This window comes from Cajanus cajan, chromosome 5 (genome assembly GCF_000230855.2).
Source record: "Cajanus cajan strain Asha chromosome 5, NIPB_CcT2T_4, whole genome shotgun sequence".
In the NCBI taxonomy this organism is placed as follows: Eukaryota; Viridiplantae; Streptophyta; class Magnoliopsida; order Fabales; family Fabaceae; genus Cajanus; species Cajanus cajan.
Genome location: NC_138521.1, coordinates 14,781,707 through 14,925,885, shown reverse-complemented (window position 1 = coordinate 14,925,885; position 144,179 = coordinate 14,781,707). Strand labels below are relative to the sequence as shown.

The 144,179-nt window shown below is 33.9% G+C and overlaps 2 protein-coding genes and 2 long non-coding RNA genes across 11 annotated transcripts; 3 read left to right on the top strand and 1 right to left on the bottom strand.

Annotated features, from left to right (window-relative positions):
• Nucleotides 1-64,730: 64,730 nt before the first annotated feature.
• Nucleotides 64,731-97,528, top strand: LOC109790227 (uncharacterized). 8 transcript variants are annotated; one of them, XR_014433905.1, is made up of 9 exons: nucleotides 64,731-64,940; nucleotides 66,935-67,019; nucleotides 77,812-77,901; nucleotides 82,837-82,906; nucleotides 83,223-83,502; nucleotides 84,952-85,026; nucleotides 85,121-85,184; nucleotides 95,105-95,194; nucleotides 96,976-97,528. It is a non-coding gene; the product is annotated as an uncharacterized LOC109790227 (long non-coding RNA). The 8 variants fall into 8 exon arrangements; XR_014433906.1 differs by having other exon boundaries at nucleotides 85,114-85,184; XR_014433902.1 differs by having other exon boundaries at nucleotides 85,091-85,184.
• Nucleotides 97,529-105,780: 8,252 nt separating this feature from the next.
• On the top strand, nucleotides 105,781-108,138 carry LOC114915223 (actin-related protein 2/3 complex subunit 5A). Its single transcript, XM_029269619.2, has 3 exons — nucleotides 105,781-106,457; nucleotides 106,546-106,621; nucleotides 107,618-108,138. Exons 1-3 carry the CDS (start codon nucleotides 106,369-106,371, stop codon nucleotides 107,693-107,695), a joined length of 243 nt encoding a protein of 80 aa, XP_029125452.1. The 5' UTR covers nucleotides 105,781-106,368; the 3' UTR covers nucleotides 107,696-108,138.
• Nucleotides 108,139-108,308: 170 nt separating this feature from the next.
• On the bottom strand, nucleotides 108,309-121,939 carry LOC109790228 (uncharacterized). Its single transcript, XR_003803170.2, has 3 exons — nucleotides 121,844-121,939; nucleotides 108,713-108,802; nucleotides 108,309-108,560 (listed from the first exon to the last, which is right to left on the bottom strand). It is a non-coding gene; the product is annotated as an uncharacterized LOC109790228 (long non-coding RNA).
• Nucleotides 121,940-138,955: 17,016 nt separating this feature from the next.
• LOC109790231 (uncharacterized) lies at nucleotides 138,956-140,532 on the top strand. The gene is made up of 2 exons (XM_020349345.2): nucleotides 138,956-140,046; nucleotides 140,175-140,532. The coding sequence occupies exons 1-2, from the start codon at nucleotides 138,956-138,958 to the stop codon at nucleotides 140,530-140,532; spliced, it is 1,449 nt and encodes a 482-aa protein (XP_020204934.2).
• Nucleotides 140,533-144,179: the final 3,647 nt, after the last annotated feature.

Sequence of the window (144,179 nt, the reverse complement as noted above, 5' to 3'; positions counted from 1 at the left end):
ATTATATATATAATAATATTTACATTTGATAAAATTTAAACTATTTTAAAAAATTGATAACTTATAATTAAAATTATTTAAATAAAAAATTCAGTAAAAGAAATAAATAAAGAAAATTGTAACTTGATAATATGGATAAATTGTGTTATTTCATTTCATTCAAATGAATGAAAAATGATATTAAATATTATTAAATTGGAAGAAAAAAAACAATACAAACTCAATTATGGTTAAAATATATTTTTAATTTCTATAATTTTATTTAATTTACCTTTTAATCTTTATATTTTAAAATGGACATTTTTTTGTCAATATATTTATCTTTAATAATTCTTTTTAGTCTCTATAGTTTAATATATATTTTTTAGTTTCTATATTTACCTTTTTTAAATCCTTTTTAATTCATGTCATTAATTTATTTTTTTTGCTAACGTCATCTCTTTTTGTGTTAACATAATAAAGGTCTTCACTTTTGCTATATCAACACAAAAAAGACAATGTTACAATAAATTAATGACAAGAATTAAAAGGATTAAAAAAATATAAGTATATGGACTAAAAAATCTATTTTAAATTATAGGAACTAAAATGTAAAGTAAGTTAAACTATATAAGGACTGAAAAAATATTTTCACCTAATATCATTAAACTTCACAAGGTCAAAAAATAATGACACTTAAGATATAGAGAGAAGGGGGGAGAGAGAGAGGGAGAGAGAGAGAGAGAGAGAGAGAGAGAGAGAGAGAAAGAAAGAAAGAAAGAAAGAGGGAAAAAAGGGGAAAAAAAGTATATTGTGTAGGAACAGTGGAGATTGAATATTTCGAAATGAAGATGAACCTCAACTATATATTTTTGTTTTAAAAAAATGATATTGTGATTTTTTATATTATTAAATATTTCTCCTAAGTTTGGATAGTTAGATTCCCAATCCCCATGGAAATGAATTTGTAAGAAAGTGGGATAAAACTGCTTCCTAAAACATATCTCCTTTGAACTTTTTTTAATACATGCAAAGCATGAAAAAGTAATATTCCCAATATAAAATTCTGACGAAACTAAAAACTTCTCCCCTAAAAAATTATCCCATAAATTTTTTAAGTTATGTTTTGGAAAAAAAAAAGTTTATTAGTTTTCTGTATAACTTAAGGTCACAAAAGGTGATGGAGAACCATTCACAGAGAGCTCACACATGAAGATCATACCATCCATAGAGAGTTCACACATGAAGACTATTGGACCTTTAACTAGGTCCATGGTTAGGAGGCTAGAGGAGGCTTCTAAAGAGGAGGTATTTTTTAGACATATGCTTTATATGAGCATTGAGTATGATTTCTCTTATTAGTTCCTTAGTCTCTATTTTACATACCTTGTAAAGTACTACTTGTATATGTGTATTTTGCCTTTGTATTTGTAAGACACCTTTATATTTCTTTGTCGCTCATATCCTTAGAATTTTAGGGTATGTTACTCGGAGACTTTTACTCCATTTGACCTTGTATTAAGGGTCATAGTTTTTCATATTTTTAGTATTAGTAGTGGGTAGCAAATAGCAACTGTGTAGGTGAAGCTAACAATTGGGCTCGTTAAATTTTACATATTATGCTTGTTTTTCTTCATTTAATCCAATGAATTGATTTAGCTAGGTCTCACCATCATTTGTTGAACCTAACTAAACCAATTCCAAATTTTTTGGATTGGATTAGGTGAAGAAAATCAACCTAGGCTGCCTATTCTACTTATTTTGGCTAAAAATTGTAGCTTCCTCAACACACTTGTCCCTTGTCTAGCCAAGGGGACAAGGTGACACTTGACACCCTATGATTGGCTCTTCTAGATCTAAATGTCCCCTCCTTGTCTCCTAGGAGACAAAGTGACACTTGACATTCTATGATTGGCTAATCTAGATCTAAGTGTTCCCACCTTGTCTCTACCTTGTCTAACTTGCTCAACAAGCTTTAAATCGATTCATCTTTCTTATGTCTTTGAATTCAATTGGCATACATATGATGAAGTGATAAATTATACCATTAACTATTATGGCTATCTACTTTGCATACCATAACATAAATAAAATATAACTGAATATCATCATCTCTTATGAATAAAACCAAAATCGTTCAAGTAGAGAAAATTTAATGGAAACCTCAAGGAGATGCTTGATTGATGAAGCTTTTCCTTTAAGATTCTTTCTAGTTCTTTGACTTCATAATACTCCTCAAGTTTCTTCAAGGTCTCTAATGGAGGAGGAAACTTCTAAAATCACCTTCAAAGGTGAAGAACTCTCTTCAAGTGGTGCCACTTCAAGATAGAGGATAAACCACTTCAAATCTCACCACACTCTTAGGAAGAGGATAAAATAATTGGAAGCAAATCAAAGAGAGAATTTAGAATTTTAAAAAATAGAATTTAGAGAGAAATTTTCAGCCAAAATCTGAATATACATCAAAAGTAGTACAAAATGGGTCAAAACTACAATATATAGAGTTTACTTGGATTATGATGTAAGCTAGACTAACCATGGTTAAGTGTGACCATGGTTAGCTATCTTGTACTTAAGCTAACTATCTCTAATTAAATGTCTACAAGTCTAGTTAGTTGTCTATAAGCTTATGGAGCAAGCTAAGCTAATCCTAATTTAAGAATAACCTAGGTTGGATTATGTTAACTCCAACTACCTAACCTAATCATTACAACTACTAGACTAATGATTATTGATGGAGGACCAGACTTGAGACATCATATAGGGCCTATAACAAGGTCCATGACTAGGAGAGTAGAGGAAGATGAAGAACACACCACACCAAAAGCCATGTTTATCATGTGTGTGGATTTTGGGCCTCTCCTTAGCTTGTCGCTTTCCATTCCTATTTTGCCCTTGTATTTTGGTGTACATTAGATATTAGAATTTTAATTTTAATTTTCTATTTAGCCTTTGTATTATGGGGCAAATTAGTCTTGGGATTTATTTTAGGACTTAAACCTTGACTTGTAGTTGACCATCTCTTTTATTTTCTAGGCCTAAGGGTACTTTAGTCTTTTGGAGAGATGAGAGCCATTTCATTTGGGCTGCATCTAGGGTGAATTTAGGGTGAATTTGGGCTTGAAATTTTTGGCCAAATGACTCCCAAGACACCCTAGATGCTCTCCTCTCTCTATAAGTACTCTAGGCCATGCACCTTGTACACACTTTGGAATATATGCATTTTGAGTGAGCCTTTGTGCCTCAAAAGCCTTCCTTAGTCTCCTAGGGTACTCACGCCCAACCTCTTCTCCTCTCTACCCTAACGAGAGTTTGAGTTCCCTTGAGTGGCCTCCACCATTCCTTGGTGGAGAGAGCTAGCCAAGAGCACTATAAACGCTTTCCACCTTCCTTTCTCCATTTTCGCCCACCTTGACCTCCACCCTTCAATATAGTTTTTCCACCACCCTTGAGGAACATCCAACCATCATCCTTCCTCCTAGTCCATGGAGAAAGAGGGAGCTCCTCCTTAGAAGCCAAAGCACAAGCCATGGAAGGAAGGAGCCCATCATGTGGTATCAAAGCCATGGTTGTCTTCAAGGGGGACTTGTTTCCTTCTCTTGTGTCTTTAAAATTTTTCCTTGTCATATCTATGTCTTCTTACATGTCTTGATGTTATCTTTGATGTTGTCTTCTCAAATCTTGTTTGAAATATTTTTTTCTTGTTGAGTGGTTCATTACTTGTTCATGAGCCTTTTTGTTCTCCTTTAGGTTTCTCTTAAAATAGGTTCTTTTGTGTTTTTCTCTATTTTGTCTTGGTTGGAAATTTTTGTTTCAAGAACATGATGAACATCTTGAACACTACATGATTTCTATTTTGATCTTTCCTCATCTAAGTTTTGTCAAAGTTTATGTTTCCCTCTTTTTTCTTTCTTCTTAAAATTCAAAATCTATGCATGACACACCTTGGTTTGCATGAAACATGAAAAATGATGCATGATACCTCTCTCCTTGTGGCTGGCTGAACCATATATGTCCATCTTAGAATTCAATCTTGCATAATAATTAGTCCTTAACATGCTCCATGATTTGTTGAGTTTCTATGTGTAACTTGTATCTTGCACATTTATGGTTAGCCACTCTTGCATGCTACCATCACCCATTGTCTTGTTGTCCATTTTGTGAGTCAACCAATTGAGTTGTAAGTCTGAAATATTCCTGAACATATTGCAAAAATTTGCACTTAACAAGAAGATAAAAGTACCAAAGACACTTCACTCAAAACTTGCCATTTACATGCTACTAGTCCTTTTTGTCCCCTTCCTTTTTTTGTGTATCCTTGTAAACCACCACAAGTGTAGAAACCAAGCAACATAATAAGAAAAATAGTATCAAAATCTGATCCCATGGGCTGCTAAAAAAACTGGCATGAAAATTGAATGGAAAAGAAAGAAAAGAAAAAATTTTAAAAGGAATTGTTGCTAGACTTGTGGACTTGGACCATTTTATCCTTACACATTTGGACTTGGACTTGGACTATTTTTGGACCTATTTGAGACCAAAACCTTGGCTGGACTTGGACGAATACCTTGGATAGACTTACGATGATGGACATGAAATTATAAAGATAAGACACACTAAACACTTAATTCTACTCTATAGCAATTCTAGGATTTCCTTTGAGTGCTTTCCTTTTTAAATGTACCTTAATTTTTTCTTGTATTTCTTGGAATACTTTGTGTCTTTTTTCATCAATATTCCCTTGAGTTTAGCCTTTCTAATTGAGCATTTTTAGTTTTCATTTCCTTGGCCTCCTTTTCTTGCTCTTGGTTGGTTTACTTGGTGTAGATGAAGTACACTTCTATTTTCCCTTACAACTTTGGGGAGATTGAGTGGGAGGAGTTTTTCATGTAGCCCCAAAGTGCTTTGGAAGGATTACTAAAAGTCTTGGAGTGTAGACACCTTGGGAGAGGACTAACCAAGTTTGCTCATTGTGAAGGAACCACCATTGAAGGCTTGAAGACTTAAATTTCCTTGTCTTTTCTTTTGTACCATTTTCTTCCTCTTTCTTGTTATTTTGTTGGGCCACTTGTGTCTTGGTCCTTATTCATTCAATTGGGTTGTAATTAGCCTCTTAACTAATTAATTTGTGTATTAATTCGTTTAGTACTTGTGGAAGTGTCTTGAATACCCCCAAGGTCACTTCAAGCTTCCACCCTAGGGCCTTCGACTAGTGTATGTTTTATTGCTTTCATTTACTCTTTCTAGTTATTAGTATGCATGCCTTAGGTCCTTTTGTACATTTAGAAGGCCGCAAATTTGCCTACTAAGGGTCCGTGCACACACTCACCTTTGTGTCAAAATTGTTTTATGAGAAAAGTGAAAAGGAGCTAGGTGATTTCTACTTGAAAAGGCTTGGTTTTTAAGAGACTCTTTATGGTCCACCTCCCTTGATAGTTCACTTTGTGCACTTAGGCCTCCGATCACTATTCTTGCCCTCAAAATTTGTTGTGAAAACCTTTATCACTCACTCTTTGTGAAAATACTTTCAACACCTTTTTGTGAAAACCTTTCTTGATCAAGGATGAGTGATCATTCAAGTGTACGTGGTCAAAATACCCATAATAGTAGACATAGTCTTAGGGATGAACTTAGAGAACTTAGGGAATACATAAAAGGAAAAGAAGAAGAAAGTGAAAAAAGAGAGGAAGAATATAAGAAAAAAGAAAGAGAAAATGAGAAAAACAATAAGGAAATAAAAGAGATGCTTGTAAAACAAGTCATGGGGGGAGGAGTTGGGGGCTTCGAACCAAAGGTTCCCCCAACTAGGTCCCAAAAAGGCAAAGGGGAAAGACACCCTAGCCATGAAAGTGAGGGTAGCCAACACCCTTCAAGCTCCCCAAGTGATAGCCATTATAGTAGTCATCACAATGATGATTACTATCAAAGGCCACTAAGAACACAAGGACCAAGGGAGTCTTCCAATAAGGAACCCAACATTACTCTTCCCTCATTTCATGGTAAAGACAATGTTGAAACATATTTAGATTGGGAAATGAAAGTTGAACAACTCTTTTCTTGACATGGAATAAGTGAAAAGAAAATGGTTTCTCTAGCAACCCTTAGCTTCCAAGGGCATGCTATGTATTGGTGGACTTCCTTGGAAAAGAAAGAAGAATGCATCATGAGCCCCCAATACAATATTGGAATGAACTCCGTGGTGCTTTAAGAAGGAGGCATATTCCTCTATACTATGACTGAGAACTTATGGACAAGCTTCGAAGATTAAAATAAGGGTCATATAGTGTGGAAGAATATAGGCAATCTATAGAGTTACTAATGATGAGGGTTTGGATAAGGGAAGAAGAGAGAACCACCATATCAAGATTTCAAAGTGGTCTTAACCTTGAAATAAGAGACAAAGTTGAACTTTTGCAATATAGGGATTTGAATGAACTTTATCAACTTTTTTCTAGAGTGGAACATCAACTTAAGAGAAAAACCTTTAGAAAAGACTCTACTTTCTCTTATTCCAAAAGTTTTAAGAAGGAGGGACCCTCTTCCAAACCTTTCCCCAATGAAAAATAAAAGGAAAAGGAAAGACCTTCTCTCAAGGCACTTTCCAAAGATGCTAAAATAAGTGACATCAAGTGTTTTAAGTGTCTTGGCCGTGGGCACATTGCTTCTCAATGCCCAACAAAGAAAACCATGATTTTAAGGGGCCAAGATCACTATAATAGTAGCCTTGACGAAGCTACATCCTCATCTTCAACTGATGAAGAAGAAGTTTTAGAGTCCGAGGAAGAAATTTACCCATGTGAAGGATACTTATTAATGGTAAGAAGGCTCCTTGGGGACCAATCTAGTGATTTAGACCAATCCCAAAGAGAGAACTTGTTTCACACAAGATGCAAGGGTTTATAAAATACTTGTTCTCTCATTTTGGATAGTGGATCTAGTTGTAATTGTTCTAGTACTAGATTGGTTAACAAGTTAGCCTTGACTACTCTACCTCATCCTAAACCCTATAAGTTACAATGGATAAATAAGGAGGGAGGTATTGTGGTCAAACAACAAGTAAATGTACCTATCTCCATTGACAAGTATAAAGATGAAATTTTATGTGATATAGTGCCATTGGATGCTAGTCATATTTTACTTGGAAGGCCTTGGCAATTTGACAAACAAACCATTCATGAAGGCCTCTCTAATCAAATAAGTTTCCACCATTTGGGCAATAAAATTGTGTTGTGCCCTCTATCACCTTCCCAAGTGAGCAAGGACCAACTCAAAATGAAAGCCAAAAGAGAAGAGGATGAAAAAAAAAAGGAGAAAACAAAAGAAAGAAAAAAAAAGTCTCCCCTTTAAAGCTAAAGAAAGGGAAGAGAAGGTATCAAGTTTAGAGGCAAGTGTCCCCTCTAAAGAAGTTGCTCACAAAAGTCACTTATCCCTTAAAAATGATATCAAAAAAACATTTTTTCTTAAGCAACCTTTATATCTTCTCTATTTCAAGGAAACACTAACTACCACTAGTCATGAACTTGAGTCTCTACCTCAAGAGGTTCAAAAACTTTTGAAAGTGTTTGATGACTTATTCCCTCAAAAAGTTCCAAGTGGGCTTTCACCTTTAAGAGGAATAGAGCATCAAATAGACCTCATGCCGGGTGCAAGTCTACCAAATAGGCCCGCATATAGGAGTAACCCCCTAGAGACCAAAGAGATAGAAACTCAAGTTGAGGACTTGTTGAAGAAGGGTTGGGTTCAAAAGAGCCTTAGCCCTTGTGTCACTCCCGTTCTTTTGGTGCCTAAGAAGGATGGCTAGTGGAGGATGTGCATGGATTGTAGAGCCATCAATAACATCACCATAAAATATAGGCACCCAATCCCTAGGCTAGATGATATATTGGATGAACTACATAGGGCCATCATATTCTCCAAAATTGATCTTAAGAGTGGTTATCACCAAATTAGAATCAAAGAGGGTGATGAATGGAAAACCGCTTTTAAAACCAAGTTTGGTTTGTATGAATGGTTAGTGATGCCTTTTGGTCTCACCAATGCCCCTAACACCTTCATGCGTCTCATGAATCATGTACTTAGGGATTGCATAGGGAAATGTGTAGTTGTATATTTTGATGACATTTTAATTTTTAGAAAATCCTTAGATGAGCATCTTGGGCATCTAAAGGAAGTGTTAATAATTCTTAGGGTCAACCACCTCTATGCCAACTTAGAGAAATACACCTTTTGTAAAGAAAATGTGAACTTTCTAGGCTTTATAGTTGGCAAAGAGGGAGTGCAAGTTGACCTTGATAAAATAAAAGCCATCCAAGATTGGCCCACCCCAAAAAGTGTGGGGGATGTAAGGAGCTTCCATGGTTTAGCAAGCTTCTATAGAAGATTTGTCAAAGACTTCTCCACACTTGCATCCCGTCTTAATGAGCTTGTTAAGAAGGATGTTCCTTTCATTTGGGGTAAAGCCCAAGAAAAAGCTTTCAATGATCTTAAGGAAAAGCTCACCAATGCACGTATTCTAGCCCTCCCAAACTTTGCTCAAACCTTTGAGCTAGAATGTGATGCATCTGGTTTTGGCATAGGTGTTGTGTTACTTCAATGAGGCCACCCCATTGCTTACTTTAGTGAAAAAATTCATGGGGCCACCTTGAATTATATGACAATGACCTTTATGCCCTTATTAAAGCCCTCCAAGTATGGGAGCATTACTTAGTGACTAGGGAGTTTATCATACACACCAATCATGAGTCACTTAAGTACATTAGAGGGCAAGGGAAGCTAAACAAAAGACATGCCAAGTGGGTTGAATATCTTGAGCAATTCCCTTACATTATCAAATATAAAAAGGGAAAGAATAATGTGGTGGTGGATGCTTTATCTAGATGACACTCATTACTCTTTTCCTTCGGGTCTCAAATTCTTGGATTTGATAATATAAAGGAGTTGTATGAGGATGATCAAGATTTCCAACCCACCTTCACCAAATGCCTCCAAAAGCCTTTTGATGGGTTCTATCTCCTTAAGGGGTATCGTTTTAAAATGGGAAGACTTTGTATACCCCAAGAATCCATTAGAAAGCTTTTGATTAAAGAGAGTAATGAAGGAGGTCTCATGGGCCATTTTGGGGTTGATAAAACCTAACTCTTTTAAAATGTAAATTTTATTGGCCACACATGAGAGTGGATGTTCAAAGACATTGTTCCAAGTGTATCACTTGTCTTCAAGCCAAATCAAGAGTGATGCTTCATCGACTCTACACCCCTCTCCCTATAGCTAGCTCCCTAGGGTTGACATTAGTATGGATTTTGTACTTGGTCTCCCAAGGACCCAAAGGGAATTTGATTCTATCTTTGTGGTAATGGATCGTTTTAGCAAAATGGCTCATTTTATACCATGCCACAAAGTAAATGATGCTAGCTATATTGCTAAACTCTTCTTCAAGGAGGTGGTCCGTTTGCATGGGTTACCCAAGACTATTGTGTCTGATAGGGATGTTAAGTTCCTTAGTCATTTTTGGAAAATTCTTTGGGCAAAACTAGGAACAAAACTTGTCTATTCCACTACTTGCCACCCACAAACTGATGGGCAAACCGAAGTGGTGAATAGATCCCTTTCCACATTGTTAAAGGTCATTCTCAAAGGGAATAAGAAAACTTGGGACGAATGTCTCCCCCACATAGAGTTTGCCTATAATAGAGTAGTCCACAAGACTAATAACTTATCTCCTTTTGAGACATCAAATAGGGCCTATAACAAGGTCCATGGCTAGGAGAGTAGAGTAAGATGAAGAACACATCACACCAAAAGCCATGCTTATCATGTGTGTGGATTTTGGGCCTCTCCTTAGCTTGTCGCTTTCCTTTCCTATTTTGCCCTTGTATTTTGGGGTACATTAGATATTAGGATTTTAATTTTTATTTTCTATTTAGCCTTTGCATTATGGGGCAAATTAGTCTATAATTTATTTTAGGACTTAAACCTTGACTTGTAGGGTCAAAAGTCCATCTCTTTCATTTTCTAGGCCTAAGGGTACTTTAGTCTTTTGGAGAGATGAGAGGCATTTCATTTGGGCTGCATCTAGGGTTAATTTATGGTGCATTTGGGCTTCAAATTTTTGGCCAAATGACTCCCAAGACACCCTAGATGCTCTCCTCTCTCTATAAGTACTCTAGGCCATGCACCTTGTACACACTTTGGAATGTATGCATTTTGAGTGAGCCTTTGTGCCTCAAAAGCCTTCCTTAGTCTCGTAGGGTCCTCACGCCCAACCTCATCTCCTCTCTACCCTAAAGAGAGTTTGAGTTCCCTTGAGTGGCCTCCACCATTCCTTGGTGGAGAGCGCTAGCCAAGAGCACCATAAACACTTTCCACCTTCCTTTCTCCATTTTCGCCCACCTTGACCTCCACCCTTGAATATAGTTTTTCCACCACCCTTGAGGAACATCCAATCATCATCCTTCCTCCTAGTCCGTGGAGAAAGAGGGAGCTCCTCCTTGGAAGCCAAAGCACAAACCATGGAAGGAAGGAGCCCATTAATTATTTTTAACAAGTTTGTTAAGATGTCATTATGAAAATCATGTGACTTAATTTGTAGCTTAAATGGCAAGCTTGGCATGGTTTGGACACCCAAACCACTTGCATGAGCAAGTGAACATCTAAACCTATGGGCCATAAAAAGCTTTGGGTCATCCAAGCGCCCAAATAAGTCTAATAAGACTTTGCTAGTTACACCTCACCTAATCTACTAATTACACCCTCAAGTAATACAAGGACAAAATTATGTACACTACTTGACCCAAAATACAAGGCCAAAAATATCCTAATACAATAATTACTAAAATGAATTACAAGTAAGAAAAATGTATAACAATAATAAGAGTCCTTGAAGGTAAGATAAACCTCCAATGGTGAGGTACCCTTCAAAATAAGGGTATTTTTACTACAATTCTTCAAACCAACTTTATCATCCTTTACCCTTTTTAGTCTTATCTCTTCCAAAGGGATCCTTAGGAAGTAGGTTTCCATCAAAATCACATTTTTAACTTGTTTAAAACACGGGGGAAATAACTAAAATTACAAGAATTAAAAAAAAATGAACTAATGCTTTCAAAATTAAACAACAAAAACAAAGTCCTAATTTAATCTTAACTACGTCCCGATGTCACATGTCCTATCAGAGCAAAACCCAACACTAAGCCTAAGCCTCATGAATATCACACATTATGTTCTTAGACATCGTTATCACCAAAATACCCAAATTCGTTAACAATTAATTCACATCATAACTTATTTACAATAGCTTTCTCCCATGATTTATATTTCTTAAACATGGATATAGGTATTTAAATCATTTGTAAGATCAAACACTTAAAGGGTAAAGTCATTAATCATCATTATTCACAACTACATTTCCGCCACTTAATTTTTTAAGACCTCATGTAGTCCAAACACCATATCTAAAGCTATACATATGTTATCAAGTTGATATTATTTTAATTAATTAGAAAGATAAGAGAATTATCTACAACTTCTATGTTGATCATAAGAGCTAATTCTACCATCTATTATTTTTATACAAAACCACATCATTTTAGCCTAAATTTGATAGCTTGACCTTTGCTCACTAATTTAATCATAACTATAGTTATACACCTCATTTTTAGATGATTCTAACATAATTTGAAAGTTAACATTTAAGGCTACAACTATTATGAAGATACCAAAGGCTAATTCGATTATTTGGGATGCTTGCACCGGCGTCAAAGTGGGTGCATGCCCATGCAGTTACAATTCAGCACAAGACTTTACAACACTGATCTCACGGGCATGAAATAGAGTGCACGAGTGTGCCAGTTGCTTCCCTGAAGTGAAATTCATTGCAGCGAAGTGAAAAAATTGCACATGACAAAACCAAAACCCCTAAACTCCAAACCAATTGGTAGAAAGCATGATTAAAACTTAAAATTACTCTACTATGCCATCAATTTCTCTAATCCAACCTCAATTTCACATTCTAATTACATACTCCTATTAACTACTCATACAATAATCATTTAGGGTTCCCATAAGAACACCAAAACATGTAATTTCAAGCCCATTTTAAAAAGAGTAAATACTTTGAAACTAAGAATTTTTCATTATTAAAATTTATAATTTAGGCTAGATTCAATAATATCCCATTTTTGATAATGACAAAACTTAAACGCAAATTTTAAGAAGAGTAAATAATTTTTTGAAATCCCATAATCAATTCAAATTTATAGTGTAAAGGTTCTGAATTACTTCTCTTTAATTTATTCATTTATCATACAATGTACAAATTCACTCCCCGTTAATTTAAGAATTGTTTATCAAATAACTCCCTCTTAAAACATGCATTAATTCATATCAAAGATTCATCAATTAATGTACAACTATTACTACTTAGATTACTAACACATTCATTAGATTATCATTCAAATAGTTAGATCATATATTTTGTTCAATCACTAGAAGAAATAAACAAATGTATGATAACCAAATATATGCATTTAATTTATGCATCTCAAAACAAAATGTCATATTGCAACCTACACAAAGTAGGTATCAAAATGTAGATGTAGCACAAATGGCACACAAAATGAAACTAAAGGAATTGTCATTATACAATTATCCATCAATTAATCAAACACATACATCAATTTCATAAAAATCTCTAAATTTCATCAATTTTCATTTTATTATACATAAATTAAGGGTTTCCTACAGGACTATGGGATCTTATAAATTCACAATATCACATGGACAAAACCAAACATGCATTCAAAGGAATTCATATGTCATCAAGATCAATGATTCAATATAGACATACAACTATCTCCTTCAAATAACCAAACAAAGGCCCTCCCAAGGTCCCCTACAAAGCAAAACATTGTACTAAACATTTATGTGTTTCTCTCATACCAAACAAACGCCTCTCAAGATCGTCTACAGTGTGACACTAATTCTACCCCAATACATATATTGTAATAATATAAAGGAATAAAGATATAAATTTTCAATAAAGGTAAAATAGTTCAAATAAATCCTTCATAAATATACTTCAATAACCAAATGATTTAAAAATTGAATTTAAAATAATAAAATTTCAATAAATGTTCCAAAAGAGATCAGTATAACTCCAAATACAAATAAGCTTCAATTCTAGAAAACCATTGCCCCGATGTCACACTAGCACACACATCACTCAGCTATTGACATCCTAGATGCCACTCATATCTGAATCTTCCTCACCTAAAAACAACAAGATATATGGTGAGAAAAGAAAATATTTATATACAAAGCACACCAGGAAATTTCACAATATAGTTTAATACTACATAATATAAAATCACAAGTTCCAACATTCGGACATGTGCAATTTTGTCTATATCTAATCAATAATTTTCATCATCAAATCTCAAATCATATATGTACACAAATCATCCATATCCACCATATCACACAACTAGCATCATGTCATGCTCACGCTACCGTTGTCGTATCACACGCCCAATGTCGTGCCACGCCGACATATGTGCTAATCGCCACACGCATCCTGAACTATGTGATGCTCACGCCACCGTTGTAGCATTACATGCCCAGCGTCATGCCATGTCGACATATGTGCTAATTGCCACATATATGTTGCACTATGTCATGCTCACGCCACAACTGTAGCATCACATGCCCAACATTGTGCCACGTCGACATGAGTTAGGGCATCATACCACTATCCACATCTTAGTTCCAAGTCACATACACAATCAACATAGCACCTCAAAATAATAAGTCATATATCTCATGCAATTCACCAATTAAGTTTCATCATGTCATCGACAATTACAAGTAGTCCCTGGGAACAATGTTCCCAATTCATGAGTTTGCACCCGGGGGGCTGCCGCCCATGCAATTTCCCAAAATTACAAACAATCATAGCTACACATTTATCTTCAAACCAAAACATACAATACCTTATTTCAAGATTATAATTGGTCAAATTGCTTATTATTACACTAAAACATAACCTATATTATTAATTTTATAAAATAATACCTTAATTGGCAAAACCCCCAATTTCCCAAAGACTTAACATATAGGCACTTTTTACACAATTTCATTCTCCCTCCCAGATAATCATTTTTAAGAATTCTTTACAAATTCATACTCATAAATATATATAGAATTTAATAGGACCATTAATTCTCTAAACAAAAATAATTATGAAATCATTCAAAATCGTAAGGGATTCTTCCTTTACCCATTATCTCACATGACTCTGCATATAAATTTTCCTTTTTCCCCTGTACTTGGTTGTGTTAATCCAAATATTTTGATGTTGGAAATCTTTTCTGAGCACTTCTAGAGCATTACTCCTCAGAGCTCTTTGTTTCTCGTCTCTTTCTCTCTTAACCCTTCAAAACACAAAATGAGACAGATAGGGTTAACTTTGCCTAACCCCTTTCTTAAAAATAATCCACTGGGTTGGGTCAACCCAACCCATTTTTCTTCTCTTCCCAACATGCTTCTTTTTCCCCCAAAATAATTAAATAAAATAATTACATATATAATGTAAAATATTTTTCCTCTATAATAATAATAATATATTTCTAACCCAAAATATAATAATATAATTTCAATATCAAATTATCTTATAAAATCAACCTTTTATATTTTATAATAAAATATATATTTAGTCGACTCCTAAATTATCCCTTAAAATATATAAATAATTATTTAAAATGCTAATAAAAAATACTTACTTAATACATACAAAATAATTATTTAAAACATACAAAATAATATTTCCTTATAATAATAAAATAATTCTGACCAAATACTATATAATAATAATAATAGAATTTTTGAAAATAGGGTGTTACATACAGAGCAACAAAATCACGATAAATGGATTGCAGCCAACCTCGCTACCCAAACAATTACTTTACACCCTAGAGTGAGATAACTCACTTCTCCTTTATCTCGATAAATGCTAGACGAAGGAAGGGGATCTTTGGCATGCATTTTGGCAACCTTTACATTCTCGTTAAGAACTTTCACATTTAAGAGAGAAAAAAAAAGAAGATAAGAGAGGTGTAAAACAATCTATAACCCTAATCCCTTTCTAAAATCAACCATATCTTATTTTAATTTAAAAAATATAAAACATATTTCTCTCCAAATAATTTACATAATATAATATAATATAATTTCACAAATTATTTCTTAATTAGTTGAAAACACTTCATTATTTTAAAAATTGCCATATTATTAATTGTTCCAACATAAGGGACTATCGCCAGAGAACCCTCAACAATATAGATACTAAGAGAGCCTAGCAATATTGTCATAGTCCAGAACATTCGATGAGCGTAAAATGCCTAGCCTCTTTAAAATTCCATTTGCTCTATATATGTTAGTGTTGTATTAAAGGTATGAATTTGTTACTTCTAATCCTAATCCCATCAAATGCACTCTATCTTTATCCTCTATAATGAGCCTATAAATCATTTTTATATATGACCAAGATCGAATCTACGCAAAAATCATGACATTGGTTGGCTAACTCCTTTGATCCAACTAGGTCGAAAACCTATCATATATCGTGAGCTCAAGGTACTTAGTCAAAAGGAGGGTCGGATGGTACAAAGTCTTAAGTTGGCATGCTCGATTGGCAGGAGAGATGTACAATACAAAACCTTCTAGACTCGAGCACTAAAATACGAAGGACCTCAAGTCAACATATTTGATTGGCAGGAGGATAGTGTAACACCCCAATTTTCAAAAAGGTTATTATTATTACTATTATTAGATGGTATTTGGTCATCATTATTTTAATAATTATAGAGGAATATTATTTTGTACGTTTTAAATAATTATTATTTTGGACAATTATTTTGTACGTATTAAATAAGTATTTTTATTAGCATTTTTAAATAAATATTTATATGTTTTAAGAGAAGGTTGATTTTATATGATATTTTGTTATTGAAATTATATTATTATATTTAGGGTCAGAAATATATTATTATTATAGAGAAAATATTTTATAATATACATGTATTTATTTTATTTAATTATTTTGAGGAAAATTAGAAGTGGGTTAGAAGAGAAGGAAAATGGGTTGGGTTGACCCAGTCCAATGGATTAATTTTAAGAAAGGAGTCAGGTGGTGTTAACCCTATCTGCCTCATTTGCGTTCTGAAGGGTTAGGGAAAAAAAGAGGAGAAACAAAGAGCTCTAAGGAAGAGTACTCAGGAACGATCTTAGATCACACCAAGACCATTCATCTTCTGCTCATCCAGGTACGGGGGAGATGGGTTTCTTCATATGTGAATATAGGGGTGTTCGGGTAGTGAGGGCAATCCCTAAGTCCCTCTAGGAACTCTATTTAAAATTCTGAACGATTATCTGTGCAATCGATGTTCTAAATTCTTAATTCATTTGGAAGAACTTATTTCTTGAATTTTCTTTGAATTCCATTGGGGCTTTCTTGTTAATTCTTTATCCTTAAATTTGATGACTTGAATTTTATGTGTTAAGAAGAGTTTAGATTTTTTTTTGTAAAACCAATGGAAACCAATTTTTGAGGCTTGAGATGTGTATGGATTGATTTGGACCGTATGAAGAATATAAATGGAGTTAAACTGAACCAACGGGGTGTAGAAGTAGTGAAAATTGGTAAAAACCTTGTTGGAACTCGTAAAACGCAGGTTTAATTTCACAGAGGGGAGTCTGGGCAGAGATTTGGGCGCTCAGCGCCAGTTTTGGGCGTCGGGCGTCGGGACCCCGACATACGTTTGTAATTTTGCGATATCTTTCTGTGTAGTTATCCAAATCGAGTGCTGTTTGTTTTGTTAGAAACTAGACATCTGGGGCTACCATTTAGACACACGAATCGTGTAAAAATATTAATATTTGATCAAGTTATGTGAGTTGCAATTTGAGCCTTCCAATCTGTGTGCGAACCACAACATCAATTTTTGTGAGCCCTGAATGGTAACTTAAACGACTTTATTAGGATTTGTGTTCTTCATGAAAGTTGTATATATTGATGTTAGGATTCTAATGGAGTTGGTATCACTTAGAAAGGATATGTATATCTCCAGTTATGGTTAAATTATTAACTGAATGTCATAGATATTGTGATGTGTGTGAAGAATTATGTGAAATTTGTGGTCTATGATGTTGATAACTTAATGATAGGTACCTAGCATGTGAGGATGATATTGCATGGATTTTTATTGACATGTGATGATGTTATATAATGGAGATGCATTAATTATGAGTTACGTGGGATGCATGAGTTGCATGAGACTTATGAGTTGCATGTGGTGCTTGAGAAGCCAGACGTGGCTATATTGCATTGGACCCTGGGCCCAGAGAGGGGTTGAGACAGGGGGGACCATGACGGGAGGCATTCCATGCGTGGGCCGTTGGGTGTTTAACTGCGCAGCTCACTGGCCACAGAGGGTTTAACAATGGGTGGATTGCCTTTGCACGGGCCGCTGGGTGTTTAACCGTGCAACATACCGGCCTTGGGAGGGTGTGAGAACGGTATGCCCGCATTGGCAACAACTAAGGGAATTGACAAGGTACGCCCATTGTGCGGAGTGCCAAGTTGAGACTCTTAGGAGAGGAGATGTGTATGAGCATATAGTGAGCATGTGTATGAAAGCTTGTATGATTAAAAAAAATGATGTTTGGTAATTATATGAGATGTATTTGTTGTTTATAGTTAATGATGATATTTTGGTGCTCGGTGTGGGGTGGGAATTGGGTAGCTCTATGTTCATATATGATGTTATCTATCTCTCACCGTCCTGTTTTTATGTGGTTTTCTTTTAGGTGAAGATGAAGGCACTCATAGTGTTGAGTTCTAAAGGGAAAGGGTTCTGCTCTGATAGGATGTGACATTGGGGCATGAATTTAGGATGCTTTAGTTATGAATTGTTATTTGTCGTTTGAGAAGACTTATTTTTAAGAGTTTTATATTCTCCTTATATTTGTAAATTCTGGATCCCTTTCATTTTTCTTTAGAGACCTTGATAATTTTCTTTTAAGAGTAAAACTTTATTATTATTATTATTATTATTTCTATTTATTTCAAGACTTGTGAACCTATGAGTTTTTATTAAAATATGTGGACCCTTCTTGATGTTATATTTATTGAATTATTCTTATTGTTGTTACTTATCTATTATGGGGTAGAAGGGTGTCACATTTAGTGGTATCAGAGCAGGTCGATCCAATCGGCCGTGAGTTATGAGTCTACTATGCTTGTTTGGTAGATGAATGATGGAATATGTTTTGCTTTATGATGAGGATAATGATGATGATGATGATGTTTCCCTTGTGTTGTTAGTGTTGTGCTTACACTTATATTGTTTTCTCAGAATTTGGCTGAAAGACATGATACAGCTTAGTTGAGGCTATTCATGATTGCTTATTTGTTTTGATACTTCTTGCTTACGTAAGAAGTAGTGGTTGAGTGGTATCGCTCGTATTGCAAGCATATGTGCCAGTAGTAGTGGACGAAGCCTTGCTAATCAACTAGAAATTATTGGGACCTTAGATTTGGGTGAGACATTGATTTGTCGAGAGTTTACGGTTAATGGAGTTTCTAGAATCTATAGTTGTAGCGATTGAATCCAAGGAGGTTGTATATGAGAATTGGAGTTTTGGTATCCTTGATGAGAGATTGAAATGTTGGTAATTCCCTTGAGTGTTGGTGTTGGCATGTTTACCGTTTATGGTTTAGGTAGCATGTGAGTTTTATTTTCTAAGTCTGTTGTGCTAAATATGTGAGTTGTTTGGTTTAGGATTGTAGTGGGAAGCTTGAATATGAAGTTGAGGTGTGAGTTTGGAAGGGTTGATGTATTTTTGTGGCCTTAGATATATTGATATACTATTGCTGTTTGGTGTAGAGGATATTTTCGCTGCAGTTTTGTTGTGCCATTATGACTACCATATTGACAGATTTAGATTTTATGATCTTCATAAAAGTTGTAGCCTTAGACGTTATCTTTCCAATGGAATTGGAATCAGGTAAAACGGAGGTCTAGAACTCCAGTTATAGCTACTTTGGTGATCAAAGGTCTAGCTGTAAGCGCCGAATATATCTGCTGCGGTTTTTGAAATTTTTAGCTAAGAAGAGGATCTTTTAGAATTTTATGTCTTCATAAGAGTTTTAACTTATTCTCTTAGCTTTCTTTTGAGATAGGTTTGAGATCATTTGGATGAGTATAACTCTCTAGGTATCATTTTCTTTGATCATTGTTGAAGGGATATGTATGGTGTCATGATATTTTTGAATCGTTAGACAATGCAAGGATAAAAATTGATTTTTGTCATGATTCTAAGATGTTAGGTGGATTGAGAGGTTGTTTAAGATTGTATGATGTTATGTGGTAAAGTTGATTCATGCTTTATGGTGTAAACGATGATTGATTCGTATATGCTTAGGGATAGTATATATGAAGATTTTAAAGTAGGTATTCTAATATGATTTGATATGCATGTATGTATATATGAGGATAGATGACTTTATGGATCAATTAGTGGATGTTTGTGTATTAATGAGATTGATCTTAGGATGTGATATCACCATATTAAGAGTTAAGTGTGAAGATATATCCAAGATAAATTTAGGATAGATTATCTAAGTATGATTTTTGACTGTATGAGATGAGTGTTCTAGGCCATGTAATTTTCTTGCGGAGGTATAATGTAGATCTATCTAAGATAGAAGTTGTGCTTAAGTGAGAGATACATGAGTCTATTAGCAAGGTTATGAGTTTCTTGGATTAGCTCATTGTTGGATATTTATTGAGTAACTTTCTAAGATAGCATTACCTTTGAACATATTGAGTAAGAAGAGTGTTATTTTTGTGTGAGATAGTAAGTGTGATAGTAGTTTCCAAATTCTTAAGGAAAGATCGACTAGTGCACTAGTGTGAGCATTGGCCGATCTTAGTAAGCCTTTTGTGATATATAGTTATGCTTCTAAAGATATGTTTGGGAGGAGTATTGTGACAAGAAGGAAAGGTAGTAGGTTATGATTTTAGGCAATTGAAAATTCATGAGAGGAATTTTCTTATCTATGACATTGAGTTAGTAGCTTTAATATTTATACTAAGATTTGGAGACATTATGTATATGATTCTAAGCTTGAAGTATTTTTTTGATCGTTAGAGCCTTAATTATCTGTTGACTGAGTAGTTAATTATGTGACTAAAGAGATAGTTTAATTTCTAGAGGACTAATATTTCAAACTTAGTTGTTAATTGAGTAAAGCTATTGTGGTGACTGATGTTTTGTGTAGGAAACCTTTATATTTATCTTCCCTTATGATTAGAGAGATGAATCCTTTTGGCTCAAATTAGAGATTTAAGTTTGGCTTATAAGGTTACTCTTAGTAGTGTGAGACTAAGTATGACTTGAGTAACGAATGGATTGTTGAAAGAAATTGGAGAAGCACAATTTTGGTGACAAGATATGAGGCTATAGGATAAGGTGATGGATAAGAGTTTGACTTGGGTGTAGATGGAGTGGTAAAATTAGAGATCTGATATGTATACCTAGTGAACTTACGCTTAGGTGCTTAATCTTTAGAGATGATCATAGAAGTAAAACCAATGTTGTAGCAGATGCCTTGATTATGATAACCTCTGGTATATCATTTATGATGATTTAAGGGTTGGATTTGATTGAAGAATTTAGAGACTTATGCTTTGTGTGTGAGATTATCCTTAGGAGCATTGAATTGATTATGTTGAAAGTGACTAGTGAATTAATGGATGAGATTAGAGAAGCCTAGGAGTTAGAGCCTTTCTTAGAGAACCAAGTGGAAAAGATTGGTAGGAGTGTAGATAATTTTTTTGAGTAGAATCGATGTTATTTTGAGGTGCAAGAACAAATTTGGGTGCTTAGTAACCTTCAATTAAGAAAGATGATTTTAGAGGAAGGACATTCATTTAGGAGCTACTGAGATGTATCGGGACCTTAGGAGGATGTATCAGAGTGGTGCAGCGGAAGCATGGTGGCCTAAGGTGAAGAGAGGAGTAGAGAAATTGTATGCTCGTGTTTAGTATGCAAGAAGTCTTTTGGAATTTTGTAGCACTTAGACGTCCCATTTTGGAACTGTAATGGTGAGTGGATAGACCTTAATTGTAGGTTTGTCTGAGATACTTAAGAGATCGATTCTATTTGTGTTTTAGTGGATAGACTCGCCAAGTTTACTTGTTTTACCTTTAGATATCCTTTGGTGAAATTGATAGAGTTGTACATCAATAAGGTAGTGAGGTTGCATAAGGATTAGAAAGTAAGAAGAGAGAAGTCTACCATTACAAAAATTTCGGGGACGAAATTTCTTAAAGGAGGGGAGTATTGTAACACCCCAATTTTCAAAAAGGTTATTATTATTATTATTATTATTATTATTATTATTAGATGGTATTTGGTCATAATTATTTTAATAATTATAGAGGAATATTATTTTGTACGTTTTAAATAATTATTATTTTGGACAATTATTTTGTACGTATTAAATAAGTATTTTTATTAGCATTTTTAAATAAATATTTATATGTTTTAAGAGAAAGTTGATTTTATATGATATTTTGTTATTGAAATTATATTATTATATTTAGGGTCAGAAATATATTATTATTATAGAGAAAAAATACTTTATAATATACATGTATTTATTTTATTTAATTATTTTGAGGAAAATTAGAAGTGGGTTAGAAGAGAAGGAAAATGGGTTGGGTTGACCCAGTCCAATGGATTAATTTTAAGAAAGGAGTCAGGTGGTGTTAACTCTATCTGCCTCATTTGCGTTCTGAAGGGTTAGGGAAAAAAAGAGGAGAAACAAAGAGCTCTAAGGAAGAGTACTTAGGAACGATCTTAGATCACACCAAGACCATTCATCTTCTGCTCATCCAGGTACGGGGGAGATAGGTTTCTTCATATGTGAATATAGGGGTGTTCGGGTAGTGAGGGCAATCCCTAAGTCCCTCTAGGAACTCTATTTAAAATTCTGAACGATTATCTGTGCAATCGATGTTCTAAATTCTTAATTCATTTGGAAGAACTTATTTCTTGAATTGTCTTTGAATTCCATTGGGGATTTCTTGTTAATTCTTTATCCTTAAATTTGATGACTTGAATTTTATGTGTTAAGAAGAGTTTAGATTTTTTTTTGTAAAACCAATGGAAACCAATTTTTGAGGCTTGAGATGTGTATGTATTGATTTGGAACGTATGAAGAATATAAATGGAGTTAAACTGAACCAACGGGGTGTAGAAGTAGTGAAAATTGGTAAAAACCTTGTTGGAACTTGTAAAACGCAGGTTTAATTTCACAGAGGGGAGTCTGGGCAGAGATTTGGGCGCTCAGCGCCAGTTTTGGGCGTCGGGCGTGGGCACCCCGACATACATTTGTAATTTTGCGATATCTTTTTGTGTAGTTATCCAAATCGAGTGCCGTTTGTTTTGTTAGAAACTAGACATCTGGGGCTACCATTTAGACACAAGAATTTGGTAAAAATATTAATATTTGATCATGTTATGTGAGTTGAAATTTGAGCCTTCCAATCTGTGTGCGAACCACAACATCAATTTTTGTGAGCCCTGAATGGTAACCTAAAAGACTTTATTAGGATTTGTGTTCTGCATGAAAGTTGTAGATATTGATGTTAGGATTCTAATGGAGTTGGGATCACTTAGAAAGGATATGTATATCTCGAGTTATGGTTAAATTATTAACTGAATGTCATAGATATTGTGATGTGTGTGAAGAATTATGTGAAATTTGTGGTCTATGATGTTGATAACTTAATGATAGGTACCTAGCATGTGAGGATGATATTGCATGGATTGTTATTGACATGTGATGATGTTATATAATGGAGATGCATTAATTATGAGTTACGTGGGATGCATGAGTTGCATGAGACTTATGAGTTGCATGTGGTGCTTGAGAAGCCAGACGTGGCTATATTGCATTGGACCCTGGGCCCAGAGAGGGGTTGAGACAGGGGGGACCATGACGGGAGGCATTCCATGCGTGGGCCGTTGGGTGTTTAACTGTGCAGCTCACTGGCCACAGAGGGTTTAACGGTGGGTGGATTGCCTTTGCACGGGCCGCTGGGTGTTTAACCGTGCAACATACCGGCCCTGGGAGGGTGTGAGAACGGTATGCCCGCATTGGCAACAACTAAGGGAATTGACGAGGTACGCCCATTGTGCGGAGTGCCAAGTTGAGACTCTTAGGAGAGGAGATGTGTATGAGCATATAGTGAGCATGTGTATGAAAGCTTGTATGATTAAAAAAAAATGATGTTTGGTAATTATATGAGATGTATTTGTTGTTTATAGTTAATGGTGATATTTTGGTGCACGGTGTGGGGTGGGAATTGGGTAGCTCTATGTTCATATATGATGTTATCTATCTCTCACCGTCCTGTTTTTATGTGGTTTTCTTTTAGGTGAGGATGAAGGCACTCATAGTGTTGAGTTCTAAAGGGAAAGGGTTCTGCTCTGATAGGATGTGACATTGGGGCATGAATTTAGGATGCTTGAGTTATGAATTGTTATTTGTCGTTTGAGGAGACTTATTTTTAAGAGTTTTATATTCACCTTATATTTGTAAATTCTGGATCCCTTTCATTTTTCTTTAGAGACCTTGATAATTTTCTTTTAAGAGTAAAACTTTATTATTATTATTATTATTTCTATTTATTTCAAGACTTGTGAACCTATGAGTTTTTATTAAAATATGTGGACCCTTCTTGATGTTATATTTATTGAATTATTCTTATTGTTGTTACTTATCTATTATGGGGTAGAAGGGTGTCACAGATAGTATGATAAACAACCCTATAGGCTCGAGCACCAGAGTGCGAAGGGCCTCAAGTCAATGTGCTCGGTTGATGAGAGAGTTGTACGATACATTTATAAAACACATTTTATTAATTAAAAGAAATCCTTTATTGTTTTTAGAAAACTTGGGATGTTACACAGTGACGGATCCAGAAACTTTAGATAGTGGGGGCAATATGTATTTATGTATTTATAATATTAAAATTTGGACAATATAACTTTTAAAAATATAAATATATCATAATTATTTTTACAAGCTTTTATATCTACGATTATAATTAAATATGAAAATAAATTAGATCAAACAAGATTGTATTATAATTTAGTAGGTTTGAACCTAATTTTTTTTAAAAATTATTATCCTAAATATGACTTTTTTATCTATCATAGACATTTTTTAAATATTTAGTTAGAAATACAATCCTAAAGACCTACTTTATAATAATTTAACATTAATAAAAACATAAAAATAAATATGTTAAACTTTATAAAAATCAAGTTTAATTTATTTATGATATAAACATATTTTTAATATCTAATATAAATTTTTAGATGATAACTTATTTTAAAATATATTTTATATTAAAAATTAGAATATAAATCTTTCAATATTTTTTTATTTTAATTTTTTTAATCAACGTATATAATAAATAGAAAACACAAAAGATAAATATGTATGCTACAAATTTTATTTTTTCAAAAATTAACTTTTTTCAATATATTACATTATATATGTGAGAATTAATATATACATATATATATATATATATATTATAATTAAACTTTTTAAATTTTTTTGATAAATATCAAATAAATAAACATTTCCTATAAATTTATATTATAATTTAAATATATATTTATTTTATTAAAATATAAATTTTATTTTTTAAAATATATTATTTTTTAATAAAAAAAATATGTATGTATCAAATGATAGTGGGGGCAAGTGCCCCCACTCTGCTCTAGGTGGATCCGTCAATGGTGTTACATGTTGCCTAATTTGAAAATGAACTTTATCCACTTTAGCCTGCAAAGTATTAGAGTTAACAAATAAGTTAGTAAATAATTAATTATTTTTCTGTTTTTAGTTTAATAGTCTGACTTGGTCACCATCCACTAATCACTCTACAAAATTCATATCTTATAGATATAGTAACTTACTTGTATGTATGTATGTATAACATAGAGAGAATATGAATTCATTTACACTAAGAGTAGGTCTACTTACAGCTACTCCACTTAATAACTTATGTTAATAATTTTTTATAATCCAAGTTTAAAATTAAAAATTCTTAATGCAAAAATCGATTATGCAAATTTTTTAAAGAAATTTACAAGATTTTGATTAGAGTGTTCAAGGTCCTTTCAGTTGGAAATTTTAGGAAGCCTAACAAGTATGAATAATTCATATCTTTAGGGTGGAGAAAAAAATAGACACTAGAAAGGAGGTTGAATAATCTATATCAAAAACTCGCATGTTTTTAAGTATGTGAACTAATATCACAACAAATGAAGGGTCAGAAAGAGTTATCAATAAACATAATGTTTTTATACTGGTTTGTGACACCTTCTATCTTGCATACCATAACACATAAATAATAAAATATGAATAACTTAATCCTTCATTATTAAATACCAAACATGTTCAAATAGAGAGCATCACATCTATAACTTGAACAAAATAACATAATCAACAAAAATTAAAAAACAAATAAAACTAAGGTTTTCGGAATAAATAAATAGAAACAACATCCTAATCTAATCCTATCTATGCCCTAATGTTACATGTCCTATCAAAGCAAAGCCCAACACTGAAGTCTAAGCTTCATCACCAACATTCTCAGCCTTATGCTGATGACACCTGCATAACAACCAAAGGAAACCAACATAAAAAGAACAGTGAGTGAGAAGCATCTCACTCTGACCCACGTACTGTGTAGGAATACGCACCGGATAGTCAAACATAAACAAGACATGTGTGACACCCTCTACCCCGCATACCATAAAAGTAAAGAAAAAGCAAAGCACTATCATAGTACACAATAGAATCCGATAAGCACATAACACACACGTCCGGTTTGAATCAACCAGGCTCTGATACCACTAAATGTGACACCTTCTACCCCGCATACCATAACACATAAATAATAAAATTTTAATAACATAATCTCTCATTATTAAAATACCAAATGTGTTTAGATAGAGAACACCACATCCATAACTTAAACAAATAACATAATCAATGGAAATTACAAAAGAAATAAGGCTAAGGTTTTCAAACTAATATAACAGAAACAACATCCTAATCTAATCCTATCTACGCCCCGATGTCACATGTCTTATCAGAGAAAAGCCCAACGTTGAAGCCTAAGCTTCATCACCAACATCCTCAGCTCATGTTGATGATCACCTACATAACAAACAAAGGAAAATAACACAAAAGAAAAGGGAGTGAGAAACATCTCACTCTTGCTCACGGTGGAGGAATACACACTGGATAGCCAAACACAAACAAGACATGTATATGTACATAGCATAGATAGATTAACAACAATATCACATCCCACTCATCCAAGACATAAAAATCACTTTAACATATAACATTAAAATGCAAATGTAATGGACACGGACTACATATTATCATGCATGTGGCGCCAGTAACACATCATATGGTGCATTGCCGCTAGCAACACACGTAGAGTAGTCTAGGAGTACATGCCAGGTCACACCCTTTACGCACTCTCACTAGAAGGACATACTATCAGGGTTTAGTAGAGATAGCTAAGCCGCAAAAGATACATCCCATGCACAATATGGGCAAGACTGGGACTTACAAACCGAGCTATCCCCAAGGACTAATCCCCAAGCTTTTACATAAGAGGGCCTTCCCTAGTGGTGTATTCCATATCGTACCCTTAAAACATTTATGCAAATGATGCATGTAATTCAAGACTCTATGTATTCTTATATCACATCATCATGTCTATTATCACATATTATCATATCTTATGTCTCATATTCACTTTTCACATTATCTCATCATATTCACATAGTCTCCACAGAGCACTCTAATTCCTATCAAAAAATATTAAAACTCAAAATTAAATATACATTTATGCTTAGTAATCATCAGGAAACACAACAGAAAACTCAGAAGGTAAAACAAAAAACATTCAAAATTTGCCTGTTTCTCATAGGGTTCCCACAAGAACCCCACATAGCACTCTAATTCATATCAAAACTTGTTTATTTTCAAAATTAAACACATATTTACACTCAGCAAACATCAAGGAATATAACAGAAAATTCAGAAGGTAAAACAGAAAACATTAGAAATTTGTCTGTTTCTCATAGGGTTCCTACACGAACCCATAGAGCACTTTAATTCATATCAAAACTTGTTTATTTTCAAAATTAAACACATATTTACACTCAACAAACATCAAGGAACACAACAGAAAATTCAGAAGGTAAAACAAAAAATATTAGAAATTTGCCTATTTTTCATAGGGTTTCCCGTAGGAACCCAAATTTTCAAAATGGTAACACTCTTACAACAAGGGGGCCCAAAACTCACATGGGTTAATAAAGGTGTTCAAAAATTTTCAAAAGTATCATGCCACAGTCATTAACCACAAAAGTAACTATCACACACGACCACTAATCATCTCTAGAGTGCAACCACAACCATATTTGATCTCGTGTCCTAAAATACCCTTTTGAACTAAGAAAGACATCTATACTTGATTTTTGATTTACCAGTTTTCAAAATGCATTAAAACCTCACAATCAAAGTCATTTAAATATGTACACATGCAAAGTTCACTACTAATTAGCATAATAAAGAAACAAATAGTAGGATAACAAAGCAAAATAATAGAACAAAATAACAAAACATGGTCTTCCAAAGTGAAATAGCTTGGTCTTTATCCCTATCCTCTTCAACCTCGTTCGACTCTTCTGCACCATCATCGTCCTCACTAGCTTCCTGATCATCCTCAGACTCCTTATCATCATCAGCTACATTACCTCCCCCTCTTGTTGATCATGGCCCTCCGGCCATGCTACATGAGTAGAATAAGCTGCAGTTGAGGGTTTAAAGAAGACAAATTTTAAAGAGATAACACCGCACATGTGCAAACACCATCAATGAACATTAACCACGAAACTAGAATCAAAAGCACCATGAACGCAAGTGTTTGCACGAAAATGGGTAAGGGGAAGAGATGAATAGAGAGACAAGAAGATGACCCAAGAAGCATAAGATGGAAGGAAGCACACAAGGTTAGGGAGGCAGACTTACCTTCACACCTTTGTTGAGCAAGAAGAGAGAAATGCAACACAACCCACACCAAAAAGAAAGAGAAAACTTGAGAAGAAGAAAAAAATGCAGCCTAAGGTTTGAGAGAGTGATTGTGAAATGTTAAATAAAGGGTAGAGGAAAAGAGTGGGCTTTAGGAAAGAGAATGTTAACATTTATTATAAAAATGACTCCCAGGCTAAGCGTGGGTCTCGGAGCTTAGCGTGAGAGTTCCAGGCCCTTAAATTCTCTACCAAGCCTACGCTTAGCGTGAATCTGAGCTTAACGTTGGAGTTACAGAGGGAAACCCCTATTTTTTAGTTCATTTTTGGGGCTCAATGTGAAAATTAGGTTGAGCATGGAACTTCCAGAGAATTCTTTTTTTTTTTTCTTCTGCACTGATATAGCTTAGCATGGAACTTCACTATGTGTGAATTTTAGAATTACTGCAGAATTTTTAGGTACAGCTCAACATGAAGTTCCTTAAGTCATCACAAGCACAATGCTTTCTCAACTAAGAAGCAAACATACTAACTATATACCTACAACTAAAACACACTAATACAATATAACTAAAATTAAATGCATTCTAACTTGTTTTTGGATTAGGAATGATGAGTTGCCTCCCATAAAGCGCATGTTTTACGTCACTAGCTTAACCTGCCAAGACTTTAAGGGTTGTCCAATTGAACGGTGGAATGAGCTCACTCAATTTCACCGCCTAGGTAGCATTTATCATCCAACTCTTTTGGGAGGCAAGATCCTCCACTTGTATTGCTCCATGAGGCCTAACTTTCTTAACTATGAATGGCCCCGACCACTTTGACTTCAGCTTCCCAAGAAATAGTCTCAACTAGGAATTATAAAGGAGCACAAGTTGTCCCGGCTCAAACTCTCGTTTTAAGATCTTCCATTCATGATACAACTTCACCCTTTCCTTGTAATGCTTAGCTGACTCATAAGCATTGAGCCATAATTTAGTTTTCCCAAGCAGTGAGAATGGAAGTGGCTTTAAGCGGATTACATCTTCTAGAATTGATTTTTTAGCTTCTTTGTAGCCTCAAACACTACCTCATTCAGCATATCCATTCTGAAACAAACACCCTTATCAATTGGATGGGTCGTGGCTTCAAATACATTGAAAGTGATCACCTCATCTTGGACCCTCAATTTAAATTCACCATCCCCTACATCAATGATTGCTCGTGCATTCTTCATAAATGGCCTCCCCAAGATAATAGGAACAACAGAGTCTTCTTCCATGTCCATAATCATAAAATCAGCTGGAAATATGAATTTGCCAACTTTGACTAGCATGTTTTCAATCACACCATAAGGGTGCGGGTCGGTTTTACTTCCACTTGTTCAACTCTATCCAACATAGACAAGTGCATGAGGTTAATGCTTGCATCTGAGTCCAGCAATGCTCCTCCAAATGATGGGTTCTCAATAGTGATTGAGATTGTAAAGCTTCCAAGGTCTTTGGACTTGGGAGGTAAGTTTTTTTGAATTATGGCACTACACCCTGCTTCCAACTCAATGATCTCTTGCTCAATGAACTTTCTCTTCTTGGTTAAGAGTTCTTTCATGAATTTCGCATAAGTGGGCATCTGCTCTAATGCCTCTAAGAATGGAATGTTGATCTAAAGCTTTTTAAAAAGCTCCATAAAGAGTGAAAATTTCTTTTCTTTATCTTTCTTGCTTAGGGGTTGGGGATATGACACATCCTTGGTACTAGAAACCTTGGATTTAATCTTCAATTCTCTTACTAGCTGGCTCTTTGATTTTTTAACAATAACTTCCTCACCCAACTCTTCTCCCTCTGACATTTTCTCTTACAATTTCTATATATATATATATATATATATATATATATATATATATATATATATATATATATATATATATATATATATTATATTTTTTATTATTTTCTCCACTTCCCTCTCTCATTTTTGCCTCTTTTTCCTGCTGCTCTTCCTTATCCTCTAAAACACCCACTCTCTTACCACCTCTTGTTGTAATTGCATTATAATTCTCCTTTGGATTAGTGTGAGTATTAGTTGAAAAACTTCCACCAAAATTTTCATCCAGTTGTTTAGCCAATTGCCCCATTTGAATCTCTAGATTTTTTATAGATGCTTTAGTACTCTTGTGGTTAGAGATTGAGACCTGTATGAATTGGTTCAACGTTTCTTCTAATTTAGATTGCCAGACATACAAATTGGGCCTTTTCATAGAAGGTATACTAGACTAGGGAAATATCATTCTAGTTCCACCCTATGCTAGGGTGTGATTGCCAATTCTTCCGATAATTACCACCATAATTTCCTCCTTGTCAAGCTTGATCCCCCATGTAATTCACCTCTTCTCCATGAGATGGGAAGGTGTTAATGCACTCCTCATGAGGGTGATTCAACCCACAAAGATCACAACTTAGAACTTGATGTTGGGTGGATTGTAATTGTTGTGGGATTCGAGCAACCTGCTTGGTAAGAGCCTCAATTTGCTGGGACAAGAGCTTATTTTGAGCCAATACAGCATATTGTGATCCCAAATCTAGAATTCTTATTTTCTATCTTGACTCCCTCTCAGCTGGTAAATCATAATCATTTGCTGCCAAAGCATCAATCAAATCTGTAGCCTCCTTCGATGTTTTAAAACGCATGCTACCTCCAGCTGAGGCATCTAATAGAATTTTCACCCGTGGTTGCAATCCACCCAGAAAAATGTTAACTTGAGTAAGGTCATCAAATCCATGACTTAGACATCTCCTCAACAGGAATTTGTATTTTTCCCAAGCCTTGGAAAAAAGTTCATCTTCTTTTTGAGAGAATGTGACGATCTCACTTTTTGCTTGATTAATCTTAGCAAAAGGGAAGAATTTTGCCAAGAACTTTGTTTGAATGTCAGATCACTTGGTTAAGCTTTGATGTGGTAGAGAATTGAGCCACATCTTAGCTTTCCCAAGTATTGAGAAAGGAAACAACTTCTTTTAAATCACATCTTCACGAACCTGATGCATCTTCACTATGCCACAAAGCTCAATAAAAGTATGAAGATGCAGATATGGCTCCTCATGATCAAGGCTCGCAAATTGATTGTTTTGAATCAAATTCAACAGTGTTGTCTTCAACTCAAAATTAGTGGCAGTGATTGCAGGTGTGGCAATGCCAAAAAAATGAGTAGTATTAGTGGCAGTTGCATGATCACCAAGAGTAATTCTTGGTCTTTCCTTTTCCATTTCTACTTCCTCTGAGTTTAAGGATAAAGAAGGATTGAGAGAGGAAGAAGTAGCCTCTCTGTGCTGGGCCTGCTTGGCTAGTAACCTTTTCTTCCTTACTGCTCCCCTATTCCTTCTAGCTGTTTTCTCAATTTCTGGATCGTAAGTTAAGTCACTAGTGGGAACAATACCTCGCATAAACTAGAATCACAAAGATACAACAAACAGTCAGCAACACAGATACAATGAATTAAAAGAAAAGGCATATAATAACTGCAAAACGTAAAAGAATAAATGAATCAAAGCCTAGATTAGTAATCCAAGTGACTTTGCCTAAGTATTGAGATGCAAGTCCCCGACAACGGTGCCAGAAACTTGTTATCTCCTTTGGTAAGTGTACCAAATCGTATAAGTAGTAAAATGAAAGTATGAGTATTGTCTCCCAAGGTACTTGCAACACACTTTACAAATTCACTTGTTATACTAACTAAGCTACCAAAAAGCAATAAGAAATTGATTTCTTGCAGTAAATAATGTAAGCAAACAATGTGAATGTTATAGAAATTCTTTTTGGCATTTTTGTAAACACTTAGGATGCAAAACTTGATTCTAAAGAAATATTAATAAATGTTGGGGTTTGACTTCACTAAACCTTCCTCTCGTGTTTATCAATGAGTTCACAATAGTTATCATTCATAATTTATCAATCACTCTCAAAAATAACCAACCCTAATTCCTTACAAGTTGGCATCTAAGTTTCTAGATTAAATTATCAATCCCTTACATAGTTTAATCAAGAAACCAACTTTAAATACTAGAGCTTAAGAAAGACTAATGGCATTTATTCTATCTATAGCAATAAACACCATTAGCTGCTCTATTTCTATTCAAAGGTTTAAAATCATTTTTCAATCTCTTAGTAGTGAGTTTAGATGTAGAAGGAGTGGATGGATAGGTTCGAAAAGAACGGGATTTGGAATATTTCATTTTGAATTCGATCAATATGACTAACCTAATAACTTGGGTAACATCAATAGGTTTAATGATAGCCAATTTGCATTGAATCTCCTCTATTAGGCTAAAAATGAAATGGTTTCAGAGTGTAAGGGGGACAAGCCAATAATATGACACCTTTCTATCCAAAAATTATAGTTTACAAGATTCAAATTTATAATTAAACTTGATCATTTAAGTAAAAGGGTTCACAAAATCTTCATAAAATAAAACTCTTCAATAAAAGAAAAACATAATTAAGTTCTCAACATAATCTAAGGCACAATTCTGATTATATAAAATTCCAACAAGTTAAAAAGTCATAAAATTAATACACTATATTAGACTAAAAGAAATATAAACTATCTAGCCTTAATGTCACACTATCATATTATGATCATAAAATAACTAACAAAGTATCAAGCATTGTTTCCATCAAGCTCCTCTTCTAGTACCTAATCAATGTCTACAAATGGAGATCATCCCAAACACACACAATAACAAATAGGGAATGAGAATAAATCTCATCCATGTATAGTACATATGAAGCATAAGAGTAGCATTAAATATACATACAACATATTTAAACTCCATACATGCACTCAAATTCTTCAATCATCAATGGCAACATTTATCTCAATTACCCTAATTCACTTTACATTCATTTAAGCAACCCAATCAATTGCAAATAATATATATAGTCTCGTGCAATGCATGCGTCTAATTTTATATGCATGTGGTACTAGTCTTCTCATCATCATCAACTTAGGATAGCCTAAAAGTCATGGAATGGAACCATCCCATTTACAGTGTAAGGACCACCCTATCTAAAGTGATTCCCATTAATTCATCCTCAACCAGGGTATGTCTATCAATGTCTTATTAAATTATTATAGTTGGCCATGATTAACTCCCATTCTCATTAAAGGGTCCCCACTATAACACCCCCTAAGGTCTAGGTAGATGAACTTTGAGGCCAACTTGCATAGTCTAACACTATCCTACAAGGAAACATATATGCATGAACTCTACCAACAACACCACATCAACACATACATACAACCATTAATGCAACTTTTCTAGATTGTAGCCCTGGACTTATCCACCACATCTTGCCACATCACCTCATAGTGACCCACCACAACATGCATCATGATATATTCTCTACAAGATTCTTGCTTGACATGGTGTCACTTGTGTCTAGCATGAAGAGGTTTTAGACCTCTCTTCCTAATTTGTGCCCAACATGGATGCCCCCATGCCTAGTGCTAAAGATTCAAGGACCCCTTTGGAACCAACTCGCTTGTTGTGATCTGGGTCACGCCCGATGTCACCTCATCTAAAAAATAATGTCAAAAGGCGTCGGGCGAGACATCCTTAACACAACATACAGAAGTCAATATCCTCCTTAACATCCTTGTGCTTGGCATGGTTTCCTTCATGCCCAGCGTAGGAATCTGGATTCATCGTGCCTAATGTTACCACAAATTCTACACTTAGCGAAATTGTGAAGTATAATATACAAGGTCCTCTAAATCCATCTTCAACGACTAATCGATCTCTTCTTCTCAAATATTCAGTAAAAACATCATATAACACATATAGAACACACATCTAAGGACAATTTATGCAAATTCATCCAATTCCATAATAAACCTAAAATTATGTATACAACCCTAACCCTCAAACAAAATATCATTTTGTATACAATGAATAAACCACAAAAATACAATCATAAACATCATGAAATAAAGTTTCACACACAAATCATACTTAACATTAACAGACTCATTCAAAAGCTTAAGAGGCTTAGGGATCGCCTCACTACCCTTACCACTCATATGTATCCACAAGTGCGACTATCTCACTCTCCCTTACCTTAAGTGGTAATCTCATGGTGCTATACGTTCCCCTATAGTCTAAGTCGTTACTCCACACTCCTCAAAAGGGCGGATAATGGAAACCTGGCACTCATTTTATTTTTAATAGCCTTTCAGACTAAGCCAAACTCTCCCTCCTCTCTATACCCCTCATTATTATTTTATTTAAATAAAAAATTATTTATATTATAAGATTAATTAATTAATTAATTAGCTAACTAAGCCTATATAGTTTTTATTAAAGTAAATTTATTTTATTTTATTTTAGAAATTATGGGATGTTACAAATAGTGCAATTATTCAACCTTTTCAAATTAAGATTGATATTCGGCCACTAAAATACACATACAAAGCTTGAACAGGGAAGCTTCATGATTCTCAAAAGATGGTTGGCCAATACGGAGTTCTGAATCTTGAATGAAGGAAAACCAATATGATAATTGGTTTCTTTGAACCATTCATTTAAACCTACTCAAAGCATCACCCTTCATGTAAAAGGTAGTAATAAGCAAGCTTTATTCCTAGGGAATTTGGTAGAAAGTAAAGAAATTCTCTACTTAGAAAAGCCAATCTAATGGGCCAAATCCATCAAATGTATTAAGTTGAAGTGTGGGATAACAAATTTGGAGATTTCGATGGGTAAGTAGTGGTGGGGGTAAGTTAAAGTTACGAGTAAGGCCATATGGAAACCCATTCAGGGTGGAGGGGGTGGACTTAAGGGTGTTAGTGGTGAAAAGGGAAGTTGTAATGATATTTGGGAAGTGTGGGAACCAGGAGAATGCTCCGGTCCAGGATAAGTGGTTCATTTGTTAAGAATGGTAAGTTGGTCAAGTACCTCTTTCATGGTACATGTGTGGCTTTTATGATGCTCATCTTGGATGGATTCATGATTCTCAAGTTGTGTTTGGATACACTGGAATTTATGGATGAAAGGCTAGATCATCTCCTTTGTGTGGGAGGAAAAAGTAGCTTTCAAAGACATTACAGTAAGCTTATGAAAGCACCAAAATGTTAGGCTAAGAGATAAGTTAGACTAAACTAAAAGGCAAAATTAAAATATTTCTTTTCATAAATAATATGGAGAATTATAATTCCCTTAAGGGTGAACAAAGCATAACGGTAAAATAAATTCAACCCTTCTCATGGGTTTATGGAACAATAAAATAACTAATAGTCATATGCTCTAATATAAGTAATAATATTTTAACCACTTGGTTTGCTCTATTATACACTTAGGCCTCACAAAGGGTTGGTATCATCATGAATATCAAATTTCACATGACTCCAAAATTATTTAATAGTTCATCACATTACTTTATTTTAACATATAATATGATATTTAAAATATATGTGAATATCTATTTTTGGATAACATATCTAGAAATATTCAAATCATATAAAATTTAATATACAAGATATTGAGTATGATATCACATAATTTAACAATTAGATCTATTAAATTTTCATTATACAAAACATAATTAAAGGTGTAAAATTTGGTGTAAGTTTACAGACTTGCACCTGCTATCAACAGATCCTGACTCTCTCTATATGTGTGTGTGTTTATATCATGATTCTAAATTGTGATTGTAGTTGTGATCATTGCGATGTAGATTATAATTGTTTTAATGTGAAATTATTATATATTTGCATCAAACATAAATGTAAATCTATAATAATAAAAGCAATATGAAACCTTCTTATTCTTCTTCCTTTTTTACAATTTTTCACTCTACAATCTTTTTTCTCTTTTGTAAAAAACATTACGCAACTTCCCAACACTTTAACCAACCAAAATTAGTTGTCTTCCTCCCTCTCCTAATATCCCACACATGATCACTCTTATTAGAGTAGAAGATTAAAGCTTAAATAACAACATGAACAATTTTACTTAGCCAATAGATAATTCACTTAGCGAAATTCCAAATATGATGAGGTGTTTTGGAGAACATTCATTTGGCAAGGAGGAGATTCACTAAGCGAATTTAAACGTTGTCTATCTAAAAATTTTCTTGGTGAGGCAAAATTGGAGAGAACCTCACTTTTTAAATGATGGACTTTTAGCTAAGTGAGAGGTTGCTTCATTTAGCAAAAGAGACATGAAAAATAAGATATATGTACGATATATATTTGGATGTGTATAAAAATTCATAAGTCATAAGACATAACAAATACATTATTTAAGGTGTGTTATATAAACTTATTTTTATAAGTATAGAAGAAGAAAATAGAAAATAAAAATAAAAATAATTTTTTCATAAGTAAAAATTAGTTTATACGCAAGTTTAAAAACTAGAGAAGTTATAATAACTTCTATAATTTAATTATTTTATGCATGAACTAGTTTTATCTTTTGTGAAAACTTACTTTATTTTTCTTCATATTTTCTTCTTTTACAAGTGTTTATGGAGATGTTTATGGAAACAACTACTTAATTATCTAAATTCAAATATGAAGCATTAATTAGTAAGAATAAAACAAAAATTTGTCATAATAATCACATTCTATTGTTTATAGATAGGAATAATATCAATCATATTTTCCAAAGTGGTGAGTTCTAATGAATTTTTAAGTATAAGTTTAATTTTATTGATCAAAGGAGATATTAGACATTTTCTTGTGGAAGAATTCATAAATAAGGTATAATCTTTTATTGGGAAAATATGATTTAACTAACTTATGAAGGTGAGTTCAAGATCATAATATTTAGCGTAATGTATTAAACTTTTGAGTTGCATCATGCTTGAAGTTCCTGATGTTTCTTGTGCTCTTAACCATTTGGGTTCTTGAAGTAAATATACTAAGGAAGAATCGAAATGTGGTACATGAAGTATTAACAAATTAATGCTAGTCAAATTATTACATTTTTGTTTGTGAGATATAGTATTTTTTTTTTACATTAATTGGGTGAATATTATACGGCTAGTATTCTTCCGTAAACTTACCAAGTCAAACTATGCATTATTAAGCAATTTTATAAAAGAATCAATTTAATTTTGTAGAAGTGTGTTTACTGGTAATCGTCGAAATGGATTTTTTGTTGGTGTGATTTTTGAGATAATTATGAGACCTTGTGTATATAACATGTGTTATAGTATGCTACATTTACTGGCTCAATTTATAATTAAATTCAGAATTTTTATAATTTGTCTAGGCTGAGTCCAAGTGTTCTACTCCAATATTGCAGTGAGAGGAGATTGACGACAGAGTTGGTGAAGTTGAACAAAGTGGCTTACTTTTACTATGTTTGTTTGTGTTAAAAAAATAATAATAATTAAGTGTGTCGGTCTACCCAGTTGATGATGAAATACATTGTTCTATTCTATATATTATGCAAAGAGTGTAATTATAAGTGATAAATGGTCATGAAAAACAAAGATAATGAAGTGTGTGTTTGTTTTGTAATTAATTGGCAAACTTTCTTATGCACATTCAAATCGTCTTGTGTCTTTGAATTTAATTGGCATACACATGATGCAGTGATAAATTGTACCATTAAGTATTGACTGGATTGTTTGTGTGTTGTAAGTTATATGACTTATTTCTGTTCTATTCTTTTATCCTCAAAATTTTGCCTATATTTCAATTTTCAATATAAATTGAACAATTTATGAATCTCATATGATTAAAATATATAGGAAGTGTTTCGCAACAAATTTAAGAATTTCAAATCTTACAAATCATAATATTTGGAAAGGTAAAATTTATTTGGTTGCTTATAAAATTTCTTAGAAATATTTATATAAGTTTTTGCGAGAATTAAAGATTTTTCACACTCGTTAGATATATTTATTTCCTAAAATCTTATTAAAAATATGATATTTAACTTTCTTTTATAACCTAATAACTTTTAACGATAATAAAAAAATAATTACATACATAAACAAATTTTATATATATTAATATTTACATTTGATAAAATTTAAATTATTTTAAAAAGTTCATAATTTATAATTAAAATTATTTAAATAAAAAATTCAATAAAATAAATAAATAAAGAAAATTGCTACTTTATAATATGGATACATTGTGTTATTTCATTTCATTCAAAAGAATGGAAAATGTTATTAAATATCATTAAATTGAACAAACAAAGCAAACTCTAATAAAAAAAATTATGATTAAAATATATTTTTAATTCCTATAATTTTATTTACTTTACTTTTAAAATTTAAAATAGACAATTTTTTGTCAATATATTTATCTTTATTAATTCTTTTTAGTCTCTATAGTTTAATATATATTTTTTAGTTACTATACTTATCTTTTTAATTCAAGTTGTTAATTATTTTTAACATTGTCTCTTTTTGTGTTGACATGCTAAAGGTTTTCAATTTTGTGAGGGTAAAAAAATGGTATCTTAACAATGCGAATCACAAGTGAGAGTGAAAAATAGGCACAAAGTATTAAGGGACCTAATTTAGGGTAAATCTAGCAAAGTAAATTTGATATATCAGAAACACAAAGTTGAGTATCTTTGCCACATCAACACAAAAGAGATAGTGTTACAATAAATTAACGATAAGAACTAAAAGGATTAAAAAATTACAAGTATATGAACTAAAAAAGTATTTTAAATTTAGGAACTAAATATAAAGCAAATTAAACTAAAGGGATTGAAAAGGTATTTTATCCTAATATTATTAAACTTCACAAGGTCAAAAAATAATGAGACATAAGATATAGAGAGAAGGGAGAGAGAGTGTGTGTGAGAGAGAGAGGGTGCGTGAGAGAGAGAGAGAGAAGGGGAGAAAAGGATATTGTGGAGGAACAATGGAGATTTAATATTTTGGAATAAAGATGAACTTCAACTATATTTATATAAAAAAAAAAGATATTATAATTTTTTATATTATTAAATATTTCTCCTAATTTTAGATAGTTAGATTCCCAAATCCCATGGGAATGATTTTGTAAGAAAGTGGGATAAAATTGCTTCCCAAAATATATCTCCTTTGAATTTTTTTGGTAAATATCAAACATGAAAAATCAATATCCCAAATATAAAACTTTCATGAAACTAAAAACTTCTCCCCTAAAAAAAGTGTCCCATAAATTTTTTAAGTTTTTTTTTAGAAAAGAAAAGTTTATCATATTTATAACTTAAGGTCATCAAAAGGATTAAAACTTTCCATTGTATTGAATTGTGAGATAATTATGAAAATTTGATTATTTATTAGAATCACAATTATTTTTTATTTATATAGAAATAATGTTAATATGTATGAAAATATATATATATATATATATATATATATATATATATATATATATATAAAGTTAAAATAACTTGTTATTTTCTATTTAATTTTTGGCCTAAATAAAGAAAGGACATTCACAAATTAAGTTGCATTATTTTGGAAAAAAAAATCAATATAACTTATTTTCTTATAATACCATCAATCTTGGTCATAGCTCTATCAATATCTCTGATGGAAATGGCCTAGAAAAGCATAAAAAAATGATTATTGAGTTGTCACATGTTGTCATTGTAACACCACTCAAATTTGACGTCTCAACAGTTCTACTCCACGATATTCACATGATGACACTTTACATATGATGGAAAACTCTTGGAGAATTCGAATGGTTTTGGCTTCTCCTTCAAGTTCGTCACTAGATCTTTGGCTTCTTATCTTCTCTTAAGCTTCCCCAAGGTCTCCAATGGAGGCAGAGACCTCTGGTTTCACCTTAGAAGGTGAAGAACTCTCTTTAAGTGGTGTCACTCCTAGAAGGAAGAAAAACCACTTCAACTTTCACCACACTCTTTAGGAAGAGGATAAGAGAATTGGATCCAAATCAAAGAGAATTTGAGACTTTAAGGAGAGAGAATTCAAAGAAAAATATCAGCAACTCTCAAATATATCATCCAAAGTCCCTACAAAATGGGAAAAAATTACAATATATAGAGTTTAGTTGACTTATGGTGCAAGCTAGATTAACCATGGTTAAATGTAACCATGGTTAGCTATCTTGTACTTAAGCTAACTACTCTAGATAAATCTCTATAAGTCTAGTTAGTTGTCTATAAGCTTATGGAGCAAGCTAATCTAATCCTAGTTTAAGAATAGTCTAGGTTAGCTTAAGTTAACTCCAACTACCTAACCTAATCATTACAAATACTAGACTAAGGATTACTTTTAACAAGTTTGTTGAGATGTCACTATCAAAGCCATGTGACTTAATTTGTAGCTTGGATGGCAAGCTTGACATGGTTTGGACGTCCAATCCACTTGCATGAGTGTCGCCACCCGCCGAAACGGACCTTGGCATTCGCGACGATGGTTGGACTCTTTTTAAGTTTTGAAAAATGATGGATTGTTAGAACGACTTATTCTCAAACTGAGACCTCATCGAACTAACAATTTTATTAAATGATTCACCAATCCATGTTAATCCCAAGCGGGACCCTCCATGGATTAGTGGTTTTCGCAAAAAGAAGGGTTCTTGGAGTCGCCACCAATGTTTTACTCAAAACATTGGAAAAAGGGATAAGGCAATTGATTTTCGCAAATCTACCTTGGCCATTACAACCAGAGTTGGGTAAGGGAGTCGGTTACGTGCGGGGAAGGTGTTAGCACCCCACAACGCCCCTTTCGGGTTCCCTATGACGGATTATTTCATAAATAACAGTGTAAAATTACTAAATTACCCCTATTTATTAGAAACGATTATAAGCGGAATATTTACATGATGAAAATTCTAAATATGCAATGCAACAATCAGAAAGCGGTAAAAGAAGGGATTTGGAAAAGAAACCTTTGAAGCGTGCTTTTATATATTTAAACAGACGTTAGGAAGCTTTTTGGCGCTCCTTCCCACTACACGCTCGCTCGTTCCTTCCCTAAAAATTAATTTTTACTATGGAAATCAAAAAGATTTCCCTTCGACTAGTTCGAATCCTCAAGCTAAATGCTCAGAACTCAAGAACTTCGTCGGATCGGCTCTCGGAGAGACTTCTAGGGCAGAACACTGCTCAAAAACCCCAGAATGCTCAACAAGAGGGTCCAAGAATCTGGAAAAAGTGTCCAAATGTGTGGAATGACGTCCAAATGACGTCCTATATATAGGAGTGAGGCGCAGTACGGCCTCTGACATCAATACGGCCCGTACTGAAGTTTTGAACTACAGTACGGCCGTATTGAATTCAGTACGGCCGTACTGAAGTTCAAAAACTTCAGTACGGCCGTATTGGTTTCAGTACAGCCGTATTGTAGTTCAAATTGTTCAGTACGGCCGTACTGAACTTCTAGGAGGCCGTATTGAGCTCCAATCCTCCCACATCCTTATTTTAAGCTACTCTAAGACTTCTAAACCTATGAAGAATCATCCTAGGGTCTTCCAGGGTCTTCCAGGAGTCCTTTCGGCTGACTTTCCTTCGGTCTTCGAGAGTCTTCGAGTCTTATTTCCGACCCGGACAATTTTAGGGGTCTACAGCTGCCCCCCCTTTACTTAGTCAAACGGCTTTTTGGTGTACCGGTTGACAAGTAAAGGAGTTGACCCAATTGTCCAGGGAATAAGCCATCCTTCCGACTTGTAGTGTCTTCCGGTGGAAAATTGTTGAGTAGCCTCTCCAGGTTGAGTATTAGTCGTCGCCTCTCCAGGCTCGTGCATACCTCGGTGTTTCTGACAACCTCAGTAGCTGAGTACCGCCTCTCCAGGCTCTGCCTCCGTGTTTCTGACGACGTTAGCAGTTGCACACCTCCGTGTTTCTGACGACGTTGGTGGCTGAGTACCGTCTCTCCAGGCTCTGCCTCTGTGTTTCTGACGACATTGGCAGTTGCATACCTCCGTTGTTTCTGACGACGGGGTAGCTGAGTACCGCCTCTCCAGGCTCTGTCTCGGTGTTTCTGACAACCTTGACAGTTGCATACCTCCGTTGTTTCTGACGACGGGGTAGTTGAGTATTAGTCGTCGCCTCTCCAGGCTCATGCATACCTTGGTGTTTCTGACAACCTCGGTAGCGTGAGTTTGCCCTCTCCAGGGTCTGCGGTTTGCCCTCCCCAGGGTTGCATACCTCCGTGTTTCTGACGATGGGGTAGCTGAGTACCGCCTCTCCAGGCTCTGTCTCGGTGTTTCTGACAACCTTGACAGCTGAGTTTGCCCTCTCCAGGGTCTGCGATTTGCCCTCCCCAGGGTCTGCCTCCGTGTTTCTGACGATGTTGGCAGTGTGAGTTTGCCCTCTCCAGGGATTTGTGATGATTTTGTCTCCACAGTCCACGATGCTGCTTCGACAATTGTTTTTGATTTTTGTGCCACTGAGGGCTGGATAACGCAGGGATCCGTCTAGGGGATGTGCAGTTACTCATAGGTTCTTGTGTCCCAACTTTCCATTGCGTAGTTGGTGCCCACTGGGGAATTTCTGATTCCTTGGGGGTGCAGACACAAAGATGCTCTTTCTGATGTGAGCGGTGCCTTATGGTTGGCTGACGTCCTTTCGACGGTGGTGGAGTATCCCGGTTATCCTTATTCGGGTGACTCTTTTTGATTTTCTTGGTTTTGTTGCCTCTGCGTAGGCTATCATCCGCTGGGGAATTTTGTCGTTAATTTTGATTAGCCTCTTCTGTTAGGCGGATCATCTTGACGTTCAATGATTGGCTGAATGCCGAATTCCGCTTGGGGAATGATTATTGATCTTTTTTGGATTTTCTCTTTTTGAAGGAATGCCTCTGAGTAGGCGAATTATCTTGATGTTTGGTGTTCGGCTGAGTGCCAGATTCCGCTTAGGGAATGGTTGTTGATCTTTTTGATTTTTCTCTTTTTGAAGGAGTGCCTCTGAGTAGGCGAATGATCTTGATGTTCGGTGTTCGGCTGAGTGCCGGATTCCGCTTGGGGAATGGTTATTGATCTTTTTGATTTTTCTCTTGTTGAAGGGGTGCCTCTGAGTAGGCGAATGGGGATTGAGGATCTTATGTATCCCAGAGTATTATTTAGAAAGCCTCTTCAGGCTTAGCTTCACTCGTCGCTCGAGTTGGAAAGCTATCTTCCACTGAGGAAGTCTGAGTCCTTTGACTCGGATATTTCGTTTGGATGATCATTGCTTCCATTGGGGGATCTTACCGATCTTGCTTTGATAGCTCTTACTGGGGATTTGGTCCAAGAGTGTGAGCTGAGAAGTCTCTGGGGAGTATTATTTCGGCAAGCCTCTCCAGGCTCAGTTATTCTGTACGATTGGGGAGTATTATTTCGGCAAGCCTCTCCAGGCTCAGTTATTCTGTATGATGAGGGAGTATTATTTCGGCAAGCCTCTCCAGGCTCAGTTATTCTGTATGATGAGGGAGTATTATTTCGGCAAGCCTCTCCAGGCTCAGTTATTCTGTATGATGCGGTTGATTTTCTGAATTTTTGCCTTTTTTGTCGTTTTTTTGGCTTTTTCTGTTGACTGCTGTCATACACAAGCAATTTTTTCTACTTTTCTATTTTATGCAACTGCCTCATGATAAGGTCTTTGAATGTGCAACTAATGTGTGTGTGATGCACAAATGCAAGTTTAATCATTTTATTAATGTTTTTAGAAAAATGAATGGCTCTCCCTATCCTCCTCTTCTTGGAGGAATTTCTATCATCGACGCGAGGGAATATTTTTGTGAGCCTTTTACGCAAGAGATTACGGATTTTATAGGAACCCCTCCAACTTTCTTTATTGACCGATTATTAAAGGAATTTCGTACAATTTTTTTAGAAACACCAATTTAGAGGCATAATCACATGGTCAAGAGAGAAGAGAAATGAATAGATATTTTATTGATATTCACAAATGGTTTTACAGAAAGATATACAAAAGGAATTTCTGAAGAATGGCTGGCCAGGGTAGGCTATATACATCAGGCTTAACAATTATATCTGTAATTGTTGCTCTTACGTTCCCCTAATTGCTTCGGGTGAGATGCCTGAGCCAGGAGTGTAGATACTGCAAGACGCTCGCTTCTAGAAGATAATCACTTGAACCGCCTTTCGATTTTCGATTCAAGTGATCGTTGCTTGCTTTGTTTTTGTGTCTTATTCTTTTGCCCCTAATTTTTGCCTAGGACGTATCCTAGCGGGGATAAATTCGCCTTTATTTTGCCTAGTACCCTTGTACTGGCGGGCTTTTATTTTGCCCTAACTTTTGCCTAGGACGCCCTTTTCGGGTTTTCATCCTAGCGGGCCTATGCAAGCAACGTCTTCAAACATAGTACTTCTTTACCACGTCAGCGTTGACTGGGTATCGAAGTTCTTCTCCATCCATGTCCGTGAGGATCAATGCTCCTCCTGAGAAGGCTCGCTTTACCACGTATGGTCCTTCGTAATTCGGGGCCCACTTTCCGATTTTGTCCTTTTGAGCTGGTAGCAATTTCTTCATTACCAGCTCTCCCTCATGGTAGACTCGAGGGTGGACTTTCTTGTCAAAAGCCTTTTTGATCTTCCTCTGATAGGCTTGACCATGGCATATGGCGTTCAGCCGTTTCTCTTCGATAAGATTCAATTGGTCGTATCGGCTTTGAACCCATTCTGCCTCGGAAAGTTTTGCTTCCATGATTACCCTTAGCGAAGGTATCTCGACTTCAACAGGTAGAACTGCCTCCATCCCATAGACGAGGGAGAATGGAGTAGCTCCTGTAGATGTGCGTACTGAAGTCCTATAACCATGAAGAGCGAAGGGTAACATCTCATGCCAGTCCTTAAATGAGACAACCATCTTTTGCACTATTTTCTTGATGTTTTTATTGGCTGCCTCGACTGCCCCATTCATCTTTGGCCGATATGGGGAAGAGTTGTGGTGTTGGATCTTGAATTCTTGGCACAGTTCTTCCACCATTTTGTTATTCAAATTAGATCCATTATCAGTGATGATTTTATCGGGAATACCGTATCTGCATATAATGTTCTTCTTGATGAAGGATGTTACCACCTTTTGGGTCACGTGAGCATACGATGCCGCTTCTACCCATTTGGTGAAGTAGTCAATGGCCACAAGGATGAATCTATGTCCATTGGATGCTTTCGGCTCGATGGGTCCAATAACATCCATGCCCCACATTGCAAATGGCCAAGGTGAAGCCAATACATTGAGTGGAGTCGGTGGGACATGAATGTTGTCGGTGTATGCTTGACACTTATGGCATTTTCGCACGTACTGGTAACAATCCCTTTCCATGGTCGACCAATAGTATCCCGCCCTGAGGATCTTTTTAGCCATTGCAGGCCCAGGGATATGGGTACCGAAAACCCCCTCATGTACTTCTTTGATCATATTTTGAGCTTCGACTTGGTCTATACATCTCAACAAGACCGAGTCATAATTTTTCTTGTAGAGGGTTTCACCAACTAGCAGAAATCCCATGGCCCTTCTTCGGATATGCTTCTTGTCATTTTCGCTGACCGCATCAGGATATTCCCCTTTTGTTAAATATTGCTTGATGTGATGGAACCATGGACGATCATCGACAGCTTCATCTATCAGAAGGCAGAACGCTTGCTTATCGTGCCGCCGGATATTGATGATGGGCATTTCATGCTCACTACCCAAGGCGAACATCGACGAGAGCGTAGCAAGAGCGTCAGCAAACTGATTCTCCTCCCTTGGAATGTATTCAAAGATGACACTTTGGAAGAGATGTGTCAAATCTTTGATGTGCTCAACATATGGTATCAGTTTAGGATTTCGGACTTCCCAATCACCTCGTAGTTGGTAGATGACTAAGGCCGAATCACCAAACACTTTGAGCTTTAGGATACCATTGTTGATGGCTGCTTGGATTCCCAACGCGCAAGCCTCGTATTCAGCCATGTTGTTTGTACAATCGAAGTTGAGTCTTGTCGTTATGGGAATGTATTTTCCTTGTGGAGAGATTAGCACTGTGCCAATCCCTCGTCCAAGCATGTTGGAGGCTCCATCAAAATACATGGTCCACGCATCATCTTTAGGCTCCTCATGTTGTAGATTCATTATATCCTCATCGGGGAAATCATCCTGAAGGGATTGGTAGTCGTTGGTCGGCCCGTGTGCTAGGTAATCAGCTAGGGTACTACCCTTGATGGCCTTTTGTGTGACATGTATGATGTCGAATTCTGATAACTGTACTTGCCATCGGGCAATCTTCCCAGTGATTATTGGTTTGTCGAACACGTACTTAATTGGATCCATTTTGGAAACCAACCAAGTAGTATGCCTAATCATATACTGCCTGAGCCGTTGTGTTGCCCATGCTAACGCACAACATGTCTTTTCTAACGGTGTGTAGCGGGTTTCATAGTCAAGAAATTTCTTGCTCAGGTAGTAGATGGCTCGTTCTTTCTTTCCCGTTTCATCTTGTTGTCCTAGCACACATCCCATGGACTCATCAAGCACGGTTAAATAGAGGATTAATGGTCTTCCCTCGACAGGTGGCACCAATACTGGTGGATTGGCCAAGCACTGTTTGATCTTGTCGAAAGCTTGTTGACAATCCTCATTCCAAGATTCGGAATGATTCTTGCGCAACAGCCTGAATATTGGTCTGCACGTGTCGGTCAACTGTGCGATGAACCTTGCGACATAGTTCACCCTGCCAAGGAATCCTCTTATCTCTTTCTCGGTCTTAGGAGGAGGCATTTCCATTATTGCCTTCACTTTATCGGGGTCCACCTCTATGCCTTTTTCACTGACGATGAACCCGAGAAGCTTACCCGATCGAACTCCGAAAGTACACTTAGCCGGATTTAGCTTAAGCTGATACTTGCGAAGTCGGTTGAATAATTTTCTCAAATATTGGATATGGTCCATTTCGTTCTTTGACTTCGCGATCATGTCGTCCACGTATACCTCGATTTCTTTGTGGATCATGTCGTGGAATAACATCACCATCGCTCGTTGGTAGGTGGCACCCGCATTTTTGAGTCCAAAAGGCATCACCCTGTAGCAGAAAGTGCCCAGGGTGTAATGAAGGAAGTTTTCTCGCGGTCTTCCATATTCATCTTGATTTGGTTGTACCCAGAGTACCCATCCATAAAGGAATAGAGTGTGTTCGTGGCTGTATGATCCACTAGTGTATCGATGTGTGGTAAGGGAAAATCGTCCTTTGGACTGGCACGATTCAGATCCTTGTAGTCAACACAAACTCTAACCTTTCCATTCTTTTTAATGACTGGCACGATGTTAGCCAGCCATTCGGGATATTGAGATACAACCAAGAATCTTGCGTCTAATTGCTTTTCGACCTCCTCCTTGATCTTTAAAGACCACTCGGGCTTGATTCGTCGGAGCTTTTGTTTGACGGGTCGAAACCCTTCTTTCAATGGTAACTTGTGCTCGACGATGTTAGTGTCCAAACCGGGCATATCACGGTACGACCATGCAAATACGTCCTTATATTCCCTTAACAATTGGATCAATTGTGCCCTTATTTCATCACTGATATGGGTCCCAATGTTGACCTCTTTTATCTCTTGGCCCTGCCCCAAATTCACGGCCTCCAATTTCTCTTGATACGGTTGGAGTAGACGAGCTTCTTGATTTAGCAGTCTTTGCAGATTCGGAGAGATGGTCTCCTCATCACTGTCCAACTCAACCCATTCACCCTCAACTTTCGGATCCCGGTCGGAGCGAACAATCACAGACATAATTGTTTTATTGGTTCTGTTTTTGGTTTAGAATTATTAATGTTAATGAGAGAAAGAGAGAAAAGAACAAATGAGAGAATGATATGTGAAAAATGCCTCTTTATTGATATGTATAAAAAACTGTACAAAAAACCCTTATTTACATGAAAAGGATCTCATGATCTCGGGTACTGATCATGAGTCCCAAAAAGAAAAATGTGGAGGGGCCCTATCGTGGCTTGCTCTTCTCTCTACTCCTGCTTCGGCAGAGGATTCTTGCTCACATCGGGCGCTGTTGAATCAAAAGTGACCCACCCAGCATCGATAAGGTCTTGGACCTTATATTTGAGAGTTCTACAGTTCTCCGTTGAATGCCCCGGTGCCCCCGAATGGTATAGACATTTGTCTTGCGGATTGTACCAATCGGGGTAAGGTGGGTCAATTTTCCTCGGTGGAATGTAAGCCAGAAGATGAGCTTGTATTAGCTTCGGCAGGAGGTCGCTATATGTGGTCGGAAGTTTATCAAACTTCTTCACAGGGTTGTACTGCGACTTTCCTGACTTCGAAGCGGAGGAAGATGAAGAGATAGTTACGGCGTTGACTCCTCCTTCTTTCTTCTTCCCAAAGGTCTTCTTGGCTTCAAATGATTGGGAAGGCCCAGCTAGCTTCCCACTTTTCAGTCCTTGTTCCACTCTTTCTCCAATGGTGATGATGTCCGAGAAGAGCGTTGTCGTGTTCCCTATCATTTTGTCATAATAGGGACCGGTCAACGAATTTATGAACAGGGACACCGTCTCCTTATCCGACAGCGGGGGCTCTATTTGTGCCGCCAACTCCCTCCATTGTTGGGCGTACGCTTTAAAGGATTCATCATTTTTCTTACTCAAGGCTTGAAGATCGGACCTATCGGGTGTTAGGTCGATGTTATACTTGTAGCGCTTGAGGAATGCGTCAGCCAACTGTTTCCACGTATACACCTGATTCCCATCCAGCTGCATATACCAGTTGAGTGCGGTGTCAGTCAAGCTCTCTTGGAAGCAATGAATTAAGAGCTTTTCATTGGTGGCATATGCAGCCATCTTTCGGCAATACATGGTGAGATGACTTTTGGGGCAAGTCGATCCCACATACTTTGGGAAATCGGGCACTTTAAATTTGGGAGGGAATTGGATGTCCCTCACTAAGCACATGTCGGCGGCATCTTTGATATCAAAATCATGCCCCTCCATAGCCCTCAGCCGGTCCTCGAGGTGATGGAATTGTTCCTTTGAAATCTCGGGCTCTCTAATTGTAATCCCCGCCCCAAGGGGTACAGCTTGCGGAGGCTCTTGCTCTTGCTCCTCCTCATGATGGGACTCATGGTCACTGTGTTGAGCCCCGTGTATGTTTTGGTGACGCATGAGTTCCATCATTTGCGCCATTTGCTCCTTGAGCTGTGAGAGCTCGGCTGTAAGCTTCTTATTTTGTTCCTCCAACGCGTCCATTTTCTAGAGTTTCTGCGCGCGCGTGAGGACAAAGAGATGACCAGCCACTTTCTAAAATGAATGCTTAATCTAATTAGTTTATTTATGGAATGAATACACTCTTGACATGAGCTTGGTAACCTTCCATCTTTAAGGCGCTGCCTTTTTAAGACGGAGGTTTACCACCCTCCTTGACTTATGATCTCTCCCCAACGGAGAATCTCAATAGTCATGGGTCTCTTTCACTCATGTCAAGGGGTATTGGTGAGCCTAAAATGAATGGTTATGAGGATGCATGATGTCTTATTGGTAATGATGCACATGCTCCTCACTTTTATTATATTTTCACACATGGTCTTTCCTCTCATGTCATGATATTTTTCATGCATGGGGGTTATTCTTAGACCTTATCACGAGGTTTATTATTAATGCACAAACAATGTCACATAGACCTATACACAAACAATTCACTCATCCACGAACAGTCACGAGCGAATCACGAGGTAGGGGTATCCTGCAGAAAAGTGCATTTTCAAGGAGGTTCTAACTATTCTCACCGGTCTGAGGCCCCCAAGGTGCCCCCATTATAGGGACTCAATCCCTCTCGTCGTAAGTCGATGGAAAGTTCCAACGCACTGTCGGACTTGAGTTCATGGTTTTCACCTTGAGTGATGCTTTCCGACAACGGTCTACGGGCACCTATAGACCCATTCGACAACCGGTCGTACTAACATCCACTCCCTATGGCTTTCCACTCATGCCCCCGGGTATAGAGGGAACTGTTGTGTGCAAAGGTTTGTGTGCAGTTTTTATTTCAAACAATTGCGAAAATTTAAACATACAACAGTTATTAAAAACCACATAGATAAAACATATTATCATACAAGCTAGGGGTAACGAAGTAATTTTAAACTATTATTTTAGAAATAATCCATCACTAAATGGGACTGACTCTCGAGGCTTCCCCAGTGGAGTCGCCATCTGTCGCCACCCGCCGAAACGGACCTTGGCATTCGCGACGATGGTTGGACTCTTTTTAAGTTTTGAAAAATGATGGATTGTTAGAACGACTTATTCTCAAACTGAGACCTCATCGAACTAACAATTTTATTAAATGATTCACCAATCCATGTTAATCCCAAGCGGGACCCTCCATGGATTAGTGGTTTTCGCAAAAAGAAGGGTTCTTGGAGTCGCCACCAATGTTTTACTAAAAACATTGGAAAAAGGGGTAAGGCAATTGATTTTCGCAAATCTACCTTGGCCATTACAACCAGAGTTGGGTAAGGGAGTCGGTTACGTGCGGGGAAGGTGTTAGCACCCCACAACGCCCCTTTCAGGTTCCCTATGACGGATTATTTCATAAATAACAGTGTAAAATTACTAAATTACCCCTATTTATTAGAAACGATTATAAGCGGAATATTTACATGATGAAAATTCTAAATATGCAATGCAACAATCAGAAAGCGGTAAAAGAAGGGATTTGGAAAAGAAACCTTTGAAGCGTGCTTTTATATATTTAAACAAACGTTAGGAGGCTTTTTGGCGCTCCTTCCCACTACACGCTCGCTCGTTCCTTCCCTAAAAATTAATTTTTACTATGGAAATCAAAAAGATTTCCCTTCGACTAGTTCGAATCCTCAAGCTAAATGCTCAGAACTCAAGAACTTCGTCGGATCGGCTCTCGGAGAGACTTCTAGGGCAGAACACTGCTCAAAAACCCCAGAATGCTCAACAAGAGGGTCCAAGAATCTGGAAAAAGTGTCCAAATGTGTGGAATGACGTCCAAATGACGTCCTATATATAGGAGTGAGGCGCAGTACGGCCTCTGACATCAATACGGCCCGTACTGAAGTTTTGAACTACAGTACGGCCGTATTGTAGTTCAAATTGTTCAGTACGGCCGTACTGAACTTCTAGGAGGCCGTATTGAGCTCCAATCCTCCCACATCCTTATTTTAAGCTACTCTAAGACTTCTAAACCTATGAAGAATCATCCTAGGGTCTTCCAGGGTCTTCCAGGAGTCCTTTCGGCTGACTTTCCTTCGGTCTTCGAGAGTCTTCGAGTCTTATTTCCGACCCGGACAATTTTAGGGGTCTACAATGAGCAAGTGAACATCCAAACCTATGGGCCATAAAAGAATTTAGGTCATCCAATCCCAAATAAGTCTAACAAGACTTTGCTAGTTACACCTTCCCTAATTTACTAATTACACCCTTAAGTAAAAACAATACAAGGACAAAATTACCTACACTAATTGACCCAAAATACAAGGTCAAATGAAGTAAAAGTCTCCAAGCAACATACCCTAAAATTCTAAGGTTATGACCTACAAAGAAAGATAAATGTGCCTTACAAACACAAAGGCAAAAATAAGTTTATACAAGTATCTACTATATACAAGGTACAAGAACTTAAACTACACAAGGTATATACAATAGAGACTATGAGAATAAAAAGAGGAATCATACTCAATACTCATATAGAGCATAGGTCTAAGAAACACATCCTCTATACAAGCCCCCTCTAGCCTTCTAACCATGGACCTTGTTAAAGGTCCAATATGGCCTTCAAGTGTGAGCTTCCAATGGATCAACCTTCACCCTTCTTGATTTTATTTCTTCCAAAGGAAACCTTAGGAAGTAGGTTTCCATCAACATAACTCCTCGTTGGTCAGAATCCTTCACCAGTTAGAACCTTCCATGAGTAGCCCTTTCTAAGATGTTTGTCTGCTTTTAGGATCAACAACTCACAGTGTAGAAATATACATCGGATAGCCAAACACAAACAAAACAGATATAACATAGATAAATTAATAATAAAATTTCATCTCACTCATCCAAGACATATTAATTCTTCATATAACATTAAAATGCACATGTATGGACACAGACTACATTTTATCATGCATGTGGCGCCAGTAACATATCACGTGGCATATTGCCACTAGCAATATACGAAGAGTAGTCTAGGAGTACATGCCGGGTCACACCCTCTACGCACTCTCACTAGAAGGACATACTACCAGAGTCTCGTCGGGATAGGTAAGTTGCGCAAGATACATCACATGCACACAATGGGCGAGACTGGGACTTACAAACCGAGCTATCCCCAAGGACTAATCCCCAAAGCTTTTACACTAAGGGGCATTCTCATCATCTAACACATCATCATATCACATCACCATATCACATTATCATGTCTCATTATCATATCACATCATCATGTCACATCATCATATCACATCATCACATCACATCACATCACCACATCACATTATCATATTATCACATCATATTCACAATTTTCACAGAGCACTTTAATTGATATAAAAACATATTCGTTTTCAAAATTAACCACATACTAATGCATCACATCCAACAAGGAACACAACAAAACAATCAGAAGGCAAAACAGAAAACATTCATATTTTGCCCGTTTTCTCATAGGGTTTCCCGTAGGAACCCACAGAAATATCAAATCATACAATTACAATTTTAAAACTAAAATTAATCATTCATTCAAGCAATTTATACTATTAATTACATACAAGAGGAACAATAGATGAAACAGATACAATTAGGGAAAACCCCTCATACATGAGCATACAACAAACACAGGATTGGAGGCCAATCCCACTACCCAACATACATTTCCACACTTAGAGTAAAGTTTCTCACTCCCCCCTTACCTCGATAAGTAGGAGCTGAAACTAAAGTCAGATCTTGCTAGTCCCCTCTTCTGGGTTCTCCCTTGGTCTTCAAAGAGTGTAAAAGAAAAAAGAGGTCAGAAGTGAAAAATGTGCTTTTGGGAGTGTCGAAGCGTTCAATTTATAGGCATCAGGAGTGGCTAGAACGGCCCGTTTCAAATCCAAAATGCCCCGTTCTGGACTCATTCATCATGCTAAAATTTCATATCCAGAACGACACGTTCTCAAACTAGAACGGCCCGTTCTGGGATTACAATTTAACCCACAACGACCATGTGTGGAACGACCCGTTCCCAAAGTAGAATGGCCCGTTCTGAGTTCGCATATTGCTCATAAAATCCAGTATTGGAACGGACCGTTCCCAGTCTACAGTTTAAAGGCCATTTTAGTAGTTTGGAACGGTCCGTTCCAGTTTGGGAACGGCCCGTTCTGGGCTACTAAAAAATCAAAATATTATCAAAAATAATTTTCATAAATATTTATTATTAAAATACTCATAAATATTAAAAACCTTTAAAACATTCTATAAAACCCATTAAAATATTTATAAGAAAATAACCTCCATAAATATAAAAATAAACAATAATTAACTATTATACTAGTAGAAAATTTGGGATGTTACAAGCCACAAATGCTTAATTAACTTTGGAATTCTTAAGTGATGGGCTACCAAAAAGTATATGAATCTTGTTGGTATAAGTATTAAAAATTAATTCCCTTAAGCCATCACCAAATGTACAATCTCACACTTGTACAAATCTTTGGATCCCTTTCATTCTAGTGTGTTCGGGTTGTTACATCCATCGTGGGGTTGTTCTTGTTAATTCATGTGTTATGCAAACTTATGTCTCAAAAAATGAGTGTGATGTTCCCAAATAGTTGTTTCCATCAAGTAATGTTGTCCTCTCCCCACATGTTGCAACATTAAGCTTAAATTATGTCATTGGTCTATTATGTGAATTTGAAACAAGGAATTTAGTAACCTTTTCAATTAAACCATTAAACACAACAATTTTCAATTAATGTATTCTTTTATAATTATGGTATTATACAAGAAAAAAATATTGGCTCAAGTGGTAGCGGCTTGTGTCTCTTAATCAAGATGTCAATAGGGATGACAAGTAATCTTGTATCCATTGCAGTGCTTGAACTTGTCCTAACTTTGACGGAGAATACTTGCTTTGATTGGGTATGGAAACAACTATGAGTAAGACCCAATTTATTAAATCTTGTACAAGACAGGATGAGTAAGTTCCACCTCGCACCTGTACTCGTACCTATCCCCATCTCCATTTTAAGTTTCTAGAAACTTATTTTTTTTTAATTTACTTGACATTTATGTAATTGTTACTCTATTTTAAATTTATATCAAATAAAACTTAATTGATGAAGTTTTGTAATTTCTTTATATTGAATTTCTTATTTTTGTTATTTTTTACAAAAAAATATTAATTAATTTCTGACAAGTACGAGTATACTCTATAGGCATGAGGATATTTAAACTTGTACCTGCCCCACCCTATTACCATCCCTAAATGTCCATGTCCAAGTTTGAATCTTGGCCTTAGGTGTGAAATAAACTATGTTGAGAAGGGAATACTCAATTTGTGTGCGCTCATAATTCCCAACGGAGATTTGTCACTTGTTTCGATAAATAAACCAACAAGTGCAAATGGAAAAAAAAAATTAAACAAAATAATTCAATTTATAGGGCTTAATTTCCTACCATGTCATATATCCTACAACTTTTAAATTAGTTCTTCATACCAATAAACATGGAATGTCCAAATTGAACCTTCCTCCATGTATTTAACTTGCTGCACAAGATTTGATAGGAAACAACTAGCCACTACTCTTAGAATCTACCATTAAAAGGCTACAAGAAAGCTATAGAGAAGATAACATTATCATTCATATTTCTCATTGATGATAATCTCTAAAAAGAAATACACTTATATAACCCTAATAGGTGTCAATCAATGGATAATATTTATCCATGTGTCAACATCTAATTATTTAAAAAGAATAAAAAAAAATATTTAACTCCATCCAACAAAATCTTTCAACCACTTTAGTATATTTTTTGGGTCTCTCTAGGCCCATCCTAACATTACCCAGAAGTCCACATTGAACCTAGTCCTCAAGGTTATGAGACAAGTATGAACTAATGAAGATTGATATAGGCAAGAATTGAATATTTGATATGCATATAAATTTGGGTGACAAAAGAATATCTAGGAATGAAATTTGGAAAATGGTAACGACTTGTTTGTTAGAAGGAGAATGGGTGCATTGATATGGTGCTAGCTTGTTGGTCATAATAAAAAAAAACAAAAAAAAATTGTAGGAAAGGTAGTCATGTGGTTCACGAGTTTTTTAGTGGAGAGTGGAAATTTATGGGGTTTAGTATAATATAAAGGAACTGATCTAATGATTTTGGTTGAATATGAGAATTTGTGTGGAATACACCTGCCTTGAATGGAAAGTAAAGAGAAAAAGTGTTTAAGGCATGTGGGGTTGTAGAGGCATAGTTATGAAAATATGGGTCTTGAAAAGTGAAAGGAGAAAAGGTAGCTTTTGAATTGTTAAGGGATCAACTACATGGATGGTAGGTTGTGTGATAACAATTTGTTAGAGTAAGGTGGGTGTGAGGGAATTTGGGATTTGATCTTGAATATATGTGGATTACTAGGGATAAATGTTAGAGTTGTTTTGAAAAGGTTGAATGGAGGTCATGTTTTGATGAGCAAAAATGTGAGGTTGGAATTTGGAGTGACCAAATTGGGTTGCTAGAGATGAAAGGAGAGGGGCACTAGTGAAGTTATTAAACCATGTCACTAGTGAATAAATGTGATATATTGTGTGTAAGAGGTGACAATGAGAATCTTCCAATTGTTATCGATTATCCATCTTCTTGATCGTACTATCTAGTTTCTTAGATATGGCTTAGAGGTGATCTTCAGTGGTGGTAGAAATGGGAATGTGAAGGGAGTAAGCTAATGAGAGCATCATTTGATAGGAAGCGCTTAGCTACATTATCATTACTGCTAATATATGTTATTAAAAGACTATAACAAAATAAATAAATAAAAAAAAACTATAATAAAGACTATTCATATTTTCATTGATACCTCTAAGAATAAAAAGATACAAATTTTAACTCAATGACTAATAAGGATGACCCTACAAGTATCATCGTCTTATTTAGGGAATTAAAATAAAATTATATTAAAATAAAAATATAATAATAATTTAAGTCCATCTTATAAAATATTTCAACCATTTGATTTTGTCTCTTTTGGACTTCTTTAGGCCCATCCTATCATTGTCGTCGACTTGAATGTGAACTTTGTCCTCAAGGTTTTGGAAACAAATATGAAACATATTAGTAATTTTAGGTGGCTGGAATTTACTTACAGTAATTGTGGGTTGAATGGATAATAAAGGAGGAAAAAGGTTGTTATGGGTGCATGTGGGGTCCAACTAGCTTATTGGGTAGAGTCACCAAATAAGTGGAGCACCTATGTTGGGGATCATTAGGTGGTTTGGATTTTGAGAAAGTGGGTTTGTGCTGTAGAAAGGGTTGGACACGTGTTTAGCAGGTGTTATGAGAAAAGTGAAATGGTGGAGATGTAAAAGGGAAGGGTCATTGATAATCCAATGAATTTGGGTAAGGTAATAGGTTGCATTCTATTGTGTCAAGAATTAGAAGGAGCCACGTAAGGTTGACATGGGTTAGGTGAAATGATTTTGGTGACGAAGATGTGAAGAACATCGTTGAGGAAAAAATCATAAGGGTTTTGAGGTGTGAAACTTGGAAATAGGATTTGATATTTATGGGTAGTGGGGGCTTGTGATTGAATCTAGTGCGGTGAGGTGAAAGCATACATTTGTAGTGGAGGAAGAAGTGAGATTATAGGGGTGTGGAGCAAGGATAAAGATAATGGGGTTTGCAAAAAGTGGAATTTATTTATAGAGGAATCCTTGAGGCGTGTAGGAAAATTGATGTTGGTGCAAAATCATCGAACAAGAAAAGGGAATGTTGGTGAACAAAGGAGTAGGAATGTGCATTAGCATAAGAAGGTAGACAAGTTTCTCTAAGAGACATGTTATGGCCTCTTGTAGTGATGCATGGCTAACATTTAAGACATTTTGCAAAGATTCATGTCATCCATCATCAATTCATTTTTGTTGGTTTTTATAGAGCTTACAACTTTGTATTGATGTTGTGGAGGTGCCCCCAACATCTTATTATTTAAAGAGAATAAAAATAAATGTTTAACTCCATCAAATATAATCTTTCAACTAATTTAAGATATTTTTGGACTTGTCTAGGCCCATCCTAACAAGATGATTTTAGGATTATTTGTCAATTTAAATTAATGAAATGAAGTATCAAATGATTTTTAAATTTTTAAAAATTTGCAGCTTTGATTTATGCATTGAAAACCTTTAATTCAACAGTTGGATTGTTAAAATTTGATGTAAAATTTGAGTTATTTAGTGAAGTAAGTCTAAACCCTATACACAAACCAATACCATACATCAACCAAATGCAATGAACAACTTAATGATTTTTCCTAACCAAAGAGTTTAGACTTCTCCACAATGTACCAAGGCTTGCTTGGATTTCATCATTGCAAAACCATAGCTTGGACTTCTCCACAATATACTAAGTCCTATTTGGATTTCATCATTTCCAAACCATAGCTTGGACTTACACATCTCATCAGATCATCACCAATACATCATCATCATTCATCATTCACAATGTCTCAAATGTTTCACACATCATTCTCAAGTCAAACATCAATATTTCATATCACATCATGCATCGTATATATCATATATAGGCACAATTTTACTTTCACACCTTCATTACAACTCATTCATTAGTCATATCCAAAATTATTACCTCTCAAATTTTCTTTGTTAAATATTGGTATTAGTATTTCAAACCATTCTCAAGATTAAGCACTTAAAGGATAAAACAACTAATAAACTACATTTTCTTATCTTAAACTTTTATGAGATTGTGTGATTTAAACATGATATATAGTTTTACTTATATAATCAAGTTGATCTTAATTTTATTATAAGGTTAAGATAATTATATACAACTTATATGCTAACCTTAAGAGTTTATTTTACTATCTACTATTTTTAAAAATTACAAAACTACAATATTTAAGCCTAAATTTGTCAGTTTGACCTTCGATCATTAATTTGATCATAACTTGAGTTCTAGACCTCCATTTTGGATGATTCAATCACCATTGGAAAGCTAACATCCAAGGATACAATTTTTATGAATACCATGAAGCTTAAGATGGTCATTTAAGAATCCTCACAAGGTTTACAAATGTTACTTTTCATGCACAAAACATGAGGCTCATCTCGTAACTTACATAAGTCGATCATTTTTTTACATTTTTATGTGATTATTGAATCCAAATTGTAGACCCAATTGTTTACTTTCCATCCTAATAAACGAAATTCTATTTGATTAATCACTCAAAAAGAAATCATCAAAATATTGTGGCATGTCCATACACAAATTTTCAAAATTAAACAAATCACACCAAATTCCCAAATTATACATCTGACCTTAATCCCCCAATATTCCAACATACAATATAGTATAATTTAGCATCATAAATCACGAATTTCATGACACCTACACTCATACAATAGTAATCAACCCAAAGCAAAGTCGATTTCATCAAACAAATACAATTAATAGTTTTACAAAGGTTTAGGAATTGCATCACTTCTCATACTCTTCATATGTGCCCACAAGGTGAGACATTCTCACTCCCCCTCTTATCCCAGATGATGACCTCCAAGGCAATATGTATGATCTTTGTTGTTCCGAGGCTACTTTGTGTGCTCCTCGGGGTTTTCCTCTAATTTTTCCTATATAAACACTTTTAAGGTTTAAAAACTTATGTGTGCGACCTAGTTCTCCATCCTCTCTATTATTAATAAGACTTCAGTTTGGGATTAAGAGTTTAAACCCAAAGGTTCTCACAATTTAATATTTTGAAAAGTGTTTTGAAAAGAACTTTCTTGAATTATCTAAAACAATACACTTCCAGAAAATACTTTTTGGAACATTAATTTTATTATTATAGAAAATATTTTTTGGAATAGTAAATTTTGTATTCCAAAAAGTACTTTCTACAATGGCAAATGCACTTTCCAGAAATTAAATTTAGTAATATAAAAAATACTTTAAAAAACACAATTCTGAAAAATATTTTTCAGAAACTAATTTTACTATTTTAGAAAATACTTTTCAGAATAATAAAATTAATGTTCGAGAAGGTACTTTCTAGAACATTAAATTTAATGTTGAGGTTTTTAGAAGTATGAAACGAGATGATGTGTTCGAAGAAGAAAATGAGTGTATGGTTTGCCTCTTTTGACACTATCTAGGAAGTCGCATGAGCCAATAATTCTAATGAATGCTAATTCTACAATCCGAGTGTGTGAAAACTAACGAGGAGATGGAGAAAAAAGTAATGTAAAAATTGAAAGCATTAAAACTATCTACTAAAATAGATGGAGAGTGGGAAAAATGTAAGAGGGTGCATGTAAAAATTGAAAGGGAAAAAAAGGAGGTGTATGAAAAAGAAGGAGAAATTACTAAATAAAATGTTGGAGGTGTAAAATTAAAAAACTAGTGAATAAAAAATTAAAAATAATTTTTTTTATAAAAAAGAAAAAAGGGACGTACTTATAAAACAAATGAGGTGTATATATGGTGAGCCAAGTATAAAACTTGATCTAGGCCACAAAAAATAACTAAATAACCCAATTTAAGGTCGTACTAACCCACCCAACCCAACCAAAACCTACCCAATCCAAAACTCCAAACTTGACATCCTATTTGGGTCGAAATAGGCCTATAACATGTACATTAGGGGTTCTTGCAGTTTTGGACGTTTTCAACCCAAACTAGTCCACTAAACATTGTTAGTAGAAACATATTTCTTTAACAGAAAAGAGAGAATTTTATCTATTTTCAGTAAGAGTTGATTCTCCTCTTGTAGAGTTTATCAAGACATTCAAGTGAGATGTGCAGTTAATTAAGTAGTACAGTAGTGCCATTGCGAATGTTTGCTCACATAGTTTGACCATATTGTTACATCTGTAGGGTGGGGTCATTTCCTTTTCCAAATCTTTGTTAGAAAGAAAAAAATTGTTAAATGCTAAAATTCAAGGGGTTATTTGCATTAACTCGATAATAATATGACGCCAAAATGTGTTTCCTTGGTAGATGTTAACTAGTTGGTTAAGGGAAAAGAAAAGGTAAAATAAAACTAACCTCATATTCATTTTTAATTGAAAAAGATTTTTCACATCTTAGATACTACTTTTTAGTTTTCACTTTTTACTATCAAATACTAACCAACATTCAATTAGCGGTGGTCTTGAACATGGTTAAGGTGGACGAGCATCAAGGGTACCAATTATCTTTTAATTTATATAAATATAAAAATAAAATTTACAAAATTAAATTATAAAAAAATTAAGCAACAATAATTAATCAATTGATATGTGATGTTTCTATTTCTCAATCAAAATTTACTTGTAATTTTAGGAAAATAAATCAATGATGTCAAATATAAAAAGAAAAGTGTATGATATATAATATAATATATAATTGACTTATTTCATTTAATTTCTCTTATCTTATATTACTTTTATTGTTGATAAATAAGGATTGTCTTGAAATTTTTCACTTTCCCTTTATATATAATCTCTTTATTCTCCCTATATTATCTTAATCACGATCTCTTATGCTATTATCTTAATCACGATCTCTTATGCTATGTTAGAATCTTAAAATCAAATTAAAAATCTATTTTTGTTAGCCACACCAAATTTCTTGGTGATGTGCCAATATTGTTAATTTTTTTCTTCTATTACAATAAATTGAGAATTCAATGTGAATGTTTAAAAATAAGCACTCAAATAGTATTATTTAATCTCATTGTCATTTACTCACTAAAAATCCATAATTAGAATCATAGATTATAATTTAGTTTTTTTTCTATATTTGTCTAATTATTTGGATTTGAACATGTTGCACACAAAATAATCTTCTAATCATCTAAAAGGAAAAAGAAATAAACAAATTAAAATTGATATTGAATCGCAAAAGAGTACTAAAAATTTTGAGAATGAAAAACTATATAAGAATAATAAAGAACATGATATTTTAGCTAAAAATAGTAAAAATAAATATGATCATCATGATAAAATTAAATATATTAATATTAACAATTAATATAGTCACGCTAGACAATCTAATCTATATGAAATAACTTTAAAAGTGATATACAAGATAAATTACTAAAAAAATGATACTAAATGAGATATTTATATTGTGAATAATTCTAAGAATACTTTTGATATTCTAAGATTTTTACAATAAAAAAATATAAAAACAATACTTAAATAATTGAGGGTATCATGTTTTGGTTCGCCTAAAGCCGTAAAAAACTCAAGGTGGGCCCTAAATGTAGTTAAAGACATATAAATTTACTTTAAATTGTTTTGATCTGGACGATTCGTGTTTTGAATTGGCCAATTCATGCTGCTAGTTGTTAATTGCAGTACCAAATTGCCTATTAATAAATTGTTTTTTCCTTGTTTTAGTTGAGCTGAATAATGAAAATGAGTATTTTCATTGGTGCAAATTGGATAAACGTACTAACAAAATGCTTTTTTTTTGTATATTGATGAATAAAAACAAATAAAGAAAATTATATGAAATCTAAACTAACTTCATGCAAAATAAATTTTGGAGGACTCCTCCATTTAACAAACACTATACTAAATTTGGCTCTCCATCTGGCTAACCTATGAGCCACAACATTGTTCTCTTTAGGAATACTTTCACAATATACATATCAATTACGAGCCAAGAACTCTTTAATATTGGCAATAATAATTGTATGTTTATGCCATGAACAATCATATTGTAGGTACTCACAAATGGTAGAGATAATAGTTATACAATCTAACTCACAAAGAAGAAATTTAAACCCCTCTTTCCAACATAAAATGCAACCCTACCTCCAAAGCAAAAAGTTTTATATGTAAGGGGTCTCCTCCTTTGAACGAGTTTGCAAATTCTTTTTTTCATCTACCAACAACATTCCTCACCGCTCCACCAATTCCCATAATTTGAGGATTCTCTAGCCAACTTTGATCAACATTCAACTTAACAAAAGGATAATTTGGTGGGCTCCATTTGTCACATATCCACCAAAGAAAGGTAGACCTCAAATAGAATGCATTATGTGATACATATAATGTTATCTGTCTCACAATATAGTTCACAGTCCACGATCAATTTGTCTCAAAGATTATATGGTTCCAAAAATGCAAAATCTACCATGTCGCAACTGCCAACCTCGTTGCACCTAGATGATTAACCAAGTTCTTGAGCCATAATAGACATGTACTATAGATTCCATCCTGTGTGAACATCTCATGCAAGCTCCACCTCCACAATCGAACCTCATTAACTGAAAAGGAATTATGCAGACATTGCCAAAGAAAGAACTTCATCTTTTCTAATATAGACAACTTCCAAAGATGCTTCCATTCTAAAGTTTCGGCACTCTGTCCCTACGCCATAAAAAATAATCTCTATCTAAGTCCTAGCTAATTTGTGAGGAACACAAATTTTGTCGCTAATTGCTCACAAATAATAAGCAAGAAACAAATTCTCTCGCTAATGCTTCGCAAAATGTATAAAATATTGAATTTGTTTTGGCGAGGTTAAATTTCCTTCACTAATCCCTCACAAAAGAGAAAATTCTAAAAATTATTTTAGCGAGGAAATACTTTGCCGCTAATGTGTCACTACAATTAAAATAGTAAAGCTTACTTTAACGAGGGAAAATTTCTCTCACCAATCCTTGACAAAAGTATAGATAATAAAAGTTTATTTAGCGAGGGAAAATTTATTATATAATATTAATTACATATATTAAAGATAATATACGAGTATTAAAATAGTAGTTAATAGATATAGTTAATGTATTTTTTTAATTATAAATATTTAAATAAAAGCATTTTCATTATATAATATTAATTACATATATTAAAGGTAATATATGAGTATTAAGATATAATTTATATAAAAATATTTTATAATATCTACATGAATTAGTGTTTTATGATATAATAGTGAATTGTGTTATATGTAAGGGATAAAAATATAATTTATTTGATATTTTAACATATAAAAAATGGATAATGTAATACTTATGTTACTTATAGAAAGAGAGTGTAATTTACATTAATTACATTAAATTAAATATACTAAATTGTATATTTTAACATAAGAGTGAAGATAACCAGAACACATTCATCTCTTAGAAGAGGTTAACATAATTTACTCAATAAAATAAGTTAAAACATGATATTGTATAATTGGTAATAAAATTATTTTTCAAAATATATAGTAAAAATATACTCTAAATTAGATTTTGCACTTCCTTTATTTTACAAATTTAACTTTATACTATATTAGTTGGTTTAAAAACATATTTACTCTATTTAAAACTAACATATAGTATAATAAAATTGGGTCAAACTTGAACTTATGTATTATATTTTTCAATCTTGATGAGATCGAGTTTGAGTTTAAAAATATAGTTGGATAAATTTGAAAATTTAAAAGTTAAAAATTATTTGATACTTTGTTTCATTAATTCAAATTAATGGATAATTATAAAAACATTTAAATTTTGAATCTATATAACGTATCAAATAATTTTTAATTTTTTTTTGAAAATTCTGTAAATTGATTTATAACTTTAGAACATTTAATTCAATGGTTAAATTGTTCAAATTCAATATATAACATAAGTTATTTATTTAATAATTTTTTAAGATGAACTTGGTTCTCTTATTTTTAAAATGTTCAATAATTGATTTTCTTATTTAATTATTAAATTTATTTTGAAAAAGTTGAATTGAGTCTTTAATTTTTAAAAATAAGATTAATTTAATCAATTTTTTCCTTTTAACTTCAAATATTTAAAAAAAAAATAAGAGCAAATTTAATTTTAAAATAAATCAAATTAAACACTTTTTAATAAATAAAAACTTAATTGATACTTTTTTAAAATAAAAATAATGTTATTAAACATAAGAAACAAATTAAAGATTGAATTTTTTTAACAAAAAAAACTAATATAACAATTAATAATTTAATTTATATTTATATTAGTTATAAATTTTTCTTATATTATATAATAATTTATATTATTTATTTAATATTTTTTAAATTGAATTTGGTTCTCTTATTTTTAAAAGGTTCAATAATTAGTTTTCTTATTTAAATATTAAATTTATTTTGAAAAAGTTTGATTGAGTCTTTAATTTTTTAAAATGACATTAATTTAATCAATTTTTTTTCCCTTTAACTTCAAATATTTTCAAAAAATAAGAGTAAATTTAATTTTAAAATAAATAAAATTGAATACATTTTATCAAATAAAAAATTAATTAATACCTTTTAAAATAAAAATTATGAAATTAAACTTAAGAAAAAAATTAAAGAATGAAAATAAATTTTTAGCAAATAAAATTAATATAATTATTAATAATTTATATTTTTATTTATATTATTTAAAAAATTTCGGACGTTATATAATAATTTATAATATTATTTATAAAACGTATATTATAAACATAACGTAAAAAAGAAATTGAAAAACGAATCACGTTCACCAAACAGCCACAGTTACTAATCCCTAATCCTCTCGTCAGTTCCTCTTGTTATCGTTGTAGAACAACGCCGACCACCTCCTCGAAGCACTCTTCATCTTGGCGCACAGCCTCTCCAGTTGTTCGTCAAGGAAAACTCCTACATCCCTCAATATTTTCAAGACCTTTGATCCCTCGGTAAGTTTGCGTTCCCCTTCTTGCAATTGATGTTCGCTTTAGTTCCGTAGATAGTCCTATACATAACACATTTTAAATTTTTTTGATGATTTGCACCTTTAGAAATTGTTGTGGTTTGGGTTTTTGAGATGAGGTGAACATTTTGTTATTGATGTTAGATAGGGGGCTGGATAAGCTGCTAGTTAACTGCATAACTTTGTCTCGTGCTGATTATTTAAGTTTTTTTTTTCTTTTGGTTATTGGATATTTGAGTGAATTTAGGTTTTTTTTTTATAAAATGTATGGATGAATTTTGGGTTAAATAAATTATGCTTCTTCTTGCACTTTCAATTAAGCCCTTATTTTTGTTTTGGTGTATGTCTTTTATTTTTTTGTAAGTGGAGTGGTGCAAAGTATATGTTGTTGGTTTGTGTATACAGGATAGTGAGATGGTATTGGAAAAAGAATCTGTTGGGTGCATATTTTATTTTTGGTAATTTTTAAACCTTATTATGATTTGTTCAATTTTTGTAGTTTCATCACTTTTTTAACCTATGACGCATCATTATTTTAGAGCATAGCACTGCTCATATACATATAATTTCACTAGTACAAAAATTGGATTTAAAATCGGAGTTTTAAGATCGGTTATAAGGTAACCGATCTTAAAAGTGACGCGGTGGCAATTTTGTAAATAATACGAATACTTTTAAGATGGTTCAAATTTAACCGATCTTAAAAGTACTTTTAAGATCGGTTCTTTTATGACCGATTTTAAAAGTGCTACTTTTAAAATCGGTTCTGAAATAACCGATTTTAAAAGTATCGTCAGAAACCTTTTATATTTCCGGATTTACCTCCAATCTCATTCTCTTTAATCTTTCCCTCCTTCATTTTTACACTCTCTCGCGCTCTCAATTTTTAAAGAGGTAAATTTCGTTGTCGATTTCGTTTTCCTCTTCTTGTATCTTTTGTCGTTTTCTCTTACTCTTTTTTTGTCTGTATTTTCGTTGTAGGTTCATTCATTTTGGACAAGTTTCAAATCTGGAACGGCTCGTTGTGCAAGGAGAACGGGTCGTTCTCCATGCAGTACGGCCCGTACTGCAAGGAGAACGGCCTGTTCTCCATGCAGAACGGCCTGAACTGAAAGGAGAACGGCCCGTTCTCCATGCAGTACGGGACGTACTGCACTGAGAACGGCCCGTTCTGATCAACGTTCTTCATTTTTTTCTTTTCACAATCTGGAACGGCCCGTTCCAGTTTAAATTTTTTTTTCTCCGTCAACTTTTAAAATCGGTTATTTTATAACCGATCTTAAAAGTTGGACTTTTAAAATCGGTTATAAAATAACCATTTTAAAAGTACATTAAAATCGGTTATTTAACCGATTTTAAAAGTCCAACTTTTAAAATCGGCTTTTTTAAAATCAGTTACGGAACCGATTTTAAAAGTTAAAAATAACCGATTTTAAAAGCTTTTTTTCACTAGTGTTTATAGACATGTTGGAAACAGACACTTTTATACTCCACGAGTATGATCTTGTGGTTGACTTTTGGAATGACTAAATACTGATATCAGACCATGTCTTAATATCATCCAAGTATGTCACTTTTACTCTAATTTCACACACAGTTTAGTAACCTGTTTGGAATAAATAATCATTATTTTTGTTGTATACCCGACACAGTTTTGAAAATAAATGAATTATTTCCCTAATAAAGACAGTGCTCAAACATGTTGCATGTTCTATTTTGTTCTTTTTTGTTGTGTTGCTGTTCTGTTGAATTGTGTTTTGTTGGTTCTCTTTGTGTGTATTCTTCTTATGTTTCCATTTATTATGCTTATTCCTCTGTCGATGTTGTATGGTGGCAAGAAATAGAGGATGCATTTGTTATTGTCAAAATTCCTATTATATATATTACACTCTTTTTTTTCTTGATTTTTATTTTATATCTTAATCACTTTTAATCAACCTATAGATTTTCAAATGGTTTGACTTTATATGATTTCAACAGTGAACTAAACAAAGACACAGTGAATTAATTGGTTCATTCATCACATAACAGCAATACATCAACGATTTATCTTTTTCTGCCTTTGGTAAGTTACTCAAAGCTAATTTGTCAGTGTTTGTGATTATGCATGAATATATTGTGGACATGGTTTTAAGCAATTATCCTTTGTTTTGTTGAGTTTAACTTTTTATTTATATTTATTTATTTTCTATTGTGTCACCGGTAATGAGTTTCAGGGTTTCAAGGCATATAATTCTTTCTATTCCTGAAGTCTTGATGCATCGCTTTCTTTGCCTCATTAACTCTGTAAAGCAGTAACATTTTTTGTATATTTTATTGAACTGTTGCAAATGACTTTATTCTTAGATGGCCGATAAATTTTTTGCTTTGTATTCTGCACTAGTTATTTAGGATTGTTCTATGGTCTCATAATTGTCAAATTTATTTGGCTGTCAAATTGGCAGACCAGATTAATGGCCAATTATTCTCTTTTTTATTTATTTATTTTTTTTATTTTTGGGAGGAACTATATGACTTCTATTGGTTATTACTACTTGAAATCTACTCATTTTAGTTTGAGTAAGTTCTTGAAAAGTTAAACATAACATTGACTGGTGATGAAAAAATGCTGTGAATTGTTTCATGCATTAGCTTGAGCCTCTGAATGAAATGGTTTCCTAAAATGTTTTAAAGCTGATTAAAAATGAAATTACCTCAGTGCCTCCCTGTCTTGTAATTAAAGTTTCCATGTAACAAGTTGTTAATCTAAGTATTAGTAAACTAGTAATTTTGTTATTTTTCAATGCTTCAATTTCATCAGCTTTACACATTGAGGGAAGTTATAAACATCATCCTTACTCTTATATGTAATAGTTTGAATTCTTATTCTTAGTATCTGTTTAACACAATTGCTGAAAATAACATTTTATTCACTTCAGGCTCATTACATCAAACCCTGGGTAGTAAGTCATATACCCCTGTTATGATTTCAATTCATATCAAACAACTATTTTCCGTGTATAACTCATAATTGTGTCCAAAAATCATTCATTCTTAAAATTTATTTTAGTTCAACTTTTTATAAAAATAATTTGGTTTTTTCTAGTTTAATCCAATTTAGTTATTTATTAGTTTAGTTTTAATTAATTATTTATAACATTTCCTAATTATAACTTTTTATTTTATAACTAAAGTGCACTAAACTACTTTTTATAATAGTTTAGTTTTTGAAAACTAAACTTAAAATATAGTTTAGTTTAGCTTTTATCAAAATTAGTTTAGTTTTTTATAGTCTAATTTAGTTTAGTTTTTACAATAGTTTAGTTTAATGTAGTTTTTTGAACACCCCTAAACATAAGTGCACCATTTTGAATGAGAAGGCTAGTTGGTTATTCCACATAAGGATCCAAAAAATAAGTGCACGCTGATATGGGACCAAACTTGTTTCTTGGTTTTCGTATCCTTGTCATGTTTAAATCCTTTGTGGGTTATGATCAGATGAAGATAATTTTCACTACCCATGAGAGTTCGAGGTAACTTTGTAGCTTGCATGTGGGAAACAAATATTTGTATTCGAGTTGTTCCCTACTTACTACATTTATGGGTTTGTGTTGTGTGTCGTAATTGGTGTGTGGACTACTTAAAGAGGATGGTGTGATGTCTCTTTGGTTGGATGCTATTTAATATGGATGGTGTTACTGTTGTCTTTTTGCTTGTGTATTTACATCGCATGCACGCATTTATGATATGTGAAAGTGATGTCTTTTTAAATATTTGTCTTGCCAAGCAAATAAGAAATTTGTAACAAGTTTTCATTACAAATTATGGTGAAAATGCATTCAAAAGTGAAAATTAAGGGAAAATTGTGTATTTTACATCCTTGTTACGAAGAACAATAAAATATTACTACTTCTATTGTAATTTTTATTCTTATTTGGATGATTCATTTGTTGATGAGAAGTTATGTCTGGGTGATAAAGAGGTAAGGGACCACAACGATGGAATAAAGAAGGGTTTGCGAGGGATATTTAGTGAGGGAATAAAGAGCGAATAGCTAAGAAAATATAGCGAGGGAATAGCGAGACAATTGCTAGAGAAATATAGCGAGGGAATAGCGCGACGAGACAATTGCTAGGGAAATATTGCGAGGGAACAACGAGACAATTGCTAGGGAAAAGTAGCGAGGGAATAGAGAAGGTTCTGCGAGGGAATTGCGAGAGCATAGCTAAGAAATGTAGTAAGGGAATAAAGAGTTCTTTGTGAGGGAAAATTAGCAAGGGAGTAACTACAAATTAGAGACGGATATTTTGCGAGCCCTTAGCGAGGGAATAGCAGGGAAGCCTGTCCGCAATTTAGCGAGGTACATAGTAAGCATCCTTAATACAATTAGCGAGGAACTTAGTGAGGGATTGGCGACGCTATGTGCTACAGATAAGCGACGGATTTCATCCATCACTAATTAGCTACTTGTATTTAGCGAGGGAATGTTCTCTCGCGATTCCTTCACTATTTCGTCGCAAATCTGATTAGCGAGAGATTAGAGAAGAAATAGCGAGGGAATAATCTCTCGCTAATATGTAATTTTCTTGTAGTGGTAGTATAACTATGCGATAGGTCACCCATCTAGTTAAATGTGTCAATCCCTGTTGGATTCACAAGTATATGAACCTATAAAATTTGATCAATCTTGAAGGAGTAATGTGTACAAATTGTTCAAGTTCCAAGAACCTTCATGCCAGCATTTAACAATTGTGATCTCAGAATTGCTAATGTGTATGTATGAAACCAGTTAATATAGCAGTCCCACTCTCAACCAATCTTCATACCAAAAAGAAGAACTTCTTGAACCAAGACAAAGAGCAAAGTCATTCTTAAGAAATGGTAATGCTTTAAGAGTGTTTGCCTAAATACTAGCTAGCATCGAGTGACCTCTCAAATATTTATCCCACAAGACCTACACCCAAGGCTTACGTGGTGAACTCAACAACTCCCAGATTAACTTACCAAGAAGGGCTATGTTCACCAATCGTTATTCTCGTATGTTTAATCCACCACGCGCAAGCGTTTGAGTGATCGTGGACCATCCCACCAAAGACTAGAATCGAGAGCTGCAATCTTTTGCCCACAACATCAACCAACACACTTTCTTAATAATGTTGTACATACCTTGCGGGAACCACAAATACTACATACCATAAATAGGAATTGATGTTAATGTGGACTTATGAGATATAACTTATCGACTTTGTTCAATAACGACTAATCTCCCATTCACACGATCAACGACATGCTAAAAATCTTGCAACTTAGCCCTTCCTTGAATCATTAACATACCCAAATGCTTCCCTGTGCAACGATTATGGTGCATATTCAAAATTTGTTGAAACCTCTCTATTCTCATTCTTTCCACCTTTTTAGATGCCATGAATTTAGACTTGTCACAATTTACCTTCAAACCCAGCACATCTCAAAAGTCCTCCAAGGTTGAAGTTACAAGTTGCACCTGTTATTCCATGGCATGACAAAATAAGAAAATATCATATGCAAATAAGAAATGAGACAAAGGTGGGCCTCCTTGTGATATTTGAATAGCTTTCCAAGACCCTTCTCTATTTAGCTCTTGGATGCGAAGAGCAAGTCTTTCCATGCAAAGCACAAAAAGGTATAGGGAGAGAAGATCCCCTTGTCTAAGACCCAAAGAAGGTTGAAGGGGTTGCAATTTTCCTCCATTCCAAAGCACTAATAGCATAGAGTTCTCAACTCTTCACATGAACAGTTGAATGATACAAGTAGGAAAACCAAATCTATGTAGGATAACTTGAGGAAAATCCCAACTCTCTATCATATGCCTTTTCAAAGTCAATTTTCAATGCCATAGTTCCCATAATAGTTTTATCTTTAGATATAAAATGGAGAGTCTTTTGTGCAAGGATATTATTATCAAGTACTCCTCTCCTTGATATGTAACTTCCTTGGAAAGGTCCAATGATATAATGGAGGTAAGGACACAGTCGTGCCACTATCAATTTCAATATAACCTTATATACCACATTACACAAAGTGATTGGGTAGAAGTCTTTAAGGTTATACGAGCTTTCTATCTTCGAGATGAGCATGATTAACGTTCCAAGAAGAGATTCATCTAAGAAGCCATGCATAAATGCTTAATACACCATCCTCCAAAATTTGTCACTCACAATGTGCCAGTATTGTTTATAAAAGAAGGGTCGAAATCCATCCAACCTAGGCACCTTAAAGAATTTCATGCTCATAACAACCCTTCTAACCTCTTCTTTAGATACTAGAGCCAAGAAGGTGGCTCCCAAAACTGGAGGAACACCTAGATGCATGTCCACAAAAGCACCATGTGATTCCTTCTTGAAAAGCTCTTGATAGAAGCGAAAAGCTTCACTATTAAGGACATCTACATCTGTATGCCACATGCCATCTAGTAAAACCAAACCCTAAATCTTGTTTCTTCTTCTTCAGGCAAGGGTTTGAGCATGAAAATAACTAGTATTCCTATCACCAAACCTCTCCCTTTTTCTCTATACTTTTGAAACCCAAAAATTCTTCTTGTAGTAAAACATCATCCAACTCAGTTTAGAGAGTACCTTCCAATCGAGAAAGGCTCTCAGACTCCCCCTTCTTAAGATCTAGTTAGACCCCTTTTAACCTCGCCTCTATAACTTTTTTTCAAGTCAAAATATTTCCAAATACATTAGTGTTAAACTCTAATGCATCATTCTTGACAACTTTCAATTCATTAGGAAGGTTAGGGGTGCTCTTAATCCAAGCCTCACGGACCACCTTTTCAAATCCCTTATGTGTAGACCAAGTAGCTTGGAAATGGAATGGACGGTCTCTTTGCTTATCTTTTAGACCACCACATTGCACAAGGATAGGGCAATGATATGAATAAGCCAACACAAAATCTCTATAAAAGCTTTTAGAAAGAAATACTGCCATAATATCTCGCAAACCATTCTATCAAGCCTTTTAGCCATCATAATGCCTAGTTGTTTCTGATACTAGGTGTATCTAAGACCTTTAGAGCTAAGGTCCATCAAGGAACAATCATTCATAAGCTAAACCAACTAGGAGGCATGAGAAGGAGAGAAGTGACACCCACAAATTTATGAGCTAGAGATGACCTAGTTGAAATCTCCTAATACGAGCTAAGGCACCGCTAGTTGGCTTCTAAGACTCCTAATATGATCCCAGAGCTCTGTTCTCTAACTGAAGCTAGGACTTGCATACATAGTTGTGCATGTACACTCCTTGCAACCTTGATTGATTTAAATTGTAGCTGCCTGAGGGAAAAAATGACTCAACCATCGATATTTGACTATTTTTCTCAACTAGGATCCATATGCCTCTAGCATGGCTACTAACCTTCGCACTATGATGCAACTTATAGTTCAGATTGCTCCAAAATGAGATAACTGGCGAGAATGAGCAATGGGTTTCCAACACTATGAAAATAAAAGGTTTATGCAACTTAACCAACTCACGAAACGTTCTTTTCCCTTTCACATTCATTGTGCCTCTAATATTCCAACAAATAATATTTTGGTTATCTAACATAAGAAACTTTTTAGAGTGGTAACTAGAAGCTCTCCTCAAGAGAGTATGTCATCATGAGTTATATCCTCAACCTTGGGATGCCCCTTACAATCATCTCGGTTGCCATCCTACACCACACTTTGAACCCCCTCCAAGGGATCCTCATCTTAATACATATATTGGGTACCCTTAACATGCTTGATGAGGAAGACAAACTTAAACTCTACAATTCAAGGAGAAATACTCTGAGTAGACCTTGGCTTCAAGTTAACCTCCTGGATGTTAATCACGCCCAACATGGCCGTAACAATCACACATGGTACAAAGTAAATGTAAGCCTTTGTATTCTGCTTTCTACCATACATTGTTGAGATTAAACTTACCTAACACCGATTTATAGAGGTTTAGGGTTTAGGGTGTTGAGATCGACTTTAATAGGCCTTCCTATCGTTGAGACTATTGTAAGAAGAACACTCTCGTCATTAAACACTATGCCTAGCCCTGGAAAGCAAACCCAAACAAGGGTTTTATCCTCCCCTACCTCAAATGCCACAATCTTCGATGACCATTGTCTAATAGTCAAGTAATGATCAAAGAGCATCCACAAACCTCCTTGCATTATAACTCCCTATCGGCACCAAGATCAAATTTCACCAAGAAATAGCCATGTGATATATCCAATCCAAAGCGTTTGCAACCTGCTCCGCATAATAATGAAACCAATGTTCTTCCCCAACAATTTCACCACCAGACATTATTTTCATGGTTCGTGTAGTTTCATAAAGGTTGATTCAGCAATAATAAACTTAGGAAGGAGACAATCACCACTTTCATATTTCAAGGACATAACACCCTCCTCAAGGAGATTATGTACCAAAGAGGATAACGAGGGCCCATAACCTCTTCCTTAAACGTTTTACTGATCTCAATTGCTCTATTGTAATTTGTAAATTTATGATTTCTACGTTGTTGATCTTAATTGCTTTGTTGGAAATGGGAACTAGGAAGTATGCTATTTGAGTCTTGGAAATGGTTTCATGGTCTGGATTGTACATTTTTATACATAGCTACTTAACGCACTGGAAATTAATGAAGTCAAGTGAAACAATAGATGAAGATGAAATCATAGCTGGAATTATATATATTCTTTCATTTTTAATATCTAGGAAGAAAAATTATTGTAGGATGTTATTAATGTTGTTTTGGGGATGTATTTGACTATTTTTTATTAGTCTTTTGAAATTGATTGTTTGGTTGAGATCATATGTAAAGCAATCTGGGAACTAGATTGAAGAATTTAGTGCTCTTTAGTCAATAGTCAATACCAAGTACCAACCATAATTAAGCCCAAATAGCAATCCTTTCCACCAACCTCACAATCTTAGCTGTATGATCAAGAATATGTAGTTTTGTTAAACATAAAGTAATACTTGCAGAACCCTTCTTTCCTCTCTCACTGTTCTTTGCTAAAGATCACATGCACCACTGACTCAATTACTGCCTTCACTCTCTCCTACTTCAACATCACCCTCACAATTCCACCCTTCATCTGTGACCTCACAAACCTTGACTTCAGCTTCAATTTCATCACTGGTGACTTCTCCACACCCCTCTATAACTGCTACAAAGTGGAGTACCTAGACCTCTCTAGGAACAACTTTGATGGCAATGTTGTCCATGTCATTGACCAAGTTCAACAAATTGGAGAAATCCTTGTGTCAATTGGAGATATGATGCCTTTGGAGAAGCTGGATCTGTAAAAAAAAAGCCTCAGCTTCTTGGTTTCTTCACTCAGTTCCAATCCTTGTTGTGACACCCTTTACCCCAACATACATATATAGTAATTATATAAAATAAAATACAATTCTTCAACATAAGACAATGAAATCTCCAACAACACAAGGTAAAGAGTTCACATTCATAAACTTAATCCAAATAACATGTAGAGAAATTACAAGGAAATGAAACTGAGTTTTCCAAAATAATTTAATCAAAATAACATTCCAATCTAATCCTATTTATGCCTTGATGTCACATGTCCTATCAGAGCAAATCCCAACGTAGAAGCCTAAGCTTCATCACCAACATCCTCAGCCTTATGCTGATAATAACATGTATGATAGTTAGAGAAAACAACACAAGAGAAAAGGGAGTGAGAAACATCTGGCTCACAGTGTAGAAATACACACCGGATAGCCAAATACAAACAAGACAGGTATGACATAGATATATTAACAACAACATTACATCTCACTCAACCAAGACATAAAAATATCAATTTATCATATAACATTAAAAATGCACATGTATGGACACAGACTACATATTATCATGCATGTGGCGCTAGTAAAACATCACATGACATATTGCTGCAAACAATACACGAAGAGTAGTCTAGGAGTACATGTCGGGTCACACCCTCTGCGCACTCTCACTAGAAGGACATACTACTAGAGTCTCGTCAGGATAGCTAAGCCGCGCAAGATACATCCCATGCACACAATGAGCGAGACTGGAACTTCCAAACCGAGCTATCTCCAAGGACTAATCCCCAAAGCTTTTACACTAGGGGGCCTTCTCTGGCGGTGTATTCCATATCGTACCCTTAAAAACATTTATGCACATGATGCATGTCAATCAAGACTCTATGCATTCTCATATAACACTGTCATGTCTCATTATCATATCACATCATCATGTCTCATTATCACTTTTCACATCATCTCATCATATTACATTACCACATCTTCATATCTCATGTCTCAATCACATTTTACATTACATCATCATATTCACATAGCCTCCACAGAGCACTTTAATTTATATCAAAACTCGTCTATTTGTAAAATTAAATACATATTTTTACATCTCATCAAACAAGGAATATAACAGAACAATCAAAAATCAAAACAGAAAATATTCATATTTTGCCTATTTCTCATAGGGTTTCTCGCAAGAACCCATAGAGCACTCTAAATCATATCAAAATATATTTATTCTCAAAACTAATCACATATCTATACATTACATTCAACAAGGAATACAATAGAGCAATCAAATAGCAAAATAGAAAACATTCATATTTTGTCTATTTCTCATAGGGTTCTCTCAAGAACTCACAGAGATCTCGAATCATACAATTATTTACATATAAGAAGAGCAATAGAAGAAACATATATAATTGGGAAAAATTCCTCATACATGAGCATACAATAAACATAGGATTGAGGGCCAATCCCACTACCTAACATATTCCCACACCCAGAGCTAGGTTTCTCACTCTCCCCTTACCTCGATAAGCAGGAGCTGAAACTAAAATCAGATCTTGCTAGTCCCCTCTTCTGGGTTCTCCATTGGTCTTTAGAGTGTAGAAGAAAAAAGAGGTCAGAAGTGAAAAATGTGCTTTGGGGAGTGCCGGAGCGTTCTATTTATAGGTATCAGGAGTGACCAGAACGACCCTTTTCGAATCCAGAACGGTCCGTTCTGGACTCATTTGTCATGTTAAAATTTTATATCCAGAACGACCCGTTCTCAGACCAGAACGACCCATTCTAGGATTATAATTTAACCCACAACGGCCATGTGTGGAACGACTCGTTCCCAAAGTGGAACGGCCCGTTCTGAGTTCGCATATTGCTCATAAAATCCAGTGTTGGAACGACCCGTTCCCAGTCTACGGTTTAAAGGCCATTTTAGTAGTTTGGAATGACTCGTTCCAGTTTGGGAATGACCCGTTCTAGGCTACTAATAAATCAATATATTATCAAAAATAATTTTCATAAATATTTATTATTAAAATATTCATAAATATTAAAAATATTTAAAACATTCTATAAAACCCATTAAAATATCTATAAGAAAATAACATCCATAAATATATAAAAAAAACAATAATTAACTATTATACTAGTAGAAAATTTGGGATGTTACACTTGTAATTTTTGCAACATCCTGTTATGCTTCACCAACATGGCAATCTCATTTGCCAAACCCAATTTCTGCACAATAGGGTAAACACATTGAACCATTGATCAATACTTGATTAAAATTAATGGTTAGTAGTCACATTGGTTTATCCCCTTGATTTCATTGCACACTTGAGCATATGATTCTATCACTGAAAGCTATTGATAGGATATTTTCTGGTGTCATGATGCTTGTAAATATTGGTTAATATGTGTGATCCTAATTTATAGTCCTTAAGAAATGGCCTAATAGTAAATAATTGGAATAAGGGTCTTATTGGATGGCCCTGACATTATGGAAAAAAAAACCCTCGAGGTGGCTTGCTTTATAAGAGAAGAAAGTGGATGAGATATTTTAGCATGCTCTCCCAAAATTATAGCATGTTCTCTCTCTCCTTGTTTGTTTTGTTTGTGTTTAAATTAAATGTTATTTGTTGATGAGCATCAACTTGGTATTGTTTTGGTTTGTGTTTAAATTGAATGTCATTTGTTGATGAGCTCAACTTGGTACTGTTTTGGAAACCTTGTTTTGATAGGAGGTGAATAGGATTTTAGTATTACACAGTGAGTCTATACTTATGTTAATGTTTTTAGTTATTCTTTGATATTAAAATTTAAAACTTATGTATGACCTTTGAAAGCCATCCTTTTAAGTTTTAGTTGTTATTTTATACTCTTTTAGTTAAAGTTTAGACATTTGGATAAGTGGTTATGTCAACCTTTACCACTTTAGAAAAATTTTAAAAATATTGTATCTCTTCTATAGTTTTATTTTGCTTTTATAATAACTTAATAAAATTTAAATTTATAGTTATATGTTACTTTTTATTTAGTTTTTTAATTTTACTATTATTTAGTTTATTTTATATATATGTGTAATATATATATATATATATATATATATATATATATATATATATAAAGAGATTTGTATACTCTATGTAAGTCATATTCTATATCAAATTTTAACGATCTAATTATTAAACTTAAAGTTATTAATACATAATAAATTTGTAAATTTTTAAAAAAAATTAAAAATTATTTGATACTTCGTTTCATTAATCTAATTAATAGATAATCTCATTTAGGTATATTTACTCCTAAGTAAATAAATCATTCTTTATATATATTAGTATTATGTTTTACATAAATTATTATTATACTTATTATTATTATTTAACTACATTTAGTACATTATATGCGCTTATTTAAAAAAAAATTAAAAGAAATTAAACTTAATTAAAAAAGGCCTATCAAACTTAAACAAAAAAAAAAAGACAAAACAGTTAACACGTGTCTGTTGGGCCAATTCTCTAAACTAAAATCCTTTCTTAAATTTGTCCGTAGGTGCAGTCACACAGAACGCAACTTCTCAATATAGATAGGAGTTTCGTAGTTTGCTTAGTACATGGAAGTGACAACCTTCAAGTTTCAAAGGTGTGTGCTTTAGTCAAGGCTTCTTCTTAACTGTGATTTTCTTCTATTAATTAATTTTTGTGTAACCCAAATTGGCATAAACCATGGAACTAAACTCGAGTCTGTTATTATAATCCAAAGCTCTAATTTTTGTTTTTTTAGAAAAATCCCTTCCGAGGAATTTGTTTGATTGTGTTTAAGGTTCGCTGATTCTATGCGGTGGTTGGCTTCATTTGATGAGAGAAAATTGCGGGGATGATTGTTTGTCTCAATTGGCTCTATTTTCTTTGTTGGGTATTTCTTTGTTGTTATTTCCAAGCTTCTCTCACCTTCAAACATTGCCCTCATTTCTGCATTGCAAAATGACTGGTAAATAATTAATTAATTAGTCCTGATATTGAGATGCGATTCTGTAGGTTTTTACTTTCATGTCAATGGTTTTTCAACATAATTGTCGATTTTGGGGAGGGCATAATTTAGGGTGTAGAATGTAAGGGCTTGAAATTGCAATATGTTCTGTCATGGGTTTTTGTATAAATTGTTTTGTGTCGTGTGATGCTGATAATGGGTATGTTACTGCGTTTCATGAACATGTCATTCATGCTCGTTTGATGATGATAATGGGTGTGTTACTGTGTTTCATGAAAATCTTATTCGTGCCACACACTGAGAGGTTATAGTGTGTTCATTCATGACAAGATTTGATTTGGTTGGTTTAGATTCTTTAGAACATGATATGATTTCTTTACTTACTCGATTACGCAAATTAAACTGGGTTGTGTTCTTGTCATGTTGTGTATCTGTAAAGTTTTGAGGTTTGCTCCATGTTTGTGTCTGCTTGTCTTGTAGATCTCTAAGGGTAGAAACGAAGTTTGTTTTTAGGTATATATGAAAATCGGAAACGAGATTATGGCTAATAGATTATAGAAGGATATAAACAAATCAACACCTGAATTTTCAAGAGAAATCTCCTGATCTGTTCTCAACATTCACTTTATTAAAGGTGTTAATTAGGTGGCACCACATTATACTCCTTCCAGTATTAGGGGTGTTATTTGTGTACAGAATTGTAAACTATATGCAAATCTTGATTAAATCAATCATCTTCAAGAAGACTGATAGTGTTGGTTATCTGTAGTCATAGCCTCATCAACTTATCCTGATCGATAGCATTAATGTCTATAGTAACGAAAGATTCCATACTCTATTGTAGCCTAGAATAAATATCTTGGACCTCCTCACATCCTTCAGATAATGATTTTTTAGAAAATAACTCTCTTGGTGATGCTTTAGGAAATAATGTTAGGGAAATGGTTTTTGATAGAAGAACCAACGAACATGTTGGAGATCAGGACGATGGAGGTGATTTTTGATAAGTACTTAATCAGGTACCATTTGTCTCTTGGTCCAACATGATGGTTGTCCTAGCTTCCTTAGTGATTCTTTCTTTTGGACATAGGATCCTCCAAATTTAGGTATGGATTTATGTAATTACTAAATGCATAATTTGAGTTAGTGCCTTAAATTAAGTTTTCCACCATCAAAACATCATCACCCTTTTCTGGACTCTTCTAAAATGAGAAAAATAAATTTAACGTGTGTGTTGTGATTATGTTGCAACTAATAAATTCACCATTGGAACAAATAACAAATATTTTGTTTATGGTATAATTTCTTGATAAGAAATTGTTGTTATCTTTGTAATTACTATTACCTCTCCCCAAATAAGAAAGAAAAACTCATTATTTTCCTATTTTTCTTTTGATAATTATAATAAGTACTATTTCTTCTTGGTGTCATTGACTCTCCCTACAATTTTGGTCACTGTGTACTTTCATTGGCTCAGCATGAAGTTGTTCAAGCATGCTTAGCTTAACTTTGCCATATTTTGAGGGCAGAAAGACCTGTATGCCATATTCAATGAAAGGTCGTCAATTCATTTAAACAAAAATACCAATTGACCTTGTAAATCTCATATCCAGTTTTAATAAATTGGATTCTACTACATAGAGATGCAACTGGATCAGCTGATCAAACTTTTGCCACTCTTATATGCAGAATAAATGAAACAGAACTAAAAAGCAAATGAATCAAGGCCAGTCATTCATTTCATTTTCATTATCTAACCATTATCAAATCCATTAATGTGACGAACTTCAATTTCTAAATTATCAATAAGTACAAAGACAATAAGTACGTACATAGCAAAACTGTTGTTAACTTGCACTAAGTAATTTATAGCAGATTCACTTTTATCAATTAATTAATGGAAAAAAAGCACAAAGTTGTGGGATACTCTAATTAAATTATGAGATTAAATTAATGGAAAAAGCTTTCACCTACCATTTCACATACAGGATGAATTTCAAAATCTACATCCACATTCATAGTCTTATACACAAACTTCATGACAATCTTTTAATTTCTACATAGTAAGTGGATAAAAATATAGTAAAATCAACATGTAAAAATCTATATCAAGATTCATGTAATTATTTCTGATGTGATTTTAACATACTCTGAATTTGAGGATAGAGGGTCTCCTAAAAGAGAATTATTTCTCGCGCATAACCCACAACAAACAGTAAAGCAATAACATAATTGTAACAAATTGTTTCCGGAAGCTGCTGAATCATTTGATTTTCCTTTATATTTATAAAACATAAAATCTGACCAATTCTTTAATTAAAAAATACACATTTGGTATATCACTTGCACCAAACAATTTTACTCTCGCAGAGGAACCTAGTTCAACATTACAAAATGCATCAAAAGATTTATCACAGAAATGAACACACTTAGTTCATTCAAGAATTAACAAGTCTAAAACAGAAATGCTACCCCTTCTATAATATGTTACTTGACATTCAAAGTTTGTTCTTGTTGAGACTCACAAAACAGAACAAGTTTCTGTAAACTTATTTGGGTGGAAACAAAATGTGAAGGGGGAATTTCCATGAGCAAATTGCACAATGTTTATCTCTTAGCTCACATGGATAACTAACAATACGCTTGTAGAAACAACCAAACTGCATCACATAAACGATATGAACATTTATAAACATTTATACATAGAACTAATTTACTTTTTGTGTTCACTCATTACAAACTTCAAATTCAATATCCAACTCACTCATAAAGCACAAAGAATCAACTTTCGTTTTCTTCTTGAAGGATCAATTGATACAAAAATACAACACAAGCACATCATTACTCTTTCACGTTCCAACTCTTAAAATTAAAAAACAAAAGCAACACAAAAAGAAACTCTCCCAAATTTAGAAGCCATGATCATTTTGTAATTCGACAAGGTTCATCTACCTCATTATTGTCCCAGTATAGAATGATAGAAAAAGCAAACTAATAAGAGTACAAACTGATTTGATTGAAAATTTTCACCCTTGGGTTTTGGGCCCCTTCATAGGCCCAGATCAAGGTTTTCCATTTAATCTCATATAATATATTTGATTTTCCTTTATATTTAGTAATTTGAGCAAATAAAACATCATTTTCTTCTCGTCCTTTAATTAAAAAATACAACAAAATGCAACCAACCACTCCAACATATACAATGACAATCAAGGTGTCGTGGCCGGCGAAGAAGGAAAGTAAAATACCTAAACCACTCCAACAAATACAATGACATAGAATTTCCAAATAACTAGTCCCAGATTTCCCGATTTCATAAGCGAAACGCATAATTAGGAGGTGTCGTAGCCGGCGAAGAATGAAAGTAAAATACCTAACAGAGTGAGAATACCTAACAGGGAAGAATACCTAATAGGGAAGGAGGTGTCGGGGCTGGCGAGGGAGTCTTGAATGTCTGCTAGGGCGAGGGAGTGGCGTTGTGTTGTTAAATTTCGGAGGGAAGAATGAATATTTAGCCCACTGTTAAGCTAGAGCTGGGTTGGGCTTGGTCTCTGATAATGGGTTTAGGAGCTCAAAAGTGGAAAAAACCCATAAGCCCAATCGATGACAACTTTATTCCGTCAATATTAAATCAAAAGATTATAAAAATTATAACTCAAATCATAATAAAATCTCTTTAGTATTTATAAAACTATTAAATTTTTAATATTATTTTTATTTTTTTAAAAAAATTATTATATCAATAAGGAAACTTTTCGGAAGATCTCTAACATAATTTAATAATCGATTTGCTTTCCAGGATTTATATGGAATGTGTTCAAATTCATGAACTCAATGTCAAATACATCGGACTCTTATAAATAATATCCAAAACAATGGAATATGAACGAAAGTTTAGAAAAATAGATAATCCTCTCTCAATCTCTTTATATATAATATCAAAGAAATTAGTCCATTAACAATAAATAATAAATAAATATTTTTTATACTAATGATAACAAAAATAAATAATATGTTATTGGTTACATTAAAATAATTAAATCTTATATCATTATTTCACGTTATAATACATCAATGTGTGATGTGCTGTGAGTAGTTAGTAACAATCGCTTGAATGGTATAATATATACTTGCTAACAATTTTTCTAAATACAATGATTTGAGAATTTAATTACTTTATAAAAAAATTAAAAATAATTTTTTTTAATTAAACTAATTAAAAATACAGCTTAATAGAAATTTTAGAAAAAGGAAAATGTGAATTTGTGAGCAGAAGAAACTAAATTTTTAAAATAAAATAGGAGGACTTGTTTAATATTAAATTAATTATTTTTGAAGTATTTTTTTTTTTAAAATTTAATGTTATAAAAAATTTTGTCAAGTTTTTAGGTAAATAAAAGCAAGACGACTTTCTTTTTGATTGAAGGATTTGATGGAGAGGGAGATGATTTTTTAGGAAGTTAAGAGAGAGATCATTCCCAAATCCCAATCCATTATCGATAATTCTGTTAATGAGTTTTGAGAGGAGAGATAAGAGGTTCATAATCTAATCCTATGTTTTATACTTTTTAATTCAATCTATTGCAGTGGTCACATTTATGTGTTCTCACACTACATAGCCAGCCACAACCCTAAGCTTCTGTTCCTACACAACGTGGTTAGTAAAAGTTCCCTATATTTTATTAATCTTAACTGTTCTATTCATCAGAATTCAGTATATTGTAAATTTCACTACTAAAAAAGGATTCATCAACATTGCTAATTTTACATTAGTTTTAGTAAAACTGATGTAGAAATAAAATGTAGTGACATTTTTGTAATTATCTAAAAAATATAAAGCAAATTTACATCTAAATATTAAGTATTTTACATTAGTTTATTGAGAGACCGATGTAGCACTAAAAAGACGGTAAAAATTTTGTAAATAAGAGAAAAACATAAATATATCTACATTCACTGTATGACCGATGTAGAACTCCTCACTTGCGTGCACTGGAAGCCCTCGTGCGCGCCATCTCTAAAGAAAGCCTTCGTCGTCTCTGAAGAAAGCCATTTGCATTCCCATCGTTCTCCGCGCGCCATCTCTAAAGAAAGCCTTCGTCCTCTCTGAAGAAATCCATTTGCTTCCCATCGTTCTCCAAAGAAAGCCCTTTTGTTGTTCTGATTCTGATTCTGCGAGAACGTTAATCGTAAGCACCCAGACTCTTCTCAGATCGTGAAAAGCATCATCATCTAAAAGCCTAACTCCTGCGGGTATGTTGTTCTCTTCCGCTTTCAAATTTCTGATTCTACGATAGTTTCCAATATTAGTGAAAGTTGAAGAGTTCGTAACATTATTTTGGGTTGGACTGATAGTCATTTAATTTTTACTATTTCTTGTTTTCACATTCTCTCTGAATAATTTGTCTGGCACCATTTAGTTTTAACAATTCAAACAATCATTGATGTGAAACATATTAATGTAACGGTTTGTATTGAACAATCATATATAAAAAATGTTCCTGTTCTTGTTCAACTGGGTAGCTATAGATGATGTTTTTATGATTTTTTTCCTTGTGCATTCTGACAATTGTCTAAGTGATTAAACTAAGGTAGAACAAAAGTTTTAAATTGAGTTAGGACTTAGGAAGAATTCTAAAATTAGGGTACATAGAGAGAGAAAGCAGCAGGGATTATGATAATGGTAGTAGGCACTATCGTAGAAGCAAAACTCGTAGTAGAAGTAAGAGTAGGAGTAGAAGCCAGAGCCTAAAAGTTGGCACTGCACACAATAAACCACGTTCTAGCAGCTGCAACATTCACCAATTTTTCCTTTGCCTTCTGGGATCTAGCAACAGTGATTGCACTTGGCCGGACTGGAGCCATATCAACAGCTGGATCAAGGGGTGGTACTTCATGATCAGCACCAAGCAACTGGTTGGTCTGGACCCTTGTTAGCAGCTGGATCATTTTCTGCCAGCACCTCATCACCTGTCCTAATTTCTCGGTCAGCACCAGAATTAACTGAATCATCATTTCCTGGATCGGCTAAAATATCCACTTGGTGTTTAACCAGGCACACAAGTTGTATTTTAGAAATAGATAATTATTTCCATTTTTCAGTTCCTAAGAAATTTTAACATCAGCGGTCTTTGAACCCAGAGGGTCTGATGTCCATTTTATGCAGCTACCTTCAACTAGCCAAGAAGAAGACACAGGAAAATCTGACTTATAGAGTTATAGTCAGAAGTCTTGATTGTGATATGACCAAGAAGTGCAAAATAATTTGATGGGGGAGCCAGAGTTTCATCATTGCTAGTTGATCTGTGTTGATATCGTATTTCATTGAATGGTGAATCTGATATATAACACACTGCATGGATTTCTGATAAAGTGTATCCATTCATTGCAACTACACCCAACCAGAGGATAATCCCTTGTGTTCATGAGTCATGATTACTTTGCTGAAATTGCTTGAGAAATGATTCACTGCATGGGATGTGAGAAGTATAAACGCTCTTTGGTTGCTGGTAGAAGTGAACTCGAGCTTAAGTCCCAATGAAGAATTGCCATCTGATTTAACCTGCATTAGTTATTAACTTAACGTGTGAAAAAGGGTTCAGTTAGGGATAGTACATAGATAATCATTTCAATGAATTTGACTGAATGTAGATTATACCATTGATCAAGATAAGACAACCTAATTCCCCTTTATATAATCAGGTTCAACTCCTAAAGGGGAACTCATTGATTTGCACCAAGAATTGAATTAGATTGCTGCATTGGCAGCTATTCCAGGTAATATGAGTAATGACATTCTTTAAACCAAGGATAAAAGATTGACGTGCAGTTTTTTTTCCAGCAATAATGATAAAGATGTTATAGCTTACAGAATAAATGAAGTGGATAGGAAACTCGCTTACAAGAAACTCTCCTTAAAAGATTTTCCTCTCAAGGTAAGTTTGATCTTCAAGGGATCCTCTGAATGTAATGTTTCCCCTCCATTATATGATGAGTATAATTGGTTTTGTTTACCGTAGAGATAGGTTAGTTTTGTTAAAATTGGAACAGCCTCTAATAAAACCCCTGCCAGTCAGCCAAAAGGTTTGTCTTTTTCGTTATGTTGTTTGTTCTTTTTGCTGCACATATCTCTCTCATATGCTGCATGTCAGAAAATTGAGTTTGTCTTTGTTAGAATAGCTTATTAGAGAAGCCTATGTATTTATTATTATTTCTTTTATATGTTTGATGTGTGTCTTAGACTCCTGGGGTCTCTTCCATTTTATGTACTCAATATATTATATATAATAAAAAAGGAGAGAAGTGTGTATAACACACTATTTTTCTCAAACCCTAATATTCAAGTTGGTATCAGAGCGGGTCCGATCCCGCTCTGTCGTTCGCTGTCGTCCGCCGCTGCTGTCGTCCGCCGCCGCTGTCCGCCGCCGTCGGCCACCGTCCGCCGCCGCTGCCGGCGACCAAATTCTCCGGCGAACTTAGGGTTTGGTGCGCCTTGTTGAGTGCGACCCAACCCTGGTGGTTTTGTGTTCATCGAAGTCTCCACGCGCTCCCACGTGCCGCTTCAATTGTGTGGTCCGTCACGCGCGTGTGTCTCACGCGCCGCCTTCTGGCCATCGGAAGTCCACCGCGCCGCCATCGTTGTGCTCGCCTAAGCTGTCTTTCAGACCTCAGTGTGTTGTTCCAGTTGGTCGTTTGGGTTGCGGTCACTGTTCATCTTCTCTTTGTCTCTATTTCTGGGTCTGTTAGGGTTTCCTTCTTCTCCAGGTCAGGTTGAAGCTTCTACAATGGTTTCTAGTCAAGGGAGAAGTGTTCGTTCTCAATGCTCATACTGCAAGAGGATAGGTCATATCCAAGAGAATTGTTATTCTCTTCATGGTTTTCCCGAGAAGATAGCAAATCTGTCCAAGTCTAAGAAATTGAAAAAAACTGATAGAATGGTCCCTAAAGATGATTATCAAAAATATCTTCAATGGAAATCTATGAATCAAGCTCAATCTTTCTCTACCACTACTGTTTCTACAGCTTGTATTTCTTATTCAACTGCAAATCAAAGTCCATGGATTATTGATTCAGGAGCCTCTGATCACATAACTGGTAATAAGTTTATGTTTTCTACCATGTCCCCACTTAAATCCCCTCACCTTATTACCTTAGCAGATGGATCCAGAATTGCTCCCAAAGGAACTGGTCAAGTCTCTCTGTCTCCCTCATTAACTTTAAACTCTGTGTTGTTTGTTCCTAATTGTCCTTTCAACTTAATCTCTTTAAGTCAGTTAACCAAATCTTTAAATTGTTCAGTAACCTTTAATGCTGAATCTTTTGTTATTCAGGAACGTGGTACGGGTCGGAAGATTGGTGCAGGACATGAATCTAGTGGTCTCTACTATTTTGAAACACAACCACTTGTGTCTTGTGTTGCTGTTTTGTCACCCAAGCTCTTGCATGATCGTTTGGATCACCCAAGTCTATCCAAGCTGAAACTTTTGGTTCCTAATCTTAAAAATTTAGAAGAGTTAGGTTGTGAATCATGTCAATTAGGCAAACATGTTAGGTCGTCTTTTCCCAAGCGAACCGATAAAAGATGTAACTCAATTTTCAACACCATTCATTCTGATATTTGCGGTCCAAGTCGTGTAACATCTTTTGGTTTCAGATATTTTATAACATTTATTGATGAATTTTCTCGATGTACTTGGGTATATCTAATGAAAGATCGTTCTGAACTGTTGTCTATTTTCATGTCCTTCTTCAATGAGATCAAAAACCAATTTGGGAGGATAATTAAAATTTTTAGAAGTGACAATGCTAAAGAGTATTTCTCTTTTGAATTGTCCTCTTTCCTATCCTCACAGGGTATCTTACATCAGTCTACATGTCCACATACACCCCAACAAAATGGAATAGCGGAAAGGAAAAATAGGCACCTTGTGGAGACTGCACGCACCCTAATGCTCAATGCAAATGTTCCGGTACATCATTGGGGTGATGCAATCCTCACTTCTTGTTTTTTAATAAACAGAATGCCCGCTTCTTCCCTTGAAAATAAAATCCCTTACTCCATTATTTATCCTAAGGAACCCTTGTTTCATGTCTCACCTCGAGTCTTTGGGTGTACATGTTTTGTCCATAATGTCTCTCCTGGTTTGGATAAACTATCTGCTAGAGCCATTAAGTGTGTTTTCTTAGGCTATTCCCGTCTTCAAAAAGGGTATAGGTGTTACTCTCCAGAGACCAGAAAATTCTACATGTCTGTAGATGTCACCTTCTTTGAACAAACTCCTTTCTTCTCACGCACCACTCATGATTCTCTTTCAGTACAATAGGTGCTACCAGTTTGTTCTCATTTTCCCATTCCACCTCAAGTTTCACTTCATAACCAAGAGGTTACTCAGTCTATTATTCCCGAAACTACTCTTATTCAAGCTACTCCACCTCCTCTTGTCACATATCAACGTCGACCACGACAAATTGATCCAACATTACCTGAAGAGTCACTTGTTTCATGTCCTTCACCATCAGATGTCCCTGCTACGGATCTTGGTGAGGATAACTCAGGATGGCCCATTGCTCTTCGAAAAGGTATTCGGTCTACTCGAAACCCCCATACTCTTTATAATTTTTTGAGTTATCATTGCTTATCCCCCTTGTATTTCTCCTTTATCTCTTCTATATCTCCTCTTACCATCCTAAAAATGTTCATGAGGCTCTTGGTCATCCTGGATGGAGACAAGCTATGATTGCTGAAATGCAAGCTCTTGAGCATAGTGGTACATGGGAGCTAGTTCCACTTCCTCCTGGGAAACGACCAGTTGGATGCAGATGGGTCTATGCTATTAAGGTTGGCCTTGATGGTACAATTGATCGGCTCAAAGCCCGATTGGTGGCAAAGGGATATACTCAGGTTTACGGCCTCGATTATAGTGACACTTTCTCTCCTGTGGCCAAGCTTCCTACTGTTCGTCTCTTTCTTGCTATGGCAGCTATTCGTCATTGGCCTCTCCACCAATTAGACATTAAAAATGCCTTTCTCCATGGTGAGTTGGAGGAGGAAATTTACATGGAGCAACCTCCTGGATTTGTTGCTCAGGGGGAGTCTGGTTTAGTTTGTAAATTACGAAGATCTCTTTATGGCCTCAAACAATCTCCTCGAGCTTGGTTTGGAAAATTTAGTCATGTTGTACAGGACTTTGGGCTTAAAAGAAGTGAAGCAGACCACTCAGTTTTCTACTGGCATACTTCACCTGGGAGATGTGTTTATTTGATTGTTTATGTGGATGACATAGTGATTACAGGAAACGATGTATCTACAATCTCTCAATTGAAGAAACATTTGTTTAACCATTTTCAGACCAAAGATTTGGGACATCTAAAATATTTTCTTGGTATCGAGGTTGCCCAATCAAAGGAAGGCATTGTGATCTCTCAAAGGAAGTATGCTTTGGACATTTTGGAGGAAACAGGCATGACTAATTGCAGACCCATTGATAGTCCTATGGATCCTAACCAAAAGCTAATGACTAATCAAGGTGAACCGTTCGCAGATCCAGAAAGGTATAGGAGATTGGTTGGAAAACTCATTTACCTTACAATTACAAGACCTGATCTCTCTTTTGCAGTGGGGATTGTTAGTCAGTTCATGCAGGCTCCTCATATCGATCATTGGAATGCTGTTTTGCGTATTCTTAGGTATATCAAAAAGGCTCCAGGACAAGGATTACTGTATGAGGATAAAGGAGACAGTAGGATTTCTGGATACTGTGATGCTGATTGGGCAGGATGTCCTATAGACCGACGTTCCACTACTGGTTACTGTGTATTCCTAGGTGGAAATCTCATATCTTGGAAGAGTAAAAAGCAAAATGTTGTTGCCCGATCCAGTGCTGAGGCTGAATATCGTGCTATGGCCTTAATTACTTGTGAGCTTATGTGGATTAAGCAACTTCTTCAAGAGTTAAAATTTTGTGAAGGCCATCCAATGAAATTGTATTGTGATAATCAGGCTGCGCTCCACATTGCTTCCAATCCAGTATTTCATGAGAGAACCAAACATATAGAAGTTGACTGTCATTTTGTTAGAGAAAAGTTGCTGTCTAAGGAAATTGTCACTGAATTTGTCACATCCAATGAATAACTTGCAGATGTTATGACTAAGTCATTGAGGGGGCCTCGCATTCAGTTTTTATGTTCCAAGCTTGGTGCATACAACCTATATGCTCCAGCTTGAGGGGGAGTGTTAGAATAGCTTATTAGAGAAGCCTATGTATTTATTAGTATTTCTTTTATATGTCTGATGTGTGTCTTAGACTCCTGGGGTCTCTTCCATTTTATGTACTCAATATATTATATATAATAAAAAAGGAGAGAAGTGTGTATAACACACTATTTTTCTCAAACCCTAATATTCAAATTGTACGAGTGATACATGGTTGAATTTAAGGCCATGTGTCTCAAATATCTTTTGTGTTGTATGCAAAATGTTATGGAGTATTCAGAAATTCAAGATTTTATTGAAGCGAAAAATATGAAAGTATTACGTATGATATAATATTGAGTACAATGACATGCTGCAGAAAATCTAACTTGAACAACCTAAAAATATTATCAATTATACTTAGTTTTATTTATATAGTTAATGATTTGAGTCTCAAACTAATATCAAGTTTCTTTGGTTCATTATAATGCCTATTATAATTACTTGTGTAAGCCGGTTTGATTGTGTTTTGCACTGCTAACTGCTAATATCGGCATATACACTCTACATCATAATTGTGTAAGTGCCTGTACTAATTAGTAATTGTATAATATATTCTAAAACTGTCCACCTAATTTACACTGCCCCTTGATAATGTGTTATGTAGTTGGTGACTGTCCCAGCTCCTTGCCAATTGCTTGATTTTCCTTGTTTGCATGCGCTTATCTATTATAAATATACCAGTTCTGGGTGTCATACAATTGAGGTCTTCTATAAAGTTTTGTCTTTCTTATTTAACTCCTTTTTAGGCATTCAAAGATGATCTATATCTTAAGGGTTGGTGCGTGGAAATTTATTTGATTGTTAATTTATCATTTATGCAACTCTAAAATTTGAAGCATCCTTTCTAGCATTAATGCATGCATGTGTGAAAATAATGATTATTGTAGCTGTTGCACCAACAAGACATAATAAAGTTGGCTCTTGGAGCCATTGAGTCAATCTAATAGTTAAGGACCATAGGTAGATTGCTTGGTTGACACTCTAGTGTTCTGACTATTATCTTTCTAGGATGACTTATAATAGGAATTATTTTTAACTAAGTATTTTGAAAATTCAATGAATTTTACACTTATGAGGACATTTTATTAGCTAAAAAGACTTGTTAGACCTTTTATCTTTTAGATGTGGTTGCAACACATGTACATATGATCAAAGGGCCTTTAAATTGAGTGAAATGTTGCAGGATGTTTGTTTAAAATCAATGCATTTGATCTTCAGATTTGTGGTCCTCTATTTTTGGTTACAGGTTTTATTGTGTATGATGATATGATAGCCTTTTTGATCGATCTCCATTTCTCTTCCTAGTTAAGTGTAGTAGGATTGTGAAGATGGTCAAGTTCAGGGTTGTATCTATTGGTCTTTCTTGCATATAATAGACTCTGTTGTGTAGTAGTTTTGACACACGAGTTCAGCATTTATGTCTCTGTTTCTCTATTAAAATGGAGGAATGGTTGCCGATGTCATATTGCACTCAGTGATGATGAAATTTGTAGGGTGAAATAAAATCTAACTAATAACTACATACTTAAAAAATTGAGGAACCCCTCATTGATTAGTTACTTGTGTATTAATTGTGATATAATTTTTTACTTTAATGTGGATTTGAATTAACGTTATTTTTATCATTTTTACTTAAACATGTTCATATATGTGGAACTTAAAAACATTCACCAATTCTAGCTTTCACGTTATTCTTTATTAGAATCAACGTGATTTTACTACTTTAAAGGAATAATTCAAGTTGTACTCACTCTGTGGCTGTGTGATTTGTACTGCAAAGTGGAAAAACCACTTTCATTTTATGCAGTAGTAGTTTTCATGGAATGTGTTCTAATAAATATTCAAACACACTCATATTTTTATGGTGTCTTTTAATTAATTATATATTTATATATATGTATAACTGTTGAGATGACTTTTGAATTATTAGTTTTATTTGATTGATATGTAGTTTGTGTAGGGTTGTGTATGTGGGGGCTGTGTGCTAATACATATTTGGATTTTGTTTTGTCCCATTCGCTTGTTTATTGACAATTTGTTAGAATAGTCCATCTTTTACAAGTTTTAATTAATTAAGTTTGAACAAGTTTTTTTATTTATTAAACAAGTTAAATTGTATATCCATTTTACTGAAGCAACACAATTGAGTAGAGTAGTGCACCATATTTCTGTTTGAGATATATATATATATATATATATATATATATATATATATATATATATATATATTATAGGTAATCAAAAAGAATCTAAAAAATGAATGAAGCTTTTTTTTTTTTTTTTTTTTTTTTTATTTTAAAAAACTGCAATTTATATCATTTGTTAGTAGAACTGATGTAGATTTGTGTACAAATCTACATTGGTTTTACTGAAACCCATGTAGATTTGTATACAAATCTACATCGGTTTCAAAATCGATGTATAAGTGTATGTATTTCTAAGTCGCTTTATTCTACATCGGTTTTAGAACCAATGTAGATTACCTCGCAGAACCGATATAGATAATACATCCTGTGGTAGTGTTTGTAATTTCTAAATTGTGAGTTGTAAATTTTACTGATCTCAATTGCTCTATTGTAATTTGTAAATTTATGATTTCTATGTTGTTGATCTTAATTGCTCTGTTGGAAATGGGAATTGGGAAGTATGCTATTTGAGTCTTGGAAATGGTTTCATGGTCTGGATTGTACATTTTTATACATAGTTACTTAACGCACTGGAAATTAATGAAGTCAAGTGAAACAATAGATGAAGATGAAATCATAGTTGGAATTATATATATTCTTTCATTTTTAATATCTAGGAAGAAAAAGTATTGTAGGATGTTATTAATGTTGTTTTGGGGATGTATTTGACTATTTTTTATTAGTCTTTTGAAATTGGTTGTTTGGTTGAGATCATATGTAAAGCAATCTGGGAACTAGATTGAAGAATTTGGTGCTCTTTAGTCAATAGTCAATACCAAGTACCAACCATAATTGAGCCCAAACAGCAATCATTTCCACCAACCTCACAATTTGAACTGTATGATCAAGAATGTGTAGTTTTGTTAAACATAAAGTAATACTTGCAGAACCCTTCTTTCCTCTCTCACCCTTCTTTAGTGGCCCGGAATGGGTTGTTCTAAAATCAGAACGGGCCGTTCCCAAGTCCGGAACGGCCCGTTCCTGAATTGGAACGGGCCGTTCCGGGGCTCCTAAAAAGCCTAAAAATTGTAGTTTGGAATGGGCCGTCCCAAACTAGAACGGGTGTTCCAAACCAATCAAAGGGCCTAAAAAACTTGATCCGGAACGGCCGTTCCTAGATCAGAACGGGCCGTTCCAATAGGTTAATATGGCCTAACAAACCTTGTTTGGAACGAGCCATTCTGAAAAGGGGAATTTAGTATTAACTTGTACCCCAGAATGGGCCATTCTTATTTCAGAACGGGCCGTTTTGATTTTCTAGAATGGCCCGTTCTGGATTCAGAACGGACTGTTCTAGGGTACAAAATTAACAAAATGTTCGGATTCGGAACGGGCCGTTCCGAATCCAGAACGGCCGTTCTGACCCACATTTGATGCCTATAAATAAGAAATCTCGGGCACAGTTCAAGGGACCTAAAAAATTTCGTCCAAGACTCCTTAGAGCCCGAAATTTTTTTCTCTCTCTCTTCTATTATATTTCTTGAGTTTTGTGAGACATATTGTAATGTGAAAGGTTGCCGCAAAACACCTAAAATCTCCATAGTTGAAGATCTAATAAAGCTTGTTACGAGGTATTACTCATCAATCTCTTGTTTTATCTTTCTCTTATTTTATTTTATATATTGATATAATAAACGCAATTATGTAGATATCTTAGGGTTCACCGTTTAATTTAATTTTCATGTAAATAATCGTTAATAAAGGGGATTAAATATTTAAACTATTAATTCTTATTATGTTATCTTCATCATAGAGTACCGATTTAGGGCGTTGTAGGGGTGCTTAATACCTTTCTTACACGTAACCGACCCCCGAACCCAATTTTGGTTATCAAGGCCATTATTAGACTTTTAAAAACCTTTTCTTTTCTAATGTTTTGAATAAAATATTGGTGGCGACTTCATGAACCTATTTTCAAAACCATTGATTAAGGATTAGTCTAGTGTCCGGACATTCCTTAATTGATGAGATTTTCAAAAGGATGTCTAAATCATTAGTCACGAGATCGAAAATTTTCGGGTTGCGACACCACTGGCTCAATTACTGCCTTCACTCTCCCCCACTTCAACATCACCCTCATAGTACCATCCTTCATCTGTGACCTCACAAACCTTGACTTCAGCTTCAATGTCATCCTTGGTGACTTCTCCACACCCCTCTACAACTACTCCAAAGTGGAGTACCTAGACCTCTCTAGGAACAACTTTGATGACAATGTTGCCCATGTCATTGACCAAGTTCAGCAAATTGGAGAGATCCTTGTGTCAATTGGAGATATGATGCCTTTGGAGAAGCTGGATATGTAAAAAACAAATGCCTCAGCTTCTTGGTTTCTTCACTCAGTTCCAATCCTTGTAAGGGTCTTATTGGATGGCCCTGACATTATGGAAGAAAAACCCTCGAGGTGGCTTGCTTTATAAGAGAAGAAAGTGGATGAGATATTTTAGCATGCTCTCCCAAAATTATAGCATGTTCTCTCTCTCCTTGTTTGTTTTGTTTGTGTTTAAATTGAATGTTATTTGTTGACGAGGATCAACTTGGTATTGTTTTGGTTTGTGTTTAAATTGAATGTCATTTGTTGATGAGATCAACTTGGTACTCTTTTGGAAACCTTGTTTTGATAGGAGGTGAATAGGATTTTAGTATTACACAGTGAGTCTATACTTATGTTAATGTTTTTAGTTATTCTTTGATATTAAAATTTAAAACTTATCTATGACCTTTAAAAGTCATCCTTTTAAGTTTTAATTGTTATTTTATACTTTTTTAGTTAAAGTTTGGACATTTGGATAAGTGGTTATGTCAACCTTTACCACTTTAGAAAAGTTTTAAAAATATTGTATCTCTTTTATAGTTCTATTTTGCTTTTATAATATATTAATAAAATTAAAATTTATAACTATATGTTACTTTTTATTTAGTTTTTAATTTTACTATTATTTAGTTTATTTTATATGTGTAATATATATATATATATATAAAGAACGATTTGTTTACTCTATATCAAATTTTAACGATCTAATTATTAAACTAAAAGTTATTAATGTACATAATAAATTTGTAAATTTTAAAAAAAATTAAAAATCATTTGATATTTCGTTTCATTAATTCTAATTGATAGATAATCTCATTTAGGTATATTTACTCCTAAGTAAATAAATCATTCTTTATATATATTAGTATTATGTTTTACATAAATTATTATTATACTTTTTATTATGATTATTATTATTATTATTATTATTTTACTACATTTAGTACATTATATGCGCTTACTTAAAAAAATTAAAAGAAATTAAACTTAATTAAAAGAAGGCCTATCAAACTTAAACAAAAAAAAAGACAAAATAGTTAAAACGTTGTGTCCGTTGGGCCAATTCTCTAAACTCAAATCCTTTCTTAAATTTATATGTAGGTGCGGTCATACGGAACGCAGCTTATCAATATTGATAGGAGTTTCGTAGTTTGCTTAGTACGTGGAAGTGACAACCTTCAAGTTTCAAAGGTGGGTGCTCAGTGCTTCTTCTTAACTGTGATTTTCTTCTGTTAATTAATTTTTTTGTAACCCAAATTGGCATAAATCATGGAACTAAACTCGAGTCTGTTATTATAATCCAAACCTCTAATTTTTATTTTTTGTTTTTTGTTTTACAAAAAAATCCCTTATGAGGCATTTGTTTGATTGTGTTAAAGGTTGGCTGATTCTATGTGGTGGTTGGCTTCATTTGATGAGAGAAAATTGCGGGGATGGTTGTTTGTCTCAAGTGGCTCTATTTTCTTTGTTGGGTATTTCTTTGTTGCTGTTATTTCCAAGCTTCTCCCACCTTCAAACATTGCCCTCATTTCTGGATTACAAAATGACTGGTAATTAATTAATTAATTAGTCCTGATATTGAGATGTGATTCTGTAGGGTTTTACTTTCATGTCAATGGTTTTTCAGTATAATTGTCGATTTTAGGGAGGGCATAATTTAGGGTGTAGAATGTAAGGGCTTGAAACTGCAATATGTTATGTCATGGGTTTTTGTATAAATTGTTTTGTGTCGTGTGATGATGATAATGGGTATGTTACTGTGTTTCATGAACGTGTCATTCATGCTTGTTTGATGATGATAATGGGTGTGTTACTGTGTTTCATGAAAATCTTATTCGTGCCACACACTGAGATGTTACAGTGTGTTCATTCAAGACAAGATATGATTTGGTTGGTTTGGATTCTTTGGAACATGGTATGATTTTTTTGCTTACTCGATTACGCAAATTAAACTGGGTTGTGTTCTTGTCATGTTGTGTATCTGTAAAGTTTTGAGGTTTGCTCCATGTTTGTGTCTGCTTGTCTTGTATATCTCTAAGGGTAGAAACAGAGTTTATTTTTAGGTATATATGAAAATCAGAAACAAGATTATGGCTAATAGATTATAGAAAGACATAATCAAATCAACATCTGAATTTCCAAGAGAACTCTCCTGATCTGTTCTCAACATTCACTTTATTGAAGGTGTCAATTAGGTGGCACCACATTATACTCCTTCCAGTATTAGGGGTGTTATTTGTGTACAGAACTGTAAACTATATGCAAATCTTGATTAAATCAAACATCTTCAAGAAGAATGATAGTGTTGGTTATCTGTAGTCATAGCCTCTGAATTTCTCCAACATTAAATTATCCTGATCGATAGCATTAACGTCTATAGTAACGAAAGATTCCATACTCTATTGTAGCCTAGACTAAACAGCTTGGACCTCCTTACATCCTTTTGACAATGATTTTGTAGAAAATAACTCTCTTGGTGATGCTTTAGGAAACAATGTTAGGGAAATGATTTTTGATAGAAGAACCAACGAACATGTTGGAGATCAGGACTAGGGAGGTGATTTTTGATAAGTACTTAATCAAGTACCATTTATCTCTTGGTCCAACATGATGGTTATCCTAGCTTCCTTAGTGATTCTTTCTTTTGGACATGGGATCCTCCAAATTTAGGTCTGGATTTATGTAATTGCTAAATGCATAATTTGAGTTAGTGCCTTAAATTAAGTTTTTCACCATCAAAACATCATCACCCTTTTCTGGACTCTTCTAAAATGAGAAAAATAAATTTAACGCGTGTGTTGTGATTATGTTGCAACTAATAAATTCACCATTGGAACAAATAACAAATAATTTGTTGATGGTATAATTTCTTGATAAGAAATTGTTATTATCTTTGTAATTACTATTTCCTCTCCCAAAATGAGAAAGAAAAACTCATTATTTTCTTGTTTTTCTTTTGATAATTATAATAGGTACTATTCCTTCTTGGTGCCATTGACTCTCCCTATAATTTTGGTTGCTGTGTACTTTCATTGGCTCAGCATGAAGTTGTTTAAGCATGCTTAGCTTAACTTTGCTAGATTTTGAAGGCAGAAAGACCTGTATGCTGTTGGAGAACACCTATGTCAATTGCTTTTTTGGTATAGTCATGCAGGACCTGCACTCCTTTAATCACCTCAAAAAGAAGACTTATGATTGTTGTTTGTGCACGTTGTCATCAACTCTTTCTTTGGAGAGTTATGTGTATCATTCAGTCCTTCTAGCAGCATGAATTGCTTTGGGGGCTCATTAGGTTTATCGTTTTGCACTTTTTGATGTAGTTCACCTTGATGAATGATGAGTCAATTTCCATCTTCTAGTGACTAGTATTAAGTTCATTTTGTTAATTTCTATATTTGAGATTTTTATTTTGGATGACTGTGACTTGTTAAAATCTTAAAACTGTTGAACTAGCAAAAACTTGTGTAAAGAAAAGTTTCAAACACAATAAAGAAAAGGGCTATGATAAATTATTTTATGATCAAAGACTTGTCGATAACTCAAATATTGAAATAAATGCACGATACTTTTATCTGAAGGCATCGATGTGTTGTATAAATTAAACAAACAGTAAACAATTGCTTATTTGCTTAAACTGAACTTTCAACTTTCAATAACCAAATGTTAATTTATTTAAATTAGTTAATATAACTAATTTATTTGAAAATGGGTTAGTACAAACATTTAACCGTATATTAAAAATAATTATTATTTTATTAAAATTATTATTATTATTTTATTTAATGGGTTAGTACAAACAATTAATCGTAAATTAAAAATAATAATTTTTATTTAACATGCATGTTATCGATGCACTCTAAATTCTTAGATAATTGTAAATGCTAAGACACCACTTAAGTGAAAAATTTCTTAATCGTTCAATAATGACTTTATTTTTCCGGAAAGTTATTATCCTAGTCAAAGAATGTTTCATCACATAATTAAAAGATAATATGTAAAAGTTATTAGTTAACATTGTTCAATACTTGTTCTTATTAACCAAACTTCAGATTTCAAACTTTGTTCTATGTATGGAATTGTGTCTGAAGACAATTTTATTTCTATAGAAGTTAATTTTGTAAAAAAGATTTATACCTCATTTTCAAATAATAAAAAAATATGCAACAAATTTAAACTAGTGATTTCAATGATTGTGTTGTATAAATTGAATTAACCACTAAATTATATTATTTTGACTCGATATGTAATTTAATTTACCAACACTTATTTTAATTTAATTTGATTGAAGTTCAAATTAACTTTTTGTAGGTCCAATAGAGCTAGATATTGAATTGAAGAGTGTTCGGGATACATTCCAACATTCTTTCTAACTCATTGTCTACTATTGATTAAAATTTATTTGAAACTACAAATTAGAGAGTGAAAACCCATTAAATAAGTACAACTAAAATTAATATATATCTAATAAATTTTAATTAATAATAAAATTATGTCCTTGGTTTTTCTTATTAGAATAATCATGAAACACGAATGATGAATGCACACTACAGGTACTAATAATTCAAATGTAAATAAAAATTGTCGTATAAGTCACACATAAAGGACCCTTATATATTGTCAAACATAAAGCTAATTATTCAACCAAAGTGGAAAACACTCTGATTTTGTATCCATAAATGAGTTGTTGATTTATCATTCAATCAAATGAAGATAAGAGGATCCTACTACTACGAAAAGTTATGAACCAATTTATCAAGGTTAACTTACAAACCAGATCAATAAAGAACATAGGCCAATATGTTCAAAGAAAATAAATATAAAAATCTCAACAATGACAAATGATGATTGCCTTCAAAGCAAGAAGCTAAAGGTTGTGGGGTTACTATGTAAAGTCATAACTTAGTTCTTACTTCTTAGCTATAATAATCTATGTTCTAGGCCTTTAGTGCTCATGCTTTAGAGAACTCAAATAGCAGCCTTGTCTCAATTACATATCACATCTGGGTAAAAGGCTATGGTTCTGCTTTCACAGTTTTGTACGAGTTCAACATCAAAACATCAAAGTGTTTTAGCTGAAAAAGGTTGAGGATCTTACCTGCAGAACCCGAAAACATCATGCATGCTACCCAGGAGAGCTTTTTATTTTGAATAATTAGATACAACCGCCAATTAGATCGAAACTGGTGTTCAAATTGGAACAATTTTTGTTCTAAGTAGTTGAGATATCAAACTGGTCAATTTTCACATAAAATTGGTAAATCAATATGGGTTTCCAAATTATTTATAAAAAAAAATACAACGCCATTTGTTCTCTGTAAACTTGCTTTTGAATTGTTAATAATTTGGACATAAATTTTGAATGTTGATATTATTTATATTTTGATTTTTGAACTTATTTTATGGAGTTTTTTCATTAACTTTAGTTTAATTGTTTGTGAATTTTATTATTATGGATTTGACATTTATGAACTTTATGGAATTGTGTTATGGACTCATGATATTAAATTTCAAGTTTAGTATGTGATATTTGTTATTTAGTAAAGAAATTGTGATGGTAGTGTGATGATTTATTCAGCCAATATGGTTATATATATTTACATCTCATGATTTTTATAATTAGGCTAAACAAATTCCTATGGATTTCTATAGTTTCTCCTATAATCATGATACAGCAGATCACCACGGGATTTGATTACAATCCCACTATTTTAGGCGGTGCAAACAAATTTTTATAGAAAACGAAACAATATATTTAATATATTTACAATGATATTCTTAGCAATCAGACCAAAACCCATTTGGCTAATGCAAGGCCCAAAAGGATTACTACCGCACTAGCCCATCTGAAGGATTACATCCCATAGAGCTCACTATGTCAGCATGTTTCTAGAAGTGCCTAGTCACTATATTTCCTTGCATAGAATAAGTTAGAATTGGTAGATTGTTATTTTCATAGATTCCTTTGCCTACAAATCCGGAGGACCCTCTGATTGTAACTAATTCTGATTTGCATGTTTTTGTAATGGCTATATATAGCCTTTTGAAGGAATGAAAACGCAGGCTTGAAATCAAATATCTGTTTCCTTTCTCCTATCAATTCTCAGGGGTTCCCTTAGCCATCAATTAAGGAAGAAACACCTAACAGATATTGTATTACCCCCTCCCCCTCAAGTTGGTGCATGAAGATTCTGAGTGCCCAACTTGGTAAGGAAAGAAGAGAATAGTGCACACCCTAATGCCTTGGTGAATATATCTGTGAGAGCGTGTGGCAATCAACTTAATTATGCTTCAATATGCTTTGTGCATTCATGAAATACGAGATTCTTGGCAATGTGAAGAGCAACTTGGCTATCACATTTTAGATGCATAGGCATGGAATGAAATATGCCAAGACTCAATAGTATACTTTTGACCCACTTTAGTTCACAAGTGGTGGCAGCCATGGAGCGATACTCAGCTTCAGTAGAAGAACGAGATACAATATATTGCTTTTTAGTTTTCCAAGAGATAGGGGAATGACCTAAGAGAACAATCCATCCAGTAAGGGACCGTCTAGTTAGAGGGCAAGCAGCCCAATCTACATCACACCACCTGGTCAGTCGTTGATCACAAGTACTATCCAACAAAATTCCCTACCCCGGGGTGCCTTTGAGGTAGCAAACCACACGCACGACAGCCTCCCAATGCTCCACACGAGGCTGCTGCATGAATTGAGAAAGAATGTGTACACAATATGATAGTTCTGGCCTTGTAAAACAAAAATATATGAGACAACCAACTAATCATCGATACTTATTCGGGGAAGTAAGACATGGTCCCTTGGAAAGACCAAGATGATGATTTTGTTCCATCGGAGTAGTCACAAGTTTTGCACCAAGGAGTCCTGCCTCAATGATGATATCTAATGCATATTTCCTTTGACAAAGAAATAGCCCACATTGTGATCATGCAACTTCAACACCTAGAAAGTATTTTAACTTACCTAAATCTTTCATATGGAAGCATTGACTTAGATAAGATTTAAATCGTTGAATTGTGGTAGAATCATTACCTCCAACAATTAAGTCATCAACATAGACTAACACAATAAGGTGCACCTGTTTGTGAAAAAAGTGAAAAGAGAGTAATCTAAGTAGGATTACTAGAACTCGTACCTCTTTAAAGCTAAAGAGAGCTTGGCGAACCAGCAGTGCGGAGCTTGTTTTAAATCGTACAATGATTTCTAGAGTTTACACACCATACCAAGATGAGAGGGATGAAACCTAGATGGCGGCTTCATGAAAACTTCTTCCTGCAAATCTCCATGGAGAAAAGCATTGTGTACATCCATTTGATGGAGTTCCCATCCTTTTGTTGCAGCCATTGCTAGAACAATACGAATAGTGACCATTTTTTCCACCAGGGCAAATGTTTCTTTATAGTCAATGCTTTCAACTTAATGATTTCCAAGAATAACAAGGCGAGCCTTGAATCGTTCTATGGTGCCATCAAAGTGGTGCTTGATCTTGTAAACCCACTTACATTCCAAAGCCTTTTTAGTGGGGGTAAGTGGCATAGGTTCCATGTATTATTATCTTCAAGTGCTTGGATCTCATGTTGCATGGAGGAACGCCATCGCACATCCTTCACTGCCTCTAGGAAAGTGGTGGGTTCTCTACCAATGGTGACAGAAGCAACGAACCTACGATGTTGATTAGAAAAACTATTGCAATTCACATAATGTGTTATAGGATAAGGTGCACCTGGAGTATGCTATGCGATGGTGAGCAAGAGACTGGGGTAACGCTTAGACTGTATTAGTTACATAGTCGCTGCCCTCGTCCAAGCTATATCATTGTTGCTTCATCATTGCCGTGTTTATCTATAACGACACCCCCTGTCTTCAGCAATTAGGTCAACATTGTGAGATTTAGGTTGATCATCGTGATCATCAAAATTGTTGTCATTATCACTACCAGGTTTAGCACTAATTAAATTAGGCATATGGAAACTCAGTCTCGTAGAAATCAACATCACGCGATATGAAATATGTTTTGTTCTCCAAGTCATACGACTTCCATCCCTTCTTTCCATGAGGAATCCCACAAAAACACATCTTCTACTTCTACTTGTAAATTTGTCTACCTTAGCTCCTTGGTTATGTGCATAACATAGAGAATCGAATATCCTAAGGTGGTCATAGGAAGGAGGTTTTTCGTGGAGCATTTCATATAGTGACTTTCCATTCAACAAAGATGTTGGCATCCTATTTATCAAATATCCAATTGTCAATACACATTCTCCCCAGAAAGAGATGGGAAGGCCTCCTTGAAATCGCAAGGCACGTGCAACATTGAGGATATGTCAGTATTTTCTTTCGACTCGACCATTTTGTTGGGGTGTTCTTGTACATGAAGTCTAAAAAACAATCCCACAATTAAGAAAAATATTCTTTAGGAATATAAATTTTGTTCCGTTATCACTCCGCATTATTTTTACTTACTTCCCAAGTTGCCTTTCCACCAAGGCCATGAAGTTTAGCAAAAATTGTGAAACTTCCTTTTTATCAAGTAACAAATAAATCCAAGTTGCCCGAGAAAAATTGTCTACTATAATTAGAAAATAATGAGCACCACAAGAAGATGGATTTCGATAAGGACCCCATAAATCACAATGAATCAATTCAAAAGATGCAGTAGCTTTATGATTACTCAAAGGAAAATTATCTCTAGTTTGTTTTGCATGATGACACACATCAAATGCTTTATTAGCTAATTCACTATATTTTCCACTAACATTAGAAACCAGTTGTGTAATTTTTCCATTGAGTGGTGCTCCATGCGTCTATGCCAAAGATCAAATGAACACACTCCATTCACTGAAAATCTTTTCATGACGAATCCCTCTAAAATAGTAAAGCCCATCTCTTCGTTCACCTACACTAATGAACATCCTCGAAGTGCGGTCCTACATAACATACAGAGAATTAGTGAACTGCACTATACAATTGGTTGCATCTATCAATTGAGACACAAATATTAGATAGCAATTTAATTTAGGCATATATAAAACATTTTCAAGTTCAATTACTTGTTGTCCATTGGGTAATCCCACAAGGCATCCTTGCAAAGTTTTTATTTCATGCAAAGATCTCAAGTTCCTTGTCATATGATTGGAAGCTCTTGTGTCAATAATCCATGTTGCTTCTTTACCTGTCATTCTTTCATTGGTGTTTCCCTTGTGACTATTTAGAATGTCCGTTAGCATCTGCCACTATTCATTGCTCAAACCCATCAAAACACCTTTGTCTGCATCTGTTATTCGAGTGCTTGTTCCTGCATTTGTAGTTTAGGAAACATTAGCACGAATATTCATGCCTCTCCCATGACCTATAACTCATTTTCCATAAGCAGTGGTGTTTCCTACATTTCATGGCCTATCTCCCCACCATTTTGGATATCCTATCAGCTTGAAACAAGAGTCGACTTCATGACCTGTTTGATTACAATTTTTATATACTGCTCATTTGTCCTTTGTATCAACCCATCCTTTTTTCCCTACACCAGCTTGTACTGCCAACCCCATGACCACTCCTAGGGGTGAGCAAAATGAACTGAACTTATAAAAATTATACTGAACTTAAAAGTAGTTCTTATGAACTGAACTAAAGTGAATATTAGTTCAGACGAACTGAACTATTTGTTTGTGTCATTGAACTAAACTGAACTGTACTATAAAAACTTGAACTGAACTGCAATTTAAACTGCATTGAACTGTTATGATATTTTGAATTGAACAATTTTGACTCATTGGTCTATCAAGATATGACACATTTGCCAACTTTACTTTATTTTTCATTTTATTTAAATTTTTGAAAGGAAAAAAATATAAAATTAAGTCAAACAAACTCAGTGAATTTTAAGCCTAAAAATAAGTCGTCCAACATAGCTCAATTGATCCATTAGGTTTGACAAAATTGATACAATATTTTTTGAATCACTTTTTTTTCGCAAAGTTTTGGTCATCAGACTATCGAGCTAATTCATTAAGACAAAACATGTTAGACACATTTAATTTTTATCCTTTTATAAAAATAGTTCAATTTTTATAATTTAGTTCAGCTTTTATAGTTTAGTATAGTTCAACTTTTCAACAGTACAGTTCAGTTCAATTTTTTTTAAATGGTTCAGGTCAGTTTTTTTACAAACAGTTTAGTCTTTTATAGTACAAGTCAGTTCAGTTCAGTTCAGACCCCTAACCACTCCATGTTCTTCCTTGGCTCTAGTAATTATCTTCAACTGTTCTTCTTGCACTAGAGTCACATAGACGCAATTCAACAAAGGTAACCAGCAAGTAAATCTGAGTGCACTATACCATATAATGAGTCATCACGCCCCATTAGGAATTGGTGCACCTTTTCTTCCTCCCTTCGTTTTTTCAGTTGTGTTTTAATATCATAGGAGTAGCCTTTGCATATACATGTCAGTATCTATTGGTAATTGGCTAACTCATCCCACAAGGTTTTAAGCTTTCCATAATAATTCACCATGGGCGTTCTGTTTTGTTTGCACTTAGCCAATTCTAATTTCAGTTGCTGAATTCTAGGACCATTCACAACTGAAAATTGTGCTGCAATATCGTTCCATAGCTCCTTTGCATTCTCCATATAAGAGATAGTAGAATGCAAAGTTGGTTCAATAGTATTCAGAATCCATGACACCAACATAGATTGCACGGTCCAACAATCCTCCATTTTAGAAGACCCTTCTTTCGGCTGTTGTATTGTACCATCAACAAAACCCCACTTTCATCGAGCAGGTAATGAGGTTTTCATATCTTTTTCCCATTCATTATAGTTTTCACCCCCGAAGTTGCACCTGGGTAATCACGTTTCCTGGATTGTCACTAGAATTCAAATCATATGGAGATGGTGTCTTCTTCACCATCTTAGGTTGTTCACATTCAGGATCCTTTTCATCATGAATTCGTTCATCATAGTTTCCCACCATTTTGTTCGTTTCTCTCATCTTTTCTCAACCAGAGCCTAGAGGCTCTGATACCATAAAGAAATTGTGATGGTAATCTGATGATTTATTCAGCCAATATGATTACATATATGTACATCTCATGGTCCCTATAATTAGGCTAAACATATTCCTACAGATTCCTATAATTTCTCCTATAATCATGATACGGCAGTTCACCACGGGATTTGATTACAATCCCACTATTTTAGGTGGTGCAAACAGATTTCTACCGAAAAGGAAACAATATATTTAATATATTTACAATGATATTGTATTATTTAGTATTACAATAATTTTATTTTTTAATGTGTGATATCTTACATTATATTAATTATATTATTTTAATTTTTTTTAATATAGATCAATTTAAATGATTCAATAAGTAACCAGTTTGACTACAAAATTATCAAACCACTACGAGTCAACGATTGGTTGAGCTTTTATAACATTGCTTGTTGGAGCAAACATCAATTGATATTTATTTTTTATATAAATAAATTTAATACAACAAGTTTCATGTCTGATAAAAATCAAAATTATATCTTAAAACTAACAAAATTTTTCTCTACACAAAAAAATCGAATCCTATTTCCAACCGTTAGTTAATAGTACTTTTTTAAAGATATAATTAAATTGGGTTTGATACTTGTATGATTTGGAATAGATACACAACTCCAAAAGTATGTTTATAAAATACTCTAAGTAACTTAGCAACTATTTTGGCCATTATAAAATAGCTTTCCTCTTATTGAAAGATGAGAAATTTATTTATTTTAAGAGTAAATTTATATAGACTTATTCCGTTGAATAACTCATGTTCTACATTAAATTTTAAACATTCAACCATTGAATTTAAAATTCTTAATACATATATCAAATTTGAAAATTTTTAAAATTTTTAAAAATTATTTAATACTTCATTTCATTAATTCAAATCAATGTATAAAATGATTTTATCATTATCCGTCAATTTAAATTAATGAAATAAAATATTAAATAATTTTTAAATTTTTAAAAAATTGGTAGACTTAATATATACATTAAGAACTTTAAATTCAATTATTGAATTGTTAAAATTTGATATAGGATATGAATTGTTGAACGAAATAAGTCTACATAAATTTACTGTGGGAGTAAATAGATATCTTCTCTTATTAAAAAGATAAAATTTACGATTTATAATTTTTTTTAATAAGCATGCATTATTATTTATTAATTAATTAATAGGACCCACTTAATGAATAAAATAAAAATAAAAGGGACCCACTTAACGAGGTAACGTACTGCACCGTTCGGAGACTAAGATCTGAAGCTTCAGTTGTTGTTGTTTGGTGGAAACGGAAAGAAAGGAATTGATCAATGGCGGGAGCAGAAGAAGCAGATAACACAAATGCCATTATTACCAGAATTGAACACAAATCTCGCAAGATCGAAACCTTACTCAAACAGTAACCCCTTTTCTTCTCTCTTTATTCACATCAATTGCTATTGCTATTGCCATTCTTCTAAACACCTTTCAAATTTGCAATTTTTTAGGTATAAACCCGTCGAAGCGCTTAAAACCGCTCTTGAAGGCACATATGCCATCATTGTTGGAGATGAGCGTTGCAAGGTTTTCTCCAGTTGCTTGTTTTTTTTTTTTTTTAAAGGAAATTTTTATGCTTCATTGTTATTTTGTGTTTATGTTTGTATTTTGCTTTTGGTCTATTGGGCTACTTATCTTATTTTTCCTTTTTATTTTATTATTGTACATTTGGGCATGTTTGTGGAAGCATTTTTAGGAGAAAAAAAAATTAGGAAAGAAAAATCCAAATAAGTTTTTCTCATGAGCTAAAACTAGCTTGTGTAAGTTAAAAATAAGATTTTGAACGAGAAAACTTCAATAAATTATGCATAAATTAATTTTAGTTTAAGAGATACTTATTTCATTTTTCCTTCTTCTTTTTCTCTCTTAAAACTGTTAAGTTTACCTGAATAAACTTTTTATCCAAATTGAACATAGAGCAAATTACTCTGACGTTCTTGTGATTTTTTTGATATTCACACAATACTCCTGCCCTTTTAACTTCACAGTAATCCCTCTTTACAAGAATACACGGTGTAACGTGTTTCTTGGGCAATATATGATAATGTAATGTATTTCAAATAATTAAGGGAGGTTAATGTAAGAAAAGCAGATAGGGTATCAAGTGAATTTCGAAGAACTAATAGGTGGTACCAATGTAATTTGATATTATTATCATGAATAAGCTATTTTCAGTTAGCATTAAAGACTAGGGTTTTCCTATTTTGTTACTCAGGAGGCCTGGTGCTATTCAAATGAAGTTTTCTAATTTCTTAACAGCATATTTTTCATATATCTTTTTTTTCTCTTCAATTTTTCTTTCTATATTTTAGAGTTTTGATGCTTAAATATCTTTGCTTAGATTTGATTTCGGTTGTTGTGTAACAAAAACAATGTTTTTCCCCCTTTTAAAGCTAAGCTTAACTAGCAAAGACTGTTCTTTTTGATACATGTATAATTGTAATTGAAGTTTTGTAATTTGTTGAAAATTTGAAAACATGACATATTTTAGATAAACCTTGATTATCATTGTTCTTTTGGCAGGCGGCACAATGGCTTGTGGTGCATAGAGCTATAATGTGGTGTACACAAATAACACCCGTAATACTGGAAGGAGTATAATGTGGTGCCACCTAATTGACACCTTCAATAAAGTGAATGTTGAGAACAGATCAGGAGAGTTCTCTTGAAAATTCAGGTGTTGATTTGTTAATATCCTTCTATAATCTATTAGCCATAATCTCGTTTTGATTTTCATATATACCTAAAAATAAACTTCGTTTCTACCCTTAGAGATATACAAGACAAGCAGACACAAACATGGAGCAAACCTCAAAACTTTACAGATACACAACATGACAAGAAAACAACCCAGTTTAATTTGCGTAATCGAGTAAGCAGAAAAATCATTCCATGTTCCAAAGAATCCAAACCAACCAAATCAGATCTTGTCATGAATGAACACACTATAACCTCTCAGTTTGTGGCACGAATAAGATTTTCATGAAACACAGTAACACACCCATTATCATCATCAAACGAGCATGAATGACATGTTCATGCAACACAGTAACATACCCATTATCATCATCACACGAAACAGAACAATTTATACAAAAACCCATGACAGAACATATTGCAATTTCAAGCCCTTACATTCTACACCCTAAATTATGCCCTCCCCAAAATCGACAATTATGTTGAAAAACCATTGACATGAAAGTAAAAACCTACAGAATCACGTCTCAATATCAGAACTAATTAATTAATTAATTACCAGTCATTTTACAACGCAGAAATGAGGGCAATGTTTGAAGGTGGGAGAAGCTTGGAAATAACAACAACAAAGAAATACCCAACAAAGAAAATAGAGCCAATTGAGACAAACAACCATCCCCGCAATTTTCTCTCATCAAATGAAGCCAACCACTACATAGAATCAGCCAACCTTGAACACAATCAAACAAATGTCTTGGAAGGGATTTTTCTGAAAAATAAAACAAAAAATAAAAATTAGAGCTTTGGATTATAATAACAGACTCGAGTTTAGTTCCATGGTTTATGCCAATTTGGGTTACACAAAAATTAATTAACAGAAGAAAATCACAGTTAAGAAGAAGCATCGACAAAAGCACGCACCTTTGATACTTGAAGGTTGCCACTTCCACGTACTAAGCAAACTGTGAAACTCCTATCAATATTGAGAAGCTGCGTTCCGTATGACCGCACCTACGGATAAATATAAGAAAGGATTTGAGTTTAGAAAATTGGCCCAACGGACACAACATTTTAACTGTTTTGTCTTTTTTTTTTTTTGTTTAAGTTTGATAAGCCTTCATTTAACTAAGTTTAATTTCTTTTAATTTTTTTAAATAAGTGCATATAATGTAATAAATGTAGTAAAATAATAATAATAATAATAATAATAATAATAATAAAAAGTATAATAATAATTTATGTAAAACATAATACTAATATATATAAAGAATGATTTATTTACTTAGGAGTAAATATACCTGAATGAGATTATCTATCAATTAGAATTAATGAAACGAAGTATCAAATGATTTTTAATTTTTTTCAAAATTTACAAATTTATTCTGTACATTAATAACTTTAAGTTTAATAATTAGATCGTTAAAATTTGATATAGAGCATGACTTATATAGAATAAACGAATCTCTCTCTTTATATATATATATATATATATATTACACACATATATAAAATAAACTAAATAATAGTAAAATTAAAAAATAAATAAAAACTAACATATAATTATACATTTTAACTTTATTAATTTAATATAAAAGCAAAATGGAACTATAAAAGAGATACAATATTTTTAAAACTTTTCTAAAGTGGTAAAGGTTTACATAAACACTTATCCAAATGTCCAAACTTTAACTAAAAAAGTATAAAATAACAACTAAAACTTAAAAGGATGGCTTTCAAAGGTCATACATAAGTTTTAAATTTTAATATCAAAGAATAAATAAAAACATTAACATAAGTATAGACTCATTGTGTAATACTAAAATCCTATTCACCTCCTATCAAAACATGGTTTCCAAAACAATACCAAGTTGATCTCATCAACAAATGACATTCAATTTAAACACAAACCAAAACAATACCAAGTTGATCCTCATCAACAAATAACATTCAATTTAAACACAAACAAAACAAACAAGGAGAGAGAGAACATGCTATAATTTTGGAAGAGCATGCTAAAATATCTCATCCACTTTCTTTTCTTATAAAGCAAGCCACCTCGAGGGTTTTTCTTCCATAATGTCAGGGCCAACCAATAAGACCCTTATTCCAATTATTTACTATTAAGCCATTTCTTAAGGACTATAAATTAGGATCACACATATTAACCCATATTTACAAGCATGGTGACACTAGAAAATATCCTATCAACAGCTTTCAGTGATAGAATCATATGCTTAAGTGTGCAATGAAATCAAGGGGATAAACCAATGTGACAACTAACCATTAATTTTTATCAAGTATTGATCAATGGTTCAATGTGTTTACCCTGTTGTGTAGGAATTAGGTTTGGCAAATGAGATTGCCATGTTGGTGAAGCATAAAAGGATGTTGCAAAAATTACAAGGATTGGAACTGAGTGAAGAAACCAAGAAGCTGAGGCTTTTTTTTTTTTTTTTTTTTTTTTTTTTTTTTTTTTTTACATATCTAGCTTCTCCAAAGGCATCATATCTCCAATTGACACAAGGATTTCTCCGATTTGCTGAACTTAGTCAATGAAATGGGCAACATTGTCATCAAAGTTGTTCCTAGAGAGGTCTAGGTACTCCACTTTGGAGTAGTTGTAAAGGGGTGTGGAGAAGTCACCAGGGATGAAATTGAAGCTGAAGTCAAGGTTTGTGAGGTCACGGATGAAGGGTGGTATTGTAAGGGTGATGTTGAAGTGGGAGAGAGTGAAGCTAGTAATTGAGCCAGTGGTGCATGTGATCTTTAGCAAAGAAGAGTGAGAGAGGAAAGAAGGGTTCTGCAAGTATTACTTTATGTTTAACAAAACTACACATTCATGATCATACAGATCAGATTGTGAGGTTGGTGGAAAGGATTGTTATTTGGGCTCAATTATGGTTGGTACTTGGTATTGACTATTGATTAAAGAGCACCAAATTCTTCAATCTAGTTGCCAAATTGCTTTACATATGATCTCAACCAAACAACCAATTTCAAAAGACTAATAAAAAATAGTCAAATACATACCCAAAACAACATTAATAACATCCTACAATACTTTTTCTTCCTAGATATTAAAAATGAAAGAATATATATAGTTCCAGCTATGATTTCATCTTCATCTATTGTTTCACTTGACTTCATTAATTTCCAGCGCGTAAAGTAGCTATATATAAAAATGTACAATCCAGACCATGAAACCATTTCTATGACTCAAATAGCATACTTCCCAGTTCCCATTTCCAACAGAGCAATTAAGATCAACAACATAGAAATTATAAATTTACAAATTACAATAGGGCAATTGAGATCAGTAAAATTTACAACTCACAATTTAGAAATTACAAATTTACAATATACTGAATTCTGATGAACAGAGCAATTAAAATTAATAAAATATAGGGAACTTTTACTAACTAGGTTGTGTAGGAACAGAAGCTTAGGCTTGTGGCTGGCTATGTAGTGTGAGAACACAGAAATGTGACCACTTCAATGGATTGAATTAAAAAGTATAAAACATAGGATCAAATTATGAACCTCTTATCTCTCTCTCAAAACCCATTAACAGAATTATCGGTAATGGATTGGGATTTGGGAATGATCTCTCTCTCTTAACTTCTTAAAAAATCATATCCCTCTCCATCAAATCCTTCAATCAAAAAGAAAGCGGTCATTCTCTTATTACTTCGAAAATTACTTCAAAAATAATTAATTTAATATTAAACAAGTCTTCCTATTTTATTTTAAAAACCTAGTTTCTTTTGCTCACAAATTCACATTTTCCTTTTTATAAAATTTCTATTAAGCTGCATTTAGAATTAGTTCAATTAAAAAAAATTATTTTTAATTTTTTTTATAAAGTAATTAAATTCTCAAATCATTGTATTTAGAAAAATTGTTAGCAAGTATATATTATACCATTCAAGTGATTGTTACTAACAACTCACAGCACATCACACATTGATGTATTATAACGTGAAATAATGATATAAGATTTACTTATTTTAATGTAACCAATAACATATTAATTATTTTTGTTATCATTAGTATAAAAAATATTTCTTTATTATTTATTGTTAATGGACTAATTTATTTGATATTATATATAAAGAGACTAAGAGAGAGGATTATCTATTTTTCTAAACTTTCGTTCATATTCCATTGTTTTGGATATTATTTATAAGACTCCGATGTATTTGACATTGAGTACATGAATTTGAACACATTGCCATGTAAATCTTGGAAAGCAAATCGATTATTAAATTATGTCAGAGATCTTCCGAAAACTTTGTAGTAGTTTTTGTCACGACATGCTATTCTCTTTCATTATTTTTTATTAATATTTTTTAACATGTAATTTTGAAAGGATAACACTCGTGAAAATATATCACGAGCCATAGTAATAGAGTGTCGATATATATCATAAAAATTCAGTAAAAAAACAAGAAAATAAAGGCATAACTTACAACGAGGAAAATTTAACAGCAAAAGCATAACATACAGCCAAGTAAGCCTCGTACTTTGTATTCTATTCAGTTTAAAAAGCAGATCACAGATAAGAAAATATTCGCGGCATCATAAATAGAGAAAAAGCAGAAAATTTCATACTGGGTTAAGCATCCAATTACTTTAAAACATGATTTCAGAGATAGGGATATACAATAGGTCAAAAAATGTTTCATAAAATTAAAAATACAGAGTTGATTTGCTGTTAATATTCATACTATAAATTATAAAAGTTTCATATACAAAATACACAAATTAAAAAATAAATACGACGAGTACATCAAACTTCTACTTATTCCCATCAATGGTTACAAACAATACAGGAAATATCAAACTATAAACCAAAACTAATGAACATGTACCCTCATGCCTCTACAGCAAAATGTTACCTACGACAAAAATTTGGACCATTAATCAAATTTTCTCCCACATTTAATTATTGTACAATAACTAACCAATGTTTGTGATTTGGCTGAATGTTGGCTGTAGAGGATCTATATTGGAATTAAGTATTTTTTATCAATATCCTTATTATACTCACAATCAGTTAGCTCTACTTCTTGCAAAATCAAAAAGAGTGTTAGGGTTTTTCTTATGTCAAGAAATATTGGGAAGTTGTCGAAGCTTCTAAATAGAGGGAGAGACGTTGGTCGATCAGGTGAAACGTTTAAGGAAGAGGTTATGGGCCCTCGTTATCCTCTCTGGTACGTAATCTCCTTGAGGAGGGTGTTATGTCCTTGAAATATGAAGGTGGTGATTGTCTCCTTCCTAAGTTTATTATTGCTGAATCAACCTTTGTGAAACTATGCGAACCATGAAAATAATGTCTGGTGGTGAAATTGTTGGGGAAGAACATTGGTTTCATTATTATGCGGAGCTGGTTGTAAACGCTTTGGAATGGATATATCACATGGCTATTTCATGGTGAAATTTGATCTTGGTGCCGATAGGGAGTTATAATGCAAGGATGTTTGTAGATGCTTTTTGATCATTACTTGACTATTAGACAATGGTCATCGAAGATTGTGGCATTTGAGGTAGGGGAGGATAAAACCCTTGTATGGGTATGCTTTCCAGGGCTAGGCATAGTGTTTTATGACGAGAGTGTTCTTCTTACTATAGTCTCAACGATAAGAAGGCCTATTAAAGTCGATCTCAACACCCTAAACCCTGAACCTCTATAAATCGGTGTTAGGTAAGTTTAATCTCAACAATGTATGGTAGAAAACAGAATACAAAGGCTTACATTTACTTTGTACCATGTGTGATTGTTACGGCCATGTTGCCCATGTGCGTGCAACTCCTTTTGCAACGACGAAGAAGAGTACAAGGTAAGGAGACAATGACAAAGGGAGGAGGTTTGTCAACGTTGAGTGGAGATGGCAGCATTGATGAAAAGATAGAAGAAGAGTGATCATGAGATCCAAGATGTTTCGATGAATTCGCTACAACCGCATAAGGATTGATTGATTGTGAAACAAAAATCACGGGAACAAAATGAAAGCAAATTATTTGCCACACAATTCATGCATCGATATGCATGGATTGGGGAAGGTTAAAGATTTTGACAAGATATGAGCGAGTGGAAATATCTTAGCTATTACGAATGAGTCCCTAGCACTATCCAAAAATATGAATAATCATGTGGGGCTTGATGTCCAGATTATGTTGGCAAATAGGGTTGGGCTTAATAAAGGGGTGCATGAGGCTATGAGGAAAGGGAAGAAACGAGGTCATGCTAACATAGGCGATCCATGCATGCATGTGGGCGTGATTAACATCCAGGAGGTTAACTTGAAGCCAAGGTCTACTCAGAGTATTGCTCCTTGAATTGCAGAGTTTAAGTTTGTCTTCCTCATCAAGCATGTTAAGGGTACCCAATATATATATTAAGATGAGAATCCCTTGGAGGGGGTTCAAAGTGTGGTGTAGGATGGCAACCGAGATGATTGTAAGGGCCATCCCAAGGTTGAGGATATAACTCATGATGACATACTCTCTTGAGGAGAGCTTCTAGTTACCACTCTAAAAAGTTTCTTATGTTAGATAACCAAAATATTATTTGTTGGAATATTAGAGGCACAATGAATGTGAAAGGGAAAAGAACGTTTCGTGAGTTGGTTAAGTTGCATAAACCTTTTATTTTCATAGTGTTGGAAACCCATTGCTCATTCTCGTCAGTTACCTCATTTTGGAGCAATCTGAACTATAAGTTGCATCATAGTGTGGAGGCTAGAAGCCATGCTAGCGGCATATGGATCCTAGTTTAGTCAAATATCGATGGTTGAGTCATTTTTTCCTTCAAGCAGCTATAATTTAAATCAATCAAGGTTGCAAGGAGTGGACATGCACAACTATGTATGCAAGTCCTAGCTTCAGTTAGAGAACAGAGCTCTAGGATCATATTAGGAGTCTTAGAAGCCAACTAGCGGTGCCTTAGCTCGTATTAGGAGATTTCAACTAGGTCATCTCTAGCTCATAAATTCGTGGGTGTCACTTCTCTCCTTCTTATGCCTCCTAGTTGGTTTAGCTTATGAATGATTATTCCTTGATGGACCTTGGCTCTAAAGGTCTTAGATACACCTAGTATCAGAAACAACTAGGTGTAATGATGGCTAAAAGGCTTGATAGAATGGTTTGTGAGACATTATGGCAGTATTTCTTTCTAAAAGCTTTTATAGAGATTTTGTGTTGGCTTATTCATGTCATTGCCCTATCCTTATGCAATGTGGTGATCTAAGAGATAAGCCAAGAGACCGTCCATTCCATTTCCAAGCTACTTGGTCTACACATAAGGAATTTGAAAAGGTGGTCCATGAGGCTTGGGTTAAGAGCACCCTTAACCTTGCTAATGAATTGAAAGTTGTCAGGACTGATGCATTAGAGCTTATAGTTTAGGGTTTAGGGTTTTTGTTTATAGTTTATAGTATTGAAAGGAGAGGGTACATGTTCCTTATTTTTGGTTTATAGTTTGATATTTCCTGTATTGTTTGTAACCATTGATGGGAATAAATAGAAGTTTGTTGCACTCGTCATATTTATTTTTTAATTTGTGTATTTTGTATATGAAACTTTTATAATTTATAGTATGAATATTAATAGCAAATCAACTCTGTATTTTCAATTTTATGAAACATTTTTTGACCTATTGTATATCCCTATCGCTGAAATCATGTCTTAAAGTAATTGGATGCTTAACCCAATTTTATGCAATATATTTTTGTTGAATATTGGCTCCCTCCTATGTTACTTATCAACATGAATGCACAGGATAGCTTTTCTGCAAACATTTTTAACAAGAATAGTAATCAAATCAGTCAAAAAAACTAGCTCTTAAACACATTCAAGCCACAACACCTAATGATCATTCATGATCCCATGCTTATTAGGTGTTTGGAAATATTTTGGATAATGCTAGGCCAAAAATTATATAAATAAATAAATAAATAAATAATAATAAAAAGTAAATTGCATCATATATCTATTAGAGGCTAGTGCCATCAATTTATCTATGTGGCTGACTCACCTAATGGCACATGGATTCATTATTTGCTATAAACCATGAATGTAAATGAATACCAAATATTGGTGATGAATCTGTTTAGAGATATAAAAAAAATTCCTCAGTCCCTGTATCTAATTGCTTAAGCTTTTAGGATAGTTGATTCTTAACATAATATTAAAGTTGTGACCAAGTGGTCAAGAGCATGGTAGTCAAAATCGCGGTTTGCCGCGTAAGATCGGACGCGTTCACGATCTTCTTCACCAATTTTGTGCTCATGCTTTCTTTGGATCGCAAAATTTGCGGATCGTACTGGATCGTTGTGGAAGACCGTAAATCGCACAGAAGCGGCGCTCTTTTGCGTGCCTAATTTTAGGTTTGTGGGTCAGCAGACTTGTGACCTAGTTTTATGACCCAGAATTTAAAACACATTCAGCCCAAAAAAAACCCTAACGGAAGCCCATATTCCCCCAAAGCCCAATAACTTAATAAGAAACATTAAAAGGTGCCCTCTGCCCCACATAGATTAAAAAAATATAAAAACCTTTCCACTCTCTCATTAAAAAATAGAGAACTAGAAGCCTCCGCTGCCTTGACTGCCGCTCTTCCTGATTCTTCCCTTTACAAAGCTGCTCTTCTTTCATGAATAAATTAAATCTTCTTCCTTTTACGAAAGAAGAGACTCCCGCTCTTCATACGTGAATAAAAAATAATTTACCGCCACTGCCCACTTCTACTCTTCTAAACCTATTTAATGAGTTCCAATCCCACTTATATTTCATTCCATCTTTCTTATTATCCCTTTTTGTGGGCTGTGAAATTCGGATTTCCTCTCCTTACTTATGTTCTCTCTTGCCCTAAAAGTTACAAACTGATTCAGAATTGGGTTTTGTTTACTGCAAGCCTATACGTTTTTGCTATAACCGTAAGCATACACTTTCTCTTATTTGTTCCATTTAATTCTTTTATTTTTTTTAAAAGATTGTTACATAAATTATTAACTCTTCTATTATTTCTTATCTTCTAGACAATCATTAAAATGACTTCAAATCCAACTCCAAATTCTTCTGCCCCTGTGCCTCCCAAAAATGCTCGTGGAAATAGGAGTGATGTAGCTTGGAAGCATTATATTTCAGTTGGTGGGGATACAAGGAAGCTTCAATGTAAATATTGCCAGAAGGTTATAACAGGGGGAGTTTATAGGTTGAAGCATCACTTGGCTGGTACTCAAAAAGATGTTGGTGCTTGCAAGGTTGTTACGGATGAAGTGAAGAAGGAAATGTGGGAAATTGTTGTTGGTTTGCAACAAAATTTGATCAAGAAATCATGCCTTAATAAGGAGGAGGAAAGTCTAGAAGCTGGTGATAAAAGAAAAGGCAATGAAGCAATTGACACTGGCAGTTCCATAAATATTTTTAAGAAGAGAGTAATTAGTACACAAGCCACCATCAATACCATGTTTAAGAAAGGTGTGAGAGAGGAAGCATGTCAAGAAATTGCTAGATTTTTCTACAACAATGCAATACCTTTCAATGTGGCAAAGAGTGAGGAATTCTTTGCTATGTTTGATTTGGTTTCAAAGCATGGCCTTGGATTTAAGCCTCCATCATATCATGAGATTAGAGTCAAACTTTTGAAGGAGGAAGTGAAAAATACATCAATTACTTTGCAATCATATAGGGATGAATGGGAGAAAACTGGATGCACAATTATGACCGATGGCTGGACTGACAAGAAAAGAAGGACAATAATCAACTTCCTAGTGAATAGCCCAAAGGGAACTATATTTTTAAAGTCCATAGATGTTTCTGCAATATCCAAAACTGCTGAAAAAGTTTTTGAGATGATGGATAGCATTGTTGAAGAGGTGGGGGAAGACAATGTTGTTCAAGTTGTAACAGATAATGCTGCAAACTATAAAGCTGCTGGTCAAATGTTGATGGAAAAGAGAAAAAGGCTATTTTGGACACCATGTGCAGCACATTGTGTTGACTTAATGTTGGAGGATTATGAGAAGAAAATCACAATTCATGAGGAGACAATTCCAAAAGGTAAAAGAATTACAACCTTTATCTATTCAAGAACTTCTCTAATCTCTCTACTACAACATTTCACAAAAGGAAGAGACTTGGTGAGGCTAGGTATTACTCGCTTTGCCACATCTTATTTAACATTAGGGTGTCTTCATGAGAACAAAGGTGCTCTAATTAGAATGTTTACTAGTAATGAATGGAAGTCTAGTAGGTATGCAAAAACAAAGGATGGAAAAACAGTTGAAAATGTGGTTTTGGATAAGGGCTTTTGGAGTAATATCATAATCTGTTTAAAGGGTGCGTTACCTCTAATTGAAGTGCTTCGATTGGTTAATTCGGATCAAAAACCAGCCATGGGGTTCATTTATGAAGCAATGGACCAAGCTAAGGAGAAGGTACAAATGGCTTTCAATTCTATCAGAAAAAGGTAACTAAGTATATTCTTATTTATTTAATTATTTGAAACTGAAAACAAAAAAATAACTCAATATATTTTGGTTTAGTTATTTGCCTCTGTGGAGCATCATTGATGAAAGGTGGGACAAGCAACTTCATAGGCCCTTACATGCTGCAGGCTATTTCCTTAACCCTCAAATGCATTATCGTTCAGGATTTAAGGCTGATTTGGAAGTGAAACGAGGTCTAATGGACTGTCTAACAAGGATGGTGAAGGATGAAGATGAACAAACTTTAATTGATGTTCAAATTGATGATTTCAAAAAACGAGCTAAATATTTTGGTTGTCCCTTGGCTACTAGGTCAATTAATTTAAAGACTCCAGCAGATTGGTGGGAGTCTTAGTGATGAGCATCCAGAACTCCAAAAATTTGCGATACATGTATTAAACTTGACATGTAGCTCATCTGGATGTGAAAGAAATTGGAGTTTCTTTGAAATGGTAAGTTAAGTAGAATTAAAATATATTATATATCTATAAAGTAGAATTACTAGTCCACTATACTTGCTAGCTTCTTATCATATTTGCATTTGTTTAGGTCTACACAAAGAGAAGGAATAGGCTAAAACATAGCACAATGAATGATGTTGTATATGTTATGGCTAATTCAAAATTAGCTAAGAAGAAGCAAACAAGGAAACCAGTTCAAATTAATTTTGATAATTTCTCATCCGATGATGAATGGATTATGGAAGATGAGCATGGGGAGAATGAAGGACTGATTTGAATGTAAATAACTTGGATTCAGATGAGAACTTGGCTCCAATACAAGTTGGGGAGGATGAAACTACACCTCTAGATGATATGGAAATTGCTGATTTGAATGGTGAACAAGATGGAATTGAAAATGATGGAGTTGAAGATATCTTAAGCGATTATGATTTTAACTTGCAAGATTATTTGCTTTAGAGTTTAGATGGATTATCTTTTTGTAACTAAGATAGAATCTCTATTTAATAACTAGGATGGAGCCACTATTTTGTAATTGGGAACAATGGGAAAGAGTTACAGTTTTGTAACTAGGATGGGATTTTTACTTTTTAATATATATTAGCAATTTGGCTTACTAGTTACTACTTTATATTATATAAATATCATTGTTTTTTGTTTATCTAGTTGAATTTTTACTGTTTTTTTACTAGGATGAAGCTATTTTTTTTACTACAAAACTTATGTGTACGTATATATGAATTTCATAAGCTTTGTAGGATCTTACGATCCATGTTACGATCTTCCGTTTTACGATCCATACTTCCCTTTGCGATCTTGAGTAAGATCTCAATTTTGACTACCTTCGTCAAGAGTAGCTAGAATTCACAAAATGACTAACACAATTCAATATATAATATAATAATGTGAATAAAATTGAATAAGTTCCAAAATCATTTTTAATTATTCTCTACTGTAATTCCATTTCACTATCAACTTTATTTTATTTGAAATTCATTAAATTAAATTATCCCTAATTCTTTGATTATAAAAACTATCTTATATATTCTCAATTATAGGCCTTTCTTCTTTAGGTAATTATACTTTGAAAAAACTTTATGAGCGAGACATAAAGATACATAATTATACATCATTAAAACACTAATACTTTTGGTACTCCAGTAACCTTCCAGCAGAAAAGAAGCATTTTGCATATCCCACTCAGTCAAATGAAGTAGTTTTCCAGAGGCCAAAAAGAGAAACTGAGATTCACAACCAATCGGACACAAACAACGTTATGCATTCAATGAAAGGTCGTCAATTCATTTAAACAAAAAAACCAATTGACCTTGTAAATCTCATATCCAGTTTTAATAAATTGGATTCTACTACATAGAGATGCAACTGGATCAGCTGATCAAACTTTTGCCACTCTTATATGCAGAATAAATGAAACAGAACTAAAAAACAAATGAATCATGGGCAGTCATTCATTTCATTTTCATTATCTAACCATTATCAAATCCATTACTGTGACGAACTTCAATTTCTCAATTGTCAATAAGTACAAAGACAATAAGTACGTACATAGCAAAACTGTTGTTAACTTGCACCAGTAATTTATAGCAGATTCACTTTTATCAATTAATTAATGGAAAAAGAAGCACAAAGTTGTGGGATACTCTAATTAAATTATGAGATTAAATTAATGGAAAAAGCTTTCACCTACCATTTCACATACAGGATGAGTTTCAAAATCTACATCCACATTCATAGTCTTATACACAAACTTCATGACAATCTTTTAATTTCTACATAGTAAGTGAATAAAAATATAGTAAAATCAACATGTAAAAATCTGTATCAAGATTCATGTAATTATTTCTGATGTGATTTTAACAGACTCTGAATTTGAGGACAGAGGATCTCCTAAAAGAAAATTATTTCTCACGCATAACCCACAACAAACAGTAAAGCAATAACAGAATTGTAACAAATTGTTTCCGGAAGCTGCTGAATCATTTGATTTTCCTTTATATTTATAAAACATAAAATTTGACCAATTCTTTAATTAAAAAATACACATTTGGTATATCACTTGCACCAAACAATTTACAAAATGCATCAAAAGATTTATCACAGAAATGAACACACTTAGTTCATTCAAGAATTAACAAGTCTAAAACAGAAATGCTACCCCTCTATAATATGTTACTTGACATTCAAAGTTTGTTCTTGTTGAGACTCACAAAACAAAACAAGTTTCTGTAAACTTATTTGAGTGGAAACAAAATGTGAAGGGGGAATTTCCATGAGCAAATTGCACAATGTTTATCTCTTAGCTCACATGGATAACTAAGAAAACGCATGTAGAAACAACCAAACTGCATCACATAAACGATATGAACATTTATACATAGAACTAATTTACTTTTTGTGTTCACTCATTACAAACTTCAAATTCAATATCCAACTCACTCATAAAGCACAAAGAATCAACTTTCGCTTTCTTCTTGAAGGATCAATTGATACAAAAATATAACACAAGCACATCAATATCCTTTCAAGTTCCAACTCTTAAAATTAAAAAACAAAAGCAACACAAAAAGAAACTCTCCCAAATTTAGAAGCCATGATCATTTTGTAATTCGACAAGGTTCATCTACCTCATTATTGTCCCAGTATAGAATGATAGAAAAAGCAAACTAATAAGAGTAGAAACTGATTTGATTGAAAATTTTCACCCTTGGGTTTTGGGCCCCTTCATAGGCCCAGATCAAGGTTTTCCATTTAATCTCATATAATATATTTGATTTTCCTTTATATTTAGTAATTTGAGCAAATAAAACATCATTTTCTTCTCGTCATTTAATTAAAAAATACAACAAAATGCAAACAACCACTCCAACATATACAATGACAATCAAGGTGTCGTGGCCGACGAAGAAGGAAAGTAAAATACCTAAACCACCCCAACAAATACAATGACATAGAATTTCCAAATAACTAGTCCCAGATTTCCCAATTTCATAAGCGAAACGCATAATTAGGAGGTGTCGTGGCCGGCGAAGAATGAAAGTAAAATACCTAACAGAGTGAGAATACCTAACAGGAAAGAATACCTAATAGGGAAGGAGGTGTCGGGGCAGGCGAGGGAGTCTCAAATGTCTGCTAGGGCGAGGGAGCGGCGCTGTGTTGTTAAATTTCGGAGGAAAGAATGAATATTTAGCCCACTGTTAAGCTAGCTGGGTTGGGCTTGGTCTCTGATAATGGGTTTAGGAGCTCAAAAGTGGAAAAAACCCATAAGCCCAATCCATGGCAACTTTATTTTGTCAATATTAAATCAAAAGATTATAAAAATTATAATTCAATCATAATAAAATTTCTCTAGTATTTATAAAAATATTAAATTTTTAATATTATTTTTATTTTTTTAAAAAATTAATATATCAACAAAGGGAATTTTTTATCAGTAAGTGAAAAGGGAACTTAAAATTTTTTCGCGTATAGACTTTCTTATTTTTCTAAATTTTACCTTAATTTCTAATTACACTTTTCTTATTTTTTTAGCATTTTTTTAAATACTTATGCGTGATGCTTATATGTATTATTTTTTAATGTACGTGTTCATAATTTATTTAATCAAAATATCTAAAATTATTAATATTTATTAAATTTATTAGTATTATATTTAATTCTTAAATCGATTTTAAATTTTATCTATACATATTATAAAAAGGATACTAAGATTATGTAACTATTTTTGGTCTCCACTTTTTAGTGGACCATTATATTCTTTAGATATAAAAAAAATTTATATTCCCTCTAAATAACTACATACAATTTTCTAATATTCTATCTACCTATCATTATTAGTGGCACAAAGTGATTCAACCCCTTTAATATTTATAAAAATATTTAATTTTTAATATTATTTTTATTTTTTTAAAAAAAATTATAGATAAAATCATTTAATATATATGTATATATATAGATAGTGAAAAGACTACTAATTTTTTTATTATCATTTTAATATTATTGTGATATAGAATGTCATTTTTGAAAGTTATTTAGTCACTTTTTATATTTTTATTTTACTTTCAATCAAAATTTAATTATAATAATTTTTTTATTTTTAAAATGAAATAACTTCCTATAAGTATTTAAATAATTATAATCCAACTCTTTAAAATTATATAATTACTTTTTAACATATTCAAATATAAAAGATAATTAAATTTTAAAAACTTATAATATTATAAGATCTTATCATATAAAAACTTATTATATAAGATCTTAAAGAAGTTATTGTTTAAAACATATCATTATTCATTGAATGTTTAATGTTATAAGATCTTATTACATAAAAACTTATTATATAATATCTTAAATAAGTTATTTCTCAAAATATATCCTTATTCATCGGATGTTTAATAGTAATATAATTTGTTTAAATCTTTAATATTAATATGATTCATTGAATCTCTAATTAAAACTTATTAAAATCCAAAAGAAAAAGGTAAGAAACATTTGATACTTTGTTTCATTAATTTGAATCAGTGTATAAAATGATTCTATGATTATCCGTCAATTTGAATTAATGAAATGAAGTATCAAATGATTTTCAAATTTTCTAAAAATTTGCTGATTTGATCTATGCATATAGAATTTTAAATTGAACAGTTTGATCGTTAAAATTTAATGTTGAACATGAGTTATTGAACGAAGTAAGTCTAGGTAAACTTACTCTTAGAGTAAAAGGATCCCTATCCATATATTAAATTAGGTTATCACGTACCATTATACACTTCGTGTCTTTAAATCTTTTTAAAAGTAAAATAATTAAAAATTATTTATTTATTTCTTAAGAATTAAGGAAATAATTATCCATTATTTTGGAGACAAAAATCAGTTACAAGATGATGTATATTTCCCTTTATCTATTACTATAGATAATCAAACAACTACATATATAACTATTTTTCTTCCATTCATTTTCTCTGTCTCTCTCTCTCTCTATATATATATGTAGAGACAGACAGGTTATACTAACACCGGTACCGGGGTGTAACATTTATTAAGTATTACACACCGTGCAATAATTATATTATGAATAATAATATATATATTTAATTAATCTTTATTTATATATACTTACTTTTATAATTAATAATCTACTTATTTCTGATTTTTATATATAGATTTATTGAATTTTTAAATACTTATATATTTATACTCGTTACCTGTATTTTACTGATTTACTACTTAAATATAAAATTCAGAAATAAATAAAATGCAAATTTAAGAAATAACTACAACTTGGAGACATATTTTTTAAATCAATCAATTATTAGGAACAAAAATAAGTATTTAGTGTAATAATTTTAAATATAATGTTTTAATTTTTAAATAAAGAATATTTAATCTAGCTAGGAAAAATTACATTGACCCCTACTTGAAGTTTTTCTAAATGACGTTGTATATATATATCTCTTCTCAAATTTTTAAGTGAGTATTAATTTTCTTATTTATTTATTTAATAGTGGCACATACAATTACTACTTATATAAGATAATACTTTTTATATACTATATATTAAGAGAAAATAAATAATCCTCTCAATCTCTTTATATATAATATCAAAGAAATTAGTCCATTAACAATAAATAATAAAGAAATATTTTTATACTAATGATAACAAAAATAATTAATATGTTATTGGTTACATTAAAATAATTAAATCTTATATCATTATTTCATGTTATAATACATCAATGTGTGATGTGCTGTGAGTAGTTAGTAACAATCGCTTGAATGGTATAATATATACTTGTTAACAATTTTTCTAAATACAATGATTTGAGAATTTAATTACTTTATTAAAAAAATTAAAAATAAATTTTTTTAATTAAACTAATTAAAAATACAGCTTAATAGAAATGTTAGAAAAAGGAAAATGTGAATTTGTGAGCAGAAGAAACTAAATTTTTAAAATAAAATAGGAGGACTTGTTTAATATTAAATTAATTATTTTTGTAGTAATTTTTTTTTAAAAATTTAATGTTATAAAAAAATTTGTCAAGTTTTTAGGTAAATAAAAGAAAGACCACTTTCTTTTTTATTGAAGGATTTGATGGAGAGGGAGATGATTTTTTAGGAAGTTAAGAGAGAGAGATCATTCCCAAATCCCAATCCATTATCGATAATTCTGTTAACGGGTTTTGAGAGAGAGATAAGAGGTTCATAATCTGATCCTATGTTTTAGACTTTTTAATTCAATCCATTGCAGTGGTCACCTTTCTGTGTTCTCACACTACATAGCCAGCCACAACCCTAAGCTTCTGTTCCTACACAACCTGGTTAGTAAAAGTTCCCTATATTTTATTAATCTTAATTGCTCTGTTCATCATAATTCAGTATATTGTAAATTTGTAATTTCTAAATTGTGAGTTGTAAATTTTACTGATCTCAATTGCTCTATTGTAATTTGTAAATTTATGATTTCTATGTTGTTGATCTTAATTGCTCTGTTGGAAATGGGAACTGGGAAGTATGCTATTTGAGTCTTGGAAATGGTTTCATGGTCTGAATTGTACATTTTTATACATAGTTACTTAACGCACTGGAAATTAATGAAGTCATGTGAAACAATAGATGAAGATAAAATCATAGCTGGAATTATATATATTCTTTCATTTTTAATATCTAGGAAGAAAAAGTATTGTAGGATGTTATTAATGTTGTTTTGGGGATGTATTTGACTATTTTTTATTAGTCTTTTTAAATTGGTTGTTTGGTTGAGATCATATGTAAAGCAATCTGGGAACTAGATTGAAGAATTTGGTACTCTTTAGTCAATAGTCAATACCAAGTACCAACCATAATTGAGCCCAAATAGCAATCCTTTCCACCAACCTCACAATCTGAGTTGTATGATCAAGAATGTGTAGTTTTGTTAAACATAAAGTAATACTTGCAGAACCTTTCTTTCCTCTCTCACCCTTCTTTGTGAAAGATCACATGCACCACTTGTAGACACCCAATTTCGTCCGGGGGCATACAAACAACAAGATAGGACATCAGAGAGCCCAAAAGCCCTAAAAATTGTAGGTTAGAACGGGCCGTTCCAAACCAGAACGGGCCGTTCCAAACCAATCAAAGGGCCAAAACAACTTGAGCTAAAATGGGCCGTTCCTACACTAGAACGAGCCATTCCAAAAGGTTAAAACGGCCTAAAAAACCTTGTCTGGAACGGGCCGTTCTGGAACGGGGAATTTAGTATTAACTTGTGCACCAGAATGGGCCGTTCTCATTTCAGAACGGGTCGTTCCAATTTTTTGGAATGAGCCGTTCTGAAATGAGAATGGCCCATTCTAGTGTAAAAGTTAATACTAAGTTCCCCGTTCCAGAACGGCCCGTTCCGATCCTAGAATGGGCCGTTCTGGCCCACATCTAATGCCTGTAAATAAGAAATCTCGGGCACAGTTCAAGGGACCTTAAAAATTTCGTCCAAGACTCCTTAGAGCCTGAAATTTCTCTCTCTCTCTCCTATTGTATTTCTTGAGTTTTGTGAGGCATATTGTAATGTGAAAGTTTGCTGCAAAGTACCTAAAATCTCCATAATTGAAGATCTAATAAAGCTTGCTACGAGGTATTACTCATCAATCTCTTGTTCTATCTTTCTCTTCTTTTGTTATATATATTGTTATAATAAACGCAATTATGTAGATATTTTAGGGTTCACCATGTAATTTTATTTTCAAGTAAATAATCTTTAATAAAGGGGATTAAATATTTAAACTATTAATTCTTATTATGTTATCTTCATCATAGGGTACCGATTTAGGGCGTTGTAGGGGTGCTTAATACCTTCCCTACACGTAACCGACCCCCGAACCCAATTCTGGTTATCAAGGTTATTATTGGACTTTTAAAAATCTTTTCCTTTTCCAATATTTTGAATAAAACATTGGTGGCGACTCCATGAACCTATTTTCAAAACCATTGATTAAGGATTAGTCTAGTGTCTGGACATTCTTTAATTGATGAGATTTTCAAAAGAATGTATAAATCATTAGTCGCGACATCAGAAATTTTTGGGTTACGACAGATGGTGACTCCACTGGGGACGTTTAAAGAGGGTCAGACCCATTTAATTGATGAAGTTAATAAAATAAAAATAATAATTTAAATATTTTTCCCCTTTACTTTAATAAAGATCTTATTTGTTTGGCTTTAATATCTGTTTGTTTGTTTAAATTCTGCACCTGTTTGAATAAAATTATACACAATCCTTTGCACACAATAGTTCCCCCTACACCCGGGGACATGAGGGTGATAAACATAGGGAGTGGTTGACGTATGACCGGCCCAAGTTTGGCCTTGAAGCCTACGAGCCTTGTCGGAAATCACACTCAAGGTGATAATCGGTTACTATAGCCCAAAATATTGCGACAGACCTTAGAGTTTGCCAGTGACGGCGACAGAGATACTGGGTCCCTATAATAGGGGCACCTTGGGGGCCTTAAGTCCAGTGAGATTTGAACTGTCCTATACAATGCACTTTTCTTGCAGGGACCACAGACCAAAGATTTCAACGTGACTGTTCGCGGGTGTACATTTGTTTGAGCATATGTGTGTTGCATTTGTTTGTGTTTATTTATTTCAAATGGATAAAAATTACAAACAAATAGATATTAATAAAAAAATATCAATAAAAAACTAACACTCTTCTGTATACCCTAACTCTAAAGCATCATATAGGATAGTTTATTTCAAAAAAAAAATATATAGCAAAAATCATGCATCATAACCTTTAGTAAAAAACAATATATGATAAAATTTAGGCAGAAAACAAACATCATGCATCTCGTAGGATAGTACATTAGCATACACTCATTAGAAATGGGAGGCACGTTGTTAGGGTTACTCGAAAGATGTATGACTCGAAAAGGGTGTTTTATGAAAACTACTCGAAGTAAAGATAAAGGTTAACACCTACCAGGACTGTATCAGAGGACTTAATTATGTGCACTCGAAAAGAGAGAAATGCTCGAAAATAACTAAAGGAGGTTACCACAGGTTTCCGAAAAGGGCTGAAGATTCGAAACGGAATAGTTAGTGGAAAGTGAATCGAGAAAGTAAAAAGCACGTGGAAAGAACGGTTAAAGGAAGTTATTTTTTGAGCCTGCGTAAGCGAAGTAGTGGCTGACAGTTATTTATATTCACTCACGATGACTCTCATGAATTAACTGCTCGCAGTTAAACTCTATAAATCTGAGAGTTGTACATCTTCCCGGGGTCGGAAAACTCATACTTGAACCATCTTTCAAGCACTCACTGCCTGCGCATATGGCTCTCGTGCAAGGAATTGCTTCTGGGTATGATCACTTCTCAGCCACTTTTCTTTTCTCTTTTTAGGATTAGGATTAGTGTAGGTCTTCTTTTAATTAATTATAGCTCTAGACTTTCATCTTGTGATGCTTGAATGTTAAATATATTGAACTATGATCTGTATTGCTAATATATCTATTGTTCACTCTGTTTATCTGAGTATTTATGTGCATGAATATTATTACCTGTTAATCATTGACGAATACTTGGAAATAATTAATCATTAAAACTTTCTACTCCATTTCTTGTTCTGCATCTCATTTCATAAAAACACGTCAAAAACCTAAATTGAAACACTTCTCGTGTGCTAGTTCGAATACAAAGGATCCATAAACGATTTCCCACGTAAACAAATTGGCACGCCCGGTGGGACACGTTTAAGTCAAACATAATTGGACTAGTTTTAGGTATGTGTGTTGTATGAGACTTAGGAGTGGAAGATGTTGGTCCCTACGGTTAGAATCTAGAAGGGGGGGTTGAATAGATTCTATGTTATTTTTCCTTTTCTTCTTTGCTTTCTAAATCTTTACCAAACAAATCTTGATTTAAAACAAACCTTTAAACATAAAAAGTAATTCAGAGTTATATATGCACAGCTTATCCAACAAGATTTGAATAACACAATTAATACAAGATATGTAAAGATTGAATTTATCAATTACCAAGAATCTTTAAAGTTCAGTTTCTGCAGATAATGTTTTTCTTCATACAACATTAATCATGAAACTTATACAGAATGTAAAGAGTGTAAGAGTTAAGAAAATCATGCACCAAGATATATACTGGTTCAGCCATCCAAAGGCCTACATCCAGTTTCAGATTTAGATACACCTCTAAATCCAGTCAAATCCACTATTGATATTCTTTACATGCACCCTGCACAAGCAATATCCAATCAATGAATTTAACAAGCAAATCTTGACACCTACAAGATTAACAAACCATTTCTTGATTCCACAAGAAACATATAACCCAAGAATATTGATCCCACAATATCCTACTTGAGAAAAACCTATCTCAAGATTTCTCTTTACACAACTCTTCCAGAGATTCTCTAATCTCAAGAGTTAAAACCATTCAAACAATAACAAAAGATCAGAAACGAGTACACCTGTTCGTGTAGATATGATCTTCAACAATGTAAACCAGTTTAGAATGAATTTTCTATATGAACTTCATCTTCTTGAATTGATCTTGCACACTTCTTTTTCCAAAAGTTGATTTTCAGCAGATATGTTCTTTCTTTCTTTTTCAGAAAATCTTTTTCTCTTTTGCAGTAATGTGTATTCTAAAAAAAAGTCTCTCTTGTTCGTGTAAGTATTTCTCTTCTTTCCGTGTGTGAAAATTCTTTTTTTTCTTCTTAAAAAAACTTCAGTTTTAATCTTATTTAAAGACAATTTTTATGTGCAAGGAAACAGTTATTTCAGTTATATTCATAACAGAGATAATCTATTACCTGTGATGGTAATCTATTACCACGAGTTAGAATAACTGAACTAATTGTTTCAGCTCCTGTTTTAATCTATTACCTAACATGGTAATCGATTAACACGATGCCAAAATAACACAAAACTCACATTTGGAACAGAGGTAATCGATTACTTTAAAGAGGTAATCGATTAACACGATCCTTTTTCCTCTTGAAATCATCAGAATCAGTTTGGTAATCTATTACCACACATGGTAATCGATTATTCCAGTATCAATCAGTTTTTCAACATGAGTCAGGTAATCTATTACCAGTTCAGGTAATCTATTCCTTAACTCAGAAAATTTCTGATGTTTTCAAGTTTTCATTTAAAGTCTCAAACACTCAGTAAATTAATACTTCATGTTCTCAACAATGAATGAAATAAGAAAAATGAGTATTATGATATTTTCACCTTCATGTTAATTACTAATTTTTAACACATAACAAACAAACACATACAAGCCTAATCTTTTAAACAATCAATACATTATCCTTTTGACATAGGCTTAAAATAAAAAGCAACATGAGCAAAACATCAAAACTAAAACTTCTAGGGAACATCTTCCAGATGTAGATTCTTCAATCTTCAACAATCTCCCCCTTTTTGGTTTTGATGAGCCAAACTCTTCATGTTGACTTTCACAATCATCATGTTGTTTTGTTTCACTTGTTTGTTTGAAATTTGAACTTGAATTTGAACCTGCATATGTCTAGAACAAAAACTTCCATACAAAGCATTATGCAGTTCTATTTCCATTTCTTTCTTATACAATACATAAACAACCATATAAACATTTAATCAGTTTCTCATGAATTTCTCCCCCTGTTTGGCTTAACCAAACCAAAAAAAAACAGAGTAAACAGAGAAATAACATGATACTTATGCAACAAAAACAACAAGCACTTAATAAGACTTTCATCATATAAGCATTAAAAATGTTCAGAAGCATACAAATACTACAACTATTACAAACTTTAAGTCTGAAATATAAATCAAAGTATTTATGCAGAACAAATTAAAATGCAGTGCCTAAAATGTAATGCATAACTAAATTTCTTCAGGGTAGGGTATGTTCATCGCATCCAGTTGTTCAGATATAGATTCAAAACAAGCCTTCAGCTCTTGATAATCTCTTCTCTGAGTTTCTCTGATGTCATCTAGCTTTGCCAGAACAGATAGCTCAAAAGTAGAAAGAGGCTTGGGCTCTTCAGCTCCTTCCTCTTCTTCAGTTTGAACTTCAGGTTGAGACGGCTCTGTAGTCTCAGCAGTAGGAACATCTTCCTTTGCTATCCAACCAGCATCTGTTTTCACTAGCTTCATCATTTTCAGAGCTCTATCCTTGATATCATGAACATCTCTGGTGACCTCTCTTGCTTCACCAGTTAAGGGAACTTTATAGAACACCAATACCTTGCTTATGAACACAGCATATGGACACTTGCAGTCCATTAACCTCCTTGTCTTTAGCATTATGTCTTCTAACACATATACCCAATCAACTTGAATGTTGTTCTTAAAAGCTGCGAGCAGTGCCATATCTTCTTCACTGATTTGTGCGTGATTGCTCCCCCTTGCTGCCAGAATCCAAACAATTACATAATGTAGGAGTCTATCTTCCACTCGTAGACCTCCAGCATTATATGTAATTTTCCTCTTTTCTTTTCTTTTGTATTCTTTATTAGCCTCCCAGGCTGAAACATCCCTCAGCATACTCATAAAAAACGTATCTTTATCTATTGAGAAATTTTTCATCTTTAATTCATTGAAGGTAGGTTTAATACCATTTCTGGTTAATCCACCAATCTTCAAAAATACATCAGCAGATAGAGTAACTTTTATTCCTTTAACTTCTGAAACCAAAGCACCATTTTCATCTCTTCCCAAATTTGAGTAAAAGACCCTAACAAGATCAGGGTAGTACAGTCCACTTAACCCAACAAATTTGCTAACTCCTTGACTAGATAACAGAGTAGGAAATGTAAAACCTTGCTCTATAAGCCAAGACGAGTAGAGTACCTTTGGAGCCACAATGTCTTTGCAAGCAAAAGACTCATTGAAAGTTTCCTCTTGAGACTTCCTTGTGAACCACGAATGAGAATATTCTTCTTCAGGTTCTGGACGAGAGGACTCTTGTTTCTTCTTTTTAGATGTACCTTGACCTTGAGTAGTAGGACGAGGGTAATCTCTGTTGGCTATGTGCTTTACACGCTTTCCTTTGCCAAGACTTTCCATGAATGGGGCTTAGGGTTAGGTTTTGAAATAGATTTTGAGATAGAAAAGGGAACCAGGGGTTTCGTTCGTTTTAGTTTGAAGTAAAAATGGAGAGAGTTTTGAATTAATTTGAATTCGAAACAGATTTAAAGAGGGTTTTTGAGTACAAAAAAAAAAAAAAGGGGTTCGCGTCAGGTAATCGATTAACCCAGTTGGTAATCGATTATCTCGCAACTGAAACAGGGTAATTATGCAAGTGAGTGAGTGGTAATCGATTAACCCGATAGGTAATCGATTATCACAGTGAAATGTGTGCAGATACAGGGCATACTGTGTTTTGTGTGATTTCCTATTATGAGTGCACATACATCAAGTTTAAACCTATAAGTGCTTAGCAATTTCATGCATATTCACACAATTATACTTTAATTATGAGATTTAGGATAGATTGGACTCACTAATGATACCAAGATTGGTTCTTAGCTTGAAAAATCTTTCCTTTGGTAGAGGCTTTGTAAAGATGTCAGCAAGTTGATCTTCTGACATTATGAATTTGATGTCACAGTCTCCTTTCTCTACATGATCTCTGATAAAGTGATGTCTAACTTCAATGTGCTTAGTTCTTGAGTGTAGAATAGGATTCCTTGAAATGTTAATTGCACTTGTGTTGTCACACTTCAGTGGTATGTGATCAATCTTCAAACCAAAGTCTTGAAGTTGATGTTTAAACCAAATTGACTGAGCACAGCAGCTTCCAGCAGCTATATACTCAGCTTCAGCAGTTGAGAGTGCTACACAAGCTTGTTTCTTGCTCTGCCACGATATGAGACATTCTCCAAACGTGTGGCACGTTCCACTTGTACTTTTCCTATCCAATTTACAACCAGCAAAATCGGAGTCAGAGTAACCAGTTAAAGATGGAGAAGTACCTTTAGGATACCACAATCCAACATTGATTGTGCCTTTCAAATACTTCAGTATTTTCTTTACAGCCTTCAGATGTGATTCCTTTGGTTTTGATTGGAATCTAGCACATACACATACACTGTACATGATGTCAGGTCTGCTAGCTGTTAGATACAGAAGAGATCCAATGATCCCTCTATACATTGATTCTTCAACATCTTTTCCTGCAATATCACTATCTAGATAACAATTAGTAGACATAGGAGTATTTGATATCTTACAATTCTCCATATCAAATTTCTTTAACAGTTCTTTGCTATATTTAGTTTGATGTAGAAAAATTCCATTTTCCATTTGTTTGACTTGTAGTCCTAGGAAGAAGCTTAATTCTCCCATCATAGACATATCAAACTCCTTCTGCATATTGGAAACAAATTCTCCACAAAGAGATTGGTTAGTTGATCCAAATATTATATCATCAACATAAATCTGAATCAGCAGAATATCTTTTGATTTTCTCTTTATGAAAAGAGTTTTATCAACATTACCTCTTTGAAAGTCATGAGTTAGTAGAAACTTACTCAGCCTTTCATACCATTTCCTTGGAGCTTGTTTCAGTCCATACAAAGCTTTCTTGAGCTTGTAAACATGCTTAGGTAATTTGCAGTCAACAAAACCAGGTGGTTGAGCTACATAAACTTCTTCATCAATTAAACCATTTAAAAATGCACTTTTCACATCCATTTGATAAAGTTTGAAATCAAACACACAAGCAAATGCAAGTAAAAGCCTAACAGCTTCTAATCTAGCAACTGGAGCATATGTTTCACCAAAGTCTATACCTTCCTGTTGATTGTATCCTTTGGCTACTAATCTAGCTTTATTTTTAACTATAACACCTTCTTCATTTAGTTTGTTTCTGAAAACCCATTTTGTACCAATGACATTCATATTCTTATTGAAAGGAACTAAAATCCAAACATCATTTCTTTTGAATTGATTCAGTTCATCATGCATGGCCATTATCCAGAATTCATCTTTTAATGCATGTTCCACACATAATGGTTCAATTTGAGAAACAAATGCCATATCATCACTTAGAAGATTAAAAGAGTGTCTAGTAGAAACTCCCTTATTTATATCTCCAAGAATGTTATCCAGAGATAGATCTTTGGGTTTCCTCCATTCTTTGGGTAGTGATGTGTCTTCAGATGGTGTTTTCTGCTGTAGTTCCAGTTTTTCTTCTTCTTGTGTAATACTGTCACCTATCTCATCTTCATCATTAAGAAATTTTCCTTTTTCAAGGATGTTAGTTTCATCAAAAGTAACATGTATAGATTCTTCAACAGATAAGGTACTTTTGTTAAAGACTCTATATGCTTTGCTAATTGCAGAATATCCAATAAAAACTCCTTCATCAGCCTTAGCATCAAATTTTCCAAGAGTGTCTTTTCCATTATTCAGAACAAAACACTTACAGCCAAACACTTTAAAATGTGAAATGTCAGGCTTTCTTCCTTTGTAAAGCTCATATGGTGTTTTCTTTAACATAGGTCTAATCAAGATTCTATTTAGAACATAGCATGCAGTGCTTACTGCATCAGCCCAAAAGTATTTTGGTAAACCATTTTCATTTAACATGGCTCTTGCTAGCTCTATTAGAGATCTATTTTTCCTCTCTACAACTCCATTTTGTTGAGGAGTTCTAGGGACAGAAAAATTGTGATTAATACCATTTTCTTCACAAAAAGTTTGAAAAGATTCATTTTGAAATTCACCACCATGATCACTTCGCAAAGATTTAATTTTCAAGTCCTTTTCATTCTGAATTCTTTTTGAAATGATTCTAAAGGCTTTAAAAGCATTGTCTTTATGGGATATAAATGCAACCCATGTGAATCTGGAGTAGTCATCAATGAGAACTAAAGCATAAGTGTTTCCACCTAGACTTTTGGTTCTTGATGGTCCAAAGAGATCCATGTGCAAAAGTTCCAGCGGTCTAGAGGTTGACATAACTTTCTTTGATTTAAAAGAAGCTCTAGTCTGCTTTCCCTTTTGACATGCATCACAAAGTCCTTGTTTAGAGAACTTGATCTTTGGAAGACCACTAACAAGATCTTTAGATGCAAGTCTATTTAACTGATCTGCATTTATATGTGCAATGCGTCTATGCCATAACCATGTTACATTATCATGTGATGTGAGACAAGAATTGGATGATGAATGCTCTAAGTCTAAGATGTATATGTTATTGACTCTTTTTCCTATAAGCAGGACTTCATTTGATTCCTTATCACAAACCATACAGCATTGATTATTAAAAGAGATATTGTAATTTTTGTCACAAAGCTGGCTAATACTAAGCAGGTTATATTTGAGACCTTCTACATACAGGACATTTTCAATGAGAGTATTGGAATTGTTACCAACACTGCCTGAGCCTAGTATTCTGCCTTTGTTGTTATCTCCATATGTTACAGATCCTCCTTCTTTTTCCTGTAATGAGATAAATTTGCTTTTATCTCCTGTCATGTGTCTTGAGCAGCCGCTGTCTAAGTACCACATTGATTGCTTTGCTCTCAAGCACACCTGCAACACAAGTTATTCAATTTGATTTTGGTACCCAATGGATCTTGGGTCCTGGAGAATCAGTGAGTACATAATCTAATTTCTTAATCCATTTATATTTTCCACTAGGAATGCCAAATTTCCTTATCATGCATCTGTAGTAGTTATGACCAGATTTCATACAATAGTTACATGAGTGGGAATTAATGGATTTCATAACATTAACATTCTGTTTTTCTTTATCCTTTGCTTTTAATGCAGCATACAATGTTTCACAGTTCTCACATGGTGACTTTAGTTTAGAGATATCTGAAAGTAGTTTCCTGTTATCATTCTCTAAATCAGAAATTTTATCTCTCATGTGTGTCATTTTCTTTTTGTAAACATTATTTGATTTTTCTAATTTCTTTGCTTCAGCATACAGTTCAGCAAATGCATTTTGCAATTCATCATACGAGTCAATAGATGAGTCAGAATCATATACCTCATAATCTGAATTATGTTTGGTCATGAGACAGAGATTTGCTTCCTGATCCTCATCACTATCACTTGAAGTTGTTGAGGCATTATCTTCCCATGCTATGTATGCTTTCTTTTTCTTTGATCTGAACTTTTGTTTCGTCTCCTCATTCTTTTTCAGGCTTGGACAGTCAGCTCTCATGTGTCCAGCTTTTCCACATTCAAAACATTTGAACTTTGGAGATGAGTTTTCATTCTTCTTGAAGGATTTCTTCTGACTGGAGAATCTCTTATTGTTGTTCTTCCTTCTCATGAATTTTCTGAAATTCTTCACCATTAGATTTAATTCTTCTTGTTCAGAACTTTCATTGCTGCTATCCTCTTCATCACTTGAGGATTCTTTTACCTTTAAGGCCAGACCTTTTGCCTTTTTATCTTTTTGTTCTTCATCAGCAATCCTTGACAGATCCATCTCATATTCTCTTAGCTTTCCAAATAACTCAGCACTTGTCATCTGAGCTAAGTTCTTTGACTCTGTAATTGCTGTGACAGTTGGTTGCCATCTTCTGTTTAGTGACTTCAGGATTTTGACATTTACTTCTTCTTCCACGAAGTCTTTCCCTAATCCTTTTAGGTGATTTATTATGTGAATGAACCTCTTTTGCATATCCATGACAGTTTCACCTTGATTCATTCTGAAGGTTTCATATTCCTGAATGAGTGTGTTCTTTCTAGCTCTTCTCACTTCTGGAGTTCCTTCATGTGTTACTTGGATTAAATCCCAAGCTTCCTTTGCTGTAGAACAAGCTGAAATTCTAAAAAATTCATCAGAATTTAGTGCAGAATGTATGATATTTAAAGCTTTTGCATCATTCTCTGCTCTTCTAATTTCACTTTGATCCCAGCTATCATATGGTTTCTCAATTTCTTTTCCTCCCTCTATCTTAGTGGGTATTTTGTAATCTGTGATTACAGCCTGCCAAATATTTCTATGAACAGATTCCATGAAAATTTTCATTCTAACTTTCCAAAAGGGATAGTTATCTCCACAAAACAATGGGGGTCTGTTTATAGAAGCACCTTCAGCAAACGGTAATTGATTACCAGCCATCTAACCTTTCTAAAGATCTAGTCTTGAATGTTTTACAAGATACAGCTCTGATACCAATTGTTGGTCCCTACGGTTAGAATCTAGAAGGGGGGGTTGAATAGATTCTATGTTATTTTTCCTTTTCTTCTTTGCTTTCTAAATCTTTACCAAACAAATCTTGATTTAAAACAAACCTTTAAACATAAAAAGTAATTCAGAGTTATATATGCACAGCTTATCCAACAAGATTTGAATAACACAATTAATACAAGATATGTAAAGATTGAATTTATCAATTACCAAGAATCTTTAAAGTTCAGTTTCTGCAGATAATGTTTTTCTTCATACAACATTAATCATGAAACTTATACAGAATGTAAAGAGTGTAAGAGTTAAGAAAATCATGCACCAAGATATATACTGGTTCAGCCATCCAAAGGCCTACATCCAGTTTCAGATTTAGATACACCTCTAAATCCAGTCAAATCCACTATTGATATTCTTTACATGCACCCTGCACAAGCAATATCCAATCAATGAATTTAACAAGCAAATCTTGACACCTACAAGATTAACAAACCATTTCTTGACTCCACAAGAAACATATAACCCAAGAATATTGATCCCACAATATCCTACTTGAGAAAAACCTATCTCAAGATTTCTCTTTACACAACTCTTCCAGAGATTCTCTAATCTCAAGAGTTAAAACCATTCAAACAATAACAAAAGATCAGAAACGAGTACACCTGTTCGTGTAGATATGATCTTCAACAATGTAAACCAGTTTAGAATGAATTTTCTATATGAACTTCATCTTCTTGAATTGATCTTGCACACTTCTTTTTCCAAAAGTTGATTTTCAGCAGATATGTTCTTTCTTTCTTTTTCAGAAAATCTTTTTCTCTTTTGCAGTAATGTGTATTCTAAAAAAAAGTCTCTCTTGTTCGTGTAAGTATTTCTCTTCTTTCCGTGTGTGAAAATTCTTTTTTTTCTTCTTAAAAAAACTTCAGTTTTAATCTTATTTAAAGACAATTTTTATGTGCAAGGAAACAGTTATTTCAGTTATATTCATAACAGAGATAATCTATTACCTGTGATGGTAATCTATTACCACGAGTTAGAATAACTGAACTAATTGTTTCAGCTCCTGTTTTAATCTATTACCTAACATGGTAATCGATTAACACGATGCCAAAATAACACAAAACTCACATTTGGAACAGAGGTAATCGATTACTTTAAAGAGGTAATCGATTAACACGATCCTTTTTCCTCTTGAAATCATCAGAATCAGTTTGGTAATCTATTACCACACATGGTAATCGATTATTCCAGTATCAATCAGTTTTTCAACATGAGTCAGGTAATCTATTACCAGTTCAGGTAATCTATTCCTTAACTCAGAAAATTTCTGATGTTTTCAAGTTTTCATTTAAAGTCTCAAACACTCAGTAAATTAATACTTCATGTTCTCAACAATGAATGAAATAAGAAAAATGAGTATTATGATATTTTCACCTTCATGTTAATTACTAATTTTTAACACATAACAAACAAACACATACAAGCCTAATCGTTTAAACAATCAATACATTATCCTTTTGACATAGGCTTAAAATAAAAAGCAACATGAGCAAAACATCAAAACTAAAACTTCTAGGGAACATCTTCCAGATGTAGATTCTTCAATCTTCAACAGAAGAACTATGTCTACATATAATAATTAGAGAAACACAAACACGAACAATAATAATCACGTGGATGTAGAGCAAACAAACCCCAACCCTGATAATGTGACCAATGTAACCAGGGGGGCAGTATCTTCCCCTGTGCTACTCGAAAACACAGCTAGGCAAACAAATGTTACTCAGGAACTAGCAAACGTCACTAGGGAATATCCTTGGGGTATGCCACAGAATTGGCGAAATACCCAACCTGTACATGTCAAAATGCCAATACCGTTATTAAGACCTAATCCACAAATGCACGTATCCCCACAGGGATATAATCCTGGAGCGAATGGCATGGGTTTTGTTATGCATGACCCATATCAACATGTAGGGACAAGTCAGGAAGGTTCCTTGATTCGATAGGGTAGTTATGTACCTACTGGTATTAGTAACCAAGCCGTGATGGCTCTTCGACAACAGATGGATCATAGTAATCATGACATGGTTAACCTGTTGTCAACCCAAATGCATAATATAATGACTCCTTTGTATGAATTAATAAACAAAATAGGAGATAAATTGGGTGATAGGCCTCCCTCGAGAGCCATGAGTGCGAATCTGAATGAGATGGAAAATCTGGGCAGGAATGGAAATTTTTATCAGAACGTAGTTCGACCTAATAGAAATCCCAATGATAACTTAGATCAGATGGTAGAAAGGATATTAAATAGACATGGATTCGATGTAGGTCAAAATGAACATCCTTATTTTGTGTCAGCCTTCCCAGATTATGTAACCCAAGTAGAACTACCTAGAGGAGTAAAAGTCCCAAAGTTTTCAAAATTCGCGGGAGAATTAACTGAATCTACAGTCAAACATATAGCTAGGTATGTAGTCAAATGTGGGGACTTAGCAAACAATGAATATTTAAAGATGAAGTATTTTCCAAGTTCGTTGACTAAACATGCTTTTACATGGTTCACAACCTTGCCCCCTAATTCGATACACACTTGGATTCAATTAGAAGGTAGTTTTCATGAACATTTCTTCAGAGAAGAAACGAAAGTTAGTATAGTTGATCTAATGAACATTAAAAGACAAAGTCAGGAAACGTTAGATGATTATTTAAATAGGTTCCGGCAATTAAAATCTCGATGCTATACTAACATACCTGAACATGAATTAGTAAGGATTGCAGTGACAGGGTTAGATTTCTTGATACGTAAAAAATTAGTAAATGAACAGTTGAGAGATATGGCTCAGTTAGCAGAAAAGGTAAGAAGGATCGAACAAATCAAGTTAGAGAAGGAAAGGTTAAAAAAGTTTGATAGGTTTGTTCGAAAAGATAAAATAGCCTATTTAGAAAATGTTGAGATGAGTGAGGATAATAATTATGTGATTTCGAGTGAAGATTTTGAGGTTAACCTAGCAGAGTTACGTCCTGGGCCTATTTATCAATGTCAAATGTTAAAACCAGGAGACAATGTAGAAGGGAACTCAGCTAAGAAATATAGTTTCGATGTGACAAAGGCAGATAAGATATTCGATATTCTGTTAAAAGATAAACAAATTGTACTCCCAGAAAACCATAAAATTCCACCATTCATGCAAAGAAAGGAAAGAAATTGTGTAAGTATCATAATATGTATGGCCATTGGACTAACAACTGTGTGCGTTTCAGGGATATGATCGAAAAGGCGATTACTGATGGTCGCCTTGCTTTCGAGGAAAAGGACATGAAAGTGGATACAGATCTATTTGCTGTTCATACTGGTTATGTGGAACTAGTATCAATGGCCATCAACATGGTCGAAGTCAATGTCGAAGACGATGACAATATTGAGCCCATTTCAGATGAGAAACTCGAAGAATTGATGGACGACTTTGCCAAAGAGGAGGAACCTATCTACCCAAAAGAAGGAGATAGTTTGGTTGAGTTTCTGTCGAAGAAGAAAGAGGCTGATAAGAAGGTTATGTTGTGTCCCCGATGTAGTGTTGTCTTTGACAGAGCTGCGGCTAAGGCTTTCGAGGAGTCATAAATGATGAAGAGTTACAAAGTTGAAAAGCTGCGTGAGAAGGCTAGATTTAATGCTGGGTCGAATGCTGGGTTGACCATGAGGCAGGTTCACATGCCTCAATATAATGCTCCAGTAGGGAAGATGGAAATGTATAATTCGTTGAGATTCGGCAATACTTTTGTGCCGAATGCGAACGTGCCTGTAGGAAAATGGAATGCACTACCAAGGCCTGTGGTTGGTGGAATGGGTCGAGGGAAACAAGTGATGACTTATGCTGGGAACCCAGTACATGGAAATCCTAGAAAGTTCTCGAATTTGACTACAAGGCCTGGTAGAGTCTCGACTGGAGGTTATGGACGTGGCTTTCGACAGCCTTTAAACAATTTAACCAGAACCCAGTGGAGGAGACAACAAAGGATGCGGAAGGCTACCTTTGAAGGTCTTGGAGGAAACCATTTCTCGATTCCAGTACCTCAGAAAGGGGAATCATCTCGAAAGTTCATCGAAGATGATAAAGATATGATAACAGATTGTTTCGAGAGTGGTTTTGAGGATTCTTTAGAAGATATTTGTGGGATAATATCAATTCTGCCTTCTGAGTATGCTGAGGCCATGTAGTCTATAAATGAACAAGAGGATATTCATCGAGAAGACTTCTTCGATGACCCCAACTATGAATCCAAGATTGTGTGGGTCAATCAAATATCGAGGGTTATCCCCAAATTCAACTTTGCCGTGTTCAACTCTCCCACTGAGGAAATGAAAGGACACCTTAAGCCTCTATTGCTAACTGTGATGATCGAAGGACATGAAGAGAATAAGGTTTTAGTTGATAGTGGTGCAGCCGTGAACATCTTACCTAAAATAATGCTGAAGAGGTTTGGGAAATCAATGGCTGACTTGAAACCCCATAATATCATGATCTCAGACTATGCAGGAAAATCTTCACACCCCTAAGGTATGATTCTGCTTGATGTTCAGATTGGGAGTGTGAAGAGAACTACCATGTTCATAGTAACTGCATCCAAGGTGAACTTTAATGTCTTGTTAGGTCGAGAATGGATACATGGGGTAGGAGCTATCCCTTCCATAGTGCATCAAAAGATCTTCTTCTGGAATGATGACGAAGGATTAGAAGTGCTCAAGGCTGACCAGAAAACGTATGAGGTTGGTATGTATTTTGCTGATCAACAATTGACAGCATTCGCAAAGACTAAACCTTTCGATGCATATAATTCTGGAGTGATGGATGAGGAAGAAGGAATTAAGAAAACTTTCTGCTGGGACGTGAAGAGATTCGAGCCGAAAAGGATTTGGCTCCACTTGAGGAATGAAGGATAAAGATCCTTACTCGAGCTTCTTAGCTCGAATATCGGCCTATGTGGCCGATCGAACGACCAACATGGCCGAGGAAGATCAAGACAAAGAGGTACGTTCAAATGAGACTGATGAAAATATCACAGCTATTTTGGCCGAAGAAAAACAAAAAACAAAGAAAGAGGGAATAGATTTCGAAGTCAAAAAGAAAGAAGAAAAGCGAAAAAAGAAAAGGGATGCAGACTTCGAAGTCAAAGGAAATGGAGAAAAAGAAAAAAAAAAAGAGAAAAACCGAGAGGACCAGGTCGCCTCGAGAAAAGAAAAAATAGAAATAGACCAGGAGGTTGAGAACTCGAAAGAAGGAAAGCAAGAGCCAGAACTCAAATTAGATTGTATCTTCGATGACTCACCACTGGGATTTGAAAAAGCAGCCAAGGAAGAACATAAATTAGAATCTCAGGATCCACTCGAGGAAATTAACTTGGGAACGGACGAGAATAGAATAGTGACTTATGTTAGCAAGCTCTTGCGAGGAGACTTAAAGGAGGAATTAATTCGAGTGTTACATGATTATAAAGATTGCTTTGCATGGGATTATGATGAAATGCCGAGATTAAATCGAGAATTGGTGGAACATAGGTTACCCATGATTCCCGGAAGGAAACCTATTAAGCAAAATCCTCGAAGGTTTGCTCCTGAAGTAATCGAAAAAATCAAGGAAGAAATTGAAAGATTACTAAAAGCAAAGTTCATCAGAACTTCAAGATATGCTGAGTGGGTCTCGAATATTGTGCCTGTGATAAAAAAGAATGGAAAACTCAAGGTATGCATTGATTTTCGAGATCTCAACACAGCAACCCCCAAGGATGAATATCCTATGCCCATTGCTGAGACTATGATAGATGCTGCTACAGGTAATGAGATTATGAGTTTACTTGATGGTTATTCTGGATATAACCAAATTTATATTGCAGCCAATGATGTATCGAAAATTGCTTTTCGATGTCCAGGTGCTTTAGGTGTCTATGAATGGGTGATGATGCCATTTGGATTAAAAAACCCAGGTGCTACTTATCAAAGGGTAATGAATTTAATATTCCATGATTTAATTGGTAAGTTTGTACAAGTTTATATTGATGACATAATTGTTGGGTCGAAACAGAAGGAGGATCACTTATGCCACTTAAAATTAGCTTTCGAGAGAATGAGAAAACATGGTTTAAAAATGAATCCACTAAAATGTGCTTTTGGTGTTACATCGGGAGAGTTTCTGGGATTTATCATACACTAGAAAGGGATCGAAGTGAATAAGAACAAAACCAAAGCTATCATGGAGACTAAGCCTCCATCGAACAAAAAAGAACTGCAGTCTCTCCTAGGTAAAGTGAATTTTCTAAGAAGGTTTATATCGAATTTATCTGGCAAAACTAAAGTGTTTTCTCATCTTTTACGTCTGAAAAAGGAACAAGAGTTTCAGTGGAATGAAGAACACCAGAAGGCATTCGAGAATATCAAAGAGTACTTGGCTCATCCTCTAGTGCTTGCACCACTCTCTAAAGGGAAGCAACTAAAGTTGTATATTTCGGCTAGCGATTCGACTATTGCGGGCATGCTGGCGCAAGATGATGATAATGGCATCAAGAGAGTCATTTATTATTTAAGTCGAATGTTAGTAGGAGCAGAAACTAGATATACGCCTTTAGAGAAATTATGTTTAAGTCTTTATGTTGCTTGTACAAAGTTGAAGTATTATCTTAGGCCATGTAATGTTGTAATATTTTGTCGAAGTAATGTGATTAAGTATATGTTGTGTAAACCTGTTTTACATTCTCGAGTTGGCAAATGGGCACTTGCATTGACCGAATATTCATTAACTTTTGAACCATTGAAGGCAACTAAAGGACAAGTAATTACAGATTTCCTTGCGGATCACTCGAAAGAAATTGAAGAGGTTAATTATGTAACTATTAAGCCTTGGGAATTATTTTTTGATGGTTCAAAACATAGGTTAGGTACTGGAATAGGTTTGTTGATTATTTCCCCTGGAGGGATTCCCACTAAAATATCATTAACAACAAACAAAGAATATTCGAATAATGAAACAGAGTACTAGGCATTCATAACGGGACTCGAAATCCTGAAGGAGTTAGGTGCAAGGAATGTATTGATTCGAGGTGATTCACAACTATTCATCAAACAACTCACTCAAGAATACAAGTGTTCAAACAAAAACTTAATTGAACTCAAAACTCGAGCTGAACGGCTACTTAATATGTTTGATGAAGTCGAGTTACAACATATTCCTCGAGACTCGAATACCATCGCAAATGAATTAGCCCAGATGGCTTCAG

What these genes read in the sequence shown, in the direction of transcription:
- LOC114915223 (XM_029269619.2), top strand. Translation starts at nt 106,369, where the DNA reads ATGGCGGGAGCAGAAGAAGCAGATAACACAAATGCCATTATTACCAGA. An exon ending in ATCGAAACCTTACTCAAACA is followed by an intron (nt 106,458 to 106,545) that starts GTAACCCCTTTT and finishes GCAATTTTTTAG; the next exon opens with GTATAAACCCGTCGAAGCGC. An exon ending in TTGGAGATGAGCGTTGCAAG is followed by an intron (nt 106,622 to 107,617) that starts GTTTTCTCCAGT and finishes TTCTTTTGGCAG; the next exon opens with GCGGCACAATGGCTTGTGGT.
- LOC109790231 (XM_020349345.2), top strand. Translation starts at nt 138,956, where the DNA reads ATGGCTCTTCGACAACAGATGGATCATAGTAATCATGACATGGTTAAC. An exon ending in GATAAGATATTCGATATTCT is followed by an intron (nt 140,047 to 140,174) that starts GTTAAAAGATAA and finishes TGTGCGTTTCAG; the next exon opens with GGATATGATCGAAAAGGCGA.